Genomic DNA, 144,179 nt, shown 5'->3' on the forward strand with positions numbered 1-144,179 from the left:
CCATTCTTTGCCTCAATTCTTACTACCTTTAATCACTGAATGAGTGTTGCCTCAAACTGAAACCTACAAAAAGACCTTAATTTAAAAAGGGCATTGCATTCAGAGCCATTCATCTCCAGTTATCCTGATCTTTTCTGTTACCAATGAATCCAGATGGGCTCCAGAGGATAAAATGAGGCTGATGACTTTGTATAACCCCTTATCACTTAATCCAAATCACTTGCACGTCCACATCTCCATGATGTAATGGTCCTTTTTGAGAATGAACACTATAAACAAATGAAAACCATTTTTTTTTAAATTTTGTTCCAGATTTTCTCTCCCCTCTTTTACCCATTGAAAAATGAAGAAAAACAAAACCTATTATAAAATATGTATAGTCAAACAAAACAAATTCCCCCAATAATCATATCAAGGAAATGAAAAGGATAAAGAAAAAGGGAATGTAAGGGGAGGGATGAGAAAGAGAAAGAGGAAAATAAAGTGGAAGAGGAAAAAATTTCAGTTTTTAATGAGTCCATCAGCCTGATCTCTCTGAAATGGATTAACAACTGTGATTGCTCATTACATTGATTAAGACTTAAATATTTCAAAGTTGTCAATATTTACAATATTGTTGCTATTATAGAAATTATTCCCCTGGTTCTACTCCTTTCACTTTGTATCTGTTTATATATACATCTTCACAGATTTCACTGAAATCTTCTCCAATATTTCACTGTAATTGTATACCTTCACATTCATAAACAAAAATTCATTCAGCTATTTTCCAATTGATGAATCCCTTACTCTGCATGCACAAAAAAAAAAGAGATATCACAGATATCTGTGTATATATGGGTCATTTTCTTTTTTCTTTGATCTTGTTTGGGTATATACCTAGTGTTGTATGCTTGCTAGAAGGACAGAATGACAGGAAACAAGAGCCAATTATTATATTAAGAGTGGGGAAATAATCTGTGTTTGGTTTCAGGAAAAGACAAAATAGTAGTGCATATGAAAAAGTTTTGTTCTTTTTGGGAAAGACTGATCACCCCTGTAATCAAATTGTGCCCTGCTCAAGAACAAGTCCTTTTTGCCTGCCTCATCAAGTTACAGAAACATTTAATTTTTGGAAGTAGGAGGGCTAAATCAACAAATCCAACTCCCTCATAAGGAAGGAAGGAAAGAAGGAAATAAATATTCATTAAGTGCTTATTATGTGCCAGGTATTATATACTAAGTAGTTTTCAAAACATGTATTCTCATTTGATCCTCATAACAACCATAGGAAGTAAATGCTATTTTTTTCAATTTTATAATTGAGAAAATTATTGACTTGACCAATTGAACTCAAGACTTCCTGATTCCATTCCTAGCATTCTATCCATTGTGCCACAAAGCTGCCTCCCCTACAAATTAGGGAACTCAAATGGAGAAAGCCACTTGTCTGAGGTCACACTGCTTCAGTGCTTTAATGATTAAGTCCCAAATTCATATTTCTTACTCTGATATTCAAAGTCCTCTACTCTTGAGTTATTTTCATCATATTTCATAGAGACACTGTATCTTCTTTTCTACTTGGTTAACTTTTTAAAAAAAATAATCTTTCTTGTTTTTCTTGGATGGTTTTTATTTAGTATTTATTTTTTCTCTAATATCTCTCATTTGATTTTTAAATTCTTTTTTGAGTTCTGTAAATTTTCTCTGGGCAGGGAGCCATTGCATGGTATTCTTTGGGGTAGAAGCTTTCTTTACTTCAGTGTCTTTCTCTGAAGATGAATGCCTTAAGTTTCTATTGCCAGTTCAAGAAGTATTAGTGTACTGTAGCATGGGGGGGAGGGTGCCTCAAGTTTCCCTTCAGCTTTCTCCTCTGATCAGAAACCCTAAACCTAGAGCTCCACCTCTTGCAAGTGCCCACAGCCAGCAGTGTCCCTGCTCCAGTGCCTCTGCATTCAAAGGTATGCTGGTTCCTTTTTGACCAGGGCTGGGTCTCAGCAGCACAGCTAAGCCTAGTGTTCCCAAAAATCCAATCCATCTGTGCAAAAATATTCCTAATAGATATAATTACAATAATGCTGGAAACAGACTGTGTCTGATGGCTCAGAAATAACTGAACACATTTTAATAAATGTTTCATAAGAAATAAACACAAAGACTACTTGCATATGGTAAGACATGAAATGATTGAGTGAAAAAAAGGACAATTAAAAAAAGCAAAACTTATACAAAAAAAAGGTTCAGAAAGGGTCATAGAAATAAGTTTTATTATTATCTTACCAAGTTTAGACAGTAAAAAAAGTTTTTAATTATGATCACTTCTTTATTCTTTCTTTTGTTATCTTTATATATGAATATTTGTATATTTATATGTTCACTTATATGTATGTTCTGTATGTGTATGTATGTTATCCATGTATGTTGCATGTATACTGTTGCAGAACAGAAAGAGACAGAAAGACTTGAAAGCAATTCATATGAAAAAGGCCTAGGTAATAGATATGGAAACAAAATTTATTTTTAAAAATTATACACTATAAGCAGAATGCGTTTATATCAAGAATTAAGAGTTAGGGGCAACAAGTGGCACAGTGGATAGAATACCAGCCTTGAGGTACTGACTTCAAACCTGGCCTCAGATCCTTAACACTTCCTAGCTGTGTGACCTTGGACAAGTCACTTAAACCCAATTGCCTTAGCAAAAAAAAAAAAAAAAAAAGTGATTTTAATTAAGCTACAAACAAAAAAGACTGTATTAGTAACAAAGGCTCTGTATGATAAAATCAGGAATAAGTCAAGGATATACATCATCACCACTATTCTTTTACATCGTTCTAGAAATGCTATATTATAGTAAGTCAAGGAAAATAATTTAATAAAATATAGTCAAAGAAAATATAAAATTATCACTTTTTAAAATATTATAGTTTATTTGGACAATACTAGTGATACAACTAAAAAGTATAAAGCTATAAAATAAACCTGTCAGAATAATTGGTTTTTCTACAGATCAAGAAAACATAGGCAGAAGAAATGCGAAATTACATTCATAATAACTACAGAATATATCTTTTCCCTCAAACCTTTTCCTCTTCTGAATTTTACCATTATTATTAAGGGCACTTACCATTTTCTCAGTCACACTTAAATGTTATTCTGGAATCTTCTTCACTCTTTTAATCTTCATATCCCAATTGTCAAATCATATTTTTACCTTTATGATAGATACCTCTTATAAAAGCACCGTATACACTCCCAATCACCCTGGAATTGGTTTACATTACCTTATACCTAAGTACAGTATCCTGCTGATTGGTTTGTCTGCCACTAATTCTCATTCTAGTCCATCTAGAATGGACTGTCAGAGTGGTCCTCTTAGAACAAATCCATTATGTATATAACTGCTTTTCAATAAATTCCCGTGGCTCCCTATTGCCTCCAAGAACAAATCTAAAATTCTCTGACTTTTAAAGCCCTTCGTGACCCAGCTTCTTCCTTTCTAGTGTTTTCATACAATATTCACTTTGTTAAGGAGTCCCTTGAACTTATCTTGAGTTGCCATATTTTCTAAAAACACTGGAACTAGAGCATGCAGGAGACCCTGAATTGTCAAGGATGAAGTTCTCTATGCTCAAAAAGTTATCAAACTGTGCATGCCCTTTGATCCAGCAGTGTTACTACTGGGCTTATATCACAAATAGATCTTAAAGAAGGGAAAGGGACTTAAATGTGCAAGAATGTTTGTGGCAGCCCTCTTTGTAGTGGCCAGAAACTGGAAACTGAGTGGATGCCCATCAATTGGAGAATGGCTGAATAAATTGTGGTATATGAATGATATGGAATATTACTGTATGTAAAAAATGACCAACAGGATGATTTCAGAAAGGCCTGAGAGACTTACATGAACTAATGCTGAGTGAAACAAGCAGGACCAGGAGATTATATATGATCAATTTTGATAGATATGGTTCTCTTCAACAATGAGATGATTCAGGCCACTTCAAATTGTTCAGTGATGAAGAGAGGCCATAGAGAGGCTTGTGGGAACTGAGTGTGGTTCACAACATAGCATTTTCACTTGTTTGCTTGCATTTTATTTTGTATAAATATGTATGCATATATTGGATTTAACATTTTATTTATTTATTTATTTATTTATCTGTTATTTATTTATTCATTCATTCATTTATTTATTTATTTATTCATTCATTCATTCATTCATTTATTTATTTATTTATTTATCTATTTATTTATTTATTTATTTATTCATTCATTCATTCATTTATTTATTTATTTATTTGCTTATTTATTTATTTATTTTTTTATTTTGAGGCTGGGGTTAAGTGACTTGCCCAGGGTCACACAGCTAGGAAGTGTTAAGTGTCTGAGACCAGATTTGAATGTGGGTCCTCCTGAATTCAAGGCTGGTGCTCTATCCACTGCCCCACCTAGCTGCCCCGGATTTAACATATTTCTATTACGTTTATCTTATATTGGACTACTTTCCATCTAGGAGAGGTTGTGGGGGAAGGGAGGAAAATTGGAACACAAGGTTTTACAAAGGCTAATGTTGAAGAATTGTCCATGTATGTGTTTTAAAAAATAAAAAGCTTTAATAAAAAAATTTTTTAAAAGGATGAAGTTCCCCTGAAGCCAAAATAATTTGTTGGTGCATCCCAAGCTGGACTCCTTGTGTGTCCTTGGGAGGTAAGATAGGCAACAGCCTGTGTGGGATAATGCTTGTGCAGCTGGGGTCCTTTGTAGATAAGCAGACAGACTCTATCTTCATAGTCTAGCAGTTTCCAGGAAAAAAAAAAATAATAATGCAGCTTTTGCCATCATCATGTTCCTGTCTTGGGGAGTGGTCTTGTCTTTTTCTCAACCTTTATTGCACCATTTCTCCTTCTGAGTCATACCCTTTCCTGATATCCACTCCTCCCTTCAACCAGCTATTATAAAATTATAGTCTCTAAGGACTGTGAAACTGTTGGGTTCCACATGATTGTTCATTTCTCTTGTAATAAACTTGGTTTTCATAGAGTTTCGTGACATTGCGATTGTCTGATGACAACCCCCATATAGTTTGTGATACAGTAACACTGGCCACTTTGCCATAAGACACTTTATTTTCCAGCTCTTGGCATTTTTATTATTTGTTTCTCATGCCTGGTATTTTCTTCCTCATCACCTTCATCTCCTGGTTTCCTTCATGTCTCTGCTGTAATCCCATTTTTACAAGCTTTTCCCAGACCTCCTTAATCTTAGCACCTTCCCTTAGAGATTTTCTCTAATTTGTTCCTTGTCAAGGTGTCCCAAAAGTCTTAAGATTCGTTTTAAGCATAAGAATTAATATTCACCAAGACTTGAATGAAATGTAGACTCAGAATCATACAAACTTGCATCACCTTCTAAGCTTTTTTTAGATTCTCTGACTCTGAAGATTTAAAAGTGTAAGTTCAAAGAGAAGCAGCCAGCTCTGATTAAGGTTCTGTTGACCCACACTACCACATAGCCAGAGAAGAATAGATACCCCACATAACATTGCTCTGTGAAGACAGGATACGGCTATGTTCATACTGCTGGATGAATTGTGGGCACTCATGGAAGGATCAACACAGCAGCTCTGAGGAGAGATAAGCAACTCAAGTCATCTGAAGTGGATCATGTGGAGGGCAGTGGGTAAGAGGATCATGAAAATTTTTAAATGGTGAGATATTCCTGACGAATAATGTATTTTTAAAGACTTACACTTTTAAACCTTCAGAGTCCAGAAAGTTAATTAACTTAAGTTGGAGAAGAAGGTTTGGGACCTTCTTCATGTTTTTTATACAGAGCCCAGCCAGAAGCCTGATGCTTCTCATGTTTACCACAGATGCTAGGATGACACTCACCTTCACCATAGAACATAAGTCCAAGCAGGAAGAACAAAAGCAAGCTACCCAGAACACTTTGAGAAATGAGCCCCCACTAATTTTCTAGCAAATGGACACACAAGCTACATCTGTTGAAAAAAGATACTGGAACCATTTGGGGTATGGAAAAAAGGGGATATCAAACCAGAAGCAATCTGAACATTCTTGAGAAATCAAATATTTTACTCCTCTAAGAAGGATATTTGAATCCAATGTCAGATACTATGACTCTCATTCCACACCCCACCAAAAAAAAAAAAAAAAAATTTGGTAAAGATCTAATATCAAATATTTTTAGAGGCTCTGAAATTTACCATCCTCCAAGAAAAAAAAAAAACAAAAACAAAAATACAACACAACAGAAAAAATCATTAACTTACTTATAGGCAAGTTGTGCTGAGTGAACTGGGGCAGTCCCAACTGGCTCACTTACTCTATATTGCTATGAAATCCCCTAGGGTGGCTGGGAAACTTATGTCTTCATCTCCATCTTCTAGGTCAGAAATTATTTCTTAGGGACAACCCACCCTTTTTAGACAATGAATATAATATAGTTTTAATACTTGTTTTTCAGAAATACAGATTTCAAGACAACTGAGAGGACGAGATGCCCAACGCTGGTTTTCTGAGCTGTTTGTACATTGCATGAACTTGATAATCTACAGAAGATTAGAAAACATAGAATGGAACTTAATTCTTTCTAACTCTTGATCCTCTAAGATTTCTTCAACTACCTTTCCCAAGCATCTATACCCAGGAGAATACACAGGTCAAGGTGGCCAAGGCAAAGCTTGCTGTAGGCTAGAGCCTGCATGAGCTGAGTTGTGACCAGCAGGCTCTCTCTGGAAACAATGCACTGGGTACTCCTCTGGACTGCAATAAGTTCATATCACAGCCACTCTTCCTTGTAGCACCATGCTTTGGGAGAACTGGGAGAAATCCACATAGGCTGAGATAATCTGAGGGATAACAGAGGGATAAAGTATTCTCACTCTCAAATACCAGTCTTCTTGCTTGTAGAAGTCATTATGATGTGGCAGAAATAAAATTAGATTCAGAGCAAGAAGGTCTTATTTAAAGTTCATTTCTAACACAACAGCTGTGTAACCACAGACAAGTCACTTTACCTTTATAAGTCCCAGTTTTCTCATACATAACTGAGTAGTGCTAATACTTCTTTTGCTTATCTCACATGAGTATTGTAAGTAAAGCAACACAATGTAAATGTGAATTTTTAGAATAAAAAAACATTGAATTTGGACTTAGAAAATCCGAGTTTGAATTCTATCTCATCTTTACCAGTGACAATGAGTAAATGACTTGAATTTCTTTGTAAATTTGTAAAATTGTAAATTCCTCACAGGAATGTTGTGAGGAAACCGCATAGCTAATTCCTTTTTGCTTGCTTGTATTTTGAATAATTTCCAATTCGTCAATCTAGAATTCAAGGCTTCTCTCTCACCCTGCCCTCCATCACTCCATCTGGATTTGTTCATTATTTCTCAAGTTATCACTCCAACCAAGTAATTTTGCCTTTTCCCCCATTCGTACCTTACTCCTTCTCACTTCTATGTTTTTAAACAGACCATTTCCCTTAATTACTCTTCTTCCTCCTCTTCATTGATCCTGGAAGTTTTGCTCCAAAATTTGTCAATTCTTACCTTCTCTAATAAGACTGCTGTTTAAAACCACCTGAGTCACTACTTTTTACCTTCATAAGCTTCAGTACCCAACATACTGCATTGCAACAAAACCCAAATGAAATAAACAGAGCCCTGCTCCATTATAGTCTGAACTTGATTGTTGTTATTATATTATTTTCTAATTGTTTTTCTTCTGTTATGTCCTATAGCTCTAACGAGATGAAGAAGTTACTCTGTACTTTCATTCCCTCCAGCATACCCACACAGAGCCAGTATAAGTATCTATAAACAGATTATTTCTCTAAGGCATTGCCTGGCTCCTTGAAATCTCTGGGTCTATCTAACTAATTCTAGAAGGGACTACCCTTGATTATTCCTTGGTGCCACATAATCATATGAATTTAAAGAAAAAAGGGTCAAATTTAGTGTATCACTAAGCAGAAGTACAATTCATGTTAGCTATGCTAAACTGAGGACATCAGGGAGATATGTAAATACCAAGAGCCTTTAGGGAAGGTATTACCAGAAGACCTCCCTGAATAGTTTCTCAGTTCAATAAGCCTAGGTGAGGGATAAAGGAGAAACCCACCTGATTTTGGTTCACAAATTCTTCGGCTGAGTTCATCTGCATAAGGGCAGCAAGCCAGGAAAATCTGCCGCTGCTGGCTGTGGTTTCTAAGCTGAAGAGCTGCCAAAGCAAGGAGAGGCAATACACTTGCTGCTTCAGGACCACCAACTTTTTCTCACTGTTGGGGAGTGGGGGTGGTTGGCATACCCTCCACCAGAAAAAATGTAAGTATACTCAGCAAGGAATGATCTTCAGAACCAACAAACCTGGAAGAGGTCCAGGCTTCCCATTGCTCCCAACCCTCCCATTATTTTAAAAAGCAGAGTATTCAAAGAGAAGGCTTTTTAAAAAGGCACAATCTTTGAATTGCTATTATTTTGGTTAAACACATTTTTCATTCATACTTGGATCTAGATGTTCATCAATTATGGAATTACAATTTAATAGTTTCTTTTACCCCAAAAACTCAGTGACCACATCTGAAAATGGTATAACATTGTATCTATTGAGGGAAAATGACTTTTTATTCTATTACAACAGTAAACTAATTGGAGGAAGAAGGAGTTAAGTGATCATATTCAATACTGGCACTTTTCCAGTCCTAGAAATGTCCAAAGCCCTGAACTGGATTAATTAGAGATGCTTTGTTTCTCCATAGGGAATTAGGGATATTGGGCCTTAGTACCTCACTTGGTGCTGTGTTCTAGATGAGTCTGCTTCTGGAAGCAGAAATGCTGATACTTTTCAAGGAAGGATTGGAAAAATCACTCCAAGACAAGTTCAGGGAAAGTTTCTTTTCAGCAGATGGAGAGCTTAACTAGCCAGCTTCTTGGCCAAACTGATCTGTCCCATGTTGAAACATACCTGGAAAACAAAAGAGATAATAAGGGCATGGAAATAATATAGCACACAAAGTCTGAGTTTAATGAATCACAATGAATCCTTTTTTTAAACTGAGGATATTATTAAGGTCAATGGAAAGCTGGAGGTGAGATCTGGCACAAGTGCTACATTCATGACTAGTCTCCAAGTGAGAAAGAGAAACCCAAGAAAGTGTTCTCCATTTTTCTGTCCTATGCATCTAGCAATAATAGAGTATTGATTGAAGTTTAGGCTAGGATAACTATCCAGGGTGAAGACAAGTAGTCATTTAGATGATGGCTGGATGAAAAATAATTTATATGCCTCCAGGGTACCTGAAAGAGGTTTGCAATCATCAAATTCTGTACTCATCTTTCTAGTGGTTGCCACTTCCAGAGATAATGACAAAGGGATATACATGAAAGAGATGATGAGGGTAGGAAAGAACTGAATGAAGGGGCAATATTGGTGGAGGAAATAACTGAAAAGTGGGGAAGGTTATTTTAGGTTGTCTCAAAGGAAGATGCTCTATAAAGTTACCCAGTTCTCCTAAGAAAGCTATGAAGTTAACTTCATTACAGAATAAATGGGGGAATATTACATAGTAAATGTCTGAAAATGGATATTATCATGCTCTAAACATCTCTTTATTCTTCTAACTATTTGAAGGGAACAAGACTATAGATAATAAAAGTAGAAAATTAAAAAACAATTTCCCTTTAGTTTTCAAATATACTATATATGTAAGAATTATTTATCCTCATTAGATTTTCATAAGGCTGATCTAAAAATATATTTGTAACTTCCAAACAGGAAGGATAATGTAGCCTAGAACTGGACTGAGCAGCTGTGAAAAATAGGAGAATTAAAGTAGACATGTTTCAGAAGTTGATACAGCTAGAGATAGTTCTTAGGAGAAGTAGGCTTCATAAAAATGATGAGAATTTCTCAAGAGAACTCTCCTCTATTTGCCTTTGCTTGAAGGCTGCAAAATGTAGCTTCTTCAAATTGACTGATCTTCAGTTTACGTCTCTTTAAGAATGAGAATACTGTTGACTGTTCCAGAAGGCTGGTTGCTTCCTTCAAGTAAAAAAATGCCTTCAAACCAGGAAGATGAGATAGGGATAAGAAAATAAAACTGGTATTGTTAGGTTCAGTGTAAATAAACTTTCAAATGTTAAATGTTAAAATTAGAATTAAAATTAGGCTTTGTTTAGAGTTAAAAGAGTACAGTCTTTGGCCTATACAGGAAACATTTATTCTATCAAGTCCTGAAAGAAGAGCTAACTTGTAGGATAGCTTTACTTAATATGTTACATTTGTTCCTACTAATTATTCACTAGCTTCTCTAATTTTCTGTTTGTTTTTAAGTCTTTTCCACTTTCTCTCTCACTTCCACCTTTTTCTCTTCTCCTACTTGGAAGTTAAAAAAGTCATTCAAATTCCCCTAAGTCAAGGGACATAAAATGAGAGACTTAATAGGGGGGAAAAGACAGAATTTTCTCACCATATAATTGTCTGACATTTATAAAGAAGCAGCTGCAGCCTCTAGTAAGTAATAGAAAGCATTGGTTTTATCTTCAATTATTATACAATGTTGTGTCAAAGGTGAAAGAACTAATTCCAGGATGGCTCCACACTGACAGGGTTCCAGATTCTTATTGCTGGCCTGAGTTTTCATTCTGTTTACATGATCCGAAATTCCTGAGAAAAAGAGCAACTTTCATGAATTCAATAAATAATTATTAAATGTCTGCTGCATACACAGAACCATTCTAGGCATTGGGAAGACACACTTTATATAAAACAAATTTGAATCATAGAATCCTGAAATGCTAGAGATGTAATAACCTCAAAAATCTACCAGCCCACTCTTCTCTCATTTAACAGATGAGGAAACTTAGATGAATAAAGGTGGAGTGACTTGTTTGAGATTACATAGAATAATAGAAAAGACAAAATTAGGACAAAAGTCTTCTAACTCCTAGTCCAACTCTTCCCAATGAACAACCTTGACCTCATCACCATGACTTGCTCACTACCTTGACTTCCTCCTTCTATGGCTATACTGGGACTAAGGCACTAAACCCATGCACTTCTAAAATTTGGCATTGATCTAATTCTTTAAATTACCTGTTTTCTCTCTCACTGATATTGATGGAAAGGGACCATAAGTATTATTTAGTATTAATCAACTAATATTCTTTAAGGTCCTATACTATGTATAAGGCACTGGGTACTGGGAAAAGGAAGGAAGGAAGGAAGGAAGGAAGGAAGGAAGGAAGGAAGGAAGGAAGGAAGGAAGGAAGGAAGGAAGGAAGGAAGGAAGGAAGGAAGGAAGGAAGGAAGGAAGGAAGGAAGAAGAAAAAAGAAAGTCACAAAAAAAGAAAGGAAGGAAGAAAGAAAGTCTTGCCCTATAGCTTAATCTATTTGGAGAGTTAAGGGAGGTGTGTGTGTGTGTGTGTGTGTGTGTGTGTGTGTGTGTATAGAGCTGCACAACAATATATTAGATTTCATAAGGATACACATGACTTATTGCCAAATGAGTTCTCAGAGATCTATTATGGTCTAGGAAGGTTTCAAAGACAGACAAACAAATTGAGATGGATGTTGAATAACTGGTAGAATTTGGGTTATTGGGCAGGATGGAGGAAGGCGTTCCAGAGACAATGGTATGAGCAAAAGCAGGCACAAATGAATGCTTCTTAATGCATTTAGGTAATACTGAACACAAACATCCACTGTAATTCAGTGCGTTTTGTGTGTGAGTCAAATATAAGGTTGGGAACAGCTCTGAGACAGAATATGGAAGACTCTGAATGCTAGGCATAGGAATTTAGACTGAATGAGGTGCATGATTCAGAACCATTTAGTTAATTTTTGGGAAATACAAAATCTTTTGAAAATCAGCATGAATCAAACATAATTGGAAAAGCAAATCCAAATCCAATTTACTTGTAGAATATTTTAAGGTTACAAAGCACTCCTCCTACAACATTTGTGAGCCATAGTGCAAGTATTATCATTTTCTATTATATAAATCAGGAAAATAGGCTGGAAATAATGGAGTTGCCAAAAATAATTAGGTTAGTATTAGAATATGGTTCATTCTCAATTAACTATAGCAGTATTTGAGTTTCCCCAGACATTCCAGCATGTCTGAACTGTCTTTCCCATTACAAACTAAAGTCAAATAAATGCTAATATTACCAATAAGCAATACAAAATTAGGAAGGTAAATATACAAAGAAACAAAAAAGAGTTGTGCTTTAATCAGATCTATCTGTATGTATACTTATATGTGTGTGTATACAAAAATCTTTGTGTATTAGCTTTAAATTATCCAGATTATTAGATTATGCTGCTTTATAGTAGTGCTATTCAGATCATATCAGTAACCAGACCTGAATAGCCATTTGAATCTTGTATTTAAGGCACAAGACAAAGAAAATCATCAGAGTAACAACAGTCTGTTTCCAAAAGCTATTATGACCATTTTATCTCTTTGGCCTTGACTGAGTCTCATTCCTTGAGACTGATAATATTGAGCTACTGCCTCTTCACAAATCAAAACAGGGAAACCTGAAAATGATAACAGAAGATATATTATCTGATTACATGAAAGTAATATAGCTAGGGAAAAATTCCCAATCTACTCAGCCTCGACTGGGAGGGTGGGAGAATAGTTCCATTTACTTGAAGTAGATTAGTAGAGATTAAAGTTAAATAAGAGAATAAACCTTCTGATTGTGAAGAATGTTCTTATCATTAAGTGGCTTAGTTAAGGGAAGCCACTAAATCCCCTCCCTAAAGACCTCCAAAGGATAGCATTCTATCTGTCTAGGCTTGAAGAGCCTATTTCCAAGGGAAGGGCAGTGATTAAATGACCTCAGTAAGATCCAGCTAATACAGAATCTGTGATTCTATGTGCAAACCTACATGAGCTCCATGGGAGTTAGGGGAGCTCCTCAAATAATAAGAATTTTCATTCTCTTTTATTTATCCTTTTCATTACCTACAACCTTTCTTTCTTAGGTAGCTTTTTCTTTAAATATTTTCCTGTACTTCAATATTAATTTTTACAAATTGAATCTCTGGATTTCTATCTGCAATTATTTAAAGCATCTGTTCTCTACATTATAGAAAGCTCTCTACCAAATACGTGGAAGCTTATGTAGGATCTTAGAATTTAGAACTGGAGGGAGAAAGAATCTTTTAGGTCACTGGGTCTGGCTATTTCATTTTACAGATGAGGAATTTGAGTGTAAATGCATAAGAACATATAGATAGTAAACAACAGATTTAGATCCCCATTTTCTGACTCCAAATCACTGGGTTTGAATTCCTACTCAGTTTTTAAAAGAGTGATTCAAATGTATCTTTCTTGAAACTTTTAATGATCTCAGTCAACAACAACTTTCTCTAATATGTCTCCCAGAACTTTACTTTACACATCTCCATCTAAAAACTTCACTTTATATGTTATTATCTATGCTTGTGTTTCTTTCTTTTATTAGAATGTAAAATCCATGAAAACAGATACCTTGTCTTCCACCACTAGAGTTCCTCTATCCAAACCTAGCTATATTTTGTACATTATCACTACTCTGGAAAAAGTCAATGAGGCTACAGAATTTTGCATTCATCTCAAAATGATGTTGCCCTTTTCTAGCAAAAAAGGAGGGAACAGGAAAAAGTAGACAAAGAGAATACAGATGATAAATTCCAAAAAGTTCCTTAAGAAGTAGGGTTATATAATACAAAATACACTAGGCCTGAGGACAAGAAACCTGGTGGAAAGCGTATGAATTTTATGACCCTGGGTAAGGGACTTACCTCCACAAACCAGTTTCTTCACATCACTATGTGCTCACAAGTATAAGGAACATGTTTTGTAAAACAAAGGGCTGAGGTGAAATGATTTGATTTTCTACATCACGCATATCATTTTAAAATTTAAAATTTAAGCCTCCCAATGTTTTATATTCTAGGAAGAGGAAATGACATATACACAGATAATATAATATAAAATAACCCTTAAAACATTTCATGAAGAAGCCAAAAAAATGTTGACAGGGATCACTGAACCATTCCTGAAGGATGCATATGAGTTGGTTTTTAAAAACTGTCTTCGCCAGGCAAAAAGGGTACCAAATGCATTCTAGGTACAACTTAAATATGATTAAATATTAGTTTGGTTTACAGCACACTCTACTTAATATGCTCAATCAGTTTCAAAAATATGACATTAGCTAAACATTAGCTACTGTGAAGGATAACGTGAGACGGGCAAGAAAGTTTTCTTGCCTATAATCATGTCTTATTATATTTTCTGTCTTCTTTTTGAAAACCTTTATAGACTGGTGTCTTCCTTAATATTTCTATGTAGTACCAAATATAAACTTTTGCCCTCCCATTTCATTAAAGGAGACCTCATATGAAACTACTTTCAAGACTGGGAATCAAGCAGTAACTTTTGCTCACCTGACTTCCCCTTCTGCTTTTCTGCATGGGATATCAGCAAGATTGAAGAAAAGGGAGTCAGAATTGACCCACATATCATCTCTTGGATGACCTAGCAAAGCACCTGTAATTCCAGAAGAGACCTTAACACCTGCTGCATTTTCTTCTTGGTCCATCCAAGCAGAAGACGTTGCAGAAGATCTGTGGGAAATCTATGTCCAGTGATTGTTGCACATTTGACCAATGTTTGTTGTTCAGAGCTTAACCCATCTAATTAGATTACTGCTACATCTGTAGGAAAAAGAAAAAAAAGCAGTAAGAATACATTTAGCCAATTTCATTAGTTATTTCTTTTAGAAATGAGATTCCTCTCTCAGCTCAGTGAAGGTAAAAAAGTGAAGATAAGAGACTTCACATGACCTGTCTTTGGTCACACAGCAAACTAGTGAACAGACAGTTGAAATCAATATATCTGGAGCTATAGGGGACTCACCCTTTAACAAAGGTGGAACAAAGAGTATATCCAGATTCACATCCTCCCTGACAATACAGATGTAAAGCTCCTCTTCAGAGTTGGTGGGGAAAACCTTGTACATTGTTCATTTGGTGGCACTGACTACAGAGAGAGAGAAGATGGCCTAGGAATAATATCATTGCTCAACAATTTGGGTTTCAGATCAAAAGATGCAGATGCTGTTTAAGAGATTAAAAAAAAGGATTTAGAGTGAATCTATGTTACAATTAACTAGCTTCAATTTCCCCATCTGTTCTTATTTGCTAATAATAACCTTTGCTAAACACAATGATTTTTATGATTCCTCCTCTTAGAGGCAGAACCTTATTCTTTGTCTCCAAGCTTTTGATTGTCATTCATTCACACTTACACACATGTTGTGTGTGCATATACATGCATACATATTTATAACATATATATGTATGCCTTATTGTAAATAACAGGCTGTTTGATATATGCATGTGTGTATACATATATACCCACATATATATGTAGAGAGTCACAGATAGTGGGGAAACTCTGAGTGAGGTATAAGATTCTTCAGCCCACAGGGAACCTGCTGACAATTTCTGGTTCGGCTCTCCATCTCCCCTAAGAGCTCTTGGCTTTCCTGAGAAGTCAGAGGGTGGTGACAACCTGTGTTGTGATTGAAGCAGAGTGATACCAGGTAGCAAACTACGTACAATAGCAAGTTGTTCATATGGTTCCATGTGTACAGTGTTGTTTTTGTTACATTATATAAAGGAGAAAGCCCTTGAAATAAATGGACTCCATTTTCCCACCATCCTCAGGAGTCCCCTCCTCATCACTTCTCCACTAAGAAGGTATATTTTAATCACCCCAACTTGGGGCTCTAGAAAGTAGGACACAACATATATAGAGGGAACATTGTGTGTGTGTGTGTGTGTGTGTGTGTGTGTGTGTGTGTGTGTTTATTTTTTCACTTTATTCACTCCATTTCTATACATTATAGTTCCATAGTTAAGTATTCCTGAATTTACTCAACCCTAACTCAGACCTTGCAAAATTTCTGCCACCTTTTATCTATAAGTTCCTCACTTTAATTATGTGCTGGCAATATTTTTGTTGATTTGTTTATACATATCACACTTGTTGTCTGGCCAAACTAAGTCACTGGTATTGAGTGTTGCCATCAGTACTTTAAAAATATCTTGGTTGAGGCACCATTAAGAGGCTTGGAAAAACAGCCTATCATTTTATGTTATGTTATTTTATTTTTAATTATCCACAAACAGCATCTTCCCTATAAGACAGGAGCTATGGAATGGTCCACTTCTGGGAAAGAGACCCCAACAGATTGGGCATGCCAAGAACCTATAGGAGGTAATTAGCCTTACTGGTAGGCATTTCTCATTTGCTGCTCTCCTCCTCCTCCTCCTTCTCTGGGACATGAAAGAGCAATACCTCTCAGGAAAGGAGGTTCTGGCACAGGGGTTCACAGTAGAGGGGTACCCCAAAACTCCTGTGGAGAAAGTAGCTGCAGAGAGAGAAATGTAGGGCAGCTAACTAAAGAAGACCATGTGAAGGAGACTTAAGGCTAGTCACCAATTGGATGCTAATCTTCCTTTTTTAAGAGTCACATCTATATGATCAGCAAGAAAAGCAATTGCAAAGAAGATATAAAATTATAGATCATTTCTAAGAAATAATTTTTTTGCTTTTCCATGTACATGACTTTCTCAAGGCTTAAAGGGCTACATAAATATAAAGCATTATTATGAGCAGAATGATTCCAATTTTGTCTGCCTTATTTCATTAATGAAGTAGTTCTTTAGTAGTCCCTAAGAAGGGAGGATGCTGGCCTAGTTACAGACAATTCACAAAGTGATCCCACACATCTACAAAGTTGATTATGTATATTTAAGCTTTTCTGTAAACAACCCCTAGTGGTATCTTTGTGGTTCCAGGTACTAATTTGTGATTAAACTCACTCCCATTAACAGTACCCTTCCCATTGCCTGTGTAAGGGAGACCTGGACCTGCTCCCTTATTATATTATGGACTTGGCCATTCACATCTGCAGCTCTCGGGGGATGCTCACCACCCCAGATCATTTCCAGTAGTGAGGGAGGTTTGAGTACTGGCAGAGTCATGTAGGCAGCTTGGGGGCTTTGTATGGAATTCTGTGCCAAATCATATAGGGTGGGTGTGGAGGATAGGGCCATCACCAAGACAACAGGAACACTGGATAGCAATGTCACCAAAACTTCCCAAGAGCCTGTGTCTATGTACAGGGCCTCATCAATGAGAAAAAAATCAGTGATTCTTCTTCACTGCCTTAAAACAACAGCAAAGAAAGAACAAAGATTTCTAAATTAGACACAAAAGCTCCAAATTTCTAAGATCATTAGGAATATCATATTATTAATTTATTTGAAAATCACCCATTTTTAAGTTAGGAAAATCAATAAGATTCATTTATCCATCACCTTGAGGCCAGTTCAGGACAGGACAGAACTCTTAGAAATATATTCTACGTCCAGCTAATATTGAAAATTTTCTTTTTACAAAACTGTGACTTAAACAGTAAAGGGAACTCCTGGTGAGCACATCAACAATTATTCTGTAAATTATTGTCAAGAAATTATTTAGGGAAACTGGGCACTGAGAAACTAGTTAGGCCCAGGGTGATATAGCCAGTATAAGACAAGAATAGAACTTGAAACCAAGTCTTCCTGACTCTAAAGTCTGCTTTCTACTTCTCTTGGCTGTTTTTACATATGGCTCCTGTTAGGATTCTTACAAAGTACTCATGTACTTTTGTACTTAGCTCACACCTTTAAAGGAGTTCTCTCATTGGTCCACAGATTAGACTTCACACCTTTAGAGAACATATAAAAGGACAAGCTCACTGGGATGTTGAGAGCCAGGATTCAGTGGGGAGATTCACAAGTCCAGGAGATTCATAAGTCTAAAGGAAAAGCCTGTTCTTGGACTTTGGGAGATTCACAACTAAGATTGACTTCCGGGAGATTCACAAGACAGAAACCCACAATCCTACACTCTAGGAGATTCAGAGTGAAGATTCATTCCTATTTCCATCTTCGTGCTGGCTGGAGACACTGGGACAAGAGCTCTCGGGAATCAAGGAGAGAGATATGCCTCTAAGAAGCTAAACCCAGGAAAAGATTCAGGACTTTGAAAGACACAATAAAAGATCTGGACTTTAACTCCTGGCTGCATTTTGGGATTATTGAACTGAACTGAAAAGAAGGCTGCCTCCAGAAGCTCCCCAAGAAACCTGCTCCAAGAAAATGATTACAATTTTGAGAAACAGAACATTAGAGGCTCCCATATTTATTTTGTTACAGAAATTTTTGGAACAAAAAATATCCTAAATGAATATGAACTAAGCTATTTTCTCTTGAGTTCTAAATATAGCTGAAATGTTGAAAAATGCTTAAGATGTCTGAAAAAAAACTGGACATTAAGATAGTGCAAATGTTTTGAAAACATTTTTTGATCTACCAAAAGTTAAAGCTTGTTCCAAGGCAGAGTCCCACATATAAATCATATCCAATGAAAATGCAAAAAGGGAGATTTTTCACAAATAGAAAACTTGGCATGTAAATTACCTAACAACTTTTAGTTTTCTGCAATAATTGGCACACAAGTGTATGGATAAATAAAAATATAAGAACTGCTCTGCTTTGTTGAACCTTTTGTGGAATTCAATTTAAATATTAATTTTCTATTAGCATTCAGCATTATAAATGGAGCAATCTAGAGAACTAATCCAAAATGAAAAACCTATGGAAAGGCAACCTCCAACTTTTGGAGGGCTTTTCTTATGTCTTTTGCTTTTTATGGTTATTTCCTGACAAACCTTGCATCACCAACAACTTTTACCTTCAAAACACCTTTGAAATTTCTGCTAAAATGATTGTTTGGTAGTGAGAATACTTTCCTCCGCTAAAACAATGTTTAAAATGATGATTTTTATTCCCAGCTAACTTACCAAATGCTGCTCTATCACATTTTCAATGAAATGAATTTAGAAAATAGTGCTGTTCTAATACTAGTAACCCACCATAAAACTGAATGATTATATTCCCCTGCTCATCTTTCATAAAATTCCTACCTTCCTTTTCACCATAGCCCAGGTAACATTTTCTACATGAAGTCTGTCCAGATGCCCTATTTATTAAGATTCTCTCTCTCTTGAAATTAGTTTGTATGTATTTATTTATGTTGTATCCTCCCAAACAACAATATTATGCTTCACATAATGATTACATTGTTTTTGTAGTCATAAGAACCTAACAAGAACCTGTTACATAGTAACATAGAAAGGGTTTAAATGTTTGTTGGATCAAGTAGTTTTTGTAAAACTTATTTGGAATGCTGGTGTTTGAGAAAGAACTTTTAATCACACTTCCCTCACTTCAGTAGGAAGGCAGGGAACTGGTGGCTGTAGAATGTTGTGTACTGTATCAGACATGATCACTGAGTCGAGTTTTGCTGAATTAACTCCTTTCTTTTAATAAAAGAGAGTTATATGGAAGCATGGCATATAGAAAAACAATTGTAGGGTAATGATCATTTTTTTTAAAGCAAGTTGAGGATGAGGAGATAGACCTTGTGATAAATATTCACTTTCAAGGGTCATGGGAGTTGATGTCAAAGATTCTTTATTCTATTTAATTTTATTCTAAAAATTATAGTTTGGTTTACTACTTTTTGCCACAATTATCAGCCTATCTCAAAAGGAGGTAAAAATAATACTCTGAACAAAGTGGCTGTCTCTCTTAAGTTTGCTATCTTTCTGACTCCCATTCCTTTGGGATAGACAAAGTAATGAGGGGTTTTAATTTTTATTTATATTTTGAATTCCTAGGGAGCCACTGTTTACATTTAAAATTAATATTAAAATATATTTAAAATTAACATTGGAGACAACAATGTCAACAGAGGAAGTAGACAAAGTAGGTAGCAATATTTGAGGGGAAAAAGCCTTCTTTAATATTATTAAGGTGAAATATGGATTAATATAAATAGAATTCTTTGCATATGGCAAAAATACCCACCTCTTGGAGCAACTGGATCAAATAGGTTTTAACTTTCTTCTGTCTGTTTAGGTCATCCATATGGGAAATTATAAAGTACAAGGGAAATTTGCCAGAACAATAATTCAAGAATTATTTAAAGCACCTACCCAATCAGTAACTCTCAAACAGTAAGACAGAAAAAAGGAAACTATCAAGCTGAGGAATAAGTGGCCCCCCCCTCAGTATAAAATTGAGAAAACTAAAGTTTTTTTTTCCTCTCTTTTTAAAAAAATTTTATTTATAATTTTTTTGACATTATATATGCATGAGTAATTTTTTTATAACATTATCCCTTGTATTCATTTTTCCAAATTATCCCCTCCCTCCCTCTACTCCCTCCCTAGATGACAGGCAATCCTATATATTTTACATGTGTTACAGTATAACCTAGATACAATATATGTGTGTAAATACCATTTTCTTGTTGCACATTAAGTATTAGATTCCGAAGGTATAAGTAACCTGGGTAGATAGACAGTAGTGCTAACAGTTTACATTTACTTCCCAGTATTCCTTCTCTGGGTGTAGTTGAGAAAACTAAAGTTAAAATAACTTCAACTGACTTGGCCAAGGCTACATGGAATTTATGTAGCAAAGCTAAGACTAAAACCAAACTTTATGATTTCATCCAATGTTCTTTCCACCACTCTGACAATATGCAAGTTTTAGCTTTGTAAGACCATCCCTCATGGAACAGACTGCTCAAGATACTTAAGATTGTGGAATATTCCTGAAATATACAGCCCAGGGCCCAGTTGGGCAGTTCTAGCATTTTAAGATTGAGTATGGGTATCAGAGTGCTCAGGGGCAAAAACAAACAAACAAAACTAACAAGAAACTACTAGCATTTGACATTTCCTGGCACAGACTTCTGAGTAATGCTAAGAAGCCAAGATAGATTTATTTTTCTACATCTTTAGTACAAGTCAGTGCCCCAGATTGATTGGCCTATCTTGTGATGCATGATTAGTAGTATCCATGAAATAACATAACCTATGAATGCAGTACAAGACAGTTCAGTGAAGCTGGTAAAAATAGGGCAGGAAAGGAAATGGGTTTGTGGACTAAAGAAACAATTCTGAGTCAGGTTGCTAGAAGGAGTTACATATGCTGGTCAAGGTTGAGACAAGACCATGCTTTAAAAACTGAGAACAGTAGATTAGGAAACAAAGTTAAAAAAAATGTTGAAGGATAACTATCCCAAATCCTGTTGTTATTAAGAAATCAGCCAAACAACCAATTAAATCAAGAAAAGATCATTGAAAATGCAGTGAAGTGATTCTTTTACTACTCCATAAAGTGGCTATGGAGGAGCCATTGTTGGATCCATTGTTGGAATCAAAGTTGGAAGTGAACAGCTAATTCAATTAAATAATAATTTATTAAATGTCTATTATGTGCCTAGCACAAAGGCACAAAAGTTCTTATTCTCAAGGAGTTTACATACTACTAAAGTGAAATGATATGTATACATATAAGTGAATACAAAATATATTGAAAATAAGTACAAAGTAATTCTGTGGGAGGAAAACACTAAAAATAAATGAAATTGAGAAACATTTCAAATATGAGGTGACAACCTATATTGAAACCTGAAGGAATCTGGGAACTCCTAAACAGTGGAAAGAGGAAAGAGCAGAGAAGTATGTGCCAAGGGGTGATGATATTATGGCAGAGTTTCATAATCCCATAAAGGTAGAAAAGATATGCTTTGTATTGTGAGTTGCTGAATGAAAAGTAAAAGGACTAGATTTTACAGAATTTGAGAATTGGAAGGGAACTAAGAGACCATGTAGTTCAACCTATACTTGAATCTCCACTACAACCTACCCAACAAATGGTTATTTAACTTTCACTTAAATGTCTCTTCCAAGGAGAGGCAACCCATCATTTCCTGAGATAATCCATTCCTCTTTCAACAAATTTTTCTTGACATCTAATGTAAATTAGCCTCCTTCTAACTTCCATACATTTTGTACCTAGTTCTACTTTCTCAGGCCAAACAGAACAAATCTAATTTCTCCTCCACATAACAGCTCTTCAAATATTAAAAAGACAGCTTCAATTGTGGATCCCTCTTCCAGTTTTCTCTTTTCCAAGGTAAAAATGCCAATTCCTTTAATCAATCCTCATGACAACAGCTCAAAGCTCTTTGCCATCCTGGCTGCCTTCCTCTGACCACTTTCCAATTTATCAATGTCATTCTTAAATTTATTGCCTATCTCTTCAACAATGAGGTAATTCAAATAAATTTCAATGAACTTGTGATAAAAATAGTGGTCCACATTCAGAGAGAACTATGCGTAGTGTTTTTCCCTTTTTGTTGTTTGTTTGCTTGTGTGTGTGTGTGTGTGTGTGTGTGTGTGTGTGTGTGTGTGTGTGTGTGTTTCACTTTTGATCTAGTTTTCTTGTGGAGTATGACAAATATGGAAATATGTTTAGAAGAATTGCAGGTGTTTAATCTATTATCAGATTGCTTGCTATTTTGGGTAGCAGGAAAGGGGAGAGAGGAAGAGAAAAATGTAGAACACAAAGTTTTACAAAGGTGAATGTTGAAAATTATCTTTACATGGATTTGGAAAAATAAAATATTATCATAAAGAAAAAAAGAAAACAGAAAAAATGAAAAAAAAAAAAAAAAAAAGCATTGCCTAGAACTGAATACACAATCAGGGAAGGACTGCCTCCCTAATTCCTAGAAGTTATGCCTCTGTTATTGAAGCCCATAATCCCATAAGATATTTTGACTTCCATATCACATATCCAGTTTACAATCCACTAAAAGCCCCCAATTTTTTTTTTTTTTTTGAGAACAACTGCTAACCATTCCTCCATTACCTTGTACTAGTGAAGTCATTTTTTACACAGGTGAAAGACACTGAATTTATTTTTACTGAATTTCACCCCATTTGATTTAACCCAATGCTTTAGCCCATATCAAGATACCCTTGTATCCAGACTGTGTCATCCATTATGTTAGTTATCCCCAGCTTTGTGTCATCTACAAATTTGCTGAGAATATCATCTGCCTATATATAAGTCATTAATAAAATGTTAAAAAAAAAAAAAAAAAAAAAAAAAAGGGGCCAAGAATCCCCTGGCAAATCCAGTGGAGACTTTTTGCCATCCTGATTTTGAATCTGACCATCAAGCCATCAGAGTGTTTTATCAAGTCCATGTCTCTTCAGCTTTTCCACAATTACAGTATGACCTTTTTTTTAACCTCCCTACATCAGAACTAGATAAATCTAATGACAAAATAGCCAAAAAAAAAATTAAGAAGGTGAATAGAATTTTAGAAAAGTTAGATATGATAGACCTTTGGAGAAAACTGAATGGGGATAAGCTAGAAGTATTCCCAATAAAGATTAGGGGTGAAATAAGGATACCATTATCATAACTATTATTCAATATTTTACTAGATTAGCAATAAGAAAAATAAATTGAAGAAATTAAAGAGGCAATGAAGAAACAAAACTCTTTGCAGATGATATGATAGCATATTTAGAGAATCCTAGAGAATCAACTAAAAAACTACTAGAAACAATTTTAGCAAAGTTGCAGGATATAAAATAAATTCACATAAAATCATCAGTATTTCCATATGTTACCAACAAAGTCCAGCAACTAGTTACAGAAAGAGAAATCTCATTAAAAATAATTGTAGATAATATAAAATTTTGGGGAATCTACCTTTCAAGATAAAGCCAGAAACTGCATGAATAAAATTACAAAACACTTTTCACACCAATAAAGTCAGATAAAAACAATTGGGAAAATACTAACTGCTTATAGGTAGGCTGAATACAATAAAAATGACAATTCTACCTAAACTAATCTATTTATTTAATAATAAAATTACTTATTAAGCTAGCAAAAATAATAACAAAATTCATCTGGAAGAACAAAAGGTCAAAAATATCAAGGGAATTAATGGGGAAAAAATGCAAGAGAAAAGGGCTTAGCCCTAGTAGACCTGAAATTATTTTAAAAAGAAGTGGTCATCAAAACCATTTAGCAGTGGCTAAGAAGCAGTAGTAGAGCAGTGGAATAGGTTAGGTACACAAGACACAACTGTCAATACCTATAGTAATCTACTGTTCAATACATACAAAGACTCCAGCTTTTGGAATAAGAATTCATTATTTGACAAAAAATGATGAGAAAATTGAAAAAATATATGGCAAAATCTAGGCATGGACCAACATTTCACACCCTATATCAAATAAGGTTGAACTGGGTTCATGATTTAGAGAAAAAAGGTGATAATATAAGCAAATAGGAGAGCAAGTTAGTTTATCTGTTAGATCTATGGAAAAGGTAGGAATTTATGGTGAAAGAAGAACTAGAGCACATTATGAAATGCAAAATGGTAATTTTAATTACATTAAATTAAAAAGATTTTGTACAAACAAAACCAGTGCAGCCAAGATTAGAAGAGAGGAAGAAAGATGGGAAACAATTTTTATAGCTAATGCTTTTGATAAAGACCTAATTTCTAAAATACATAGAGAACTAAGTCAAATTTATAAGAATACAAGCCATTCCCCAATTGATAAATGGTCAAAGGATATAAACAGACATCTTCAGATGAAGAAATTAAAGCCTATTAATTATTAAATTCAAAAAAATGCTTTAAATCACTATTGATTAAAGGCGTGCACATTAAGACAATTCTGAGATATCACTTCACACCTCAGATTGGCTATGATGATAGGAAAAGATGATAAATGTTGCAGGGGGTGTGGGAAAACTGGAATACTAATGCAAGTTGGTGGACTTGTGAAATGATCCAACTATTCTGGAGAGCAATTTGAAATTATGTCCAAAGAGTTTAAAGTTGTGCATACCCTTTGACCCAGTAATACTTCTACTAAGACTGTATCCCAAAGAGATCATAAAAGGTAAAAATGGCCCACATATGCAAACCTGTTTGTAGCAGTTCTTTTTGTATTAGTAAGGAATTGGAAAATGAGTGGATACCCATCAGTTGGGGATTGGCTGAATAAGTTATGATGAAGTGAGCTAAACCAAGAGAAGTCTGTACACAGTAACAGCAAGCTTATGTGATGTTCAACTGTGATGGACATGGCTCTTTTCAGGAATGCAATGATTAAAGACAATTCCAATAGACTTGGGGTGGAAAATCCCATCCATATCCAGAGGGAGAGAACTATGGAATCTAAATGTGCATTGAAACATATATTTTCACTTTTATTTGTTTGTTTGTTTGTTTGTTTGCTTTTTTTCTCGTGGTTTTTACCCATTTGGTCTGATTTTTTAATACATGATAAATATTGAAACATGTTTAAAAAGACTATACATGTTTAATCTATATCAAATTTCTTGCTGTCTTGGGGAAGGTAAAAGAAGGAGTGAGAAAATTTTGGAACACAAAATCTTACAAAAATGAATGCTGAAAACTATTTTTATATGTATTTGAAAAAAAAATACTGATGAAAAAAAAAAAAAGAAAAAGAAAACAAATTGAAGGGGAAAATGTGTGAACTATGGTCGTTATTACCATGATAGATTTTTTCGTGAGCTGACTGGGAATCTAACACATAAATCTAGATGGGGAAGATCTGTGAACTTCATCCCTCTCAGTCCCAAATACCCAGTGAATGAAGGTAAGGGATCCGTTTACAATCTCTGTTGGAAATTTGGAGTGGGACAACCTGAAGAGGGATAACATGCTTAAACTTGAAGAAATTGGATTCTCTATTTTTTTTTTTTTTTGAGGCAGATCAGAGAAAACTTTTTTTTCTTTCTTTTGTCTTATTGTTCTTTGATTTTATGCCAGCTTGTTCTTGAGTGGAACTATATAGCAATAAACTGTTTAAGCATGTCATACAACATACTGTATACACCTAATTTCAGGAGGAAAAAAGAGCTGTTGTAAAAAGGAAGGTTTGAATTTTCTACCTGTGCTTTCTCTCCTGTTTGCAATCCCATGAGTGTGTGTGTCCGTCCACCTAAGGGATTTTTGTAAGGAGTCATCTAGTCACATACACTGCCTGCTGGCATATCTGTCACAGCAAGGGGAAGTTTCAGGTAGGGAGTGCTCCAGATCTGTGTGTGATTGATTATGACTATATGCCAAAGAACTTAGGGATTTCAAGTTACAACTGTTAGAACATTTGTCTAATATTAGAATGCAAAACTATGAATCTTGTTATAGCCAGTGTTTGAAGTATTAAGTAGTAAAATGTTTTTGACTTATTATGTTATACACATTGAATGTCCCCCAGCATATCTCTGATTTACTAGTCATTTTGGCAACAACTCTCATTTCAACAAAGCCTTTTTCTGGTCAGATTCACTTTAGCAAAGTGTTTATTCCCTGGGCTGAGTTACTCTTCCATCAGGTAGCTTGAAGAGAAAGATGACAGGTCAGCAAAACATTTTCTCTTCTATGGGCAGAGAGTTACCTTCATGGACATTTCTCATAGGCCAAACCTCTCTTCTGTGAAGTAGCTAGTTGGCCGGAAAGAAGTGACAGCAGATACTTTGAATAAGCCTTTTTAGTCTGTTTGTGATTTGAGATAAGGCAGAATCAGCTTAAGCAAGTTCTAGCTCTCCTTAAGGAAAGTCCAGAGTTACATGGATAACCATTATTCCTCAGCCATTTAAGTTTTAAGACAAAAGGAACTATCTATCATACCTGGGAAGAAACTCCAAAGCAATTCTCTGAGGAAGAATCATTTGATCTTGATCAAATTGCACATTTATGGAAAGTTCTCCAAATCCTTGGATCTTGAACAGACCAAACTCAATGAGATGACTTTTTAAAACTGGCATTTCAAAAGCTTCTAAACACAAAACTGAGACTCACACCAGAAGCATATTACAATTAAAATATGTAAAAGGGAAATCGATTGTTCCTACAAATTGTTTACAACCCTTCAATTGTAATTCTCCAGAGCAATATAAATCCAAAGATTAGTTGGAAGAAATCTCAGACTGGGTAAATCAATCTACATGTACTCAATTCTGCCTAACTCAACGTAAACAATGCAGCCCTTCCACATTATTGCTCTTATAATCCTCCAACCCTGACATCATAAAGAATATCCTACTGAATTTAAGGCTGCAGCTGCTACTTCCCTAATTCCTAGCTCTCTAACCTCTAGGTTAACTCCTTCTGGGACCCCCACTTTGGCCCCAGGGCTAGGAAATAGGATGTTTCCCTTCTCTCTCCCTTTCTCTAAGCTGAACTAAGTTCTAAACTCTTAGTTTAACTTCCAAAATTTTCCTTTTTAACTCCTAAAATTGTCCTCCACATCAAGGCCAGGATTTTAATCCTTTTGAGGGCAGCGTCATTACCATTTACATCTCTTAGTATCTAATAACCTTTATAAGTTGACTCAGAGATTCCCAAGAGAGGAACTCAAAAAATTCTAGGAAGAATTATAGATTTGTAAATTGCTATAACTCAACTTAGACAGTTAATAACCCATTAATGAGATCTATTATGCCTAAAGAAACTTTCAATATCAGTTTGTAACCTACAAATAGCTCAAAATGATCCAAGCTTTACTCAAAAATTCTTTGATAAGTAGGAGGAATTAATAAACGATTCTCTGGGCTATATATAGTCAATCCTTTCCTCTTCAAAAAGTGATCTTATTCTATTACTCTCCATTACTCTGACTAATTTGGATAGCATCCCTGACCCTGGAAAGACATATCTTAGCCCTCTTCAATGAGTTGATGGTTGGCAAACATATATATATATATATATATATATATATATATGTTTTTGTTTTTTTTTTTTTTTTGCTGAGGCAATTGGGGTTAAGTGACTTGCCCAGGGTCACACAGCCAGGACGTGTTAAGTGTCTGAGTTCAGATTTGAACTCAGGTCCTCCAGACTTCAGGTCTGGTGGTGCTCTATCCATTGTGTTACCTTGAATAAAACCTTTAATAATAAGCTACTCTCAAAAGACAGAAACAAGGATTTGGGGGGTATAACTGGTTACTATAAACAATGACTTTTAGATAGTCTACTCTAAACATTGTTATGGGAAACACTCAGGGCAACACTTGTAAACCTTTATTGTGGTTCAAAGAAAGAGATGCATCATTTATTACCTTGAAACCAGTTCTACCAAAACGCCTTGCCCCCAGGTTCCCTTTTCCTTATTTTGTCATGAGGAAAGTACTGCCCTGGGGTCCAGATACTAACTCATGGAAAAAACCATTATTCTACTGTTTATCAGTAGAGTGTCATCTAATACTCTGCATCATCTGGTTTGCTTCCATGTCTCAGACCTGATATAAAGAAAGTAGCGGACTGGTGACCATCCCTTATTCATTCAGGGTGTTCCTTCTGAAAAGGTAAAACCAGCACTTATAAGATATTATTAGATTCTCACAATGACCCTGTAAGATACATGGATTTCAAATATTGTTAATGAAACTAGTTAGTAGATGCTGTTCAAAAGAAGCAACTTGCTCTGTAAATTATTGGTGAAGACAGAGGTAGAATCTAGGCCTCCTGGTAACAGATGGCAAGCAGTTAACAAAAACGTAAGCTTTTCTCACTTGGTAAAATTTTTCTCTATTTCACTTTGCTCAGCATCTCCCTGCTCTAGTAGTTCATGTTCTCCCTTATTTTAAAACCTTCCAATGAGGAAACGGTCCTTTTCTTCTGGTGGAATTAAATCTGTCATTCAACATATGTTTAAATTATTTTGATAAGTCTGATTCTTCTTGTGCAGCAAAATAACTGTATGGATGTGTATACATATATTGTATTTAATATATACTTTAACATATTTAATATTGGTCAACCTGCCATCTGGGGGAGGGGGTGGGGGGAAGGAGGGGATAAATTGGAACAAAAGGTTTTGCAATTGTCAGTGCCGATAAATTACCCATGCATATATCTTGTAAATAAAAAGCTATAATAAATAAATAAATAAATAAATAATTCTGATAATATAACACTGAAAACCCAATAGTATTTTGGAAAATCTGAAGAGCTATCAATGAGAACTAAAGAAATAAAGCAGAACTAAGCATCAGAACCTAGAAAAGGCGTTTATCACTCAGAGTAAGTCATTTCTGTTGTGTAAGCTTAGAATTCAGTGGATAAAGCACCAGCCTGAATTCAGGGGACCCGAGTTCAAATCTGGTCTCAGACACTTGACTACTTGAATTCAGTAGGTGGGGAGAAGAGTTGACTATTGAAATAAAAAGTTTTTGGGTTTCCTAGACAGTTGAATGATATAAAGGAGGGTCTGTCATAAAATCAAAAGTTTACCAAGACCAAACTTAGATGCTAGCTTATAACCAAACAGTTACCTTTTCTCTCTTTTTCCCCATATTTTCCCCAAAGCAGAATTTGGGCATTCAATAAATACTATTGACTGACCGAACTTGTTATTTTTTTCTCCCTTCCCTTCAGTGTGGCTCTGCATCCAAACAATACCTGTCACTGGCCTCCCACTGCCCTAATTCCATCTCTGCCCCCCCTTCACTTGGTCTCTGCAAGACTTTCCTAGCAGAAGCTAAAGGCGCTGAAGGAGCTCTCCAGGGCATGGGGGCATTCATCTGGTTTCTCAACACCTGAAAGGCCAAACACAATGAAGAAAGTGCAGCCCTAAGATGGATGTTGGAGAAATAGAAAAGACTACGTGTCTGGGAAGCAATATAACTCTTCATGTTTAGGTGAGCTTGTCAGAGTGGTGACCTCTCCTTCCAATAACACTATCACGAATTAACATGAAAACTCACTTCACTGCAACTCCTAAAGAGACCCTTAGAAAAGCCCAGAAGTATTCTTCACTTAGGAGAAATGGCCAAATTGTAGAAATGAAAAGGCCATTATCCACAATATTCAAAAAGTGGACTTCCGCATCACATCTATGCTAGGCTGAGTAATGCGCCATCCCGACTCTTTCTACAACTCCACACAATATGCTCAGTGTGATGATCCTGGTAGGACATAAGGAAAAGATCCAACCACATTAATTTACTAAATCAGGTCACTTGAATGAATTTAATTTAGAAATTTTTAGGGCCTTTTAAAGGCCCATTGCGCACGAAGAGGCGCAGATAATGTGGGATCTAGATCCCTTCTCGAACATTCTTGGTCCCCCCCCCCCCAGTTGTTTCGTTCTGTACTGGGGAGCCATTCAACAGTTAAAAGTGAAATTAATCAAACAGAATTCAGGATGTCTCCAAATTAGAAAAATTCAAAATTCAAAATTCAAATTAAAACAATTCCTTTTTCTATTAGGTGTCCAAAGCAATGGTGGATGACGGATATGAGAAGCGTGCCTTTCCACATACTGCTGATAATTATGTCATAATGGTGGCTGAGAAGTTTATGGGTCTGGGGTCCGACTCTCAATTGGAGTACTCTACAGTTCTTCACTTCTGTGACTGTTTCTAGACAAATGTCCAGTTTTCTAAATATGTTTCTAGAGTCCTTCTGCATGATTTGTAAGTGATTTTAAATTCTATAGAGGAAAAATACAAACACAAAAAATACAAACAAGAGTTTATTAAGATTTTCTATACACCAGGTACTATGAAAAGCTCTAGAATACAGGACTGCAAAAACACTGCCGGCCTTCCGGAGCACCAACAAGTCGGGGAACATAGGGCCACTGGAGCCCGGAAGGAGCAGGAGGAGAAGGTTAAGCACCTGCCCGGGGCCGGGGGAACTGAGAAGCTACAAACTCCGAAACTGATTCTCTCAGCCCGCTTCCAAGCTGTTAACAACCCAGCCAATCCGCATGCATCATCCATCCCCTTCGATTCGCTGCTCCAATCGGAAGCGACATTGGAACTGTTCCCGCCCCCTCGCCTAGGAGCTCACGCGCGCCTTTAAGGCAGGCACAGTCTGAGTCAGACAAATCTCAGCACGCATGCGCGTCCTCTGCCAAGGCGCGCTTTTCGCCGGAGTCGTTTTCCTTAAAGAGATCCATCCGCGTGGCCGGCGATCGCAGTCAGGCCTTTAACAAAAGCTGGCAGACCATCCTGCCTGTACCACTAACATTTGTGGGGGGTTTTGTTTGCTTGGAAGGAGTGTTCCAATTTTTCCCCTCCTTCCCCCCCCAGATGGCAGGTGGACCAATACATGTTACATATGTTAAAGTATAAATTAAATACAATACATGTATACATGTCCAGACAGTTGTTTTGCTGTACAAAAAGAATCGGACTTTGAAATAGCATACAATTAGCCTGTGAAGGAAATAAAAAAATGCAGGCGGACAAAAATAGAGGGATTGGGAATTCTATGTAGTGGTTCAGTCATCTCCCAGAGTTCTTTCGTAGCAAATAGTTTTGATAATTACTGCCTTACAACATAGTTTACGATCTGGTACTGCTAAACCTCCTTCTTTTATATTTTAAAAAAATTCCTCTGATATTCTTGACCTTTTGTTCTTCCAAATGAATTTTATTATTTTTTTCTAACTCAATAAAATAATTTTTGGTAGTTTAATTGAGATGGCATTGAATAAGTTAATTGGTTTAGTAGAATTATAATTTTTATTATGTTGGACCTGTCCATTCATGAACAATTATATTTCTCCAATTATTTAAATTTGAATTCATTGGTATAAAAAGTGTTTTATAATTATTTCATGCAGTTCCTGGGTTTGTCTTGGCAGGTATATTTCCAGGTGTTTTATTATGTCCATAGTTATTTTAAATAGGATATCTCTTACTATCTCTTTTTCTAGGATTTTGTCAATGATATATAGAAATGTGGATGATTTATGTAGATTTATTTTATATTCTGCTACATTGCTAAAATTATTAGTTCAGTTAACTTTTTTCAACTTTTTAATTTGAATCTCTAGGATTTTCCAAATATATCATCATGTTTTCTGCAAAGAGAGAGAACTTTATCCCCTCAATACTCATTCTGATTCCTTCAATTTCTTTTTCTTCTCTTTTTGCTACTGGAACATTTCTAATTCAATATTGAATAGTATTGGTAATAATGGACATCCTTGTGGATATCTTCAACAAAGAGAAGATCTAATTCAGTTCCAACTGATCAATGATGGACAGAATCAGTTATATCCAGAGAAGGAACACTGGGAAATCAATGTGGACTACTTGCATTTTTTTCTTCCCAGGTTATTTTTACTTTCTGAATCCAACTCTTCTTGTGCAACAAAAGAATTGCATGGTTCTGTACACATATGTTGTTTCTAGGATGAACTGTAACATATTTAACATGTATAAGACTGCCTGCTATCTAGGGGAGGGAGTAGAGGGAAGGAAGGGAAATGTCAGAACAGAAGTGAGTGCAAGGGATAATGTTGTATAAAACTTACCCATGTATATGTTCTGTCAATCAAAAGTAAAAAAAAAAAAAAAAAAAAAAATGGACATCCTTGTTTTACTCCTGATGTTATTGGGAGACTTCTAGCTCGTCTCTTGCAAATAATGCTTGCTGATGCTTTTAAGCAGATGTTTCTTATCATTTTAAGGAAGAATACATTTATACCTATGTTTTTTAGTGTTTTAATAGGAAGGGGTGTTGTATTTTTTTGTTACTTTTTTGTTACTTTTTTTATTTATACGATTATGTTAATAGTTTCCCCCATGTTAAACTATTCCTATCAATTATATTTAAATAAAATTTATCAAAATAGTTTTAAAAGCAATTTCATCCAACCCCATGCCAAGAACTCCTGACCTAATGGGATTGTATGCTTGGAAAGTTGCCATTCAAAACCCTTGGACATCATTCCTTACTTCCCTTCTTTCCCCAGATATTTGATCAGGACATTGGATTTTTTCTTAATTGGGCGAAATTAATTTCTTAATTCTTCATTAACATGTGCTTTTAATCCCACCTCCTTCCTCTCTTCTCCAACAAATTGCAACCTCAATCATACCTTGTCCTATTCATTTTCAGTCTCTAGCTACTGATCCTTCATTACTGCCTTTAAATGTGCCCATTTTCCTTATGCTTTAAAAAAAAATACTTTTATTGGACCTTACCATCCCCTCAAGAACTTTTTTTTCTTTAACTCCTTCCCTCCTTATCAAACTTCTTGTAAAACCATAATTTCAGCTTCCTCTCTTCTTACTCCTCCCATAATCTGACTTCTGATGTCATTATTCCAATAAAAGTAAGTTACCAGTGCCTTGTTGGATCTGGATATCTGCTGTTTTTAATATTTTGAACTACCCCTCCTTCTTTTCCTAGATATTTTTTTCTGTTCTCTTCTACCTTCTTTACAATGCCTTGTCAGTCTCCTCATGATCTCTATGGGCATTTCTGAAAGTTGTCCTGGATCCTCTTCTCTTCCTGTTTTATTTACTCTTCCTCTTGATCTCTAATTCTTGATCCTGCAATAACCTCATCAGTGAAATCATCCATACCTATGAGGATGACTCACAGATCTATATATCTAGCCTTTGTTTTGTTTGGGCTTTAGTCCCACTTACCAGCTGTTGGACATTTCAAACTGAAAGTTCTGGAGACTTCTCACACTCAACATGTTCAAAATAGCACTCATGCCCACAGCCTCTCCCCAAAACACAGTCCATAATCAAAGTTTTCTACTTCTAACGTAGCATCATTCTTCTAGTTTCTTGGCAAAGATACTGGATCGGTTTCCATTTCTTTCTCCAGCCCATTTTATGATGAGGAAATTGAGGCAGAGGGTTGTGATTTGCTTAAGTCATTTGAACTCAAATTTTAGTGTTTTTGATAACAGAACCAGTGTTCTATCTACTGTGCCATCTAGCTTTCTCAAACCTCCACAAACTTTTTACCATCTTGAAACCAATTTCTAATCACTTTTCAAATCTCAATTGTTCCCAGTTGATCTTCTCATTTTTTTCCCAATTCAATTCATCCTTCATAATGTTGCAAAACTTTTTAAGCATAAGCTTGTATAAGCACTTGCTACTCAATAAACTCTAGAGGTTCCCCATTGCCTCTTGAAGCAAATAGAAGTTCCCTGAACTTTTAAAATCCTTCAAAACCTCTCCCCATGAGCTTTTCAGTTTTATTGTACATCCCTCCCTTTGCCCCTCTTCAGCTCCCACTATTTAGCTAAATGGTCTATTTTTTATGTCACTCTAATCTCATTTTTCTTCCTTTGCACTGATTGTCTGTCATGTGTGTTAGGTACTCTTCACTTGTTTACCCAAAGATCCCATCTTCCTTTAAGTCAAGTCTCCCTGCCCTCAGCTGTTAGTGCCCTTCTTCCCAGACTACTTTGATTCTAATTATTTTCTATTTATTCTTTTTATTTTCACGCATGTACTTCTTTTCTTCCTTTGTAGAATGTTGAGATATTTCATTCTTTGTATCTCCAGTGCTTAAAAGATATTAGACAACTTCTTGGTTGATTGATTTTCAATATGATTTTCAATTTACCACTTAAAATTTTTTTAAACACTTTATCATTTATGCACATATGAAAGTTAGCGTCTTGAGATAACAAAAAGAATGTCCTTTGTTGATGGCCAGACAGTCTAGGGTCCTGGAAGAGATGAAGTCTGAGGCCAGGAAGAACTGGGTCAAGTCATGGAAAGAGGCAGATAATGTCTCTGTGACTCATGCATAGTACTGTGACAGTCAGATGGGACTGCTGTTCCAAGGACAGCCTGGCATGGACACACAAAAGGACCCTTAACGCTGCTCCCAATTCCATTATTACACAGAAACACAGAAGCTAAAACCTCAGAGACCACCAGAAAAACAGATTTCGCCACTCACCCAAAGATCCTGGCAAATGGAAAAAACATACTCCAAGATGGACTCATGGATACACACTTACAGACAAGCCCTCACAGCTTCCCTGGGGAAACATAGCCATGTGTCTTCGGGTAGCAGCAATAAGGCGGCCAAGGAATAGTTCCCAAGGAATGGTGGCCTTCTCACATGGGTACTTGATGTCACACACATCTCCATCCCCCCTCACCAAGAAAATCAGGAAAGAAAATGATCATTCAATATAGCTACCCAAGTCCGCATGCTAAGGATTTTTGGAAAGGATCTCAAAGGCCATTCTCAAAAATTGTAAGGCCTATTGAGTTCTCCTGTTGGACTGCTTGGAGGATGGCTGAGTACTTTGAGGAGTAACAGATACAACAAGTCCTCCTTTGTAGGATCTTGGTCACAGCATGGATGGCGTTTGATTTTGTGTAGTGGACTGAATCAGGCTTTGGCATCAGCCAAGCAAACGATCTCCCCAGCCACACAGTAGATGAGCTGAAGAGACTAGGATGGAGAATGCAGAAATTCATGAAGGTGATGATAGTGGTAAAAACTCCAGCATTTACTCATTAGTACATGGATCCTCCATCTCTAAACAATGAACAGTTAGATTCTTAAGAGTTGTCAAACATGTCAAAGGGCATTTGCCATAGGGCAAGTAATACACTGGAGTGTCTATCTAGCAGCCCCCAGAATCTAGAAGGTACGGAGCACTTTTCAACTATATGCTGTCAACCAGCCAGGGCCTGAAAGACCACAAAGTCAGGAGAGATGAACACAAGATAGATGACACAGCTGATTCAGGCAGCTGATAAAGGCATTATATAAGCCATTTGTGTTAAAGCAGAATAGGCAGACAAGGGCCCAGGCCTCATCTGGAATGTAGAAGCCCCCCGGAAGTTCAGCAACAAAGAGAAGTCAGTCAGATAAAGATCAGCAGTCTTCTGGGACAACCTGCTCTTATGCTGCAATTACCAGGTGGTGGCCGGCAGCCAAGGATAGAGGTCAGGTTGAGTGCCATGGTCCATGGCAGGAAGACATCCAGATTATATTATAGTGGGGCAGCTAATGCTCAGCAAGTAACCCATTCTACTCCTGCTGTCAAGTTCTGAACTGCCAGCAGCTGCTTTCGATCATAGCTCTTCTGGTGTTCCAACTCTTGAGCCACACTCTTTTAGATCACCATCTGGGCAATGGACTCCCAGAAATTCATGATAGTTGTGCTAGACTATAAGGTCCAAGACACAACTAGTGGGCCCTGATGCAGCAAGGTTAGATGCAGATGGCACCTATTCTGAATGAAACCAGGACCAACATGACACACATGGCAGCAGACAGTGGATCCTCCTAGGTCCATAGAGGGGATAGGTTTTCCAACCTTAGTACTATATGCTTCTGCCAGCAGTGCCACTACTTAGCTATCATATCTTCATCTTGGGGAATCAGAAGTCAATGTTATACTTTTTTGACCAGTGCTACGTGCCAGGCTCTCTCAACTCTGTCCCTGTTATCTTTCTCCAAGGTCTAGCTTGAAAGCTCATACACACCTGGCTGAACTGGGGCAGCCTCCTTGGATATACCAGAATGCTCCTGGGGCCATAACTACTTGAACCTTCTTAGCTTTGGAGATTTCACAAGACTTCTGGCTTCTAGGAACCCCCAAAGATTCTCCGTTATTAATAATCCTAAAAAGCCCATAATCACTGTGGGCTTCTGTGGCTGCAGCAGAGCCAGACTCCATCTTCAGATCTTGTTAGACTTTGATGCCACTTCCTAGATTGGGTAATTTGACTTTTTTTTAAATTATAGTTTTTTATTTACAAGATATATGCATGGGTAATGTTTCAGCATTGATCCTTGCAAAACCTGTTCAACTTTTCCCCTCCTCCTTCCCACCCCCTCCCCCAGATAATTTGCCTCTTTTCTAAGGAAGCTGCAGAACATAAGTGTGGTAGGATAACTCCTGCCCTAGAGAAACATTGTGGTGGTTGTGTGACCAGTGACATGGCTAAGCTAAAGGAATCTCTTAGCAATGAAAAATGATCTTCCATAGGTGGTGAAACGGTCCATTTGTCCTTTTCCTTTCCTATTCAGTAACTATTTAACCACTCAATAGCCAGATCTCATATGTTGTCTTTCAGTTGCTTTTCATAACCTCATTTGAAGTTTTCTTTGCAAAGAATTCTAGAGCAGTTCATTTTGCAGATTAGGAAACTGGCAAACAGGATTAAATAACTTGCTTAGAGTCACACAACTAGTAAATATGAGGCCAAATTTGAACTCAAGATGATCTCACAGGTTCTTAAATCTAAAAATACAAAGCACATTCAGATCATCTTGTCCAAACTTATTTCAGAATTATGGAAACAGGCTCAGATTATGATAGTTGTGCTTGTCAAATATTACACAAGTAGTAAGCGGTTTTTGAATCTAGGTCCTCTGATTCCAAATCCACCATTTTATCAACTACACCATTCTACTTAGGAAAGAAGGTAACAATTATTCAACACCAACTCTATGCCAGGAACTGTGCTGCATTTTACAAATATCTCATTTGATTATGAGAAAAAACTTGGGACATAGGGACTATTGTTATTCCAACTTTAGTTGAGGAAACTGAGGCAGAAATTACCCAAGTTACCCAAGGTCACACAACTAGTGTATGAGGACCAAATTGAACAGTACACTATCCACTAGCTGGCCCTTAGTATCTTTAAGGATAATACTCGAACTTGATCTAACTTCTATATTATCTCTTAGAAAAGCAAACTGACTACTTCCATGAAGAGTCCAAGGAAATTCTTACATCTTACAAAATTAATAACTGCCATCTCAGACAACTTTAACAATACAATGATGTAGATTAAAGGGCATATATAAACAAGCTAGATTTAATAGGAGTCGAGGGAATAAAAGTGCTTCCCTAAAACACAAACTTTTATTTTAATATTTTTATAAATTTCTTTTAAAAAATAACAATGGGAAATTACTCTGAATTCCAATGTCACCAATGATCACCTGTATTCCCCTCTCCCCTGGGGGAAAAAACCTTCATATAGCTTAAGGTCACAAATGAAAGCCCAGACATTATTAACAGGTACCCACAACCCAGAAAACGTTCCCCTGGTCCAGCGGTATAGACATGGACATGTTATACGTAACAATGCACTTAAAAATATATATATTTATATATACATACACACAATTATCCTGCAAAAAAAAAAGTACTCAAATGAAATGTAACACTACACATTATGCCAATTATTCATTCATCCAGTCACCCACTTTTTCAATTGTAAGGTCATTAGAACAGTCGCACCTACATATAAGAAAAAGATTTCCGAGGAGCAAATAAAAATAATTTCCCAAACCCCAAACTTTCCTTGCAAAGTCATGGTGTTTCAAGATAACAAAAAAAAGGGACCTGACATTCTAAATGCAAAAATCAAACTAAAACGGATGTATTTCACCCTCCCCCAAACCCCAAACAACAAAAAATCCTAAAGAACCTAAAAGATGTAAAACTGAGTAACAGAACATTTGCAGGGTTGTTACTATGTACAAGTTTACAAACATAAATAAATACAGTTTAAAAATTTCTTAATGAGCTTGAGCTTTAGAGATCAGGTTTGAGGGGCTTCCTCTTTTAATACTGGATCCTAAAGATAAACTAGGACTCTAAACCCCTTCTGTTTTATCATCATCATACAAACTTTGTTCTTAGCAAGTAAGACAAGCCTCTGAAACTATAAAATAAAAATTCAATTCCCAAGGGAGCATCTGAAAGCAACACTTGGATACATGGATTCAGAACCTATGTCAGTACTGGGATGAAGGAAATATACCTTTTCACATTTCTGCCACTGTCCCCATAATAGTCCTTATTTTTTGATTCATTTCCTTTTAAAAGGCTTAATTTTTCCCTGCAAAATTTTTACAGGGAAGACAAAAATGAGAAAGCATTCCCCTCCCCCTCCCTTATTTATACTTAGCTCCAGCTTTTTTCAGTTGAAATGCTGAATATTTTCAACCACTTGTGTTCAATAAGACAGCCATTCTTCTAAAACATCACCTAAATTCTCTGAAGCACAAGGTCCAAGAGATGGAAATTTGCTTTATGATGGGCACTTAGATCTGGGAATCCTGCCCCATTCTTGATATTTAGAGGCTTCCAGAATCTATTTCCAGTTTGGTCCACAGTAAGAGTACAATGTGAAAGCCTATCTGTACAAGACTCCTGAATCAAAGTATAAGGATTCCATCTTAAATGGGGAAAGCAAACAGAAATAGACAGCCACACACCAGCTGCCAGGGGATTTAAAAAACAAAAACTGCTAGAGGAACAATTTCATTACTGGCTCCAATAAGTAATGTGGAATAATCATGGCACATGGATTTTGGAAATAGCCAAGTACTAACAAAATAAATCTCAGACTAAAGCCAGTTAAGGGAATTTCCACTCCCTTGTTAGATTAGGTTTTAGTATGAATCTGTTCCTTACTCTTCAATTCTTAATGATCTACCCCAGGTCTCAATTGAGTCAAGTTACAAAACACACATACATACACAAGCGCACACACACATATTATCCAAAATAACAAATCATTGCATTCTCCCTTCTATTCCTGAAGTGCTGTCAAAGGAGGACAGTTTTATAGAAACTCTGTGATCAGCAACCTACAATTTTGCTCTCTTGACATTTTACTGACTGCAAATATTCTCAGCACTTTAACACAAAAAGAATGTAAATTGTTTTGTTTTCTGCTCCAAGGATGGCAATTTCTAGGAGGACTGGCCATCCCTACGATCTTATGGGGGAAAAAAATAGTAAAACTTTTGATCCAGGTGATCTCTACATATAATCAGTTACATTTTCATTGGGAACGTAGGAAGACCACCTAAGCTGAGCCGAGCAGCATTTTAAAATGTTAGTGAGTCTTTGCTTCTTTTACTCCAGAGGTGCATTTTTTCCCTCTTGGCATTAAACCAAACAGGTAGATTCAGGTTCTTGTTATAATCACAGGTTGATTAAACCTCATTCTTAGGGAACAATATGTTCTTTATACATCACAGGATGGAAATTTCCTCTGCCTGAAAGTCATCTCTGCATGCAACATGTTCATTCTGTTGGTCACACATAAAATCTCAAACTTCATAGATGGATGAGACTAACCAAACTCCAAGTGGGAAGAATTGGGCTGTGGTTTCCCGGACTGTCATCTTGCTAACGATTGAACATGTATCTCTCCCCTGGGATGGCCCTGCTTCACCAGCCAAATTAAGTGCCGCTGTAGTACTGTCTTGTTGGCTTTTTGTCTCTTGTACCATCCAAATATATGAAATACTAATGTCATTAATAGTTTGAAGTCCTGACTGAGAGGGGTGGGACAGAGTCCTTGGAATTTCAATTCGCCAGAGATCACTGCAATTATAATACCAAACCACTTATTAAAAATTAAGTGGTTTCTGTTTTGTAGAAAAGGGCAGAATGTGATCATGAGTGTCCCACTGGAAGATCTGCTCAATTTCCTGGAAAAATGGGACATGGTGGAGAGGAACCTGGATCAGCTCGCTCTCTCTGCTCTTGGTTAGGATACTCGAATCATTTGTGCCATTGCTTCTTCGTCTGCTTGATTTGGATCCTGTGGACAAAGAAACAATAAAAACCATCATCTTTCTCTCCCAAAGTTAAATACTTCTGATTTTCACAACTAGTTTTCAGAGAAAAATACAATTTTACCAAGAACAAAATACAGTATACAAAAAGTTTATCTAATAGTTTGCAATAAGTATAAAGAATGGATAGCATTGCTTGTAAACTGTCTTTTTAAAAGGAAGAGCTGAGGACTAACATATTCCATTTTCTTATAGAGGTACTAATTATATGTGCCAACTATGTCCCTAGTAGGAATTACAAGAGAAAAAAAAAATCAGTCCCTGCTTTGTGTAGCTTGTGGAAGGAACATCCATAGGGTCCCTGGCAGATAGATTGTTTTCCTTTAAGAGAATGAAAGTATCTTCAAGACTTAATTGGTCTAGAAGATTAAGGTTTCAACTATTAAAATAATTTTCTTTTCACTTTTGTACAAAAAGGCAGCAACTTAAGGAATTTGGAGAACTCCTCAGGTTTGACACATTTCTGATCAAGAATATCATTATGGCAAATTTGGAGACAAATTACATGCCACTGCTGGGTAAAACTTTTGTGTTAAATGTTAACCTATATATTTTATTTTGGTTTTGGTGAGTAGGATGAATCAGTATGACCTCTTGTTTGAAGTGGCAGGAGGGAACATGCACAAAAGATACTGGCTAATGTTGGAAGAGCTTCACTCAACTGTATCAGGCTTCTTACTGAAAATCCTCTCCATGCTATTAAGTTAGCTAAGTGTCAAGACAATTTGAGTGTGTCTCATTTCCTTCAAGCCACCAGGTGGATTGAGTCAGGGTTGGATCACAACTGGGAGAAAAGAGGACTGATGTATATTTTTTCTTTTAAGAAAATATTTGGCAGAATCTCAATACCTTGTCCTATTCCTTCTCTGGGCTTCAGACCCTTCCAGGAACCCAAATCTCTGGTTCTGGCCATACTAGTAGGCAAAGCAGGGGGAAAGAATCTAAGAACAATAACCTGCTGTGATATTCATTGGTTCTGGTATATTTCAGCAGAGATCAACCCCTTATGCATGGACAGGGAAGATGTAGTTTATAGGATCCTTAGGAAAGGCAAAGGCTAATAAGATGGCAGTTATAGAAGGGTAACAGAGGCCTTGCCTGGGACAGTACTATCCCCAGAAACGTACAGCTTGCTAACTAGTCCCACTGTATCAAGATCACTAGGTAAAGTCTGAACCCTTACTCAAAATAGCCTTTTTACTGCACATTCTAATTTTGATATTATATTCAAAATTATGCTAGGTCACTTGCATGTTCATCTGGTTGATGATCTATATCTCTTTCTGGGTCTCCAGGTGCTATGAGGTATATAGTACTCCATCTTATTTTGACAGGACAAATCCAGGATGATCAGGCTTCAGACAAATTCAGCCATCATGGATCCCCACTCAAGAGTACCTAGAGGCTTCCAGTTTTTTACAGGAGTTCAGAGTGGCTTCCATTCCCCATTAGTCCCACATGCTGCTTTTGTAACTAACAGCCTTGCTAGAGCAGCTTCCTAGAGTTACTGGTCACTGCTCATTCTGGACCCTTTTGAGTTATCTTTGTTGAGGAGTTATATAAAAGCTGGGCTACTTTATAACCTTCACACTGCCTTCTAAATTGGAAGTTAACAGACATTGGCAAATTGATAAATAGAACCTGCCCAATTCAGAAAAATAATAGCTGTAAAGTGTTTTAACAGTTACAAAGCACTTTATATTTTATTTGATAATGATGATAACCTTGGGAAACAGTCCTGAATATTAAAACTCATTAAAAAAAATGATAAAGATAGCAATATATAATCAAATAGTAAGAAGCATGGTACAGAATGGTATAGTAATTATTCATAACTAGTGCAGAGACAGTTTAGTGTGAAACTTGACTGAAATATATCTCCTCAAGAGCAGGTATTAATTTTTTTATTCTTCTATTCCCAGTATCAAGTATAGTTCCTGGCACATAAAGGGCATTTAAAAAATGCTTTGCTAAATAATGGAACAGAGAATTAATGTTCAAAAAGATAGCCAATAAGAATGTATCGAAAGGGTGAAATCCAGAAGGAAGGCCTTTAACTTGGCAAAAGGGTCTGGACCTGATGTCATCAGCTACCTATGTAGACTGTTGAGTCAAGTAAGGATGTGATCAAAATCATGCTTTAGAAAAATGTAATCCGACAGTGGTGCTGTAAAGGATGGATTAGAGGTATAAAACAATTAGGAGTCATGTAGGCCCAATACTGGGATAATATTTAAAGAGGGCAGGATGAACCCTACTAACATTGTGATAAGCAAACCAAAAGAATTTAGTCACAGGTAGTATATAAGGGATGAAGACAGATGACACCAATTTCCTGCTTGGGGAAAAGCGATAAAGGTTATAATAGATAAAAACTGGCTAATTTAAGAAATGAATTGGAAGGTAAAGTAATTTTTAATTCGGGATACACTTCATTGGAAGCAACCAATTAACATTCTATAGACAACTGGGAATGTGTGTCTGACATGTAGGTTAAGATATCAGTTCTGGAGATAAAGATTTAATAATAACAGCAGTGTGCATTTACATAAAGATTACTATGTGCCAGGCACTATGTTAAAACACTTTATAATGCTGTAATAATCAAAAGATATAGTAATTGTAAAACATTTAGTACAATGCCTGGTTTGTAGTAACTACTACATAAATGTTATCTGTTCTTGTTATTATTAATGTTCAACATTCAGTTGATCATAACCCTAGGAAGTAGATGCTCTCATCCTCTTTTACAGATGAGGAAAACTGAGGCAACAGGTTAAGTGACTTGTCCAGAGTTATTTAAATAATGACACAGGATTTGAACTCATGTTTTTTCAATACAGGCCCAATGCTGTATGCATAGTACCTTTTTTGTTCAGTCATTTTTTTTAGTCATGCCTGACTCTTCATGATCCCATTTGGATTCCCAAGAAATTTGTTTCTTGGCAAGCATACTGAAGTGGTTTGTCATTTCCTTCTCCAATTCATTTCACAGATGAGGAAACTGAGGCAAATAGGGTGAAGTGACTTTCTCTACACAGCTAAGGAAGTGTCTGAGGTCAGATCTGAACTCAGGAAGATCAGACTTCTTGACTTTAGGCCCATCACTCTATCTACAATGCCTTCTAACTGCCCTTTTTAGCTTACCTTACTCCAAAAAATAACAAGAGAAGTCAGGGCAATGTCACAAAAAAATGGAGATATCGGTGTTCAAATCCTGCCTTGATATGTACTATCTATGGGCAAGTCACTTAGCCTCTGTACTTCAATTTCCTACCCTGAAAAATAGAGATGATAATAAATCATCAGAAGTGTTCATTATCTGCTAAGTCCAATGGATTTCTCTCAATTCTAATCTTTTGTGATCTTTCTGCAGCATCTGACAATGCTAGAGACAGACTTCTCTCTGAATTGCTGGGATACTTGCTCTCCCTCGGTTATCCTCTAACCTTGCCAATCCTTCTTATCATCATGTATATTCCACAGCTAACTTTAGGATCCTGCATTGCTCTGGCCTTGGGGCCTTTCCTCTTCTTCCTTGATGACCTCTTCAACTCCCATGCGAATGACTCTCAGATCCAGTCCTAGACTGAGTTCCAGAATTGTAAATCACCTATCAAACTCAAATAGAAATGGAGACCATTATTCTGTACATAAGGATCTCTGCAGCCTGCATAGTGACTTAACTTTAAAATATGTTTCATTATTTAAAATGTATACTATATTGCATTTATTTTGTTGAGTATCTCCCGATTGAATTTTAATCTGGTTTGAGTTGTATTATGGAGTGTTGTGAGCTGAATGTAGCCCACAAGCTGTGTTTGACACCTTTCATTAGATATTTCAAACTAGGCATCCCAAAGCAACTTCAACTTCAATGTCTGAAACAAAATTTGTTATTGCTTCCTTTCTTTTGAATTTTCCTCTTTCTGAGGGTACCACCATCTTTCCAGTAATCCAAGTTTTATAAGCTCAGTGTCATCTTTGACTCTTCCCTCTTTCAGCCTATATATTGTTTCCAAATCTTATTTCCACTTCTACTTAACATCTTTCACAATCTTTTCTCTACTCACAGCCACAAACTTAATTCAAGTTCCTGTCACTTCTGCCCTGAACTACTGCAATAGCTTTCTAATTGATCTCTTCCCTTCTCCAATCCATTTTTCACAGAGTGCAGGTTTACCAGATCATTCCCTAATAAATTCTGGGGGCTTCCCCTCACCTCCAGGATCAAATATAGACTCCTCTATTTAGCAGCCTATCTTTTCAAGTCATATTATACATGATTCCATTTCACACGCTATAGAGTTAAGCTAAACTAGTCTTCTTAGAATTTCTCCCCGTCAAACTTCCAGTTCTCTGCCTCTGCATCAGTTGTACTGAACTGGAACATATTCCCTTCTTATCTCCAACTCTCTTATTACTAAGTTTCCTTCAAGATTCAGCTCAAATGCCTTCTTCTATAAGAAACCTTTACCAATTCTTCCAAGATATTTAGTGCCTTCCTTCAAAAAATTACTTTGCCTTAACTTTGCAAAAATATACATGTAGGTCTGATCTAAAACTTCACATTCTGCAAGAAACTTTTCTTGTTCCATATCCATTTATACTTCGTTCCCTTCCTCTTAGCTTATTTCTAATTAACCCTGTATAAACCTTGGATATACATAATTGTTCACACATCTCCCTAATTAAAATGGGGGTTCTTTAAGAGAAGGAACTACTTCTGCCCCTTTGGGGGGGATATTCCCTGGGCACTGCCAGGGACACATAATAAATCTAATAAATTTTGTTTGTTGATTATTGATTCACCATGTTTTCTTCTCCAATAAAGTTGTAAGCTACCTGAGGGCAGAGAGAGGCTTCCCCCCCCCCCTTCATCCCCCCCTTAAGTAACTAGCACAGTGCCTGGCATATAGCATGTACTTAGTAAATGCCTTTTTGATTACATGTACTGATTATCTCATATAGTTATTTTAAGGATCAAATGAAATAATGTATGAAAAGTGTGCTATTATTTCCTAAAATGCTAGGTTTATTTTAGTTGTTCTTATAACTATTATCATTACCTGCATGTGAGGGCTATCCTTTTCCTTTGGAGAGAAAAAACGACCACCTTCTCCACGCTTCCTTGCCATGGCGTGCCGATGCCTAGACTCATGTAAATATTTCTGTAATGACAATTGACAAATATCTTTCTGTTTAGCTATTAACTTACAAGAGACTTCAATTACTTAAATATAATTTTCCTCCTCAAAATAGGTTGAGCATATGATTTCAATTCAATAAGCAGTTTTTTAATTACCCTAAACTGTGAAAGGCATTATTGTTCAGCAACAAAAAAGACAAATAACTTTAATTCAGTGTGAAGAGCAAAGAATGATTGGGAAGAAAATCTGACAAGCAGCTGAATACAGTAAACAACTAAAATTTGTTCAATTAAAAATTCTAATTCTGGTTCTAATTCTATGATCCTAAATGTTAAAAATCTATTAATATCCAATATAACCTTCTTGCCTCCTTTCTTATAATCCACATAAACAGGGAAGATGATACTCATACCAAATTGGGTTGATTACTAGCAATGAAAACAAAGAAAAGTACTATACATAAATTTCCAGAAAAGTCAAAGGATAAAGAGAGATATAGCCTCATGACTAAATTATAAACCAAAAGACCCTAATGTACACATATATATATATTCTCCACATATACACATACCCTCCTTTCCTTGGGGATTTTCCCTTCTGCTTCTAATTTGGCCCGAGCTTGTCTCCTCTTAAGAATCCGGTGGTATTGCTTAGCATTCACATAGAGGGGCTCTTCTTCAAGCATTTCTGCTCCAGGCAAGGGGATCCTTTGGATAGCAGGCACAGAACCAGCCCCTGGTACCATCTGAATAAGGAAGAACCCAGAACTTATTAATTAAGAGGATAAAGGACCTGACAAAGCAGAGTTGCTGGATCCCTGCTTACCCTTTTTTTTTTCCCCTGTGGCAAGAAACACAAAGATGGGTTTAAAATTTCTCAAAACAAATCATGTCCACTGCTTGCTTCATTTGTTATGAATGCCTGCTGCCATCTAATGGCTACTATTATAAATACTAATACCAGCAGTAGCAGCAACCAGGTATACATGAACACATTTTGAAAGAATGTACCAATCTCATTTTACTCAATATTTATTCACACCACTTGACACAATGTTGGTTCAAAGCTATAGCATCAAATAACAAGAATGATTATCTTGTGCTTGCTTGCCATTTTTGAGGAAGCAAACTAACCAGATAGACAGCTTTGCCCTACTGAGTTTTTAGTGTCCTGGAGAGCCAACTGTGGTCTATGGGAGCCGGTCTATAAATCATTTGATCATTCTTTTCTCAGGCTTGCTAAGTAACAATCCCAATAAAAAAACTGCCCTCAAAATCTCTTTGATCCCTGAGGATCTTTTTCCTTCAGAAAAATTCTGTATATTCTTTCTACTGCAAACAGAGAAACTTCAAAATTCAAGTCTTTACTTGGTTATGACTTAACATATTTATGTATAGAGGACGACAAAACCCAAAATCTTTGTGGGATTAAAATATGCTCTAGAAAGTATAAATTGAGATTTTATGGAATCACCAAAGGAAAAGAAAATTGTATTGTATCACAGCATCATCTTTTTAAAGTCACTGAGCTGGAAAGGATCTCAGAAAGTACTTTACCCAACTCCCTCATTTTATAGGTGAGAAAACTGAGGCCCAAGTTCATATAGGTGGTATCAAATATAGGGGACAAATCTAGGTCCTCTAAGTCCAGAGCCAGTGCTCTATCCGCTGTAATAAGTCACAAAATTATAAACCCAGACAGCACCTTAGGGATGATATGATTTAATACCCTCATTTTATAGAGAGGATAAGTACCAAGACCTATAGAAAAGAGGAAGCAACAGGATCAATTACTCACCATAACCATTCCTCCTGAATTAACCACATTCCCAGCAACTGGTAGAGTCACAGTAACAGTCCCCTGTCCACTGCTAGTTGTATTGGTATTGGCTCCTGTCTGGACAATCTGGGCTCCTGCCAAACTGGCTGCTGGGATGGTAATCATGCCAGAAACAGGGACTGTAACTTTAAGAAAATAAAACATTTGGTTTGTAGCAGCTCTTTTTGTGGTAGAAAAGAATTGGAAAATGAATAGATGTCCATTAATTGGAGAATGGCTGAATAACTTTTGGTATAAGAAAGTAATGGAATATTATTGTTCAACAAAAAATTATGAATAGGCTGATTTTTAAAAGGCCTGGAAACATTTACATGAACTGACACTGAGTGAAACAATTAAGAACCAGGAAAATATTGTACACAGAAACACCAAGACTGTGGGATGATCTATTATGACAGACTTCGTTCTTCTCAGCAGTTTAATGATCCAAGATAATCCCAATAAACTTTGGATGGAAAGTGCTTTCTGCATCCAGAGAGAACTATGGAGACTGAATATAATAAATCCATACATGGAATGTTCACTTCCCCCCCATGTTTTTTTTGGGTCTGTCATGCTTTTTCCCTTTTGTTTTGATTTTTCTTTCCCAACATGGTTCATAAAGAAATATGTAAAAAATTGTTGTATCTGGCCATAGTCATATCACACACCCTTTTTAACGAAAGATCTCAGGATCAATTAAATTTTATATGTGTATAAATATACATGCATGTATACATATGTGCATGCATGTGTATATGTATACATATTTACAAACCTTTACATGCTGGACAAAAATCAATTATTTATAGGACTTATCCACAGATGAAAGTCGATTTTTATTTTGGGTAGCTAGTGCTAATAGAAAATTCTTTGGAAAAGTGCTGTTGCATTTTGGCATAATAAAACTACAGCAACTACCCAAGTCTGAGACTAAGAAGAAGATATGAAAAGTACTATTTCTTGGAAGCTAGTGAGTCAGCCACACAAGAAAACACAGGAAAGAGATAAACAATGAGCACACATACTGTCTCATACCTTGTTGAAGGATAGTGCCATCTGCATTGACTGGCTGATAAACAATGGTCTGTCCTTCTGCAGTCTGTGCCACCTGCTGCCCCTGGACAGCTATCTGCTGTTGAGTCTGCAAGGAGCCAACAATAAATATCACCAATAGGCAACATATATCCTCCCAAAAGGACCCTCAAAATAAAAGACCGGATGTCACATAGGACCACCTACTTTTCAGAAGCATTTTAATTAAAAGAGATGTTTAATTTAAAAAGCAACTTTAAGAGAAAGAGGGTCCTTAAAAGAAGGGAAGAACTGAACTATCACAAAATAGGCTAAATGTAGCCAAAACAGAAACAGAAGATGGAGAACTCATTCCTTCTATTAGATATGTATTTCAAGCCTTCAGATTCATTAAGTTTATTTCACCCCTCTCCCCCTAAAACATAAAGATGTGGTTTAGATGTTATTCAAATTCTTTTATCATTTAAAAGCTTTTGAAGACAACTTCCCAAGTCAATATGAAATGTTTTGGCATAGCACCTTAATACTTTCAAATTAACCATTTTATTGTATTTTAGGAAAGAGTAATTACCTGGGTCTGGCCAGCAGTGACGGCAGTCTGGGGCTGCTGAATGATGATTTGCTGGGTTTGGCCTTGCTGACCCTGTACCTGAACAGCCTGACCCCCTTGAATCTGAATCTGTCCTGGCTGTACCAATTGGATCTATAAAAGTTAAAGACAAAAAAACAAAGAAAACTGTCTTATGTTGAAATTGCCCTCGTTTGATATTCTAATTTTATTCTCTCTCAATTTATACTTCACAAGTGGCATATGGTAAGAAAGGAAGGAACAGAATTACCTTTGTCCTCTGCACCATTCTGAATCAAGAGTGACTTGTAATCAGTTATTTTAGTTTAATTCAAGAGGGGATAGTTCCTGAAGTAGGATGGATTTCCTAGAATCATAGAACTGGAAGGAACACATACTTTAGAACCACCAACTACAGTGGCTAAAAAAAAAAATCCCACTAGAACAAATTCCTGAAGTAAGCTATAAAATCTCTTCTAGATCACTGAGAATGTGGAAAGTCATTTTCCCAAGATACTAACTATAATCCCCTTTTGGTGGAAAAGAGAAGAAATAAATGGCCATTCCAAGGTCTCTTACAACAGAAATTTATCGTTCTTAAACAAAAAAAAAAAAAAAAAAAAAAAAAAAAAAAAAAAAAGGGAAAAATTATAACCAATAACATGTATTTAAAAACTTTTGAATTTCAAATTATTCTTATTCCCTCTTCCTCACACTGAGAATATAAGCAATATGATGCCAATTCTACATGTGAAGTCATGCAAAGCATACTTTTATATTGGTTGCCAAAAAAAAGAAAAAGACAAGAAAAATAAAGTGAAAATAATATGCACTTCAAATTTGCACTCAGGTTCATCAATTCTCTCTCAAGGTAGACAGTTTTCATTCTTAGTTCTTTGGAACTGTCATAGATCATTATTTTTAAAAAATTATTTAGTATATTATTTCCCCCTTGTAACATGCAAAGAACAATTTTTAACAGCATTTTTCAAAAATCTTAAGAGTTCCAGATTCCCTCTCTTCTTCGTCCCTCCTTCCTCCCATGGGGAAGGCAAGTAATTCTACAGAGGCTATGTATCTGTAATAACGCAAAACATTTCCATAAAACATAAGACAAGCTAGCGGCAACAGTTAAGCAGCATGTCATATTATGTTCCCATTCCATAGGCAGTTAATGACAATTCACAACACTTACAGACAATTCTGGCTTTGGGTAAATTGTCAATGGAACACAAGTTAAAATGGAAAACAAAGACTAAACAACACTAACAATGAAAAGAGAAATAAAGGGGGGGGGGGAGCATGCTTCGCTCTGCATTCAGAAGCCATCAGTTTTTTCATTGTATTACTGAGAATAGCTGAGCGTCTTAAAATATCACTATTACTTCACACATAGCATATGTTACTTTACACTGGCTCATGGAAGCCCTACTCACATCAGTACTCTACTCCATACACAGAACCACCAGTCCTGTATCATCTCCAACCCAAATTATTCTAACAAACTCTTAATGGATCTCCCTGGATTTTATCTCTTTAATCCATTGTTTACACAGCTGCTCAAACCATCTTCCTAAGGTATAAGTATGACTATGTCACTCCTCTACTTAGAAATCTTCAGTAATTACACAAATCCTCTAATATATAGATTTCTTAGCCCTTTACTTAAAAGACCCTCAAAAGTAGGGCCCCCACCTGTCTTTCTAGCCTTGTTAGTTCTTTACATAAATTCTTATGTTCTAGCAGAAATGGAACACAAACCATTCTCCTAATTTAATACAAATTCTTTTTTTATGTATTCATTCAATTCATTATTCATGGCTGGAATGGATTCTAACTTCATCTCAACTTCTCAAAAACCTTGTCTTCTTTTTTGTCCATTGCCAACCACTTACCCTCTCCAATTAATTATTACTTTTGTCTCTTTCTTGGATTTAACTTTTTGTGTGTGTACATATGGCACTCTCCCAATAAAATGTGAACTTCCTGAAAGGAACCGGTTCATCTTTTTATCTCAGGACTTCATACGTGGTATGTATTTGATAAAAGTTTGGCAAACTAAATCCACAAATTATTTATAGCAATGTGTATTCAATTCATCTGAAGAACAAGTTAAACACTCATTAAACACTGATCAAGTGCATTGTGCTAGGTATTGAGACAAGACATATAAAAAATACTGTAATTAAGAAAAATTATAACATCAATTCACATTCTAATGAATTGCTCATATAATTATACTCACCTGCTGTAATCCTTGTGTCCCAGAAACAGGTACTTGCATGATAGTCTGACCCTGGCCGCCAGGAACAGCTTGGACCATAATGGGCTGGCCAGCCGATGTTATTAGTTGACCTCCACTCACTTGTACCATCAAAGGTTGACCCTGGACCTAGAGATCAACAGAAAAAAACCAAAACAAACAAACAAACAAACAAAAAAAAAAAAACAATGAAATAAAGCTACCCAGAGAAAAAATTAACTATAAGCCAGTCAGTGGGATTACCTACTAACTTTTTTGTTACTTGGGACAAAAATTTGCTGGAAATTGTGGTGAAGAAAAATGAGCATGAGTGATTTTCATCATAAAATAATTTGTAACTAAATACCAAGGCAGTTTAAAGTTAAAATGGAACACAAGTACAATCCTTTGAAGTTTCAACAGATTAACTTAAAAAAAAAAAAAAACAAAACAAAACAAAAAAAAAAAACAAATAACTCAAGATTTTTATCAACATGCATGGAATAAGTCCTTAGTAGCTGATAAGAAAACTTGGTTGGCTTGCCAGTAGACCAATTTCCAGGCATGGTATTTCTCACAGGGACAGTGAAGACTCTAGGTAATATAGAGAGGGAGAGTAGGAAAAAAATACAAAGAACCAGATTGGGAGCCATGGAAGTCAAGTTCCTCTATCCATTGTCTTTCAACTCTGATTCACTCTTCCAAACTCACCTTGAGAATTCTGAGTAATTTTCACCATTTAATGCTTACTATTTTAATTTATAGATTGATCTTACATTGATATACTGTGTCCTGTTCCAACCATTATAAGATGTTTAACCCTCATAAATACTCCTTATAACAACTATATTGATTTTAATTTCTGTAGAATGAGAAATGTGGAAATTATATAGAGGCAGATGATATGAATGGAATTCCTATTTTTTCAAGGTTCTAAGAGAAAGCTACTATAAGCCTGAAAGCTGCAAGTACTATGTATCATGATTCTTAAAATGAAATGTTCTTTCCCTAGAACTCCTTCTGGAAGCCATAGCACAAAACACTTCAGTGAAGTAAGAATGATCCAGGGCCATAAGGGTAGTTTGAATCTTCTGTTTTCTTGTTACATCATGATTTTAGGATGTTAGCTCTTTATAGTCTACGACACTAAAATTATTTCCTAATTCTAAAAAATTAATAAATGACCAGAAATATAATAATAGGTCAATTTATACTTTAATAGACTACAAAATTAGGAATTATTTTCTCCATTATATAGACAGGTGAAAATAAAAGAACATTATGAAGAAATTTTAAATTTCAGGTGTGAGGGATGTAGAAGACCCTTACCCAAAATAATTACTTAGAGATCAATCAGTAGAAGGCAGAAAAGTTGTTTATTAAAAACCTCCAGAGGATGATCCCTCCTACCACCAGACGGGACAGCTCAATTCTCACACAGGCTTTGTTAGTCTGTTGAAGGAATTCCATATTTATCATCTATGAATTTTACTGTCAAATTCTCATATACCTATTTTCCCTTCCTTCTTACTTCAAAGTAGATTCCTTTTGAGACAGTTCATATATGGATAGGTTTTCAGAATATTTATTTCATGAATACTTAAAAGAGCAATTTACAATTCTCTAAAATAATGAGATCCTTTGAGAAAAAGGGCTGCTACTTATTTCCATCAAGAGCTCCCATTTCTTTAAAAAAAAAAAAAAAAACAAAAAACCTGAAAGTACTTAAGATAAGCTTTTAAGTATGGCACACCATTTGTCTTGATATCTGTCACCTTTTAATCCTTCTCCTGATTACCACTTATGCATTCAAAATGAACCCCAGTCTTCAATGTGGTAAGTTAAAAAGTACAAGCACAACACGAGCTCCGGGCAACAGTTAAGCATGTTATATTATGTTCCCATTCCACAAGCAGTTAATGACAATTCACAACACTTACAGACAGTTCTGGCTTTGGGTAAACTGGTATAATTCAACTTTATAAATTCCAAAAGAAATATGAATTCCAAAAGCATGCCTTTAATGTACAGTACTGTGCTTTCTCACTGCTCCAGCACTGAGGTCCCCCATCAAATCCCTTCTACCCCCCACACTTCCCAAAACACCTAACCCGAGCCAAGTAAAAGCAGAAGAAAGAATGCTTGGAGAGATTGTTGGGGGTTTGGCTTGAAACTTTGGCAAGACAGTCCTTTGCTCTATCCTCTGCAATCTGTTGGTCTTTTGTCTTTGCTTGGGTATGGTCTTTGTACCCATGTCCAACTCCTACATGTTCATACTCCTGCACTCTTTTCCCTGTTCTGGCTCTAGTCCTTGAATCAGGTTCATACATGCCTCCCTCCTTCACATCTACAGACAAATTCACATTACGAAAAAAATCGTTTTTCACAGAGGTCTGTGGTACATTCCATTTACTGAAAGCAAGAACTGTCTGTATTTATATATTAAAATAAAACTTAGATGAAGCAAACAGAAAAGATGGATAAGCTGCTGAACTTTGTGACAGATACTGTTAAGATGAAATATACAAAATCAACTTCTTCCAAGATGTAATATTCGAAATACATAATTCATTATCCCACAACTATTCTTTTCTGAAAAACTAGAACGAAAAGGAAAAACAGTCCAGTGAGGAGCCATGCAGTGCATAGCACTAAGCAGTAAAGATTTGAGCTCTGTACACTAACAAATGCTTTGAAAAATGTCTAACATATATGGAACAAATGAAATGGGTCACACAAATCAGGGTTTGAAATAACTTATCTTCTGCCCTAATTGATCAATTAGTTAAGGAGATAAAATCTGCAGCTTCATGTACTATTACACTCACTATCCAATCACAAAGTTTTAAATCTATCAGTAACCAATTTCAAGACCTTAGATTCAAGATATATAATTAAGATTTCCAATTTTCTGAGCAAAAGCCAAGGTTCTTCTTTATCAATTTATCTTGTACACTATGGGGAATATTGGTTGGTTAATCGACTTAAACTGCCCTAACATATATCCTTCCACTAAAATTCACAAAGGGAAATAATGGGCTTCGTCTCTAAAAAGGAAGGAGAATCTCTCTAAACACAACAGTAAAGTAACTCATCTCTTGTCAGGAAGAGGAGAAAGATACACATAAATTTCACGAGTTTTATTTGTATTTCTGCAATATCTACTTATGGGGTACTCTTGTAGTTTCTAAGCATAGAAAAAAGCTTTTAACAGATAAAGATCTGCTCTAGGGAATAAACAGTATGCTAAGTTTCTGAAGTTTCCTATTGGTAAAGTGCTTTATTCTGCTTACATATGTCAGTAATAATCAACTTAGCTTTCCTATTGCCTATTTTGGACACCGAATAATATACTTCCTTCTATGAGAATATATTGGTATTGTCTGCCCCACTACTTTACCAGTTTATTCAAAATAATATGATATATTAAACTTGCTATTTCCTAACCACTAAATTTGTTAATAAAAAATAATGGCTAATGCAAGCCTTGTTAGTTCAATTTTTTCTTGTTTCCTTTTATCTCAAATTATTAACATTCAGTACATGAGTAAAGATCAAACTTCTAATTAAATTTCTAAGTTAATTTAAAACTCCTACTGCTGAGAATTGCTGCTAGTTACTTATTCAATCATTCACTTTCTACTAATTCCAAAAATAGATATGTGTGGTTTCAGAAATGGGTGACAACAGTTATTGTACACCTTTTAGGAAATATTAAGAAACTCAGCAGGAATTTTTATGGGTCTCAAATGAAAACTGGCAGCATCAAATAAAGAAGAAAACCACATGCCATTCACTTTTACCATTCTCATTTCAAACCCTGATAAAAAAACAAAACAAAACAAAAACAAAAAAACCCCAGCATCAGACAGAGGGGGAAATTCATGCAGTGCTCACATAGATACAATTAGAGAAATCACCACTACCTGGAGTGTCTGGACTTGCTGGCCTGAGGCGGATGCCACCTGGGCCTCTGTCTGCAACTGGACAGCAGTGACACCACCCTGCTGCTGGGAACAGGAACAGGAATAGCTTGAAACTTGACAAGGAAATGCATAGCTCAAGATAAGAGATCACCTTACCTCCAGGAGAACAGAGATTGTTTACTAAAAAGCCCCCTTTTTTTCTGGACTTTCAGACTAAAAGAACAGACCCAAGTTGCTACCAACTGGAACAATGATGTCATGATATAAGCATCTGTCCATTTATTGAGATTTGCCTCTTTAATGTGCTATGGTCAAGGTATTTTTCATCATGTTTAAAACCAAATGGCAAGATAGTCTTCAGAAACAAGCAATTTCAGTCCATTTGCTGATAGAAGCACTTCAGGGCTTCTTTGTATTACAGCATTCATTTGTTATTCAACTGCATTTATACAGTAAATTTATTTTTTAATGGAATTGCAGCTACATTTTGAAAGGAAAATGTACATTTCATGGATTTCATCCTTTGAATACAACTAATTCAAGTCATGAGTGTCTACCATATGCAAGACACTGTTTTGGACTGAAAAGAATATAAATATATCCTCTCAAAGACCTAACAAAAATCTATGATGCAATGGAGGCAAATTTTTAAAAACTAAGCATCTTTATAAATTCACAACTTTTATAACTTAAAGCTAAAAGTATTTCTGTTTAACTCAACTACATTAGAGGCAATTAGTAAATTAATCTAATGGCTTCCACATAGCTGTGTCTACTTAAGGGTTATTCCTGATTTCCCCTCCCTAATTTTTTTTAATCAACTAGCATTGCTATCTAAATAAATGGTGAAACTTTTGTGGAAACCATTTATTTGGAAGGGGTGATCTTAGTGAAATAAAATCATGATTCAAACTGACTTCATCCTGTGGCCACTAATCAGGAACAACTTTCTGTGACAACTTTTGGAAACATCCATTTTCTAAGTACCATATGTTAGAATTTGACAACAACGCCAAACACAACAAGTTAATTTACTTTTTATTTATAACTGGTTAACCAGCAATTCTATTTAAAGTCAGACTAAGGTACAACGAATCGGTTCTCCTTGCCTCCCCACCCAAATTGTTGAGACTTATCCTAAAATAAAGTAAACCTAAGTAGGAAACATCAGAAAATGTCATCTGCATGCATTTCACAACAATACCCTACTTAGATTTGGCATTACATTAAAAAACCAGCAGCTCTAATCCTTTTCCAATGCATCTATAGTTGCAAATACAGCTTCTAAACATAATCCTAATGCTGAACTAAGAATTAACTTTCCAAAATCATCTTGTCAGCAGATCTACTTGAATCTAAGAATTTTGTGTTCATCTACTATAGAAAGCCAAAGTGTCCATACCAGATGGAATGTATCAGGAAAAGAAACAGAACAGAATCAATTCAATATATTCATATGAAGACAAACTCAAAAATTCCAAAGTTCAATATGAAAGTAGCCCAATAGTTTGAACTTTAATAATTTGTCAAGAGGACTAGGTTAAATATGAAAGGCAGATTGTTCAGGTAACACAAAGAAACTATTCCAGTGGGTTGTGGATAGAATGCAGTTGCAAAGAAACCTGAATTCACTTTGAGAAACTGAGTCCAAATATAAGGAAATACTACCAGGAAAATGTCTAGACCTTTGTATCTCGCCAAACTCAGAATATGATAAATTTTCAATGGCATTACAGCAGTCATTTAATGTTATAACCAGTTCTGTTATTTTGACACTCAAAGTTGAATGATTTTCATACCTGTTGCTGAATTTGTCCAGCCTGCACGACAATCTGTTCTGTAGAACTATTGCTGTTTGCTGTATATTGCTCCATGTCTCATTTAGGTTGCAATTCTGTATATATGACAACTTCCTGCTGGATATCCTGGGAAACGGTTTAAGAGTGTACTCCTATTAGAAAGATTAAGAAAGAAATTACCAGAAATTATAATCAATAGATATATAGATCTCTATAATAATGTATGACTAATCAGTATCATTTAGCACTGAAATTATAAGGTTAAATTAGCATAGATTATGATTACAATAAACCTATACTTCTAAAATAATTTCAAGGCATGCAGCACATTTGTAAGGCCTGTCTTCAAAGTGTTACAGTATATATGCACTATTTTAATCAAGTGGGTAAATCATTCAAGGCCTGAGATCAAATTCAGCATTATCTAAATAGCCAATTTTAAGAAGGGACTACTTAATTAGAATCTAGAGGAATTTGGAGTTTGCATGTGATCCCAATGAATGGAAAGAAATACATTTAAATACTGAATGTATCTTTGACCTCTTTTAAACTCTCAAATTACTCTGTATTTTCCCGGATCCATGATTTCACACTTATAGAAATTTTAATTTCTACTACTGAGAATCAATATATGTTGGTTAATGTTAAAGAATAAACTGTAATACAAAAGAAACTGTTAGAAGGCAGCCTTGGACAGCATTTCCCTCCCAAGGTAGAAAGCTGATCTCTCTTGTCCCTTCCATTGAATGGGCATATATAAAACAATTGCAGCTCAAAACAAGAAGAGAAGGAGAGATGGGGTAGATGAGAGAAAGGAGGCAAATAGGTAGAGAGGTAAAGTGTATGAGAGGAGGAGGGAATTCATTGGATCTTAATAACCCTCAGAAGTAGGTACTTTTGTTTCCATTTTACCGGTGAAGAAATTGATGCTCAGGATTACACAGTCAGCAATCTCAGGAAATTTATATCCAAAGCTACCACTCCAAGTCCAGAATTGGTCTATTTATTTTTCCAGATTGCCTTTGAAGAGTATGTGATCTGGCTAATCAGTAAAGCAAATTCAATTCTATTATTCTTGCCTTCAATTGGCCAAAGCACAATTGTATTTAATAGTTTTGCTTCAAAAATATCCTTCTTCCCTTATGAGAGTTGTCAACTTTGAGGAAGCTTAGTATGCCTTTTTGGCTATCTCCTTCCCATCCCCAATGATTAAAATAAAACCCAAGTCTTACCTTCACATGAAAAAATAAAGTTTATGTAAAAATCTATTTTCCTAAAGTGTCCCAGGGAAATTGCAATATCCCAAATAAAGAGATTCTCCAGTAAACACAATATACATTTTCAGGGCAAAAATTTAACTCCCCCCAAATTTCAATGCACACTCATATAAATATATGTGCACTCTCTCCAGAAGAGAACAAAAAGCTCAAAACAAAACAAAACAAAACAAAAAAAAACCTCTTGCCATATTGGATTTTCAGAGTGTAGCTTTCAATTTTGTGAAATTAAAAACATGAGATACTTCTTCAAATAAACATGCAAAACACATTAAAAAGGCAAATATTTTTAAATTATCCATGCCATGGAATTCTCTATGTTAATGTAATTATGAGTTTGTTATTACTTTTATCTTATCAAAGATAATTTAATTCTAAGAAGCAAAAACAGGGGAAAATTCCTTGAGGATTTATAATTTAACAGTAAACAAAAAGGAATAGACTAGGGATAAAAATTCCCCTTTATGTTCAAAAGAAATTAACCCGTTATAAGCAGAAATCTCTCAGATTTTTCTAAAGCACAGGTCTGACTATGTTACCACTCGCTTCATTTAATAAATCCCAGTGGAAACTGTTACCTTCAGTTTCAAATTTTTAAAATCTTGTCTGGCTCTTCACACTCTTTCTAGTTTTCACTTTACTCTCTTGTATTCTCTATCTAGTGGCACCATCATCCATGCAATTTCTCTAATAGGACAATCTATTACCCAATACTCCCTTTTATCTGGCTGTTTCCATACCTGGAATTCACACCTTTCTCATCTCTGCCTCCAGGATTGTCAAGCTTCAGCTAAAACTTCAATTTCTGCAAAATGCTTTTTGCAGTCCTTGTTAACACCAGTGTTAACTCAAGGTTAACTCCAACTTACCCTTTATCGGTCTTGTTTATTTGCATGATGTCCTCACAAGATTTTAAGTTCCTTGAGGGCAGTATTTTTGTCTACCTTTGAATTCCTATTACAAAGCTTGGCATCTGCTAGGTACATAATTAATTTGAAGTACTAGTCAATTTGACTTAATCTTGTTAGGGACTTTTTTCCTACATCAGAACCCCAAGTACTGTACAACTCTATAGAGAAGTCACCACTCCTAAAACTTTACTGCAGCCAGAATCATAGGATTTAAAGTTGAGTAGACCTCTCATTTTTAAAGTAAGCCTTGATCCTAACATGAATATAGAAAATTTTTTAAAAAACTTAAGATGCAAATCATTTTATAAACAACTTAATTATGCACTCTATATAATAGGAAAAAAATAAATCAAGAGAAGGAGCCTAAAGTCTTGGCTGACTTAAGTCAGGTAAGAAAGAAGATGGTGGTAGGGGAGAATTAACTCTCTGTTTTCTGGGTACAACAAAGTATTGAAGACTGAAGAAAGAGGGCTTGTGCAGTCAATCTTCCAAATCGGTATCAAGAGCTCCCAGGAACCAAATGGACAAACAGCCTGGGAAAAGGAGGCAGCTTGCTTTGGCACCCAGTCTGGAGGGGGCTGCTGTTCTGCCCCAGCAACGAGAGAGGGAGGAAATGACGAGCCAAAAGGGGGTGGTAACGGTAACGGGACAGGAGACACAGGGAATGTTGGCTGGAAGGAGGGGCATGGTCAGGCCAGGGGAGTGGGAGAAGTGGAGGGGAAGCCACGGGCCTCCTGGATTTAAGAACCAGGCAGACAAGGGAAGTCAGACAGTAGAGAAACACAGAGGGAGGAGATGGGGGGCGGGAAGACCATGGCAGGGGGCTTTTGTATTGGGTTTGCCAAGCTGCCCGTCCTGGGTTGGGAAACGGGGAATGGCCCGCGAACTAGGCGCACCTCATTCATAGAGGATGGGGGAGGGGTGGGGGGAAACGAAGCAGGCGGGGTTTTAGGGTCCAGGTGATTGAGTAGGGTGGAGAGAGGGGTACGAACGAGTGTAAGTGTGTGTACACACAAACACACGTACAAAGGGCATATTCAGACGGGCACACAGAAGAGAGGAAGAAAGGAGCGCTGGATGGTCAGTAAGGTCAGCAAGGGTTTAGTGAAGAATTAACTGAGGACCCACTCCCCGAATGCCCTGGAGCCTGTGGGCCCAAGGAGGTGGCTCCCGGGCCCGGGGAAATTGGAGGTAGCGCTTAAGAGCCGTGACCGAGCGGGAGATCCGGACCCCATCTTGGGGGGTCGAGACCCCTGGGTCAAGCCGCCGAGCCCGGAGAGGCCCCGGCCATTCCCGCACGGGCGGGGCGGCCCCCTGCAGGCCTCGGCCGGGAGTGGCAGCAGGTCCCCGGTATAGCCACACCACGCCAGGGCCCGGTTCCAGGCAGGCCTGCCTCGCAGCCTCCGCTGCTGCCGCCGCCGCCGCCGCCACCCGCCCCGCTCCCCGGGCTCGGCGGGCGCCTGGGCCTCTCCTGAGTGGTCAGCGAGACCCGCCAATCGGGGCGCTGGGGCCGGCTCTGGGCCGCTGGATATTGGCTCCTCACACTCACCGTGCCTCGCTCCCCCGGTTCGCTGCCCGCGCTGATTGGCTCCAGTACCGGACCCCGAAACCCAATCAGAGGCTCCAGCCGCCGCTGCCGCCGCCACTGCCGCTGCCTGGCAAAATGGCGAACGCGAACAAAGGAGCCCCAGGCCCCCCCTCCAACCGCCTCGGCGCAGGCGCCTGTAAGCCACGCCCCTATCCCCGCCCCCACTCCCCTCCCCACCTGCGGACTCTCCCCGCCCCGCGCTGAGTGCGTACGGCGCACGCGTCCCCAAGACCCAGTCAGGGCCCCGCCCCCCCGCCTCCGGAAGAATGTGCAGGCTCTTCCAGGCCATGTTGACCCACCCTTTCAACCCAAGTTCCACCTTGGAGGTGCTACTGCGCAAGCGTTCACTGACCCTTTCCGACACTCTCTCCTAATGTCCGCCAGAGATCCTTGAAAATACACCCCCCACACACACCCCGAGCTTGGCGCGCAAGCGCTGATTCGTCCCGCGCGTGTTCCCATTCTTCGCATTACGCATGCTTAGCCCGACGGCGGGAGAAATCTCCCGCCGGAAGTTCTCGAAGGGGCGCCACCATAGAGCGCCACCCTCCCTCCGGTCGGGCTAGAGGTACCCCGTTTCCGCTCCCTCGGCGGATCGTGGGAGGCCATTTTAGGTCCCTTTGGGGGCAGCCGCGAGTCCGATTTGGCTCGGTCACGAGCACCCGGGCTGAATCGGGAGCAGCTGCCTACTGGGGCCGAGGCCTGGGTTTCCCGGCAGCTGGCCCGTTCCCGGGACCCCGGGTATGTTGAGGCCGCAGAGGCCTCCTCCCCCGCGGCGCCCCCGGGTTAGGTGGGGAGGGCGGGGCGTCAGTCTGTCCCAGGGCTCAGGCCGGGCGCCGCAAGAGAGGCTTCCCACAGCAGTTCCTGGAGCGGGAGCCAGGGAGGAGCTAGATTGCACACTCCTCCCCTCGGGTCAGGGGGGGAGGGGAAGCCGCGGGAAGAGGGCGGGGGCACGAGGAAAACAAAGAACGCTACTGGAGGGGTCAAGCTGTCCCTCCCCCTGTCCTCAGTTCGGGTCGTGCTCTAGATGAACCTTAAGCTCCTTCCGAGGCCTAGGCTATTTTTTTCTCCCTTTAGAGTGGGACTATGTCTGAGATTCTTGAGCCCGGGTGTGTGAATAAATTTCGGGGGGGCCGTGAGCTTGCATCGAAAACAAAGCCAATTCCGTCTTTGTTTCTATGTACTTGGTGCGCTTTTTAATCCTATGCATTTAGTAACATAATGAGGGTCCTTAGCGCAAACCAAAAAGGGTTAAGCACCAACGGTGGAAGATTTCTGAGTCTCATTCAGACACGGTGTGGGAGGAGCCAGATTCGTGGAATTGCGAAGGACTTTCTGTGCCCCTCATTGTGCAGCTGAGGAAACTGAGGCCCTAAGAGAGGAAAGTCAGTTACTTCAGATCACTTCCAAGCGCAGGGGTTTTGAACTGGGTGACGGGCCCCAAGCTAAGGGGACTGGAGCTGGGACTGAGTTGAGGTTGAGTAATAGCTACACATCGTTTTTTTGCCCGCATTTTTTTTTTTTTTGGCCACTTCCGGGTGAGAATAGTGAAAGTTTAGACTTCGTAAACTGGGAGAGAAACATCTTGGAATGTTTGTGCTCAATCCTAAGCAAACTGGTTTCCTTTTCCATTCTCTTAGCTGAAGAAATACTGCTAAGTCTTGGAAAAAGCAACTCCTTATCATGGCCAGCAGCCCTGATGAAGATCCAGGAGAGAACAGAGTGCGTAAAAAATGGTTAATTTATTGGCAAATAAAAACCCCGAATCATTGAGGTTATAGGCGTCGAGCATTGTTTTTAATCAGGCAACATAACTGAATTGTATTTTCTTATCTCATTTACTCCAGAGAGGCTAATGCAGTCTTAGGGATCGCTTCCATCTTATTCATGGGTCAGTTCTCATTCAGCTCTTAGAGTTAGTCTCTTGAGATTTTCTCTGAAAGATGCTTGATTCCAGAAAGAAAAAAATGTTCTCTCGAAGAGGGAGAAAGTGTCCAAAAGAAGCAGCCAAGCATTTCTCCATGTTGGCTAAACCATTTTCTCTCACTTCCCTCCCTGTGTGTTCCAGATTGTGTATGTGAAGGGGGACCTTTTTGCATGCCCTCAGACAGACTCCCTGGCCCATTGCATCAGTGAGGATTGTCGCATGGGGGCCGGGATAGCGGTTCTCTTCAAAAAGAAGTTTGGAGGCGTGCAGGAGCTCTTGAATCAACGTGAGTTTTTCTAAAACTTAGACCTCACTTGGTGGTCTCTGTGGCTAACACATTTGTTAAAACTACCATGGCACATCTGTGTCCAAAATACGCCTTCACAAGATGGTCAATAAACAGCTCTCCGGACTCCCATACTTCCCTTTATTGTAAATGCTACCACCACAGTTATCCTATTATAGAATACTATTATAATAGCTTTTTAATTGTATTTTTACTTTCCTCTCTTTTCAAAAGTCGCATGTGTAACAACTCTTAAGTTTTGCCAAACAAATTTATTTGTGTTCAAGGTTATCTACACTCTAGCCTCAACTATCTTTGCTTATTCTTTTTTTAGAGAATTCTTTGGAGATACTAAGCAGATAAATAGATCTGTTCATTGCCATGTAACCAGTATGTGTCAGAAGAAGGACTTGAAACTAGATCTGTCCATTGGTTGGTGATTAACTCGGACCATGTTGCATATCCTGTTCCTCCCCTGGAGAAACTCCTATTTTACCACAGTGGCCTATTTTCTGTTCATTGAACATGTCTTGCCTTTTTCTGACACAGCATCTTTGCTTATGCCATTTCCTTTGCCTGGGGAAATCCTTCTTGTCTTTCACTGTCCTCAAATCCCAACTTTCTTCGAAGTCTTCCAAGCCAGAAGTGGTCTTTCTCTCCCCTGATCTATAACATTTTTATCTGTAGAACTTAACATAACTTTACTCCTGGCATAGTTATTTATATGCATGTCAGTTTTCCTAATAGACTTTTAAGCTCCTAGAGGCTGAAGGATTATGTATACACACCATCATATCCCCTTCTAGTGTGTGGGGTCTTGATACTTAGCCTTTACTAATTGAGTGAGTATGAGTAAATGTGACTGATGAAGAAGGTTTTGAGAAATGAAAACTATTATACAAACATAATATTATACTCAGTATTTTTAACAGATGTATTAAGTTTTTTGCTCTTCTTATTTTGAAACTTGGGTTTGTAAAGAGTTAAAGAGGAAATAAACGGTGTGAATCAGGTATTGGCAAATTGATAATAGAGTGGGGCTAAGAATAAAGTGGGTTAACCATGGAGGGGTTGACAGGATGTCAAAGAGATTAGGAGGGGAATACCTTGTGTTTATTCACAGAGTGTAGAAGGAATAGAATTCCACTTAGAGTTCACATTTTTAGTTAGAAAGCTTTTCTAACTCATTTCTAGAAAGAGAATATATTAATGAACTTAAGTGTTTAGCTTTTCTTTTTTTTCATCTTATGTTAAATAATTGCCCTTTTTCTTTTTCTTAAAGAAAAGAAATCTGGAGAAGTGGCAGTGCTAAAGAGAGATGAAAGATATGTATACTATCTGGTAAGAGAAAATTAGTCCCTTTGTGTACTTTTAAGATTGACTGGAAATATTGTGTGGTGGGCTTTTTAGAAGGGAAAATTTCTAATTGATGTAGTAGATTAGTTAACACCCTGGCTAATAGACTCTTGCATATAACAATTTGAGTAAGTTTTTTACACTATACATCAAAAAATCTAGCTGCTGCTTTTATTTAGACCTGTTATACAATCAATATTTACCTAATAGGTGAATCTGTCAGGTAAAATGTACACTTTATTGCTGGGTGATTATAATATAGTATTGACCTTTAACCATTTGTTTTGACTAATAAAAGCTTAAATCTTTCCCTTGTGGAAGTAATGAAAAAAAAAATTAAATGAAGGTGGTCTGGCTGTACCTGATCTAGAACTATATTATAAAGCAACAGTCACCAAAACCATTTGGTATTGGCTAAGAAACAGACTAGTTGGTCAGTGGAATAGGTTAGGTTCACAGGGCAAGATAGTGAATAAAAACAGCAATCTAGTGTTTGACAAACCCAAAGATCCCAAATTTTGGAATGATAAGAATTCATTATTTGACAAAAACTGCTGGGAAAACTGGAAATTAGTATGGCGGAAACTAGGCATGGACCCACACTTAACACCACATACTAAGATAAAATGGGTCCATGATTTAGGCATAAAGAATGAGATCATAAATAAATTAGAGGAACATGGGATGGTTTACTTCTCAGACCTGTGGAGGAGGAAGGAATTTGTGTCCAAAGGAGAACTAGAGACCATTATTGATCACAAAATAGGAAATTTTGATTACATCAAATTAAAAGGCTTTTGTACAAACAAAACTAATGCAAACAAGATTAGAAGGGAAGTAACAAATTGGGAAAACATTTTTACAGTTAAAGGTTCTGATAAAGACCTCATCTCCGAAATATACAAAGAATTGACTCTAATTTATAAGAAATCAAGCTATTCTCCAATTGATAAATGGTCAAAGGATATGAACAGACAATTTTCAGATGATGAAATTGAAACTATTTCCACTCATATGAAAGAGTGTTCCAAATCACTACTGATCAGAGAAATGCAAATTAAGACAACTCTGAGATACCACTACACACCTGTCAGATTGGCTAAGATGATGAATGTTGGAGGGGATGTGGGAAAACTGGGACACTGATGCATTGTTGGTGGAGTTGTGAAAGAATCCAGCCGTTCTGGAGAGCAATCTGGAACTATGCCCAAAAAGTTATTAAACTGTGCATACCCTTTGACCCAGCAGTGCTACTACTGGGCTTATATTCCAAGGAAATATTAAGAAGGGAAAGGGACCTGTATGTGCCAAAATGTTTGTGGCAGACCTCTTTGTAGTGGCTAGAAACTGGAAAATGAACGGATGCCCATCAATTGGAGAATGGTTGGGTAAATTATGTTATATGAATGTTATGGAATATTATTGCTCTGTAAGAAATGACCAACAGGATGAATACAGAGAGGCCTGGAGAGACTTACATCAACTGATGCTGAGTGAAATGAATAGATTTAGAAGATCATTATACACTTCAACAACAATACTGTACGAGGATGTATTCTGATGGAAGTGGATATCTTCAACATAGAGAAGATCTAATCCAGTTCCAATTGATCAATGATGGACAGAATCAGCTACACCCAGAAAAGTAACACTGGGAAATGAGTGTAAACTGTTAGCATTTTTTTGTTTTTCTCCCCAGATTATTTTTACCTTCCGAATCCAATTCTTCCTTTGCAACAACAACAAAATTTGGTTCTGCACATATATATTGTACCTAGGATATACTATAACATATTTAATATGTATGGGAATGCCTGCCATCTAGGGGAGGGGATGGAGGGAAGGAGGAAAAATTCCGAACAGAAGGGAGTACAAGGGATAATGTTATAAAAAATTACCTATGTATGTGTACTGTCAAGAAAATGTTATAATTATAAAATTAATAATAAAAAAAAATCTTTCCCTTGTGTTCAGATTACAAAGAAGAGGGCTTCTCACAAACCAACTTATGAGAACTTGCAGAAGAGTCTAGAGGCCATGAAAACCCATTGTCTGAAAAATGGGGTGACTGACCTTTCCATGCCTAGGTAAGGAATTCTGGAATCTGGAATTAAAATTTCATGGATTTAGTGTTATGATATAAATGGTTTAATTTTCCATGAAATTGCAGGCTTAAATATTGATTGTTTTTAATCTTTAAACTAGAAGTAAAAATTTGGGTTAAGCCTTTCCTATCATCCAGTTTGTTCACACTTAAAAATTAGTGATAAAAGATAATGCAGGGAAGCATTGTAACTTAAAGGAAAAGAAACTGGCCTCAAAGCCAGGATAACTTGAGATTTAAGTCTCACTTCTGGCACATATACTGCCTGTATGCTACCATGTAAGTCACTTAGCTTTTCAGTGACCTGGGCAAGTCTCAGAAGTATAAATTGTAGAGTTAAGAGTCCATACCCTATCCCCACATCCTGTGTTGAAAAAGGGCTCTTCCCTGTACTACACAATGAAAGTAGAACAGTTCACTCAGTTTTATCAATTTCATACACAACATTTTAAGACTGGAGCTTGGCTTCAACTCCTAAAGTCATATGAATTTAGGGACTAAATTTAGGCTGCTGGACTTCTCCATGCCACATCTTTAAGTTCCCCAAAGACATTAAAGTAAGTATCAAAAGTGGTAAAATGATCACTTCCCTTTGTACTGAAAGTTGAACTGTTGCAGTCAATAAGTAGAAGATAGCCATTTTAATCTCAATTTGAAAATTCATTTGTGTGCTGGAACTGTGATTCCATAATTGTTCTCATCCAGGTGGGGCCTATGGAAGTCACACTGGGGTTCTAGTATATCTTGTCCTTTAAATTCCTTCCATGTTAGGAAGTACTAATTGATTCCCCTTTCTCTTTATACTTGGGACCATAATGTCTTTTTGTTTTTTCTTCTAATAGTTGTTCTAGTTACTAAAGGGCCTACACTAAATTAAGTCTTTAGCACTTTTTGCAGAATAGCATTGAGGATGCCAGATCTCTACCTGCTTCCAGAATTGATAAGAATCAATAAAGTAGAGAATGCCCTCCTTGAAATAGAAAGAAGCTATCAGGGAAATATCAGAGGGTATGGTTTCTAAACAAATACAGAAGTCTCTTCAGGGTATATTCTTTTCTGACTTAGGGAACTGTTTGGATTGAAGCTAGTGAATTGTAATAATATTATATTTTGATAGTACTTTGAAGCTTTTTGGAGTTCTTTCCTCTTAATAGCTTTATGAAGGAGGTAATAGAAGCAGTTTGCTCATTTCATAGATGGAACAAAGACTTAAGAGTGTTAACTACCAGAACCCAAATTTCTGAGTATAAACCTAATGCTCTTTTCCCAACACAACACTGTGGGCCAAATACAAATTAGACTACTAATATTTCCAAGGCAGGAATCAAGTGCTCTAGATAGGTTGTATAGAGAAAAGTGACTACCCCAAAGCCTATATTTTAGGCTGATAAGCTATATACTTAAAAAGACCCTAAGTCCATATATTTTTTCCTTTTTTTTCCTATACCTTCATTTGCAATCCATTATCTTAGGAAATATTATTTCAGAGATCTTACATTCCTCCTCACTGCCAGGCAGTTTTCATTAGAAGGTATTTAAAAAATCTCTTATCATCATTTCCCCCTTAATCTTCTGGAGTGTGCTGTGAAAATTTTAGAGTTTTTAAAAAGTTTGTTTTGAAATAGAAAAGATTGAAATGAAGTGTTCTATTGAGAAAATATATTTGTTTTGGCAAGCTCCAGCAATTCATGGCAACATGAATTGTATAATTCTTCACATAAAACAACTAATCAGTGTGAAATTAATCAACACAAAAAACTTTTTCTTTCTCTCTTTGCTGTGGAACATAATCTTCATGGAAAGAGTTGGGTTGGAGAGGGAGGAAGCTGTCTGAGTACTTTATTTCCACCAAACAAGGATGTTTTTATTTCTTCCAGGATTGGATGTGGTCTTGATCGGCTACAGTGGGAGAAAGTGTCTGCAATGATTGAAGAGGTGTTTGAGGGCACAGACATCAGGATTACTGTATATACTCTCTGAACAGATGGACCTTGTGGATGTGTCCATGTCTCTCATCTCACCCCCACCAAGCCCAGAGAACTGGGACAGGAGATCTTAAATTGAGCAGGGAAATGTTTTATTTGAAGTAGTTTCTCTCTCTTACACTGGGCAAATTCAAGTTGCCGTTGTTTGGATGGCTTTTTGGAGGGTAGAGTGTTTCAGATACGTTGTTGTTTTGTTCAAATGAGAGTGAGAACCTGAAGGTCTTTTAGATGGGAAAATGCTGGGTGATATTATAATAGGGTGAATACCCATTGGTGAGTATCATTGATTTGTTCAGCTGGCCACTAAGTGGCAGCATTGACTCTGCTTCTCTTTAAGGAGAGCACTTTCAGGAAGGATGAAAGTTTCAATTGGTTTGGTATTTCTTTTTGTATTTGCCCCCCGCCCCCTGAAATCATGATTTGTGCACTTGTTCAGTGTTGTCTTTGTGTTGCCAGAGCATTCTAGGACAGGTAAATTAAGGTGTTTTTTTTTTTTTTTTTTTTAAATTTGTATAACTGAGCTTTATGTTGTTGATAGGGGGAATTCTCTTCTGTTGAATAAAGAGGAAAAAAAAAAGTAAAGAGCTTTTTCTTGAGTTTTGTAAAATGAGATTTTGTGATTATGGATTGTAGCCTACTCTCACTTTAGAGTAAAGAATCTGAAAGGGTTTTCAGTTTCTTTTTACAGTAGTACCTTATTCCAAAGCTACTGCAAGGAATCATACTCTGATTTTCATGAGAAATTATATAACAGAAATTAATGATGAATCAGCAGCTCTCTCTGTAAGTGACTGAGACTTGATGTTCTTTACAGCTTTCATCATATCTTTGCTGTCTTTCCATATCTGAGAAATATCTTTATAATGACATGAGCAAAATTGACTTCCTCCATGGGATAGTTTCATTCTTCCTTCTTTTATTTTTATTTTACATATTGCCAAAATGATATTTCGGCTCACCAGTGGTAGAATATTATCTATGATGCTATTTGTTACTTGAAGTAAATGCTGGCTAGTCTCAGGTAGCCCACTCCTAGAAAGAATCAACATGTCTCACTATTTTAAAGGCTGATAGGGGAAAAGAGGAAAATTGCTACATATTCCAGTGGTAGTCTGTTCCCTTCATTAGTTTCATCCTGTACTATCAAACCTATTTGTGGCTAACTAACGGAGAAGTACTGTATCCATTTTATTTATTTCATTTTTAGATGAGCATAACAAGCTCATAATATTTAGATGAGTAGCTCTTTATCAGAACTGTGGTATTATAAAAGCTAGAACTACATGTTTTCTTCCTATATTTCTGTGCTAAGAATTAGAATAACTAGACTGCTTATTGATTTTTTTTTTTCCCCACAGTGAATTCTCAATACAACATAAGACCTCTTGAGTTATACTTCCAAGTAGGAAAAAAATGTGAAAGTTATAAGGGTATCTTGGTAAAGCACTTTAAAACTGCCTTTGAATGTAACCTTTGTACTTTAGACCTGTGTCTGGCTTATCACCTCATTCCGATAAGAAAAAGCAATTTCTATAACTATTCAGCTTCATTTGTATCTATACATAGACGTTAGGACTCCCTTGTGTAGTGTGTCTGCATTAGACTCTGGCCTTGAAAGCTAGAGAGGCCCACAATTGCACATAGTTGTACTCAGCACTATTAAGTCCAAGATTTTCCCCTTAAGTCCTACCTCTGTCATTTTTAAAAGGCTTATGGTTCATTTTTGCATTTGGGTTTTTGCCTCCAGACTTAACATTTACTCTCAGTCAGTATGGCCTGGGGATGAATAAGGTCAAGAAAAGTGGTATGATAAAATGCTTTGACATTTGCAAATAGTACTTGGGTCAGATTCCTGTGGCTTATCAGACTTGAAGAATGGATAAAGGAGACCGGATCCTGATTTCAAAATGAGGAATGTTATTCCTGGAAACTTGGCCAAGGTTTAGGAAAACACAAATTTATACATAGTTTATTTTTACTGGTTTTTCTGGTCCTGGAAAAATGGGAATTGTGATGTTTGATTTTCACATATTAAGCTAGTCCATAAATGATTTAATTTGAATCTCACTATGTGGGAATTCCAGCCCTCTTCTTTTTGGAATCAGAAAGTCACCTGCTTAATCATTATGGCAAATTAGGCTTTGTATTCCTTTTTAGAGATCCAGGTTTCATTTTTCTTTTGTTTCATATCTGAAGAAAGAGAATATTGGGGGAAGCAAGAGAATTTAATAATTGTTTCCAGAAGCTAACCTGAAAAATTGGAAAAAATAAAAACAAAAAACCTTTTTTATAGAGATGAAATTTCCCAGTAGACAGTCTGTGTAAGGAGTTGTCAGGTTGCTGGAGCAATTACCAAATTAAACCTCCTTATTTTTTGGTATGAACTGATTGAGAGGCAGTGATATAGTGGAGAAAGAGCTGACCTTAAGAGTCAGAAAGACCTGAATTGAAATCCTGCCTCTTCACAAATACTAGCCTTATGACCATAATGATATTATGATAATTCACTTAATCTCAGTTATTACAGGCTACTCTCTAAGAACTATAAAATACACAAATAACTGACCTACTTCTGTGGAAGGAGTTTCTGCACCAGTGAAATCACAAGTTGAAACAAAAAAATTGGTTCACATCCTCAAACTTGAATTCTACTCTGGTTGATCCAGATGCTAAGTTTCTTGTAAACCTAGCATCTGTCAGTTTGCATTTGAGAAATAAAAACCATAACATTATTCTCTTTTGGTAATTATTGCTGTTCTCTTTTAAAAAAGTTTTTTTTTTTAACATTACAAAACACATTGCTGGACATACTTCTAAGATTTGCACCTTGGATCTGAGCATATTTGGCTTATGATGCAGCCTGTTGGGGAGTGACTATAACCTGTTCCCTAAAAACAATTAAATTTTCTTCCCCTCCACCCCACCTTTTTTTTCTCCCTCCCTCCTACCAGACCCCAGCAACTTTAACAAAAAGGGGCACAGCTTAAATTAAATGCACAGAGGGAGTATATTTTTAGTCCATTAGGGGCCTGTTTGATGAGTTGACTTGGATACTGTCTGGCTCCAAGTGGTATTATTAGGAAGCCACAGGCATGTCCCAGATGGCTGGGTATGTCACTGATGTCTCTTGGAGGTGACAGGCTAGCCCTAGGGAGAAGATAGAGAAATAATGTTACCAGAAGCTAACTCTGCCAGTCCAATGTAAGAATTTCTTTCAGAGTTAACAATTACCATTCACATTAGAGCTAGTTCCTTAACTCTCCCTCCCTCATAATGTCTTGGGATTTCTGATTGACTTTCTGACCAAGCTCCTTTTTTCCCACTCGGTATTTATGATAGAAAATGTAGAGAACCAGTCTTATGTAGAGAACCATTTCTCATCTTGAATGAAGAGCTTTTCAAAATCAGGTTAGGAAACATGCAACAAATCAATGCTAAACAGATGCTTAGGGGCAGCTAGGTGGTGCAGTGGATTAGAGTATCAGCCCTCCAGGCAGGAGAATCCGAGTTCAAATGGGGCCTTAACACTTCCTAGCTGTGTAACCCTGGGCAAGTCACTTAACCCCAATTGCCTCAGCAAAAAATAAAAATAAAAATAAATAAAATAAAAAGATGCTTAGAAGCCAAGACTGTTGATTCAGCCAAGATGACCCTTTAACTGCTTTAATTATTTAAAATCACCTTTTGAGTAACCGGATCAACTCAAAAGAAGGAAACATTTTAAACCAATACAGAATATGCTGTTATACCAACTCATTACTGAATGGTCAATAACATTTCTTTCTGATTTAGGAATAACTATTTCCTCTAAATCTCCCCACAGATCTTCTTTCTGTATTGTTACATTAGTAATCAAAACCTTTAATTAGCCATAGCCTTGGGGTTACAGATAATCAGAAGATGATTTTGAAATCTAGTTTGATATGCTTTTAATGATTATTTTTGAGACAAACTTAGCTGTTTTGTTCTCTCTACCCACCCACCCAAAGCATGTAACAATTGAATAGTAGGAGGTATAGTCCAGGAAACTAGAATAGCAAAAGCAAAAATATCAAAGGGTTTAAAATTTGTTATAAATAATCCATGTGTACAGTGTCACGCCTACAGAAGTTTATGCCAAAATAACTTTATGAATAAGGATTTTTTTTTTTTTTAAAGCCCAACAATGGGGCAGCATGGCATATTAGATAGGGTGCTGGGCTTGGCTTCAGACACTAGTTTTGTGATTCAGGATAAGTCATTTAATTTCTCAGAATCTAATTTTCTTATCTTAAAAAAGGGATTGAACTAAAGTCTCTTAAGATCTCAAACTGGGATCCTGTGAATACTTGCAACTTGTCCTTTCCCAAAATCTTCAGCTCTCACTGAAAGGAAAGTATACTAGGCTCAGCATTTATTAGAATAACTCCCTGGGTGATGGAGTCAAAGCCACTATCTAAAATCAGTGGAAGGGTCCAATTTCTGGAGAGAAGATCAGGGTAGAAACCTCAGTCTATGGATTCAATATAGCTCAATTTGAAAATCCTCTCCTGGTTTTCTGAAAGATCTTTAACCATTTTATTTCCATCTGCATTTTCCATCAAATTCAAGCAGATTAAAAAAAATTAAAATCATTTGAAAGCATATTTTATTATTAAGGTCTGGATTAGGTCCACAGAAAAAAAATGAATCTTGGATACTCACTGCTAGCATCCTAAAACCATCTCAAAGTAGGTTAAAGGACTGCTAATAAATACCTAAAGTAAAGTAAAGTAAAGTAAAAGACAGGAAGAGTTTACAATGCCTTTTTCAGTGGTTGGATGATTGTGAACACCCATCTGGAACCTAGCAAAGAGATTCAGGAAATATTGTGTAGAATTCCTGAGGTTAAAAATTAGAGCAGAACCCAGAAATGTGTAGAAAAGGATCCAGTAATATCCCAGAGGGCACTCAGTCTGTTTTTGTTAAGGATCTAATTCACCCTCAGCAAGAAGCCAAGTTGGCCTTAATTGTGTCCTAATTGGCTGTTTAATAGCTAATCCTCCCTTAACACAACTACTCTTCCGATTTTCTTATCTCCTCTTAACTGTTGGGGTCTGACTTGATGCTGCAACTAGTTTGATAAACATGTCATCTTAACCTACCACATTTCCTGCAGAGTATGTTTCTTCCTATCCCAACCTCCTTTCATTTCAATACATTTTCATGCTCTTTTAGTGAACTGCTTCTTAAGAAAAAGTGAATGGTTCTTGAATTATACATCTAAATACAATCAAAGATCTCCTTTAAAACCATTTTATAGTTGTATAGAAACACCAAAACGAAAACAAAAACAAAAAAAAACCCAAACATTCAATTCAAACCTCTTGTGGGATTTGAAAAAATTATTTCAAAATTAAAGCATTACTCCTTGAAGAGAGAGAAACCTGCAAAAGAGGAATAAAGATGATGGGAGGATAGCAGCAGAATGTGCTTCAGGCTTTTAATAGGTGTGAAACAAAAAGAAGGTAGTCTGTGGATTCAAATGGCCACTCTAATATGTGCTCAAATAACAGAATTTAACCCACTCCTTTTTTGGCCATAGAAAATATTTCTACCCTACTAGGGCTTTGGATCCCAACTCTAGAATTCCTGGTCAATTTTAGCTATATCTCTTTCTTGGAATGTGGGAAAATTATTTTGATTATAAGTTATAGATTTAAAGATGGAAGAGGTCTTAGAGATTATCTAATTATATCTTTTTGTTTTACAGAACAGGAAACTGAGTCCCTTAGAGAGGAAAGCCCAGATGTATAGCAGAATGAAACCAGTTTGTACAAGACTGATCAAAGCATACTTACACTATCATTCTATTGTAGGCTGAAGGACTAAGAGGCATGAATTTGGAATTTATTATCATTATTATTATTTTTTGCTGAAGCAATTAGGATTAAATGACTTGCCCAGGGTCACACAGTTAGGACATATTAAGTGTCTGAGGTCAAATTTGAACTCAGGTCCTAGTGACTTCAGGGCTGGTGCTCCACTGCCACCACCTAGCTGCCTCTAAATTTATGAATTTCTAAAAGCATGAGAGTAGTTCTCCCTGACCAATGGGAAGGAGGGGAAGGAGGGGAAAGCAGAGCCAAGGCTGAAACAAAAAAGATTTGAAATGATTTTTCTTTACTGATATTATTGTTGATGAGGATTAGCAATGCTTTAAGGTTTGCAAAGCAAAAGATATATTATTTAGGCCTCACAGCAATCCTATGAGGTAGGGGTATTATTATCCCCCATTTTACAGATGAGAAATTGAGGTTGAAAGAGATAGAGTGACTTGCCCATTGATACACAGCTAGTAAATGTTTGAAGCAGGTCTTGGAATTTGACTTCCCGACTCCAGGCCCCTCACGCAGAGTTAAAACCCTCCATGGGAGAACTAGACTCTATTTCTACTCATTCATTCATTCAATAAATATTTGTTAAACACTTTGTATGTTCCAGGCTCTGCCCCAAGTGCTGGGGATACAAAAAAGAGACAAAAAATAGTCCTTGCCCTCAAAAAGCTTAAAATATAATGGGAGAGACAACATGCAAAGAACTATATACAAAGTACACTATAAATAGGAAATTAAATATAAATATATACATATGAAAAAATTGACAGAGGGGCACTAAGAGGGGTTGAGGAAGACTTCCTGTAGAAGGTGGTATTTTAACTGGGACCTAAAGGAAGCCACAGAGGTGAATAGTTGGAATGGGGGAAGGAAACCATTCCAGGCATGGGAGAACACCCAGAGTGAATAGCCAGAGCTGAGTTGGGAGTGCTTCTGTGTGGGCCAGCCAGGCAGCTGGTGCCACTGGATTGAAGAGTATGTGTTGGGAAGTAAGGAGCAAGAAGAAGACTGGAAAAGGAGGAGGGGGCTAGATTATAGACTCCTACTCCCCAAACCCTTGGCCCAGATGAGGATTAAGGGAGAAGGCAGACTCACGTGTAAAGACAGATCAGTGCAGGACCTCAGCCAGCTTCTCCTCATAGTAAAGGAAGTTCTCCTGAATGTCCTCCCAGGGCACAAAGGCCTTTGATTCTCCCTCTTCTTGCTCCACAAAATTCTGCCACACATACTCGAAGTCCTGGGGCTTCATGATGCGTAGCTTGCATCCCGCTTCCTTCAACTTCTTCAAGGCAGCCTTGATCTCCGGCTCTTCCCACATGAAGAGCCTACCCACCAAGAGGAGCATCTTAAGGTTTTTGTTTTTGCTCAGGGTGCTTGAGATGCGGTCAGCACAGGCTGCGCAGGGGCTGGAGGAGACGTACCAGGTGACATTGTAGCGAAGGGCAGGGTCAAAGGTGGGCAGGATGGTTTTGAAGAAGGCCTCTTCTGCGTGCCCTCCAGCGTGCTCATCCTCTAGGTAGCCCCTGGACATCTGGCCTTGGCCCTCCTTGCCCTGGACTTCCAAAACATAGCATAGGAAGGTCTTGTTCCGGCCAGAGCTGTATTCCACATTCCTGAACTGAAACTTAAAGTAATTGACAGGAAGACGTTCCCTAAGGGTGAGGAAAAGAAGGGGGGAAAGGAGAGGAAGCAAGTCATCAGGTAAGATTTTGTTTCAGAGGAGAGCCAATCAATACCCCAATGGAGAGCCTGTTTAGTCTGTCCAAAATAAGAATTAAAGGATCTCAGAATTAAAGGAACTTGAGAAGTGACAGTTTGAATCTCTCAAATTAGACAAGGAAACTAAAAAAATTACATATTTATACAGGTTTTTTAAAAAGGTTTCAGAACATTTTCCTCATAGCAGATATGTGAGGTGGGTTGTACAAATATTAAACGGTAGTCTTAGAGGTGACAAAAAAAGCATGGACGTTACACAACTTGCGTGTGTCAAATCCTGGACTTAAACACAGGTCTGCGGACTTCAGCACCCTATTCACTAATAACACCTAATGCACTCATTCACTAAGTTGCCTCCCAGCTTTCAGCAGATTCCCTAATAATGGGACACATTCCTGCTCTCATTAAAATGCCAACAAATGAGAAAAGCAGCAAGGGTGGCCCAGCGTGAGGGGGTTAGATGAGTGAAGTACATTTACAGTTTTATCCCTTTTAGAAGACAGATCAAACTTCCACATAAACCTCCCGTCCAATATCATTTGGGGCTAATTCTTAACTTTCTTTTAGGCTTTGGGTGGTCTCTGGACATATTAAAAGTGTGGAATTCACAGAACTGCATTTTTGCCTCACTTTTTTGCTCCTCTTTTAACCATTTACGTAAGGCTTTAGGTAAATGGTCATTTTCATGTCAAACTACATCCTTCTTTCACCACCGTCATTTCTTTTTATACATGATGAAGAAGAAAATGAGGTGATTTTTGATGAGCCTTGCAGATAACTGGAAAGAATTCTCCTTCCTTTTCCTTTTCTTTTTATCCCAATCACCATCACTTAATCACTTGTTATTGATAACAATTATTATGAAAAATAGAAATAATATATAGTATGCTCAAGACTGTTCCAGATGCAATGGAGGATGCAAAAGAAGAATGAAAAATAATTCCTAATCAGAACTTAAGACATACATGAAATAGAACAAAATGCGACAATATTTAATTAAGAATTAAATTGTTTGGACTTTAAGAAGTAGTGTGGAGAGAGTCTTGGATTGAGTAGTTAGAAAATCTGAGTTCCACTGCCATTAACTAATTGTCTCAGCAGACAAATCATTTCTATCTGAGCCTCATTTCTTCCTTTGTAGAATGAGGGGGTTGGACTAAGATGACTTGTAAGGTCCTTTCCAGTTGGAAATCCGGGTTCCTACTCTCACCTAATTTGAAGTATTGGTTATTTAAACCACTGGCAAACCTGCAGGGGGAGTATTGGAACTCCTGGACACCAATGACCTAAAGGATCAGCTATGGATGCCAAAGACTAGGGTGAATGCTAAGTAATCCTCTGTAGAATCCATGCCATTGAAACTCAAGTTTCCATGTTCCCTTATGTCAAACTAATTTTCCACTATGCAGATGAATGACTGTGGGGGCTCAGCCCCTGGGATTCCTTAGTGTACTATACTTAGCTCCCTAAGCCCCTCTGTCCCTGGACCAGAGGTGTTTATTATTTACTTAACATTTCAAAAGAATTGGGACTCTGATGAGGTCCCTATCCTAGAACCCACTCTTTACCCCAGTACAAGGTCAGACTCACCCTAAGCTACAAACTCTTTAGCGCATTTAAAATTAATTTAGCATTAGATTTAGCAGCTAAGTAGAAAGACTTTGGAACAATGGAAAGTGAAGGGGATTTAGGTCAGAGAGTCTGCCTTTGAATCTTGACTTCTTGACTACCAGTAAGCCTGAGCAAGTCACTTAAATTTTCTGAACTTCAGTCCCTCGTTTATGACTTAAGGTGGTCATAAATTCGATGTCTTCTAATGTAATTTCCATTTTGAAAGCTATGCTTTTATAATCCCATTTGTCCTCTTCTTTCTATCAAATCATCTAACTGTTCTCTTTCAAATCAATCTGAAAACCTCCTTTCCTAAACCCTCATTCTAGTTATAATCATAGAGCTAATTTTGAGCTTAAAGGAACCATAGATGAGCAGTAGATAACCATGGAGGTCATCTAATCCAACTCCCCCATTTTTCAAATAAGGAAATAGACCTAAAAAGACTGTTATTTAATCAGTGTCACACAGGTGGTTAGTGTTAGAGATAGGATTTAAACCCAGGCTCTTGGATTCCAAATCATACCTTTATTCTTTCTCCCTTTATTATCATTTAGTTGTTTGGTTGGACGATGTTCATTTGCAGTCACATCTGTGTTGCTTACTACATTGTAGTCTTAAGTATGTTTTTTGATTTTTGAGCCTTCTCCCCTCCCTGCCAGTCTCTATATAAAGAGACCTTGCCTTTACTTAGCATGGCTTTTATATGACTCTTCATATGCAGGATGTGCAATACTTATTGACCCACTGCTTCATGTAGCAAAATATATAGAATATGTGGATCCCTATGCAAAAGGTGCATCATGGATATGTTTTCTTAACTTTCAGATCTCCAAACTAATTCTGAAAGGCTATAATCTCTCTTACTTTTTTTATTCACTACTATCACTTTAGTCCCTCTACTTCTATAATGGCCAATAATAATAATACCTTTTTTTTTTTTAAACAGATATTCCCATTTAAACTTTCCCTCCTTTCTTACTCTTCTCTCTCCTATCAATCTGTTGCTCTGTTGCTGCTGTCAGGTTAACTTATGGACAAATCTAATGATATCATTCCTCCTCAAAATCCATTAGGGACTCCCTACACAGATAAAATAGAATCTGCTTAGCCTCCCACTCAGTGCTTTTATTTTTTTCTATTGTACTTTCTTTACCTTCTCTGGCTCTCTGGCTGTCTCCTTGTGCTGTCCTGCCTCCATGCCTATGCTCATAGCTTTCCCTACTCCTTCCCCTTTTCTCCCATCTCCCTTTTTTGAAATCAGAATTCATCTTTTCCTTGAAACTTTCCCCCTGAAGCCCATTGGTAGCTAGCAATCCTTTTTTTTTTTTTTTTTTTTTTTTTTTCTTGGACTTCAAATAAAGTTCTTTTAGGCATTTCCTGTGCTTATTATATGGTATAGTCCAATGACCAGAAGGCTGGACTTGGCATTCCAATTGTGCCTTTGACACTAGCGTTGTAACTTTGGGCAAATCACAATTACTTTGTATCTCAATTTTCTCATCTGTAAGATGGGGATATTGATACCTATAGTACCTGACTCAGAATTGTTATAAAGATCAAAAGAAATAATATACAGAGGGTGCTTTGTAAATCTTAAGGCAATATATAAATGTTAGCAAGATTTTTTATTAATTGGACATTGTCTATGCGAGAAATAGCATGGAAAAGTGGAAAGATTACTAACACTATAATTCAAAAAACATTTATTAGAGTTTACAGGGCAAGGGTGCAATGTTTTAGAGGTATGAAGAAAAAGCAAAAACAGTCCTTGCCAGCATAAAGCTTGTATTATAATAGGGGTGACAACCTAGACAAATTAATGTATACAAGATAAATCCAAAATAGATGGAAGATAGCTTTAAAGCAAAGAGATGACTGCTATCTGGAGACCAGAAAAGGCTTCCTGGAGGAGGTGGAATGTAAGCTAAGTAAAAGGCCAGGGATCTAAGGATCAGATATGGAAAATAAAGCATTTCTAGCAAGAGGCACAGTCAGGGCAAAGGCATGGAAATGGGAGATGGAAGGAATAACACATAGGCCAATTTGCCTGGACTATGCAGTTAATAGAATAGGGTAATAAAGTCATAAAAACTGGAAAGACAGGTAGGGACCAGCCAGATCTTTAAGTTCCAAAACAGTGGAGTTGACATGTTATCTTAGCAGTAATAGAGAGAGACCCATTGGATCTGTTGAGTGAGAGTTAGGGTTAGGGTTAGGGTTGGGGTAGAATTCTGGGTGAAGTGACATAGTAAGATAAGCTTAAGGCTTATGGTAGTATGGCAGTAGTATGGAGCAAGTATGGCTTATGGCAGTAGTATGGAGCATTATCATCAAACTATAATAGAAATGGAAACTACTAAACTATACCTAAAGATTCCAGTGGGCTGAATATTGACATGGTTTTAAAATGTAATATTATTTGATTGATTTTAATTTATTTTGTTAAATGTCTCTCAATTATACTTTAATCTGGTTTGTACACTTGGGCAGCTTGCAGTCCAAAAGTGGGATGTTTGATCCTATTGGTCATGGAGGATGGGTTGTAGTAGGGAAAGATTTGAGGCAGGGTGTCCAATTAGCTGGTCTTTGATAAAGTGATGAAGATGTGAATTAGGGTGATAGCTTCGTGAATAAGGGAGAGAGGGGGTATATGTGAGAAACAGAGAGAAAGAAACTTCCTGATTTGGCAATTGATAGGATATGTGAGCTGAACAAGAGAACATAGTCAAAGTTTATTCTGAGGTTACTGAATTTGGCTGACTAAAAAAGTGGTAGGGCCTTGGACCATGCTAAGAAAGTTTGGAAGAAGGATGGATTTGTGGAAGATAGAAAATGACTTAAATTTAAGTTCTGGTTTTAATATTTACAGTGTTGATGGTAGAATTATGGATAAATTAATCTATCATCTTAGTTTCATAACATTTATACTGTCCTATCTAATAGAATAGAAAGTATTGTGGGAGGTCACTTTGTAAATGCTATAGCAGTTTAAAAATAGGAGCTGTTTAAATACAAACACACAGACACCAACATGTGTATATACACTATATATAGATACCATTTTATATTGTATACTATTATATACTATGTAAAATACACAAATATATATTTTATAATTAACATTATATTTATGTGTTAATTATGAAATATATATTTATATTTTGCATAGTATATAACTTGAACAGAAGTTGAGTATTTTTTCTTTATCATATCATTTATTTTATTCCTTTACCCTCCCTTCAAAAAACTGGGAAAATTTACTTTTTTATCCTGATTTTGTTTTTTTTTTATTTCTTGAAATATAGCTCTGAAAAGACAGGTTTTTAAAAGTCCATTATGATTTAAAATGGACTCCACATTAAAACCTAAGTCATTTTGATTTAACCAAGTGGACAATAAGTTCCAATACAGGCCTTTGTGGTTCATTGTTTAGATTCTGATGGCTTAGACTGAATGTAAATAACAATTGTTTTCTGTTCCTGCCACAGATTATTATCCCTGTGATAGTAAATTGAGCTGCATTTGTCTCAACTCTTATGTAGTCCTTGGTCACTGAATGGGAATGACCTCAGACAAACCAAGACCTGAGAAAGACTTTAATTTAGAAAGACTAAATTCACCCACTGAATCCTGGGCCATCTCCAGTCCTCTTGATCTTTACACTCTCTCTGGAGGAGAAAGTGAGGCTGCTGACTGCTCAGCTCTGACTCACTCATATCCCAATCACTAGCAAATCAAGATATCACCCTCTGGATGTAATTGGCTATTTCAACAACATACATATGCTTATAGAACATATCTACTCTATATTATATACACTATATTTAATACATATGTAAAATATCAAGTATATGTAGAAAAGTGTATGGAGAGAGGAAAAAGTATTGCATTTTTTGCTTTGACACTATCTTACTATTCATTTGCATTTTACTTCTCTTTTGACTTCATTTTCCTTTACTACACCCCCAGTGCAGACCAAAACAATCTCAGTTTTTGAGTAAACTCCTTAATAGGATGCAAATCATATAAGGTATGTCCTACAGAGTTTAGAGGATTTAAAGCTCTAAAGTTCAAACATTTTGTCAACTATTTATAGAACTTACAGAAGGCCCTATTACTTTGACTTCGTTAGGTTTCTTCCAACCCAAAGATTTTGCTGGATAGATTCTCAAACAGAAAAAGCTAATTTGTTTCAGCCTGGTAGTGGGTGCTAGATCCAGAGATGAGCTGCCCCAGCTTGAAAAGAGCCCTCTTCTCTACTGGAATGCTGAAACCCAGCCTCCTTGAACACAAAGAAGAAACCCAGAGAAACCAGAAACCAGAGGAGAGAAGAAAAGGTCAGCTCTCTATTAATACCCAGCTCACTCCTCCCTCCAGCATTGGACTCCTTTCCTGCTCAGTAAGGGGCTGTACCAGATGTTGCCACAGAGGAAACTATTTCAAAGAAAGAACAAATCAGAGAGAAAGTTTTGTCTCTTGTTCCTCTTGTGGGCTGAGAAGCTGGGGCAGCTTGGCTTTTCTTGATCAGAAGGAAAATAAAGGGTGAAGAAAGTGCTATCTATCTCTCACAGTCCCTCAAGAAACATTTATTAAGTATATCTACTAAGTGCCTCGTGACAAAAAGAAAATCCACTATCTAATTAGAAGCTTCTTGTGAAACCAAAAGCATGCACTTCTGGAAATCAACCTTGGGAATATGGAAACAAGTCGGAAGGAAGATAAAATGGGTTTCCCCTACAGAAAGAGATTCTTAACCTGAGACCCCAAGAGGTCTTATGGATAGATTTCAAGGACTCTGACCTTTCATAGGGCAATAAATTTCATCTTTATTTCAATGTAATTGGTTTCTTTTGGAGTCCTATGTAGTTTACTTTATGTATTTTAAAATTATTCTGAGAAAGGGTTCACAGGTTTCACCAAATTATGAAGAAGCTGATGACATAACAGAAGGTTGAGTTCTCACTTGTTGGGTGATTTTTTGGGTTTTTAGCCATATTACACTGTTCTCAATTATTTCTCCCAATAGAAGAAAGCAGTGACAGATAATCCAACAGTATATATTTCTTTCTTTGCAGCAATTGTAGAATTTCCTTCCTAATTAAAAATTTTTACTTATGTAAATAAGTAAGAAAAATTTTACTTTACCTATCCTTTCAGCACATGTTTCACTACTAAAACATTGAGCGCAGAGGAAGAGATGAATATGAGAGGGAGAAGGAAGGGGTAAAAAAAAGAATTATGCTAAGAAATTTTTCTATCTGCCAATGCTGATGTTATGGACCTAGTGTGCTAGGATGCAGCAACCAAATGTGTGTTGTTCAGTTATGTCTTGCACTTTAGGAGGCTATTTGGGGTTTTCTTGGCAGAGGTACTGCAGTGGTTTGCCATTTCCTTCTCCGGTTCATTTTACATATGAGGAAACTGAGGCAAACACGGTGAAGTGACTTGCCAAGGGTCACAGGGCTAGTCAGTGTCTGAGGCCAGATTTGAAATCATGAAGTTGAATCTTCCTGATTCCAAGCCCAGGGCTCTATATTGCACCACTTAGCTGCCCAGTTAGAAGAAACTGATACTCTTAAACAGTTCTTTAGGCACTCTTCTGTTTACTTTCAACAAATAGTACTTAAGATGGAAAGTTGGATGGCTACTTGTGAGAGATTTTATAAAAGAGGTCAAACTAAATAACTTGTCATGACCCTTTCAATTCGATGATTCTGTGATATAAACAGGTAAGTGTTTAATGTGGGCCAAAGGGGTGATAGTGCTCTAGGCCTAGAATCAGGAATTCAAATCTAGCCTCAGATACTTACCAGTTGTGTGACTTTGGGCAAATCACTTAATACTGTTTGCTTCAGTTTCTTCACCTGTAAAAATGAGCTGGAGAAGGAAATGAATCTTTGCCAAGAAACCCCTAAAATGGGATCACGAAGAGTCAGACATGATCAAGATGAGGCAATAACAAAAGTATTCTAATCAATCCTCTCCAGCTCCTCCAGCTGTAATAACCTGCTGCTGCTGCTGATAATCAAAATGTATCCCCAAAATTTGGGGGTTGCATTATTTTATGGTGGAAAGGACATGTGAAAAAATAAAATATGTTTCTCTAATCTTAGAAGAGATCTTAATGTCCAAAGTCCTCAGTTTATAAGTGAATTGAAGCACAAGAGATAGTTATTAAGATGGCTAGTAAGTAGCAGTGGAGCTGGGATTTCAATCCAGGTTACTTAGACTCCAGATTCAGCCTTCCTTACACTTCAGTAACATTTGTTATTGTGCTAGGATACAAAGTCTGCCTTTACCTTAGAATAGTGTACAGCATGTATCCAGATAATTCCAATGGAAGTTAAAAATAGGATAAACTTAATTGAGCTGAAAGGAAGAAAAAATCAGGGACAGAGGGCACATTCCCTAAGTTAGCATTTCCTAGGAGTACATACCAGCATGGTGGGAGTAACAGAAGTTACTTGCCCCACAGAAACATGGTTGTCAGTGAGATTAAATATTTGTGAAAGAAAAATATCCCCAAGTTACATAGAGATCATTGAAAATTACCAAGTTTCAGCTCTCCCTTCTCCTCTGTTTTCCCACCAGATTTCCTTCCCAAAGAGGAAAAACCAATATTTAATAAGTACCTACAACCTGCCAGGTACTGTGCTAAGTATTTTACAAATATTATCTTGTTATTTCTCTCCTCTCCTGTTCCTCCTTAACCCAAGGAAAAGATGTTTGGGAAAGGTTTAAAGATCATGTACTTATTTGTAAGTTGTATATATATCCCAAGTGTGAGCCTAGGAGGCATCTTAAGCTTTATTTCTTTCCTCGTAAAGGACCCTCTGCCAGCAGCTCTTTTAGGAAAGCAATTGAGGAAAGAAAGATATTTGTCCTAATAAATAGATCTCCATTGGGCCATGGGATAGTCCAGTTTTGGAGAGAATGAGAGAATGATTCTAGGCAATTATCTGAGCTCTTAGAGTGAGATTGGGAGAGGATTCTGCCTCAAGTCTTTCTCCACTCATCTCAGCTGTCAAAATGACCCTTCTAAAGCTCAGAGCTGGCCATATAACAATCCTCCCTTCCTCCTCAGCCTCCCCAGCCACTGGATAAATTCTAGTGGCTCCCTATTGTGAGAAATGCTGAAAACTTGGATTTCCACAGTGTTGCAAGATTTGAGGTAGTGTGGAATAGTGGGTACCACTGATCAAAAGGTTTTCAGTGGCTAAGACAGATTAAGATTCCACAGAACAATTAAGTGATCAATCAAAGTCTTGATTGGATTCAGGAGTCTTGGAGTTTTGAGAAAACCACAAGACTTAAGATAATAGCTGATCCAGCCAAACTAGTTAGGGTCAGTGCTAGAACTTGTCTAAATCACTACTGTACCTGCTTAATAGGCTAATTGAATATTAAACAACACACTCCATAAGAGGAGTTTCCCACCATTTTTGAACGAGATGAATGATGAGGAAGGGGGAACATATTTGTACATGTTTAGGGAAAACAGAACAGAGAAAGGAATAAATATTTTTAAGTGCCCCTTTATTATGTGCCAGTCATTGTGCTAAGAGCTTTACAAATATTTCATTTTAACCTCACAATACCTGTGAGGTAGGGGCAATTATTAACCCCCTCAAATCCAGAACAATGGATGGAAGCTGAAAGCTTTTTTTTTTTTTTTTTTTTTAAATTCTTTGCTCCATCATTTTACCATCATTTCCCTTCTATGGGTGTCAATTTCCTCATTTATAAAATAAGTAAATTGGACTAGATAATCTCTAAAATTTCTGAAGTCTTTTTAAACTCTAAAATCCTGGGGAGAAGATGAGTTTTGCTTTGGAGGGAAGGGACTTGACCAATCTGTGCTTTCCAGTGGCCTCTTGCTCCAATGCCTGCTTGTCTGTCTCTTTAGGGATTATGAAGAGAAGATGTTAGTGTCTGGTACTGGAGGTGAGATATCTTTCTATTACAAAGGAGTTAAATGCCTGTCTTTTCTCCTTTAAGTTCCTGCTACCCACTGCTTACTCCTACCCCTCCTCAATAATGCTCCCTTAGAAAAGGCCAAATAATCAGTCTGGGGGTAAAAGAGAATCAGGACTCATATCACTGAGGACCCCCATTATTTCCATCAGGGTTAGCTCAAGGGAACACACACCCACACACCCACACAAAACTCATCTCTAGGGCAATACAACACTTAGATTTTTCCTTAACTACTCCCAGAGCAAAAAGGAACCCAGGAAGGTTCTTTGGAGTGGAGTGGGTGTACCTTATGGTCCTGTGAAGCCAGTATAGCATTAAATAACTTAGCTTTAGAAGGAATTTTAATAATCTCATAGTCAATAATAGCCAGGTGCTTTCATTTTTATTAGAAGTAATTGGTAGGTCATTGGGCCTGAAATCAGAAAGATCTGAGCCTCAGACAAAATCACTTCATCTCTGTCTATCTCATTTTGCTCAGTTCCCATCTCACAGGATTGTTGTGAAGATCAAATGAGGTAATATTTAGAAAAAGTGCCAGTGCCTGACACTTAATAGATGCTACATCAGGTATTCCCTCCCTTTCCCCCATTATGGCAATATCACCTCATTCACAGGCTGGGAGAAGAGAACTTCTCTTAGTGTCCCTAATCAGGAAGATGGGAGGCCCAAGTCTCCTGTATGTCTGTGGTTCCTTCCCAGGAAACTTTCCAACTATCTGTCACCACTCTCCTAGCTATGTGTCACCTCCTTTTAGACCCACAGGCCCAGGATCTTGCCATCTAATCAAGACTCATTGGACTCAGCTGAATAGTTTCTCTTCCTTCTGGGCCAGCCCTTTAATGTATTCCAGGATCCCAAAGGGTATTTGCAATTTGTGATAAGGAGCAGAATACTTCTCTTCCTCTCTCCTCTTCCTTTCATTTGTTCTGTTTAGTCATAGTCTTTTACTCAAGACTAACCGAGAAGAAAAAGCATAAATAACCTTGAATAATCAACAAGCATTTAAGTGTCCAATTTCTATCACCATCCAAAAATCACTTATAAGGTACAAAAATGTACCTTACTATGTACCAGGAAATGTGCTAGGTGAGGATACAAGGAATATAACATTACTCGTGATGAACCTTTCTCTCATTTTGCTGACACATCATGACTAATAAGATTTCTAAGAGTTGCTGCTTCCAGCTGATGTAGCTTTCATCAGGTAGACACACCCACACACACCAAAGACATAATGTACATTACTTTGGGGATACAAGTTGTAGAAAGGTATGTCTACCAATCACATAATCTATGAAAGGGGAACACTCACTCTATCTGACTTTTTGTGACTCCATTTGGGGTTTTCTTGGCAAAGATAATGAAGTGTTTTGCCATTTCCTTCACTAGCTCATTTTTATAACTGAGGAAACTGAGATAAGCAGGATGAAATGACTTGTCCAGGGTCACATAGCTAGAAAGTGTCAAGATTAAATTTGAACTCAGGAAGATGAATCTTACTAACGTCAGTCCCAGTGTTCTCTATCCAATGTACCCCCTAACTGCTCTACTCTGTTCAGAGGTGACCAAATAGAGTTTCTCTTCTAAGCCCAGAGCTTTGTGGCATTCAAGTCTGCAGAATAACTCTCACCCTACAAAGCTTCAGTTCTCCCAAACATGTCTTTTGCCTCCAAGTTTTCATACATATTTCCAGGTACTGAGAAGATGGTACATATGAGATGAGCATTGAAAGTCAGCTTCTTCAGTTTCTGGAAGCAGACATGTAGTCTTTCCTCCACCTTGCTTCTTCTCATTCTTTTATTGCACCCCTTGCATAGTGATCCTCAAATTTTTTCACATTATTTTATAAAAGTTTCTGGTCTGTGCCTTTGTATATATTTTGTTAATCTCAGAGTTGAAGATAGTAACTCTGAAAGCCAAAAAAAAAGTGTTTCCTCTTTATTCTCCATTTTCTTTTCCTACCTTCTTTTCCCCTCTCCTTCCTCCAAGTAGCAGAGTATGAAGTACTCTAACTAATCTGCCAGAACAAGGCTCAAATCCCAGAGGCTCCTTAAAGGGCTTTGATCTTTGACTCAGGAGCATACTGACCTCTGGGACACACAGATAGATCTACAGTCGAAGAGGGATGCAAACATTCCCTCCTCCAGGACAGATGGACAGTGACACCTACAGGCTGTCTCAGAGCTGGCTACTTACCCAAAGAGGCCGCAGAGAGCAAATTCATACATCTGTTGCTTGTCTCTCTGGAGTGTGGAAGGGAAAACATTTAGGGCTTCTCACTGTTCACTTCTGTGCTACAGATTTCTGGCTTTTCATGATTGAAAGTCCACTATAACACTTTCCTTTCTCCTTATACTGGAAATGTGGATGTGGAAATGGAAGGGGGTGCTTTTTGCTTGTTTTTCCCAGATGGGAACATTGGGGTTACACAAAGGTAAATTTGAACTTCACACCCTTTAGGGATTTGTCTGTCACTAGGAATCACAAATCATAGAAAAAGCTTCAGTACCTGGTCTCATCCATAGACTAGGATGAAGTGGCAGGGACATATGTATGGGTGGCCTAGGACAGTATTAACGAGGGTGCTTAATGCCCCTTCACCATCTACCCCTTTTCCCCCTCTGCCTTGCCTCATGACCTTTATCTGTCCCTTCTATTGCTTTCATTCAGGGGTCTCAGTGGCAAAGGGGAGGCTCAGTTAAAGATCTAAGGGGGCAGGGTAAGGACTCTTGGCCAGTCTGCATCAAAGCTTTCCATATCCCTAGATTTATCTGGCACCAGCTACTCCCCTAATCCCAGGATAAGGGTAAGATTATGTGAGTAGGCACAAGGCAGCACAAACTTGGGGGCTGTTCTTCCTCTCAGGATTCAGGCTGAATCTTCCCCTGGATAAGGTTTCCTGTCCCGGGAAACTGCTGTGCTCCTGTTTTGCCTACCATCTCTGAAACTGTGGAACTCTCCCTTCTTTGATCACTGTTGTTCTCCCCAGATCTTAGAGGAAGGAATAAGGGTGGGAAGATTTAAGGGGCAGGTAGAGAGTTTATTGCTGTTCTTCCTAGGTGACAATGAGAGATTCTGAGGGTGGGAAGGGATTTGGGAGTCACATACAGCTAGGCTCAGCTCCTAAAAGCTCTCTTCTCCCAACCTCTCTCTCCCTTTCCTCTGTCTCTATCTCTGTCTCTCTCTCTCCCTCTCTGTCTCTGTCTCTCTGTTTCTCTGTTTCTGCCTCTATCTCTGTCTCTCTGTCTCTCTCTCTGTGTCTCTGTCTCTGTCTCTGTCTCTCTCTGTCTCTCTTTTCTCTCTCTCGCTTTCTCTTTCTCTTTCTCTCTCTCTGTCTCTGTCTCTCTCTGTCTCTGTGTCTGTCTGTGTCTGTCTGTCTGTCTGTCTGTCTCTCTCTCTCTCTCTCTGTCTCTCTCTCTCTCTGTCTCTCTCTGTCTCTCTGTGTGTGTCTCTCTGTCTCTCTGTCTCTCTCTCTGTGTCTCTGTCTCTGTCTCTGTCTCTCTCTGTCTCTCTCTGTCTCTCTTTTCTCTCTCGCTTTCTCTTTCTCTTTCTCTCTCTCTGTCTCTGTCTCTCTCTGTCTCTGTGTCTGTCTGTGTCTGTCTGTCTGTCTGTCTGTCTCTCTCTCTCTCTCTCTGTCTCTCTCTCTCTCTGTCTCTCTCTGTCTCTCTGTGTGTGTCTCTCTGTCTCTCTGTCTCTGAATCTGTCTCTCTCTTTCTATGTGTGTGTCTAGCCATTTGGCCATAGCTGTAGCTGGAAGGCTAAGGAAGGGAGACAATGAAGGGAATTTCTTGGAGTCATATCCGGAGTAGGCATGTTCTAGACCAGTCAATTGGCCCAAATAGATAACACAGCCTTGCTCCTGCTCTGTTTCTTTCATCTGAACCTATCCCTTTGGACCAGGAAGCCTACTTTGCTTAGGCAGAATTGGATCCAATATCTTCTACCTCCCACCTGACCAGAACATCCCTATGCTTTATACTGTGTACACTTATCTCACTGTTCTGGCTTCTCTGACCAGGACTATGTATAAACTCCTTGCTCATGGGGGTCATGGATCATTTCTGCTTCTTTCCTCTGGAGAGATTCATCAACTATTTGTAGGAAGAAATTGCCTCTCATTCAACTCAATTCCTATTGTGGAATCTTCTCTTCAAAGATTATAGTAAATAGGGAAATGGACAGCATTACTTAGGATCCTCTTCAATCTCTGTCTCTGTCTCTGTCTGTCTGTCTCTTTGTCTCTCTGTCTCTCTCATCTACTGCCCCACCTCCCTGCCAATTTCTCCAGGATTTGAGATAGTAGAGTTTCCAGGCCTCTGCACTTCTTTTCCCTCTTGAACTCTTTAAAAGGATTAAAAATAAAACAGACAAAAATACCAACCAAATCTTATCCAAGCAAATGGTTCTCTGGAGGAATCTTGCCTGATTTGAGATTGCCACCTCAGAAAGTTGATGTGAGATAAATTATTTGTAAATCTTAAATTCTGTATAAATGTGTTATTATTATAGTTATTGATATTAATAACAAGGACATAAAATTCCTTACTTTTCAAATCTGATGTCCTAATATCCCCAAATTCATACACACATAAAAACAATTATGCATTAGTCTGAGTTCAATTTCTACATCCCAACTCTAATGTCAGGACACAGTCAAGCTAGTTCCTCCCTAATTCTTCCAACCCCAACTCTGGTCAGCCTCCTTTCCTGAGGCCTTGGAACCCAAGTTCTCACTCATAATCCTCCTATATACCTCATACTTATCCTGAAAATCTCCCTCCTACCTCATCCAGAGAAGAGCAGCCAGCAACCTGTCTCTTACCCTGTGACAATCTCGAAGGGTGGTAACTCAATCAGCTCCTTCAATTTCTCAGGATCATCCAGGTTATCAGAGTTCCCCTCTCCATTTTCAGGAGGAGCAGCAGCGGCAGCCTGTTCTTTCTCAGCCATTTGGGGGAGGACTGTAGGAATCACAAGAACAGATAGTCTGGGGCTTGGGGGCTGGCTAGGCCACGGACTGAGAGCTAGCTGGGCTGGTGAGCAGCAGCTGTCAACAGCTAAATCAGGCTGAGAGTAGCAGGAGAGAGCTGGGACTTTCTGAGCTCAATGTCCCCTGTCTCTCTGAGGCTCAGGACTTATAACCTGTGCCTTCCCTCCCCCACTCTTTTTTTAATTGAGTGACGAATATGTTGGAGTGAGGGGAGTGGAAAATTTTGGCCATTGGAATCCCCTATTTATCAGTAGGTAGAGACAGAAAGTTGGCAGGTCAGATGCCCTGGCCTCCCTCTCTCCCATGCAGCCCTCAACCCACTACCTTGTCTACTCCAGCCTTGTGCTCATGAACTCCCTGTTCCCATAACCCCAACTAGGGGGGTGGGCAGGAGTGACCAGTGTTTCCTGAAAACTTAGATTGGGGTCACTGGGGGCTCTAATAGGAGTAATTTTTTTTTTTTTTTTTTTTTTTTTTTTTTTTTTGCATACGGAGTTGGGCAGGGTCCAGATGGGGGGGGGGGAGGGGGGAGATTTGGGAATAGGTTAGGTCAAAGTACAATAAAACAAGGTGGAATAGGAATGGGGAAAAGTCAGTGCCTGTATTATCGAATCAAAACTAAGCTGCTAAACTAAGCTGCTAATTTATCCATATTTGTTTAGTTGCAAGCCATATAGCAGTTCTGTCTCCCTATAGTGCCATGAACCCTTTCTCCTAAAACCTGAGAAAAGCCCTCAGAGTGGAATATTTTCAACTCTCTCTCTCTCTCTTTTTAATTATTTATTTTTTTTTAACAAAAATTTTGTGCATAGGTAATTTTTCAGCATTGACAATTGTAAAACCTTTTGTTCCAACTTTTTTCCTCCTTGCCCCCACTGCCTCCCCCAGATGGCAGGTTGATGAATACATGTTAAATATGTTCAACTATGTCTCAAGTGCTCAGTCTGACAAAGGAATCCCAAGCTGGGTTAAGGAGGAGAGGGTGTGAATTTGGTCAGGGACATTTTAGGGTGAGAAGAGGGGTCAGCATGATTATGCAGGCTTACTTGGCCAGGGGCATCTGTGCTAAATACATTTTGGGACAAATGGGAACTCATGCCTATTTGCAGATGGCTCAAGGGTTCACAGGGAAGCGGTGATAGTGGCAGAATTATTAGTGAGCACAGTTTAATTGGTTGGTGGGTAGTGACTTTAGATCAGGGATAAACAAAGCAATAGAAAACAAAATATTTAACAAAGTATGCCTTTATCATGGTCAAATAGACATCAAACATTTATATACAAGGCAGCTCAAAAGTCTTAGTGTGATTTTAAGCTATTAAAGTTTAGTAGCTTGTAAGTTATTGAAGCTTAACTCTGCACCAAGACTTTTGGGACACCCTGCATAAGAATTTGAATTTGTCTTAAATAAGACTTTTCTGAAGAAACATAGAATAGATCTCATGCTTGTACTCTGCATTGCTCACCATCCCATCTTTGCTTGATATGAAACCTCTAAGATCTTTGTTATTAGCAATAATAATAATTATTATTATATAGAAATAATATCTTCACAAAAACTCTTGGAGGTAGGTTTTATAGATTATATGGACATAAATTTTTTTTTAAAAATATGTTTTTGGCTTTGTTTTTGGAAGAAGAGGAGAAGACAAAAAAGATGTCTGCATCTGTGTGCTAGTGTGTTGTTTATATTTGAAACTCACTTCAATTCACAAGAAACCCAGCACACAGTGGGCCAGATCTGGATTCAAACCCAACTTTGGATGCTCGCTGGCCTCTGAATGAGTCTCAGACAACCCTTTTAGAATTAGCTCCTAAAATTTCTGGATTTAATTTGCTTCCAACCTTTATCACAGTGTTCTGGCTACATGGAGGCTATATGATTCAGAAGTGAGGAATCAGGGCTTAGGTCTTCAGTTTAATCTCTGATGCAGATTGGAACCTCAGATTAATATGTAGAGTCCTTCCTATTCTTACAAGGAGTAGTTTGAAAGGGACAAAGGTAAGCGAGGAGAAGGCATTAAGATGGCTTCTTTTCTACCCCACCATCTTCTTCCAGGCTCTGGTTACTAACAGTTTGGTCTTTATTTCCAAGAATCTCATCCTTTGACTTAGAGAGCTGGGGAAGAGGAATCTTTTTAAAACTTCCTGTACCTCTGAAAGCTCTTTGCAAATAGTCCAGTTTAGACTCTGGATCCCTCTTCTTCCATCCCAGCCTTGCTCCCTCTGACATTTAGAAGAACGACTTTGAGCCAAATGCCTTTACCCTTGATCAGTGCTAGCTTCCTTTACCACCACCATTCTCCTCTCTCTTCACCAAATCCACTCCTGGAGATCCCTTTGACTCTCACTGGTTATTTTTGACTCCCCTTGGGGGGTGGGGAACTGCTATCATGCCCAACCCAGGCCATTCTCCCCAACCCCCACCCCACCTCAAAGTACTCCAGTTAATCTGGGGAATTCAGTGCCAGAGACCTAGCTCCTCCCCCTCCAGCTGCTACTGAGCTCCTTCTAGGGCAGTGAACTACCCACTAGGGCCCCCTCCCCAATTCTTAGGGGATTTAAAGGGCCCACACAGGGCTACAAGAATATCTCTGTCCTATTTCAGTCTTTGCCTTGCCTTACCTTTTCTTACATTGAAAAATTCTCTATAGGAAAGGTATGAGAAACATCCAGTGAAACACTTCATAAAAGGAGGAATTTCCAATAAATATCTTTTTAGCGCCAACAGTGTGCAAGACAGTGAGAAAACTTAAAAAGTTTAGACAGGATCCCCCTCCTCTTTTAGCTTATGGTCTAATGCGAACTTTGGCACATAATAGAAGATAAATAGTCTACAAAATAATATATTATATGTGAATCAGGAAAGTCCAAAGTGATATGTGAAGTTGCCAGAATAATCAATTACCAAACAGCAATTAGGAAGACTTTTTGGAAGAAATAGCATTTTAATAATGATGATGGTGGTTATAATGATGATAGCTGGCACTTCAAGGTTTACAGAGTGCTTTACAAACATCATTTTTTTTCCTCACAAAAACCCTGGGAGGTAAATGCCATTATTATTCCTATTTTGCAGGTAAAAAACTGAAGTATATAAAGATTAAGTGACTCACTACTTAGCTAGTAATTATCTAAGATCTATTTGAGATCATGTATTCCTGATTCCAAGATTCATGTGCATATGCAAGTGTACATTTGCATATACACACATGTACATGCACATATACACAGATATATACATATACATATATATATACACATATGTATATAACTGTACATACACTCACACACACACCATCTAACTGCCTAGCTAGGGAATAAAAATTGGAGAGACTTCAATTATCTGTTGGGAACAGTGGAAGGAGAGACAGATGTGGAAAATGTATACATGAATATATATATATATATATTTATAAATACGCATGCATACATGTATATATGTATATTTGTATGTGAGATGCTAAGTAATCCAATTTGGCCAGAATTATAGATTAGGTGAAAGGAAATCGTCTGAGAAAAGGTTGGGAGAAGTAAGATAATATTGAAAGACCTTGAATAAGAAAGAAGCTTAAATTTACTGCATAGATAATAGATTTTGCAGAACAGATTTTGAGTCAGAAAGAAGGAAACAGAGAGACACAGAGAGAGAGACCGAGAGACAGAGACACACATACAGAGACAGAGACTCCTACAGGAACTTGGTGCTTTTGACTGTGAACCTGAGGAGCTGGGGAAGAGGAAAACAAAGCCTAGAAGAATATAAGGAGGGGATAGGATCCCAACTGCAAAGATGAAGTCAGAACTTTAGTTCACAGGAAGGAATTAGGCTACAAGGGTGAGAGAAGACTGGAAGGAAGGATATAAACATTCTTTAGGCACCCACTACTAGGGACTGTGTCAAGTACTTTACAAATATGATCTCATTTTATCTTCACACCAGGAGGTGGGTGCCGTTATTATATCCATTTTATAGATGAGGAAACTGGTAGGCAGGGGTTAAGTGACTTGCTCAGGGTCACACAGTAAGTTTGTGAAGCTGGTAATAATAATAACAATAATAATAATAATAATAATAATAATAATAACAATAAGCTAACACTTATATAGTGCTGTGTGCCAGGCACAATGCTAAGTTCTTTACAATAACAATAATATCTCATCTGATTCTCAGAACTATTGGGAGGTAAGTGCTATTAATTATCTCCATTTTATAGTTAAGGAAACTGAGGTTGGCAAAGATTAAGTGACTAAGTCTGAGACTGCATAATAATGATAATAATAACATCAACAATAATAACTTTTATAGCACTTTTTATAATGGCTTATTATAAGCCAGGTACTTTATAAGCGCTTATAATTAATACAATTGTCATTTGATCCTCACAACAACCCTGGAAACTAGGTGCTATTGTTACTTTTATCCCCATTTTACAGATGAGGAACAGAGACAAATAGAGGTAAAGCAATTTGTCGGCAAGGTCTGGGGTTGTATTTGAACTCAGGTCTTTCTGATTCCAGGCCCAATGTTTTATCCAAAAAGAACAAATCAGTCCTTCCCAGACTTGTCTTTGTCATTCTTCGAGTTTCGGCTTCCCCTCAGTAGTACAGAAGTGACGTTCAGTGAGCTAGATTGGATTGTTAGGGAAAAAAATCCTAGATTTTTAAAACTCGAAGGGACCTCAGATACCATCTAGAACCCAGCTTCTGGCTTTTAAAGATGAGAAGACTGAGACCCAGGGAGGAAAAGTGATTTGCCCATGGTTACCCAGGGAGAACCTACAGCACAGTGCAGTGGCAAGAGACCTAGAACTGGGTCCAATCCTGAATCTCATTGCCATTATATACTTGGACAAATCACTTAGTCTCTTCAAGGCTTGTTTCCTCATCTGTTAAATGAGAAAGTTGGACCAAAGGGCCTCAGAGGAGCCTTCCAGATCCTAATCTGCAATCTTACTGTTAATTGTTTTTCTTTTCCTTTTAAGAAAGCACTTTGAAGCAAGTTCCCTGTTGTTGTGGAGTTGAGACTGGAGGCAATTCCTACCTAGATGGGGGCAGAGGGTTAATGCTCATTGGATTGGGTAACTGCCTGCCCAGGGGAAGGGAAAGGAGCTGGCCAGGAGGCAGGGGAAAGTGGAGGTTTGACTAGGGGAAGGTTTAAATTCTCAGTGATGAAAGGAGACACCTTACAGGCTCTTTGAAGGGACTGGCGCTTTATGTGCAGGGACAGCTGGGGACCCGTCAGCGTGTTGCCTCTGAAACTTTCCCCCACCCCCTCCAGTTGTCACTACTGAGACTGGATGCAGTACACAAACATAGGTCAACACACAGATACTCCCTGGTGGGCACAACCCAACCCCCTAAGGCAACAGGGTTTGTTGATATAAACAGTTTATAATGGGGAAATGAGTGTCCAGGGGTCTATTCCCTTAAAAGGGATCCAAGACTACTGGCTCAATTTGGGCAAATTGTAAAGTAAACATAGGGTACATTCCATCTCTCTTTCTTCTTTCTTCTTTTATCCTGTGCTTCCCTTTGGGGGTCCCATTCCAGAAACCTATAGCTGCCATCTTACTTAACTTGTCCCCAAAGAGTACCTGAACTCACTTTAAAAGAGTTAGGGATTTAAGAGCTGTGGTTCTTTCCAGGTGAGTTTGCAGGAAAGATAGATAGATAAAAACATTCATTAAGTGTTAATTATATGCCAGACATTGTGCTGTCTTAAAATAGAATCTCATGGAAGAGGACAGGGCTTAACCCCAAAGGAATTAAATCAGGGATGGTGGAATTTAGGATAGCAGTAGGGAATATGGGGAAAGGTTTCCCTCAAGTTGTGTCAAGTATATCTAGGTAGGTTGATCAATGATAGTGGAGGGAGGTTTTATTGCTTCTCTCTGTCTCTCTGTCTCTCTCTCAATTTCTTTCTTTTTCCCTCTCTCAGTCTCTTAATCCCTTTCTCTCTCTCCCTCCTTCCATTTCTCTCTGTCTTTCTGTTTGACTCTCTCTTTCTCTGTTTCTCTCTGTCTCTCTCTGTCTCTCTGTCTCTCTCTGTCTCTGTCTCTGTCTCTGTGTGTGTGTGTCTCTCTCTCTGTCTCTCTCTCTCTGTCTCTGTCTCTCTGTCTCTCTCTGTCTCTGTCAATGTCTCTCTCTCTCTCTCTCTTTCTCTCTCTCTCTCTCTCTCTCTCTCTCTCTCTCTCTCTCTCTCTCTCTCACACACACACACACACACACACACACACACACACACGCCTCTTCCAGACAGCTGGCAATGTCTGTTCACATCCATCATACCCAATTACATTATACAAGTATAAATATACAAATGCCATCCTCTCTTTTGTAGGTAAAATGGTTAACACCCCCTTTTCAACATCCCCCCTTTTTCCTGTTCTACTCTATATAATCTCCTATCTCAGACTCCTCCAGAGGGATTCCTGGGGCAGATTTACTTGTTAGTAGCCTCATCTTCCTACGTCCCATTCCTACTATAATGACTCACCAAAATACCATGTACTAGATTGAGGTGCTCATCCGTTATTTGGAAAAATCCTACCCACACAAACACCACATACATAAACTAAGGTGTTCAGACATGTGGAAACACACTCACCACAGGTCAAAAAGCTGGGTACACACATACATACACAAGCAAGCATGCTTTGGATGGAGGAATCCTGAGATATATCTGGCTCTGGCTGTGAAGGCGGTTTCTGATTTTATTTATATACAACTCAAGGCTGACTAGCAACAAGACAAGAGGGGGAAGGTGGAGTAAATATTTCCTGCATGGGACTGGGGGCTGGAAATTAGTGGTGGGGGAGGGGCAAAAGTTGGATAGATGAGTTTAAGTTTAGAAAATCATGAATCATGAAGTTGGAGAATTTATGAATCAAGGGGCCTGGGTTTTAGTAGATCAGAGACCAAGTTCTATGGGGAAGCCTCTTGAACTTGAACTTCCTTATACCTTTAGGTTAAGGTATTCCTTGGTTTTCTGGAAATGTGAGGAATCCAATGAGATTTGTACTATCTCTGCCATCCATACCATTTTACCATAACCTGAGGCATAGATTCCCCCTCTATAGGGGAAAGAACCCTACTTTCTAAGGCATAAATTCTAGTTTAGGAGAAATCAGGTCTTCTTGATTCCAAAACCAGTTTTCTATTTACTGTGCTATAATAGTTGCCTTACTTAAAGATTTACAATCTAAATCTAATACAAACAATATGTAAATACATACACACTCATATTATATATATATACATATATATATGTATGTATGTATATATATATATATATAAATATAATAAATAGGAAATAATTAACAGAGGAAGGTTAAAAGGGGTTAGCGAAGGCTTCCTATAGAAGATGAGATTTTAATTGGGACTTAAAGGCAGCCAGGGAGGTCAGCAGTTGGAGCAGGGGAGGGAGAACACTGTAGGTTTGGGTCAACAGCCAGAGAAGTGTTTGGTTCATCTTGTTCATGGAACAACCTGGAGGCCAGTGTCATTGGGTCAGAGCATATTGTTGGGAACTAAGGTGTAAGAAGGTATAAAGGCAGAATTAGGAAGGGTTTTAAATGCCAAAGAAGCATTTTGTACTTGATTCTGGAGATAAGAAGCCATGGGAGTTTATTGAGTAGCAGGAGTGACAGAAATCAAACCTTCATTTTAGGAAAATCACTTTAGATTGAAGTGGGGAAAGACTTGAGGCAGGCAGACTTGCAAGCAGGTTATCGTAATAATCTAGATGTAAAGGAATGAAGGGCCCAGCAAAAGAGACAAAAGGATTGGTCAGATAGAAGAAAAAGTAGGAGAGAGTGGTGTCCTGGATATCTACCAAAAGGGAGAGAATTATCAAATATCAAAGAACGCAGAGCGGTCAAGGAAAATGAGGATTGAGAAGAGGCCACTGAATTTGGTATTTAAGAGATACTTTGGGGAGAGCAGTTTCGGTGGAAGCCAGCTTGCGAGGGGTTAAGAGCAGTGTAAGAGAAGAGAAAGTGGAGGCATCTACAATAAATGCCTTTTCCAAGAGTTTAGCAACAAAGGGCAGGAAAGACAGAGATAGCAAGGATGGAAAAATCAAGAGAGAATTTTTATCAAGACAGGGAGATAAAGGGACCTGGAAATGAGCCAGTACATAGGGAGAGATTGAAAATAAGTGAAAGAGTGGGGAATGACAAAGGGGACAATCTATTGGAAGAGATGAGCTTGAATGGAATCAATTTGACAAGTAGAAAGGTTAGCCTTCCTAAGAAGTAAAGCCATTTTATCATGTGAGACAGGGGTGAAGTCAGACACAGTGATCTTAATGGCAGGAGGATGAGGAAGAGGGGACAGTTCATGAAGAATGGCCTCCATTTTTTCTGTAAAATTGAGACAAGGCTCACAACCAAGAGGATGGGGAACCAAGAGAGATTTGAGGAGGAATGGAAAGATTTGGAAGAGTTCCTGCCTAGCAGCAATGAGGGTCTAGTTGAGGTTGTGTAACACAAATTTGTAGTGAGCCCAGACAAAGGGTTTGTGTGATTTTTCTTTACCTTTATTCCGCAGCATGTGTGTAGACATAAAGGTGACAAATGGTAGGAGTGATTCTAGGCTGATGGGAACACATGGGAGATTAAGTTGATTGAGGAACTGAATGGTGAGGGCATTTGAGGAAGAATCAATATATATGTTGAAGTCCTTTAGTATGAGATCAGGAGCTGGGGAGAAGAGAAAAATTGTAAGCCAAGCATTGAACTCATTGAGGAAGGAAGGGAAGTGATGGCAGATGGATATAACCTGTGACCACCAGGATTTTGACTCTGTGGTAGGTGAACCTGAAAGGAAGAGAGGTGATAGAAGGGGGAGAACCTGGAAGTGGCAATGAGAAGCAAAGAGTATTTCAACTCTCCCACCTCAACTAGTGATCTGAGAAGAATGAATAAATGTCCAGCTAGTACTAGTGTACATAGTAGAGACCTAACACCTCAAGGTTGTAGAGAAACTCAAACAACTCAACTTTGAATAGAGTATAACAAAGAAAAAAGAGTAAGATGACAAGATAGACATTCACGGATCATAAGATTGCAGATTTAAAGCTGAGAAGGAATTTAGAAATTATTTCTTTCAAACTCTTTGTTTCATAAATGAGAAAAATGAACTAAGGTCACATATGGGAAGAGTCTGAATTCATACCAGGTCCTCTGATTTCCAAAGCCCTGCTCTTGCCATCAAACCAGGAAGAGAGAGCTTTGGGGGCAGGTACAAGACACCAAGGTAGTTGGGCAGCCCTGAAGAGGGCTCAGCATGACCTCACCCCAGAGATGCTAGTCCTTCCTGAATACCTCACATACCTCAAAGTCACAAAGGTAGATTATATAAGAAAGCAGGACGTGGCCAGGTCTTCCTGACTTTGAGACTCCACCCACAATCCCTAATGTCTCTGTTACTGTTACTATTATTACTGCTATTATTTTATTTATATACATTTATACTTGTATATTCATATGCATTAATATTGAAGCTTTCAGATAGACCCACTTATATGCAAAATTTATCACATACTCAGAACCAATAAATTTTTTATTTTTATTTGTAAAATAAAATTATTTTAACCAGATGCAAGGTCCTCTTTATTATTAGATAAATAATGACAAGGAAGACGTGAGTTAGCTTGGAATTAGAGAGGAGATTCAAAATCAGGCAGCTGATTTTGGAAGAGAATATTGATCAGAGACTGTGTTTGGGATTCCTTGTCCTTGCCCTCCCTCATTCCCTTCCCTTAGTTTTTTCCACCTCAACCCTTGACATTCCTCCCCTTTTGGCCCTTCCTCAAATTCTCCTTTCTTCCTATCTCAGTCTATCTTCTCTCCCAAGGATTGAAGCTGGGGTTGGAAAGAGAGCTGTGGCTCTGAACTGGAGTCGTCCATCCATAGACGATAGGCCAATGAAGTGGTCAGTGTGAGCCAGGCCAGGTAGGGCAGCAGGAGCAGGACGGCGAGGCCATTGATGGACTGCCAGCTCAGTGCCATACCAAGCACCAGTCCATAGAGCAGAAGCAGATGGCATAGGGCCTGGAAGAGAGAGGGATGCACAATAAGATGGTGTGAAGGGGTAGGAAGGAAGCACAATTAGGCCATGGAATGGGGGGAAATAACTCTGGTATCAGTAAAAGTTCCCCTTCTACAACATTCCTTCTCCCCTGGCTTCTCCCTTCAGCTTTATTTTTGCTTACCCCCACCCCCATGTATTCTGGGACTTTATTCACTGAATAGATGAATGGTCTGCTTTGGGGTCTTTCCCTCCCCTCTTTCTCAAGGACACCCACCCCCTAATGCATGCACCCAGCCACTTCTGGGATATTTCCACTCTTACCAGACCAAGGTTATGGGCTCCAAAGAAGAGGAGCAGAATGATCCAGTTGAGGACAAGCTGGGTAGCATAGAGACCAAGGGGCAGGGCCAGAGAACGGCCAAAGCCCCCACCCAGGTCCTTCCACACTAGATAGGAGGCATAGCTTTGGGAGGAAATAAAGAATACTTCAGTAAGGAAAGCCTAGAGGGAAGTGGGAATGGATGGGAATGGGACAGAACAGGAAGAGGGAAGTTGTCATTGGTGGGCTGGACATAGGACAACCACCAGAGGAATCTTAGGGCCCACTGTTTGAACTCCGTTCCCGAAGAGGATCCTGACTCCTGGGAGGGGTGCCATGACATGCAAGTGAGTTGGACTTGAGGGAGGGAGAGCTGGGCAAGGTCACCTGCCTCACTTTCCCCTCCAGAGCCAGTGGCCACATATGGAGCAGGACAACTGGAGATGGCCCGGGATGAATGGGAGACCTTGGCCCTTTTAAGCGAAGATCTCAGTTTGACTGAGGCTGCACCCAGGTAGCAATTGAGACAAAGAATCTCTTCTTTCACCTAATCTAAGAGTATAGGCTCAGAGCCCAGGCCTATGGGAAAGCTGCTCTAAGAAGAGACTTGAAACCCGATAATTAACATTTCTAAAAGTACTTGAAGGTTGATAAATTGCTTTATAACAATCCTGTGAGGTAGGTAGTTTAAGTTTTATATCCATTTTACAGATGGAGATATGGACCCAGTTAAAGTGACTTGCCCAAGTCTATACAACTATTATGGGTGGTCTTCTGACCTTTGGGTGTGTTTGCCTTTTGAGAGACAGAGGGTCTCTGAAGTAGGTGAGGAGGTATAGCAGAAAGTTGTTTAATTGTTTTATTGTGTCCGACTCTTCATAACGCCATTTTGAATTTTCTTGGCAAAGATACTAGAATGACTTGCCATTTCTTTCTCTAGGTCATTTTACAGATGCCTCATTTCTGAGGCAAACAGGACTAAGTGACTAGCCCAAGATTGTACAGCTCTTATGTATCTGAAGCTAGATTTGAACTCAGGAAGATGAGTCCCTCTGACTCCTAGACCAGCACTTGATCCACTGTGCCACCTAGCTAAGAGCTGGAAAATTTAGTATAAAGAGGTTGGAGGCTAGAAGCAGTCCTAATGGGATAGATGTGGGTCTCTGGAAAGTTGCAGAGACTTTCTTGAAATGGTGGCCCTTTCTTCAGAAAAGAAAAGATAGGGATAGGAACCAGGTTCCTGGAATCAGGAAGTCCTGAGGTCAGATCTGACCAGAGACACTTAATAAAGCAAGTTCCTTAACTTAGGGTCTGTCCTCAGCTACAAAATGGGGATATCCACCTCACAAGATTGTTGGGAGAAGTAAGTAAAATAAAATTCAAAAAATCACTGAACACAGTGCCTGGCACATATAAATATTTATTTATATTTTAATTTATATAAATATATAAATATTTATATCATGTTCTCTCCCTTCTTCTTGACTCTCCTCCCTCTCCCATCTTTCATATTTCTAGAGTAAGACTTGTTGCAGAAGTTATGGGCCCACAAGTGGTTTATTTTTGTTTTAGCCCTAGAAAATACTGGGGCTGGGGCTTGGGAATTGGGGAGAGGATTGCACTTAGGGCCTCACCCCATGGTGGAGTAGGTGACAGTCCATACAATTAAGAAGAACTTGTTGGGTGGCCACCAGGGTGGCTTTTTCAGGGTCTTGTACCAGGTGGGCATGTGCTGTTGAGCAAACAACCAGCCTGCAATGGGCCCCACATGGGGCAAGGCCATGAAGAAGGTGCTTTGAGGCCACATTGTCCAGGGGAATGGAGCCTGAGGAAGAAGAGGAGATGCTGATGATTAGGGCGACCCATTCTCCCAGCTCTTTGCTTCCTTCCCCAAACTGTCTTCCTTTAAGTGTTCACTTCCTTTCCCATCACTGTCTTCTGTAGAGCCATAGACTAATCACACGCTCGTTCTGTGATACTTAGAACCAGTAACTAGAGTACTGGGCTTTTAGTCAAGAAGACTTGTATTTAAATCATCCTACTTCATATACTTATTAATCATGTGACCCTGGGCCAGGTATATCTGTTTCCTTATCTGTAAAACAAGGAAAATATTAGTGCCAATATCACAGGGTTTCTGTAAGGATCAAATGAGATAATATGTGAAATTGTTTGATAACCTTAAATCATCTTGCTTATCCTTTCATTTTTCTAAACCCTATGAAAAAACTTGAGGGCCCAATTCAAGTCCCATGCTCTCTCTGAAAGTTTTGGTACTGTTCTCGTCCATAGAATAGACTTTCTCTGCTTTCTCTGCCCTAGCACTTATTATCCCTATCACTCATTGAGCACTTAATGTATATAGACTGCCTTGATTGTTTCATGCATGCTGTTTTTTTTCTCCCCAATAAGACTGTGAGCTCTCTGAGATTGAGTTTTTGAGCACTTGGACAGACTCTCAGTGAATTGAAATGAGCAAAGCACAACTGAACAGAATCAGAGGCATGAATGCCTCTTCCTGACTCCTGGTCCAACACTACCCACTAAGCCACTAGCTATCACCTTGAACAAATTACTTCTTTAAGGCTTTCTTTGGTCCCAGTTCTTCCTCAGTAAAATGATGAGGTTGCACTATATCTAAGATTCCTTCCCACTAAGAAATCCTATGAATCCCCTTGCATCTGTCCTTGGATTTCGTTTCAATCTCTTGTTTAATTATTTGGTCACCCCTAGGGATTATTGGGTTTCTTTTTAGTAAATATCTGAACTTCCCAGCTGTACTTCAAGAGTTATCTATCTTCCCCAGGCATTCTGCCCCAGGGATCCCAGGCTGGCAGCCTTGAGCTAGCCCAGCCCTGCCCAGCCTACAGGTGCCAATTCCTTCCCGCTCAAATTCAAACTCAGCTGCTGGGCAATCTGTTTACTTCCTCCTCTAAGGAGAGGTTTAGCTCCATCTAGCATCTAGCTAGAGGTTCTCTCTGAGCCCAAGTCCAGACTATGGGGAGCTCTTCAGTGAGAGAAAAAATAAAAAAGGCCAAATTTTTCCCTCTCTCTTACCTTCCCCCTCTCAAAGACAGCAAGCAATCTGATATGTTATACATGTACAATCATTTTAGACATGCTTCCATATTAGTCATGTTGTCTCACATATATTCTTGTCCCAATGATTGAAATTAAATTGACTGAACAAACTCATACACAGTTCCCCTAAGTAGGAGTCTTAACTCAATTGGTTTCTAGGATTCCTTAATCTGAGTAGCTTATTCTTTTTAGTCTGTTTTTGTCTATTTACTAGTTCTTCATCTATACTTTGGGGATAATCAACAGCCCATATTTTAGGGAGTTGTTTTGTGAGGACCAAATGAGAAAATATATATAAAGTGCTTTGCAAACTTTGAAGCCTGACAGCTAAGTCAACTAGAGTATATTCAGCATTTACTGTGTCAAGCATTATATTAAGCACTTGAGATAAAAAGAAAGGCAAAAGACAACTCCCTCCCTCAAAAAGTTTACAACCTAGTAGGATTAAAGTGCTATATAAATAAGTTATTACCTTTATTATTATCTTTCTGGATGCCTGACACTAGCAGTCTTACAGCCTTACCTCTCTCTCTCTCTCTCTTTTTTTTAAATAGCATTTTATTTTTCCAAATACATGCAAAAGTAGTTTTCCATATCCACCTTTGCAAAACCTTGTGTTCCAAATTTCTCTCCCTCTTTCCTCCCTTCTCTCCTCCCCAGGACAGCAAGCAATCTTATAGTATAGATTAAACATTACACCTTTTCCTTTTGGTCTATCCCAGAAGAATACCCTGTTTCCACATAGTTTTTTCTCTATTCATTCTCGTTCTCTCCACCCCTATCCCCAAGCCCTCCTTACCTTAGTCAGATGACTTTCTACATTCTGAGCCAGATGACCTATATTGGAGAAGCAGAGAAGAACTTGTAGAAGGGTTGGGAGGAGGTAGGGTGTGGCTCACTACCTTCCTTTCCCAGATGTCTGGGACTGAGACAAGTAGCCATAGGAGAGAGATATCAGTGAGAAGGTGCCTGAATTTTCATTCTATAAGTCAACCCTTTCAAGCTCCCCTCACTCAGATTTCCTTAAACTTTCTTTACTCTTCCCAGATGTCCTCTTTAGGGAGTCATCTTATAGAAGAACAGGAAAGCCTTCTTGCCCCAATGACTAAAATTAAATTGACTGAACAAACTCATACACAGTTCTCCTAAGTAGGAGTCCTAACTCAATTGGTCTCAAGGATTCCTTGGTCTGAGTGGCTTATATAAATGGGCTTGCTGCCCATTTATGGCTCTACTTCTCCTGAGTTTAGATGTCCTTATGTAAGGCTCTGTCATTTTCTGATCCCAGCCCCAATAGTATCCTTGTAGGTGAAAATTATATTAGACTGACAAGGAATAAGGATTAAGAAAGTCCTAGACTTGAGGCTGCTTTGTAGGACATGAAACAAAAAGAAAGAGAAGCAATTATTTTTAATTCTGCTTTTTAACTTGAATGACCCATCCAGGTGACCAGGTCCTAGTTGCTTGTTAGTGCAATGAGTTTTTCTCTAATAACAAGGAGTTCAGTGAGAGAGGAAAAAAGCTTCTTTACTAACTGACTGAAGCAGAGAGCTCTATCCCCAAGGGTTAATCTCCCTCCTTCTTCATTACAAGTCACCCTACATTTTGATTCAAGCCTCTAAGGCTTGATCTCACTAGCTCTTTTATCTCATCCTTCAGTTTTCCTCTGTCTATGGGGGTGGGGAGTATATTCTGACCTTTTACTTTAACCCTGGGTTGGGTTTGGAGGAGGGCAGAAGGGGAGAAGAGGGGAGTGAGAAAGGCAGGCAGGTGTGTCTGAAGGCAGGAGAATTATTAACTGAGACTAGAAGAGGAAAAGTAATTTCCTTCCTAAGGGGGATGACAGCTGGGGGATTGAGAAGCCTCATAGGGAGGCCTCAATTAGAATCCAGCCAGAAGGTGAGGACTGTGGTGCAGTGAAAAGAGCATTGGATGAAGAAGCGGAAAACCTGGGCTCAAACTCCTAGCTTGAACACAGATACCTCTATTTATTTAGTTAAGTTGATTGGATTCTCTGGGTCTCAGGCAGCGTGTGGCCCAATGAATAGAACATGAGGCCTGAATCTGGAAGACTTGAGTTCAAAATTGACTTCATACTACTAGCCACGGGCAATTCATGGAACCTGTCTGCTTCAGTTTCTTCAATTGGGAAATTGGGATAATAGTAATAATACCTGATTTTACGGGATGGTTGTGAGCTTCAAGTCAGATAAATTTGTAAAGAGTGTAGAACAGTGCTTGACATATTACTTAATAAGAACTTGCTTCCCTCCTCAGTTTTTTTCATGTGTAAAAGGAAAATTTTGTACCGAATGATCTCAAAGTTCCCTTCTAACTCTGAGTGAGATTCTATTACTTCTACAAGCTGAGCCCACCTCTGAGAGATCAAGGTATCTGAACTTTACAGCTGTTCTGTCTCCTCCCAATCTCAAAAGTGTCAAAATACATGATCATGTGTATAGACCCCATTTTGCCCTCTGAAATTTAGGAATGTCAGCAAACCTGATCTGTTCGAGACTGTTATTTAATCAGGGACCACTAGAGGGGGTAGAAAGGCAAGGTTTTTAGCTGATCCACCTGAACAAATTTCTCTTTCCTCCTTCTTCCCCCTTCCCCAACTACTCCACAGCTCAGTTTATGGGATCAGGCAAGACCATGGGTTTCTGGCATCCTTGCCTATTTCCTGAATCTCCCTGCTTGAATGTCCACTGAACTCAGACACTATTTTTTATCCCCTAAAAGAATAAAAAAAAATCCTCAAAAGACTTGTTCCCACTTTCCTTTTAAGGAGGTAAGGAGGAGGAACTAGGGACTCTGCCAGGAAAGCTCAGGCCACACCCTCTGTCTAGATTCCACTTCCCTGCTTCATTCCATTCTTACTTTTCTTTTGACTACTGCTTTGTTCCGACTCCTTGGAGACCCAGGTGAACTAAGGTCTTCAGAATAATTAAGTAAGTGTGCAGTTGGGTGTATGTGACTGATGAGATGGGCTCAATAAGGCAGCAAGTGATCCAAAAAGGGGAGAGGAGAGGAGAGGGGCAAAGGCTGGAAAGGGGTTGGGGAGGGAGTGGGAGGTGTGTAAAATCTAGACAGATGTCTGTACATTGGAACCAGAAATTTCTATTCTGCAAAGTGTTCACTGATAACACGCAGATTATGAGGTATTCTTTTGGAATGTTACACATTGGGCACTTTTTTCTAAAGCTGGGTTAGGGATCATGAAGGTGTCTGCCTAGCAGTATCTTAGGAAAGAGCGATGGGGAAGGCAAAGAGAGACTTTCAAGTACAAGTACAAGACTTCTAGGTAAATTGCTGTGGGGAGCTAGGAAAGGGATAGAAAGTGGCCCTGGGATTTCTAAGTGAGGAAGCTCCTTCAATCAATACAGGCTGGCTACTAATAATCGTGGAGAGTTGCCTAGACTAGAGCACTGGGAAGTTCATACATTTGGGATGCATCAGCTACAGAACTTGAACTCAGGTCTTTTTGGCTTTGAGGCTGTCTCTGTACTAGGCCATAGTGGCTGGAGAGGAGAGGCTGGGTAAAAAGTGGTAGGAAAAATTCAAATCCATTCTTAACTTGGGGGTGATAATGGGTGGAATTTGTGACTCAGATTCAGTGGGAGGGTTTGGGCCTCTGAGTCTGAGTGAGAACAAGAAAGGGTAAAAAATGGATTTTAGGTGTTTGGGCAACCAACTAGATTTTTTATTTTATTTTATTTTTCCAGATCCAAAAATCTACATTTAGTTGGAGCTAAGTAAATTCTCAAAGATTGAAATAAAGTGGGAGTGAGGGGAAAGAGCTTTTTGTAGATGGAGTAGCAGGGAGCTGTTTTCCTCCTTAAAATTTCTGAATTAGGATGCAAAAGGGAATAGATAGGATGACTCCAACCCACCTCCATACAGAGGCTTTATTTTCTGGAGAAGGAGATGATGGGAAATCACAGACTCATTGCTTTGAAAACCAACCTTAGGAGTAGACCAACCTTTGTCATTTTATAGATGAGGAAACTGAACTTAGAGAAGAAAATTGATTTGTTCAGTATCTCACTGGTCTAAGTAGCAGGGACCAACATTCAAGCTCTAATTCCCTAACCCAAAACTTATATCATCACTCTGACAAGAGACCCTATTTACCCAGGGGCTAACAGATAGGGAAAGGGGACACTCCCTTGCATATCACCTATATATCTCTGTGACAATTCCTGGTATAAAGGGGATTTGGACTCTGATCTTATGAGGCCCTAGGAAGTTTGCTGCAGTGGAAACAGAACAGACTACATGTTCTTTCCTTCTCCAATTCAACTCTAATCTATTGTACGTCACTGGCCCTTTGTTGGTGATAAAGAAGAGTTGGGAATGCCCTCAACCATGGAGCTAAGGAGTCCTCTCTCTTTCCTTTTGCTAGTTAATTCCATTTAATATTTTTAAAAATATGTATTTATTTCCATTTATGTTTCTAAGGTCTTTATTTTTCTTAGATATGGAAGAGAGAGCCTCAGGGTGAGGAAGAAGATTCTTGGAGAGTCACTAAAATCCATACCACCTACTCTTTCTTTTACCTAGAAGTCTCTTTCCTCATTCATTTTCCATTTCTCAATTTAATAAACATGTATTAAATTTCTGCTATGTATTTGATACTTGGGATGCAAAAATGAAAATGAAACCATTTGCCTTTGAAGCAAGAAGCCCACGTTATCCTTAAGGAGGGAGAATATGATAACATACACAGACAAGCAAATATGAAGTAATTTCAAGAGGTAGAAAATACTTAACTTTTCTTATTTAGTTACTTATTAATTATTGTAGAAGTCAGGAAAAGTTTCATATAAGAAGTGTTCCCTAAACTGTGCTCTAAAGAAAGCTATATATTAGTGGCTATAGAGAGCCCTAGGTTGGTGGGGAATTAACAAAGTCAGAACTCTGTTGTTAAAATAATCAGTTTGGAGGAAGATAGATAGGAAAGGCCCAGGGATTGAGGTTTGAAAGCAAAGAGACAAATTCGGAAGTGAATGAAGCAGTCCATATGAAGGGGACTAAGTATGAAAGGGACTCCCTCACACCTCTCAGATTGACTAAGATGACAGGAAAAAATAATGATGAATGTTGAAGGGAATGTGGGAAACTAGGACACTAATACATTGTCACTGGGGTTGTTAACTGCTCCAACCATTCTGAAAGTAATCTGAAACTATGCCCAAAAAGCTATGAAACTCCGCAAACTCCTTACTCAAGAATCCAAACTAAGGTAGTGGCTGTAAGTGTGAAGAACAAGGGATCCATGTAAAGGATGTTGCAGAGGTAGAATCTGTAAGACTGTAGACCCTAAGTGAGTAACATAAAGTGTTTTCCGACCTTTCTTGTTTCTTCCCCTCCTACCTCCCAGAATTTGAAGAAAGGATGGCTTTGGAGCAAAAATTAATTTGGTTTTGGACAAATTAAGTTCCATATAAGACTGGGACTGGATATATAACTTTGGGAGTCATTGCCATAGGATTAATCATCGAATCTATGGAAACTGATGAGATTATCAAGAAGGAGAATATAGAAATTAATGAATAAGGGGTCCAAGGCAGAGTCTTAGAATATGCTCTTTCTTGGTGTTTGGGAGAAGGATGCTGCTCCAGCAAAGGACACTGAGATGGAATGGCTAGGTAAGTTAAGAGGAAAGCTAAGAAAGAGCAGTATCACAGCATCCAAGAGAGAAATGATATCTAGGAGATTGGGGTTGTTGTAAGCTTTAAAGGCTGCAAAAGCTATAATGAAAACTGAGAAATGGCTATTGGATTTGACTGTTAAAAAATCATGGGGTTGGAAGTGAGATTGTAAGAGAGTGACAGGTAAGCCACTCAGTCAATAAGCATTTAAGTATCTACTATGTTGTAGGTGCTGTGTTAAATATTGAGGACAAAGTTCAAAGACTATCTTTGCTTTTTAAGAGTGCACAGTCCAACAGTGAAGACAGCATGCTAATAATTATACATAAATAAGCTATGTACAGGGTAAATTGGAAATAATCAAAAGAAAGAATGCATTAAAATAAAGAAGGACCAGAAAATATTTCCTATAGGTGAGATTTTAGCAGGTACTTTTGAAGGAAGCCAAGAAGCAAGGAGGGAGGACTTTGCAGGAATAGGGAAAGAGTTTGGATGCAAAAAGAAAAAGTGATAGGATAATAACTTAAGGGGATATCAGGGTTACAGGAGAGATTTTTTTTTAGGGTAGGGGAGTCCTGAGTGGGTGACAGAGAAGGAGCTAGTAGAAAAGAAGAGAAGGAGAACAGAAACTGAAGGAGCACAAATAAATAAGTTAATTTTGTCAAGGAAAAGCTCCATCTATTCATGATATATTGGGACACAGGGGAAAAAAGGGTGTGTGTGTGTGTGTGTGTGTGTGTGTGTGTGTGTGTGTGTGTGTGTGTGTAGTGGGAGGGGGTGATGATGAAGAGGGATTTCTATGTTTAGTATAGGAGAAAACAGAGAGCTCATGACAGCTGATCTTCCCTCCTCATCCCCCATATCCAGTAAAATTGGAGTCAAGATCCTTAACTTGAGGCAGAGGGATTGGTGGGTGGTTGAGTAAATAGTGATGTGCATTGAGGAAAAATGTTTGAAATAACTAGGGAAAGTGTGATAGAGAATCAATTGAGGAAGAATAAAACAATTGCATGCAAAAGTGAGAGCCTCATTGAGGTTAGATAGCATGCTCATTTCTAAAATATAGATAGAAGAATTGACTCAAATTTGTAAGAATTCAGGCCATTCTCCAATTGATAAATGATCAAAGTATATACACAGGCAATTTTCAGATGAAGAAATTGAAACCATTTATAGTCATATGAAAAAAATGTTCTGAATTATTATTGATCAGAGAAATGCAAATTAAGACAACTCTGGGATACCCCCTCACACCTCTCAGATTGACTAAGATGATAGGAAAAAATAATGATGAATTTTGCAAGGAGTGTGGGAAAACTGGGACATTAATACATTGTCATTGGGGTTGTTAATTGATCCAACCATTATGGAAAATAATTTGAAACTATGCCCAAAAGGCTATCAAACTCTTCATACTCTTTGATCTAGCAGTGTCTCTACAGGGCTTGTATCCTAAAGAGATGAGGAGGGATTTCTATGTTTAGAAGAGGAGAAAACAGAGCTCATGACAGCTGATCTTCCCTCCTCATCCCCCACACTCTAGTAAAATTAGAGTCAAGATCCTTAACTTGAGGCAGAGGGACTGGTGGGGGGTTGAGTAAATAGCAATATGCACAAAGGACCCATGTGTGCAAAAATGTTTGTGGCAGCCTTTTTTGTAGTGGCAAGAAACTGGAAACTGAGTGGATGCCCATCAGTTGGAGAATGGCTGAATAAGTTATGGTATATGAATGTTATGGAAAATTATTGTTCTATAAGAAATGATCAGCAGGGTGATTTCAGAGAGCTCTGGAGAGACTTCCATGATTTGATGTTAAGTGAAGTGAGTAGAAACAGGAGAACATTGTACATAGCAATAGCAAGATTATACAATGCTCAATTCTGATGGACGTGGCTCTTTTCAATAGCAAAGTAATTCAGGGCAGTTCCAATGGTCTTGTGATGAAGAGAGCCATTTGTACCCAGAAAGGACTGTGTGGTACTGAGTGTGGATCACTACATAACATTTTCACCTTTTTAACTGTTGTTTGTTTGAATTTTGTTTTCGTTCTCATTTTTTTCCTTTTCTTGTACATCATGATAATTGTGGAAATATGTATAGAATAATTGCACATGTTTAACATATTGGATTATTTGCCATGTGGGGGATAAGGGAAGGAAAAAAATTTGGAACAAAAGGTTTTACAAGGGTGAATATCAAAAATTATCTATGCATTTGAAAACAAGCAGCTTTAGTTAAAAAAAAAAACATTAGATAGCATAAATTTGTACTGATTCTAGCAGCATTTGAATAAGAGTGGAGAAGATGGATGGTGGCAAGTTAAGGTTAGGTAAGGTATAATTGTCAATAGGATAGGAGATAAAAGGAATAAAAAATAATTAAGTTGACAATGTGACTGAATTGGTTGACCATGGGGCCAAGATTTTGAAGGGAGGGAACAGTGGTCAGATCAAGGTTCAAAGTTGATGGAGTTGTAGAAAATTAATGTGTGAAAGACTTGAGGTTACACTGAGGATGAGGGATAGATTTGAGAGAAAGAAGGCACAAGAAAAACCAAAAGATGCAAGCTCTTCTTAAATATATGGAATGTCACCTAATCCATCATGTAGTGAGATTCTAATAGATATAGAGGCGAAGTCTGAGAGAGAAATTTTACATATTAAAACTATAAAAGTAGAAAAATTATAGGCAATAGTTAGAAACAGGTAGGTGGTTCAGTGGGGAGAATGCAACTGGAATCAGGAAGACCAGAATTCAAATGGAGCCTCAAGCACCAATATTAGCTGTATGAACCTGGGAAAATCTGTCTCACTTTCCTCTCATGTAAAATGGAGATAACAACTTCATCTTCCTCCCAGAGATATCCCAGAGAATCAAATGAGGTAATATTTACAAAATGGTTACAAAACTTTAATGTTATTATTTATTATTATTACCTTTATGTATGACTGAGACAAAACAAAGGAAATCATGACAACTTAAAAAGTTAGTGAACTAGGAAACCAAGTGATTGAGGACACATAAACATGTATATTAAAATCTTGAAAATGAAGGCAGTGAAGACCAAGGATGAAGTACTGATCCTAAGAAAAGAGGGAAAATGGACCCAGAAGGGATGGTAGATAGCTGTGAAAAGGAGTTGAACTGAATTCTAAAAATGAATGAAGTGAACTTTAAAAGGAGAACTTGATGAATGAGAATGACAAAGTGACAGAAAAGCTCAGTGATTTAAGGGCCATGAAAAAAATCAGCACTCAGTACCATGGAGAGTGCTCTAGAATGCAAAAAATTGGAAGGAGCGGGGAGAAAGTTCAGAATTAGAACTCTTTTGAGCAGAAGTTCCATTTATTCAGAACCAATAAATAGGAAAAAGTATTACAATATTTGAATTAACAAGCATATGCATATTGTATCTACTATGAATTTGGTACAATCAGTTAAAACAATCCCTTGAATTGAGTAGGGAAAATCATTAGATAATATAAGGATGACCTAAATAACAGCCCTTATAAATATGAAGTTGAAGTAATGAATCGATTTAAAGTTTTAGATTTGGCATATTGAGTGGCTGAAGAACTATAGACAGAGATTCAAAATATTATACAGGAAGCAGCAGCAGCAAGAACAGCAATAACAACAACAAAACATTCCAAAGGAAAAAAAAAAGCAAGAAAGCAAAATGGATGTCTGGTGAAGCTTTACAAATAGCTGAAGAAAGAAGAAAAGCAAAACATAAAAGAAAAAGGGAAAGATATACCCAATGGAATGAATGCAGAATTTCAGAGAATAGAAAGGAGAAATAAGAAGCAATAAATAAATAAAGTAAAGAAATAAAAGAAAACAGTTAGATTGGTAAAGACAAGAGATCTTTTCTTAAAAATTAGAACTATCTACCCAGGTTACTTATACCTTTGGAATCTAATACTTAATGTGCAACAAGAAAATGGTATTTACACACATATATTGTATCTGGGTTATATTGTAACATATGTAAAATGTATGGGATTGCCTGTCATCGGGGGGAGGGTTTGGAGGGAGGGCGGGATAATTTGGAAAAATGAATACAAGGGATAATATAAAAAATTACTCATGCATATATACTGTGGAAAAAAATTCTAAATAAAAAAATTAGAACTATCAAGAGAATTTTTCATTAAAATAGGCATGAAAAATACAAAAATAGTAGGAATGTAACAGAAATGGAAAAGATTTAAAAGATGTAGCAAGAATATACAGGAATATACAAGAAAGATCTTAACATCACTGATATCCATGATTATGTGGTTACTGATTGTCTCCAACATCTTGGAGAATGAAGTCAACGGGACATTAGTACTAACAATGGCAGCAATACTAACAATGGGATAGATAGAATTTCATTTGAGCTATTTAAAACGTTATATAAAAATGTTATAGCCAACATGCTAGCAAATTTGGAAATTTTAACAGTGGCCACTGGATTAGAAAAGATTAGTTTATATTCCAGTTCTAAAGAAGGGCAATGCCAAAGAATGTTCAAATTACTGAGCAATCATTCTTATTCAGTTTGCCAGCAAAGTTGTGTTTAAGATTCTGCAAGCTAGACTTCAGTAATGTGTAAACTGAGAATTACTAGAGGAACAGGCAGAGGCAGAGAAATTAGAGACAAATTGTTAGTTTTCACTGGATCATGGAGAAAGTAAGGGATTTTCAGGGAAAAAATCTATTTCTGTTTCATTGACTACACTAAAGCCTTTAACTGAGTGGATCACAACAAAATGTGACAAGTTCTTAAAGATTTGAGAGTAGCAGGTCATCTTACTTGTCTCCAGAGGAACCTGGATGTAGGAGAAGCAATAGTTAGAATTAAATATGGTGCAACTGATTGGTTTTAGATTGAGAAAGGATTATGACAAGGCTGCATATTATCACCTTATTTATTTAACTTAAATAAAAAGTACATTTTGCAAAATATCAGACTGGATGAGTTAAAAAACCAGAATTAAGGATGCCAAGAAAAATATCAACAATCTCAGATATGCAGATGATTCCACTCTTATGGCAGAGAGTTAAGAAGAATTAAGAAGCCTCTTGATAAGGGTGAAAGAACAAAGTGTAAAAGCTGACTTGAAACTTAACACCAAACAACAACAACAACAGCAAATAAAAAAAGAAAATACAAATCCCCCAAACACCTAAAATCTTGCAATTAGTCCCATCACTCCTTGGCAATTAAAGGAAGAAGAAATAGAAGCAGTGTTGGATTTTATATTCTTGGGGTCAAAGATCATAGTAGGCAGTAAATGCAGTCATGAAACTAAAAGATGCTTGCTCTTTGGAAGGAAAACTAGAGAAAATCTGGGCAGCATACTAAAAAGTAGAGACATCACTTTGCTGACAAAGGTCCATATATTATGGTTTTTTAGTAGTAATGCATGGTTCTGAGAGTTGGATTTTATGGAAAGCTGAGTGATAAAGAATCAATATTTTCAAATTGTGGTGTTGGAGAAGAAAGTCTCTTGGACAATAAAAAGATCAAATAAGTCAGTACTGAGACTATTCACTGGAAGGTGAAGCTAATACTTAAATACTTTTGATATGTAATGAAAAGATAGGCCTTACTGGAAACCTTGATGTTAGGAAAGATTGAAGGCAAAAGGAGAAGAGGATGGTAGAGGATGAGATTGATGGTGTTATGGAAATAACAAACATGAGCTTGGTCAGCCTTTGAGAAAGAGTAAAAAATACAAGGGTCTTGCAAGTTAGTCACAAAGAGTTGGACATGAATGAACAACAACTATGACACTATGCTGTGCACTGGGGACATAAATACAAAGAATAAACAATGTCAACTCTCAGGAACTTTATATATATATATATATATATATATATATATATATATATTTTAAAATTAGTTTTATTTTATTTTCTGTTCCAGATTCTCTCCTATTTTCATTCACTTCCCCACTCATTGAGAAGGCAAGAGATAGACGTTATGTAGAGCAAGTTTTGGATTAGCCATATAGAGAGGGAAAGGGAGAAGGAAAAGAAATAAAAGAGAAATAGATTGAGAAAGAGAAGAGAAAGAGAGAGAGAGGAAGAGAGGGGGAGGGGAAGAGGAGGAGGGAAAGGGAGAAGAAAAGGGAAAGGCAGAAGGAGAGGGAAAGGGAGAGGAAAGAGAGAGAGGGGGGATATATATAAAGAGAGAGATAGAGAGAGAGATGGAGAAAGAGAAGGAGAGCCAGAGAGAGAAGGGTGGGGTTTCAATATACCTTTTGAGTCTATGAGCTCTCTGTAGAGGTGGATAGTATTTTTCATCATGAGCCCTTTGGAATTGTGATGGATCACAGTACTGATTAGAGTTATTAAGTTTTTCGCAGTTAATTTTTTTCTTTACAATATCACTGTTACAGTGTAAATTGTTCTTCTGTTTTTGCCTATTTCATTTTGCATTAGTTCATATAAGTCTTGCCAGGTCTTTCTGAAACCACTCTTTGCATCTTTCCTTACAGCACAATAATATTCTATCACATTCATATATAATAACTTGTTTAACCATTCCCCAATTGATGGATATCTCCTAAGTTTTCAATTTTATGCCACTTCAAAAAGTGCTGCTATAAATATTTTTGGTAGTTTTGCCTTTTTTCCTTTTTCTTTGATCTCTTTGAGTTAGAAACCTAGTAGTAGTATTTCTGATAAAGTATGTAGTTTTATAGATTTTGGGCATAGTTCCAATTGCTTTCCAAAATGGTTGGACTAGTACATAGCTCCAATGGTAATGCATCACTCTACCCATTTCCCCCATATTTCTTCCAGCATTTGTCACTTCCCTTTTCTTTCCTTCTAACAAGTCTGATGTATGAGGTACTACCTCAGAGTTTTTAATTTGTGTTTCTCCAATTAGTAGTGATTTAGAACATTTTAAAAATATGACAGTTGATAGCTTTGATTTTTTTCCCTCTGAAAACTGCCTGTTCATTTCAATTGAAAAAATTGCTCTTAGTCTTATAAATTTAACTCAGTTCTCTATTTGCTTGATAAATAAGATCTTTATCAAAATAACTTCAATTTATTATTTATTTATTTTTAACATTCTTTTCTTTTTCAATTTTGAGTCCCATATTCATTGTCTCCTTCCCACTTTCCCCCCCATCCACTGAGATGATAAGTAATATGGTATCAATTATGTATGTGAAATTATATAAAACATTTCCATAATAGCCATATTTTAAAAAACACAAAAATAAACTATGAAAGTTATACTTTAGTTAGCACTTAGAGTTTGTCTGTTCTCTAGAGGTGGATAACACTTTTTCATCATGAGTTTTTGGAATTGTCTTGGATTACTTTAAAGTATGACTATAGATAGTTTTAATTTCTTTTGAGAACTCTGTTCATATCTTTTTAAAGTCTTTGATGATTTCTCATCAAGTTTACTCTTTTATTAGCATAAAATTGTTATTGATTGTTGTGTTGGAATGTCAACTTTCTAGTCATCTCTGTTCTTTTTGTCAGGAATTTTGAAAGTCCTTCATTTTATTAAATGTCCATTTCACCCAACTTATCGTATTATAGTCAGTTTTGCTGGGTAGTTTCTTTTGAGTTGTAATCCTAAATCCTTTTCCTTATGTATTAAAATTCCTCTGCTTCTTTACAGTGATAGTTGCTAATTTTTTTGTGATTCTGACTGTGGCCTCATAATATTTCAATATATATTTCTGAATACTTGTAGTATTTTCTCCTTGATCCAGAAAATTTGGATCTGGGCTACAATATTTCTGTGAGTTTTAATTTTGGTATTCTTTTTAAGAGGCAGCTGATAAATTCTTTATTTATCCAACTTATCTTTTACTGCTTTTATTTGATTTAATTTTTTTTCTTTTAAAAAATCTCTTTTAGAAATCTATATTTTTCTCTAAGGCTCTGCTTGTAGCTGCTTTGAAATCATCTTTTTCTTTTTTTCTTTTTGTTGTTTGTAGATTACTTAAAATACAAAATGAATTCATGATTAAAGGATCTCTAACAAGGAATCTCTCAGGAGTAATAACATTATGCAATTGAAAGAAAAAAAACACCTCCACCAAGATTACTATTTAATGATCTTCATTGTTGGTTTTTTAACAAGATTTTTAACAGGAAGACATAGGCTTATCAATTTTTTTCACTATTATTGTTTAAAATTTTTTAATAATACCTTTTAATGTTAAAAATACATGCAGGATAGTTCTCAATATTTACCCTGGCAACATGTGTTCTATATTTTTCTCCCTCCTTTCCCCCCACCCTCTCCCCTAGATAAATAATCCAATATAGGTTAAACATGTGCAATTCTTCTATACATATTTCCACATTAATCATGATGCACAAGAAAAATCAGATCAAAAAGGAAAAAAAATGAGAAAAAAGTAAGTAAGCAACAACAAAAAAGGTAAAAATACTATATTGTGATCCACATTTAGTCTCCATGGTCTTTCTAGATGCAGATGGCTCTCTCGAAGTCATTATCTTTTGAGTTCATGTCTTGGACCTCTCCATCGCAATATTTTTTATAGCTAAGTTTGTTGTTTGCTCATTTTTCCTATTTCTTGACTTTGAACTTTATATTAGAGTTAGGCTATGTTCACTGTTTTGGGGAATGTCTGGCCTGAGCTCTTGTTTCTTATATTGCTTTTAAAACAAGGGACCTTTAAGTTTTCAATGTTTCCAAATTAATATGATCCAGGGAGAGGTCTGTTCATTGTACTTCTGGTCTGTGCTTTGCAAATTCCTGACCCAGTTTGGGTTTGTTGGCTTTTGCGTGGTTGAGTTTCTATAGTCTACTGATAGACTTAGTTATAGTTAGCCAGCCAAGAGCTTTTCTAGGTTCAGTTTGATTGAACCACTGGTTTCTTGCCATGTTTATTCCTCTGCAGGTTTAAGTTCAGGGCTAAAGGTTAGAACTGAGTCCCCACTCAATTCTTGGGCTCAAAGCCATATAGCTGTAGTTATGGAACTTCTTCCTTGTTCCTTACACAGATAGGGCCATTGTGATCCTGCCTATTCCTCTTCACCTTGGAACTATGACTTGTAATGGGATAAAAGAGAGCAGAGTTTCCAAAAAGCATCTATCCCTGTGCCCAAGGCTAGTGCAGGGGGGCCCTGGGATCTCTCTCTGTCCAGGTAATCAGGTCTTTTCTGCACTTGGGTACTGGGCTGCTTCTCACTTACTGCTACTATCATTTCCTCTGCACTTGTGATCTACTGCCACTATTGCTCCCCCCCAACCTTGGCCAGCCTCCACTCCAGAATTTGAACATTTCTCTGTATATCTTCTTAAGCGTCCCTGGGCTGGGGAAATGAATCATTATAACTCTTTCTTGCTTTCCCCAAACAGAATTTTATTTGGTGCATCTAGGGAATGGGAGTATAGGGGAGGAGGTGGTTTGGGGGAAAAGAGACAAAAACACCACCCAAACTTTCATTCTAATGGAGGAGATAAGTATACACACAATACATATAGTGTAAATATAAAGTTAACAAATACCAAATAGTTATGTTGGTCATCTCAAAAATCTCGGTGCAGCTTTAAGCTTTAATAGTTTAAATTTGTACCAAGACTATTGCCACACCCTGTACAAAGCAATTTGACAAGGAAGCAATCAATATTGGAAAGTGAGAAAGGGAGAAAATAAGAAAAGTCATCTTGTAGAAAATGAGATTTTAGTTGGGTCTTAAAGGAAGCCAGGGAGGTCAGAAGCTGTATCTTAATGTGGGAGAGGGATTCTATGAAATAGAGATCAGGAGGTTCTATTTGCTTTGCAAACCTTAAAGCACCAAATGTGCAAATATTAGCTACTCTTATTCTTTTCTTGTTTAAAATTGTTTCTTGTTTAAAATTTAAAATTAAAAAATAATCTTGATTAAAATCTTATTCTTATTTTAGACCCTCAGTCTCTTCCCTCCATGCCTTTGTACTACCTCCCTCAGGATCAGAATCAATTCCTTCCTTGCCTTTTGACCAAAGGAGAATTGAGGATGCAGCTGCTATGTTAAATCTACCCATACTTCAAGTCCCATCTCAAATGTGACTTTGTTCAAGTCTTTCCTGATCCAATCCCTTCCCATATCTCTTCCCACCCCTCCCAGGTAAAATTGAGTTCTTCCGTTTTCTGAAAGCATATTGTTGGTATTACTCAATGGTATCTTAAATTTAGATTTGGAGTAATCTCTAGAATTGTCCAATCTTCATTTTCTGAGGAAGTCTGAGAAGTTAAATGATTCATACAGGTAATGCCTGGTAGATGCAGGATTGGATTCTAGGTTCTCTGCCTTCAAATCTACAGCTTTTCTCCTTGTACCTTCCTGACTCTGTGAGGATCAAATGAGACTTGAAAATATTTGTAAGGCATTTAACACAGTGCCTGGCACATAATAAGTGCTTAATAAATGCTTATTTCCATCTCTTCCCTCTTCCTGTTATATTCTCATATATATATTTTTTTGTGCTTATCTTATTTCTCTGTAAGTTGTTCAAGGACAAGGACACTATATCTTTGTATTCCCCTCCCTCAAATGCCAGGTGAAGGACCTGCACAGAGCAGGCACTAAATGTTTGAATTAAATGAAGTGGGGTGGATGCCTTCATGGATCCCTTTCCCTGGTCTGACTTCCCTCTAAGGCTCCTTTCCCCAATAATATTGGATGTGTGTGTGGTGTGTGTGTAGGAACTTGTAGACAGCTATTTGCATATAGAGAAGCTTAAGAATAGGGAACTTTTTATCTATGCCTTAGGATGGACCATTGTGATAAAGTGCAACCTCAAAGACTTCTCTTTTTCTTTACTAGAAAGCAATCAATCTCTCTTTAGTTCAGTTCTCTTCAGCTTTCCTCTCAGGTTCCGGACTTTCCAGTTGCTCTCCTATTCAGGGTCCCTTCAGAATTGCCTAGGTTTTTTTTTTTTTTTTTTTTTTTTTAAAGTTCTACAGCTCTCCCAGTCCCACGAAATTTTTTGCCACTCTCAAATCCTATCCAGTCTCTTTTCTCTCTATTTCCACCTGTTTCCTTCACCTCACCTAACTCTCAGGTCCTAAGATGCAGAGAAAGGCTTTACTTCAGCCAGTCTGTTCCTTCCTCAGGGATCTAGATTTCTAAGCAAGATATTCCCCTCTTCCTTTTACCTCCCTCATTCTTTCTTCCTGTCTGAATCACCAGTGACCCATGTGGGAAGGTTGGGTAGGGTACGGATACTGGGAATGCATTAAAATCCCATGCAGAGAAAGGAAGAGAAGTCCTAAGAGGGGTTTAGCATTCTCATTTAGAAAAATAAATGTTCTGTCCTCAGCTCTCAGGATTAGACACAAGAATTTTCAAAAGGGCTAAGAATCTGGATAATGGAAAACAAGATATGATGGAAAGAGAGGATTGTGGGGGAAATTGGGTTGCTATAAAAGACCTGGGAACCTGGATCTGGGTGGGGCCAGAGGTAGGGCTTGCTAGAAGGGGTGAGAATGTGTGGTTTGGTGGGAGGGCAGAGCCCAGGGCTCTAGGCTGATAAAGTGAGATAGGGTGGGAGGGTTGGAGCTATGGGAGGCTGCTTCCTGGAAGCCTTCATCAGACTCCTGATCTTGAGTTCATCCAGTGGCTATGACACGTCAGAAAGTAAGGAGGCAGGCCTTGCCTCTCTGTCCTATATGGGGAGGGCAGGCATTCCTGTATCTCGGTGTTTCTCTGCACATTGCCGATCAATTAGCCTAGTGACTATTGAGTGTCTAGTGTACACTACATATGATGGGAAATGGAAAAGAAATTAATAAACATAAAAAGCTAGCAATCTAGTTGGGGAGACAAGAAGAACAAACATATAAACCACATATAGGTAAGATACTAAGTAATGCATAATGTGAATTCAAGAAAAGATCATTGGAAGTTGAAATAATCCTGGAAAGCTTCATGAAAAGCTGGGATTTGTACTAGGCTTTTAAATATTGGAGTCTGAGGGATTAGGATGGAAAGGATTTAGAGGGGCCAGAGTGGGACAAAGGAAGGAAACAAGTGTTTTTAAGTGCCTACTATGCACCAGGTACTGAACCAAACCCTACACAAATTTCTCATTTGATTTTCACAAAAACCTGGGAGGCAAGTGCTTTTTATCATTCCCATTTTACAGCTGAGAAAACTGAGGTAGAGAGAGGTAAAGGTGACTTGCTCAGGATCAGCAAGTAAACCCCTGAGGTCACATTTGCACTCAGATTTCCCTCAGTCCAAGCCCAGGACTATATCCACTTTAGCTATAGCAGCTATAGCAGAGAAGTAGAAAATAAAGTAGTGAGCATGTTTGGAGAGTGAGGGAGGGGCTAGTGAGGAGCCTGTTATGGCCAGAACAGAGTATGCTGGTTGGGGTGAAGCAGGAGGTAAGACTGGTTGGTTAGCTGGGGTAGAAAGCCACATATACAAGTTTAGACTTAATTGGTGGCCTATTGAGCAGAGAAATGATCATTATTCAACAAATATTTTTGATTGCCCAATTCTTTTTTTTTTCAATCCTTAAAAAAACTTAAAATTAAAAAAAAAAATGAACGAAATCTCATTCCCCTCCTACCTCTTCCAAACCCTCCTGAATTGGAAAGAAGCAGGATTCTAGTAACAAATACACATAGTCCAGCAAAACAAATTCCTGCACTGACTACATCTAAAAATCTAACTCACTTTGCAGTCTGAGTCAGGATCTCTTTGTCAAGCGGTGGGGAGCATGTGTCATTGCAGGGCCTTTGCAGACATGTTTGATCATTGTATAGCTCTGAGTGGTTAAACCTTTCCAAATTGTTTGTCTTTACAATATTGTCATTATAGGAAAAAATTGTTTCCCTGGCCTTGCTTACTTTACTCTATATCTCTTCAAATGATCTTCTCAGAAACTGTCCCTTACAGCACCACAAGGCTGCTAGGGATAGCTAGATGGCACAGTGGATAGAGCATGGGCTCTGGAGTCAGGAGAACCTGAATTCAAAAATGACCCTCTTAATACTTACTAGCTGTGTGATCCCGGGCAAGTCACTTAATCCCAACTGCCTAAACAAACAAACAAACAACCAAAAAAAAAAAAAAAAAAAGAAAGAAAGAAAGAAAAGAAAAGTTTAAGAAGTCCTGATGAACATTACCTGTGTGGCCCTGGGAAGGTCATTTTAACTTGGACTTAATTTTCCTTATCTGCAATAAAAGGGTGTTGGTATAGATCTCCTGGAAGTTCCTTCTAGGTCTAAGTTTGTAATCCTATGAATTGATCCCTACTCTGTTGTCACAAATCTCCGAGCCTGAGAGGACACGATATTGCTTGGAATCTAGGACTGCTCCCTTCTCTCCCCCACAGGTCCTTGGCCCCTGCTAACCTCTCCAAGAGCGCAGGAGAGCCGGCACCCACCGACGGGATTGTGCTGATGTGTATGCTTGGGAGTTTCATCCAGCAAAGCTTGCCCCTCCAGTTCCTGCTGCTGGTGGGGGTGCCTGTGGCCACTGTGCTCCTGCTGGTTCAGTGCCTTCGTTGGAGCTTCCCCTGCAGCAGGCATCAAGGAAATTCAGAGGGTCCACAGGGCCTGGAGCAGCCAGTCCCTGAGGCCATCTCTCTGCCGGAGGATGGGGCATCCAGACAGTTTCAGCCAGCCACCCTGACAGAGATGGCCAACTTCTACCAGGAGCTGCACACACCCACTGAGGGCCAAACTGTGGTGCGACAACTGATGAACAAGCTCTTGGTGTTCGCATGGCGCGAGGTGGATCACTTGGGGGGCTGTCTGCTGCTCAAGGACATGGGTATCTCCCTGTTCATCCCTCCAGGTAAGATACCCGTGCCTACCCTGACACAGTGACTCTGCCCCTCTTTTTTTATCTCTCCTGATTTCCCTTCTTGGCTTTTATTTTGCCTCTTACCTTCCTTGGGGATGACTGATAATCTTTGGCTATGATGAACATTACTCCTTGTTATTCTTCCCATCCTATTTCCCTTCTATACACCCTCCAGCACTGTTAACCTGGCTATGTTGTTCCTTCAGCCTTTTCTGTCCTCTGATGCCTAAAGAAGCAAAGAATGCTCAATCTGAAAGAAGCCTTTGAGGTTATCTGAAGTAGTGTGGTTTAGTAGACAGAGTGCTGGAGTTGGAGTAAGGAGGATCTGGGTTCAAATTCTATCTCAGGGAGTTATTAGCTCTGGGACCTCCTTAAATCACCCAACCTATGTTTTCCCATCTGCAAAAATGGGATTGTAAAATGTCATGGGGAGCAGCTAGTTGGTATAGTGGATAGAGCACCAATCCTGAAGTCAGGAGGACCCAAGTTCAAATCTGGCCTCAGATACTTAACATTTCCTAGCTGTGTGACCCTGGGCAAGTCACTTAACCCCAATTGCCTCAGCAAAAAAAAAAAAAAAAAAAAAAAAAAAAAAGTAAAATCTCATGGGATCATTGTGAGGTTCCAAAGAGATCACATCTGGACAGTACTCTGCAAACTTTGAAACCCGATGTAAAAGTTAATATTATCATTATTAACATAAATTCAACCCTTTCATTGTACAGAAGAAGAAATCAAGGCTTAACAAATAGCCAGTTGACTTGCTCCAAGTCACATACTTGGACTGGAGTAAAGTGATAGAACCCCAGATTTCTCCTGAGCTTAGCCCAGCGTTCTCTCTCCCAGACCACTGGCAACTTGGTGGCACAGTGGATGGAGCGTAGGACTCAGAATCAGGAAGTCAGTCAACAAATATTTATTAAATGCCTACTACATAACAAGGACCTTAGGAAGCATTGGGGATACAAAGAAGGACCAAACTCAGTCCCTACTCTAAAGAAGATCACATTTAATGGGGAAGATAATATGTAAAGAATGATGTACAGATGACTAATACACCAAATAAACTGAAGATAATCAGTAGGAGGAAGGTATAGAATTAAGAAGGTTGAGAAAGGTTGCCTATAGAAGATAAAATTTTGGCTCGGACTTGAAGGAAGGCAGGAGCCAAATATGGGGAAAGAGAATTCCAAGTATGGGGAATAGTTGGTGAAAATGTCAGGAGTCAAAGGGAGTTACTTGTTGGAGGAGACTAATATCCCTACATCAAAGAGTATATGAGGGAGTTTGGTATAAAGAGATTGGAAAGTCATGGAGGGGCAGATTATTAAGGACTTAGGATGCCAAACAGAGGATATTATATTTGATTCTGGAAGTGACAGGGAACCACTGGAGTTTGTTGTGGAAGAGGAAGATCTGGCTAGACCCACTTATTAGGAAGATCATTTGACAGATGAGTGGAGGACATATTGTAGTAGGGAGAGGCTTCTGGTTATAGTCAAGATGTGAGGTAATGAAGACCTACAATAAAGCTATGGCAGAATCAAAGGAGAGGGGAGATCTTAACAGCAACCCTTAGCAACAGATTGGATAAGATAGGGTGAGAGAAAGGGAAGGGTTGAGGGCGACACTTAGGTTGGAGCCTGATTGATTGGGAAGTAGTGTGTTTGACAGTAATAGGGAAATTTTGGCGAGGAGGGTTTGGAGGATAGCTACTGAGTTCAGTTTTGGATATTTTGAGTTTAAGATGTTTATGGAACATCCAGCCTGAGGTCTCCATTAGGCAGTTGGAGATGCGAGACTGGAGAAAGGTTAAGGTTGGGTATGTAAATTTAAGAATCATCAGCATAGAAATGATAACTGAACCCTGAAGTGGATGAGAAATACTAGATGTGTAACTGTGGGTAAGTTACTTTACCTGGCTGTGCCTCAGCTTCCTTGTTTAAAAAAGGAGGGTTTTTCTGAATTTAAATCTAGCCCTAGGTACTTTCTGGCTGTCTGAGCTTGGGTAAATCGCTTTAACTCAGTTTGCCTCAGTTTCCTCATCTCTAAAATGAAGATAATAACATTTGCCTCCCAAGTTTTTTGTGAGAATAAAATGAAACAAATATTTGTAACTTTAAAACTCAATATAAATGCTATTTTGTTACTACTACGACTACCCCTATCACTATTACTACTATAATGACTACTACTACATTGTGGCTACTGTTACTGCTACTACCTTCCCTCTAGTGCATGGATGCACACACATATGAACCTAGCTTTATGTACACCCATTTACCTACTGTTGCTGCTGATCTCTTAATGTCGGATCTCCTTTCTAGTACTTCCATTCTTTATTCCTTTCCTTACACCTTTACTAGACTTCAGCCCCTGTTTCTGTTCCTTTCTTCAATGTCCTGCACTTCCCTCTCCTCCATCCTTTAGATAATACTGACACCTCAGTACCTCACTCCTGGTGTAAATGAGCCCCATCTTGATTCCACCTGGCGTTAGCTGTGCCCTCCACTTCTGCCTCTCCTGACTCCTCTGTTCTGTGTTTTTCTTTCCCTAGGTGCAGTAGCTCTGGGTCGCCGGGAACAGGTATCTCTGACCCTGGTGTGGGACTTGTCTGATGCCCCATCACTGTCAAGTACCCAGGCCTTGGTGAGCCCTGTAGTGGCGTGCAACCCCCATGGAGCCTCCTTCTTGAAGCCCTGCATGCTTACTTTTAAACACTGTGCCCAGAACCCTGCCTATGCCTGTATCTATTCTAGCAACACTGCCCTGCTTGATGCTAAGGATTGGAAACCTCTGGGAGAACCTGGGGCTCACACTTCAAGAGATGAGTGCCGAATCTCCCTCTCCCACTTCAGGTAGGGTTGGTCATCGGCTCTATCTACCTATTTCTTGTACTTCTTCCCCTCGTCAAATTAACTCTGCCCCTAACAATCTGGAGAGTGCTACTCAATACAGAGTATCCCCAAAAGTTAGTATTAATTTAAGCTATTATAGGTTAACTCTACCAAAAGACTTGAGATATTTGGTGTATCAGTCTAGAGAAGGGAAAGGTTAGGGTAAACTGTTGATGGATTTGGAATTTGACCTTATAAACATTTATTCACTAATAGGGATCAATCACCTAATTTGTCAAATTTCACTGCGGGCCAGCCACTATAATAAGCACTCAGAATCCAGAAAGAAGCAAAAGACAGTCTTTGTCCTCAAGGAGCTTACAGTGTAATGAAGGAGACAACAAACAAATATTTACAACAAACTACTAGATAATTAGGAAATAATTAAGAGGAGCGCACTAGAATTAAGAGGGGGTAGGAAAGGCTTTCTTCAGGAATTGGAATTTTAGTTAACACTTAAAGGAAGGTAGAAAAGCCAATAGGTAGAGCTGAGAATGGAAAGCAATCCAGGCATGGCAGCCTGGAGTCAAGAGGTGTAGTGTCTTGTCTGTGGAAGATCCAGAGGCTACTGTGAAGGGGTTCCATGTAGGGGAGTTAGGAGTCCTAACATGTACCCATAGGCACATACAGACAGTCATTTAGGAGCATGCATTCTTAGCAGGAACCTCATATAGAAGTGGTAATGTCTCTGTTTCTCTGTGATAAAGTAGCAGGTGGGAATGCACTGGATGCTGTAGTAACAACCCTGCACACATACAGCCCAGGCCATAGGATCATCTTCTCACTTCACTGAAGAAGCATCAGTGGACTTTGGCAGATCTGTGGGTATTGGAGCAGCCTTGGTTTGTTTGCACTTTCAAGATTATACTGCATATTTTCTGGAATAAAAACTGAGCTAGAAAAATTCCCTAAAATTATCTGCTTTATCCAATCCTGACCTACTTGCTATATAGCAGGCAGGGATGCCACCCAGAAGGTGAAACACACAAAAAAATGAATCAAAACTTTTGTGAAGATGATTGTGCACATGCTTTTGGACAACACAAAATTCAGTTGATCTGAAATATGAACAACTCTCATTGCAAGAGAATTCAGTAGATATTACATCCAAATAGCAGCTCTGAGGGAAATAAGGCTGGCAAATGAAAGTCAGCTTATTGAAGTTGGCTGTGGTGCTAAAGAATGCCATGAAGCTGATGTAAGTTTTGCAATAGAACTAATTTAGTTAACAAGCTTGGATGTGGCACAAAAGTAGTGAATAACTGGCCCGTGACAATGTTATTGCACTTGCAGAAAAGTGCTATCTCACCATCATCAATGAATATGATCTTGAACCCTGATGAGGTTAAAGAAAAATTTCATAAAGACCTGGAGACCTGCTTTAGCAATCAGCCAAAAGAAGAAAAGCTTATAATTCTGGATGACTTTAATGCCAGAAAAAGCACAAACTGCCAGACATGGTAGGACATTTTTGAGAATAGAGTCAGAAACAGCAACTGTAAAGGTAACTTCTTACTGAAGACTTGTGTGCCTCATGTTCTCATCACTAATGCTGTCTTCCAATTATTTAAACAATAAAACATCATGTATGTGCCCTCGAAGCAAACATTGGCATTTAATATACTATTAGAGATGAAAAGACAGATAAGATATGAGAATGATAAAGGATACGTGTGGTGCAGAGTGATCAAACTTATCCTCTCTAAGCTTAACATTCACATTTAACAAAAGTGGCGACCCCAAAGCAAGATGACTACTAGAAGACTTAATGTCACCAAGTTTAGAGTTTTCCTTCTAGTGTGAACTTTTATTGCTAATTGAAGGGAAAGCTGAGCAATCGTGGAACAGAACAGGAGTGGGCTGGATTCAGAGATTTGGTGTTCAACACTGCATTTATTCATCTGGGCCAGAATACTTGCAAACATCAAGACTGGTTTGATGAAAGTGATGGGGAAATTCAGAAGCTGCTAAATAAGAAATGAGAACTCCATGGGGTTTACCAGCTGGATAGTTCATCCTTCTCCAAGAAGGCAGCATTTAATGTCATCAAAAAATGAAGTGCAGGAAAAACTTAGATACAGAATTCTTAGCTCAGTAAGAAGGCAGGTGAAATTCAGTTTTATGCTGATAGTAAAAGATAATAACAATTCAAGGCCCTTAAAATGATACCCTGAAGGCAGTTTATGGGCTCAAGACCTATGCTGCATCTCAAGTTCTCAGTGAAGACGGAACCACATTGATTAGTGACAAGGACTTGATCTTATAGAGATAAGCTGAACACTTCTATATTGTTCTCAACAGATAGTCATCAATTAATACTGAGGCCATCGACCATATACTTCTGGTTGAATTTAGTTCCTCTTTAGTCAAATGTTCAAGTTGAAAAAGAAGTTCTGAATGCCATTTAGCTAGCTCCTCTTGTATGGTAAAGTGCTTGGTGCTGATTCTACCAACTGAGATTTACAAAGGCAGTGGCTCATACAAAAACTTACTGAAATTTCTGGATTAGATAGCAAGAGGAAGTTATTTCCCAGTTCAAGTTGCCTCCATGTCTATAAAAAAAAGAAAAATAGATGTCCTGTGACAATCATGGGAAAGGAGAGTGATTCTCTCTTAGTTATTACTGGAAAGATTCTTGCAGAATCCTCCTTATTTTTCCCAAGAAAGATGGCCATATACCTGAGATCCAGTGTAGTTTAGGAAAGGACCAAGAAATGTTTGACAGGGTTTTTGCTGCTGGACAATTATAGGAGAAATGTTTGGAGCGTTACACAGGCCTGCACATAACATTCATCAGTTTGCCCAAGACCTTTGATGCCATTAGTTGTGATGGTTTGTGGCAAATTAGGGCAAAATTTAGTTCCCTGGAGAAATTCATACAGTATTGTACATTGTACAGTATTGTACATTGTTTTATGACAACATGCTTGTCTAAGTTCTGGATAATGGACAATGCTCCCCTGTTTCTTCAGTCACCAATAGAATGAAGCAAAGGCTATGTACTTGCTTCCATGCTTTTTAACATGATGTCTTTTGCGATGTGATTGGACACAAAGATGAAAACAGCATCAAGGTCAGCTACTGGATTGATTGTAAATTATTTAATTTTTAAAATGGAGGGAGAGCTGATGCACAAATTTTTGTCCACAAATATGGTGCACTCAATGCAGTCAGTCCTGAGCTGGGAGGCAGTAAAGTATGGATTAATTCTCTGATGCTGTATTAATTTTGACCTAAAAATTTACAACAAAAAAAAACAAAGGTTCTCCATCAGCCGGCACCACATTATCCTTATGTAGGACCATCAGTTACAGCAAATGGAGAAATATTGAATGCTATAGATGGTCATTCATTCTAACAGTATGATGATGAGATTGACATAACTTTGGCCAGACTTAGCTCAGTGTTTGGAAGGTTCTGAAGGAAAATGAGGGAGAGAAGACTTGGTAATAAGCCACCTACTAAATTGAAGGTCTACAGAACTATAGTGCTGCCCTCACTATGTCTGTCTGTGAAATCTGGACAGTTTACCAGAGTTGTTCTGGGAAACTGAAATGTTTCCACTTGAATTGTCTTAGGAAGATTCTGAAGTTCACCTGGCAAGATAAGATATTAGACATTAAGATCCTTTCTCAACTTGAACTGTCAAACATTCAAACTACCACAGAGAGCACAATTCTGATAGGCTGGCCATGTTGTTTGAATGCCAAAAGTATATTTGCCTAAAAGACCATTTTATGGAGAACTTACACAAGGCAAGCACTCATATGGAAGTTACTACTAGAATAAGTAGTACAAGAACATTATCAAGTTCTTTCTGAAGAACTTTAGAATCAATTGTGAGTCATGGGAGACACAGCATAAAGTGCTCATAGCAAAGAAAGTGTTGTGCTTTGAAAGCAAAGCAGAATTGCAGTAACTCAAAAGAAACATGAGCTATGAATCCACTGATCACCACTTCAATGAGATCCTTTGTGGAAAACACATAGGAACATTATTGTCAAATTTAGAAACATCTAGATCAAAGAGAAAACTTTGCAAGAAACAAGGAAAAAAACAATTTAAATATGCTGGAGCTATAATCAGAATTGTACAGGACTTAGCAGCTATAATAAAAGACCACAACTCCTAGAATAATATCTCCTGGCAAGCAAAAGAACTAGGTCAAAAATATCACATCCACCAAAATTATCTATACTATTGAATGATAAAAAATAGACATTCAACAAACTTGCAGATTTTTCAGGGCTTTCTATCAATCAAACCTGAACTTAATAGAAAATTTAACACATAAGAGTCAATATCAAAGATCAATTTCAAGGAAACTCAACATGGACAAATTATTTATGTTTTTACAATGGAAATGTATACCATATGTTTAAGATTGACATCAACAATAGGATAGCTCAAAAGAAAGATTGGGGCAGAGTTCAGGTAAAAATAGTATCCAAATGAAGTGCAGAGAAGAATAGATACAGAAGCATTAGAGGGGGAATAGGGCTCATAGTTCTGAAAATCTACTCACATTGGGAATGGGCTAAATAGGCAACACTACATATATACCATGAAGGGTATAGCACTTCCAAAATCTATAAAGAAATAGGGGGAGGGATTGGTGGGAAAAAGGTGAGAGAAGAAGTCAAGGGAGGGATCCATGAGTGGAGGGAGTTTAAGTAATAGCAAGACAAGTTAAGGAGGAAAAATTAGAGCAAAGAATTAGCAGGAAAAGATATGTGTGTGTGTGTGTGTGTGTATCTATATCTATATCTATATCTATACATATCTACATATGTATATATAAATATAGAAGGGAGGAGTGAAAGGGGAAAACATATTAAAATAAAAATGATGCACAGCAGAGAACAAAAGAAAATTTACAAGGAAGTAAAGAAAAGGTGGACACTCACGAATATAACTTTTTCTACTAATATACATATACATATATGTGTATATGCTTTTTTGACCTGGTAATTTGTAGTCATATATTTTGTTTTCTCCCTGATGTCATGCTGGACACATGACAATGTTCTCTTTTGTTTTGTTTTATATTCCTTTTCTGTTTTTTTTTTTCTTATTCCATCTTCTTAAAAAAAAAGTCAGCTATGCAAATTTAGGGATATCTTAATTCCAAATATTCTTAAGGATTATTTGTACCCAATCTGTAGTAGAACCTTCTGAGCTTGTACTGGTCTGATTAGCCACAATTGAACACACTGTACTTTGACCTCAACATAATGATGTCATTTTGTCCCTATTTGAGAATGAAGGGCAAACAGCCAGAATATATAATTTGTATAATAATATATAAATCTACATAAAATACATGTGTATTTATTATATAATATGTAAGTATATATGTGTATATAATATAATATGTGCTAGTGGTTGTCATTAACAAATATATCTGGTATTTATATTGTGCTCTAAGTTTTGCAGCATCTATTTATTTAAATTTATTTTATTTAAATGTTTTTATTTTTTCATTTTTATTTAAAATACTTATTATCACATCTGGTTCTCAAATCACCTCTAAGGTGAATGTTAAGGGTATTATCCTGATTTTGCAGCTGAGTAAACTGAAGCTTGGAGAAACTGAACAAGTTGTCTATAATTACATAGCTATGTATCAGAGTCAAAGTTAGAATCCAGATCTCTCCAGACTCCAAGCTCCATACTGCTATATCACCCTAATTCTCTTGTGACTTACTTATTGTGTTAACATAATGAACTATTGCAGTTATACAAAATAACGCATAATTCGGTCTTGATTCATTACAGCAATGCTGATTTTTTTAGTTGACTATAATTATCAGATAGATTAATGTATTCAGCTTTTGTCTATTTATTTCCACAATCACTCCCTGTGTGTTCCCCCATCCCCTATCTCTCATGCTTATCTGTCCCGTTTTCCTGGAACTGCCTTTCCTTTGTTTCTGGTTTTACTGTCTTTCTGTCCAGGGGTGTCCACCTCCTCACCCTTTTCATCTACTTTATTCTCTCTGTGGTTCTTACTTTGCTCTTTCCTCACTTTCCAAACCAATGCAGTGACATAGAGGTGGTGTTCTCCACTTCAAGGGAGGAACGAGCAGAGCACACATGCCCCTCCCCACCCCCTATGATGAACTGATTTCCAGCTTTTCATGAGTCACTCCTTTCCAGTACTGTCCTTCCCGGCACTCCCTGCTCCTAGCTCTCCTTGGGGCCTTACTTCCTCCTTCCCACTGTTTCCCAATATTCCCAATATTCAGAGTCTATTTACTGAAGCACAGAATGCTAGGTCTGGAAATGATCTTAGAGATCACTGAGTCTAGCCTCCTCACTTGGGACAAGAGGGAACTGAGCCCAATTTAGAAGCCCATGTGGGGTCTCAAACCCATGTCTGTGAACTTCAGATCCAGAGACAATTCTATTAGTTTCCTTGTCTCTCTGGAGCTAGGTCTGGGACAAGTCTGTATTCTTTTACCCATCTCCCTTATCACAGATGCAAACTTCCTCACCTTCCCCTCTCCCCCCCTCCCCCCCTGCTCCTCAGCTCCCTTTCTGTGCTGACTGCTATGCAGTTAACAAAGAGGCATTCATCTTTTTTGTGTCTTATCGCTTTAGTCTCTATACTTGTGTACTGGAAGCTCCCAGTGCATGTGATGCCCGAAAGTGGTTGCAGCTAGCCGTATTCTGCTCAGCCCTGGTACCAGGACAGTCACACCTGCAGCTTCGCGTCTACTTCCTCAACAACACCCCCTGTGCCCTGCAGTGGGCAGTGACCAATGAGGAGCCTTATGGTGGGCGCCTTCGTGGGCCCTGCCAACTCTTTGACTTCATGGGAACTCGAGGGGACCAATATTTGAAGCTCAAGTACATCTCTGAAGGTAAAGTGGGGCCCGAAAGAAGGGGGTGGTGTGAAACCAGACAGAGGGAGCCAGGGAGAGGCAGCCCTGGGACAGCACAGAGTGTCCTGAATTCAGAGTCAAGGATCTGGAATTCTATTACTGCTACTTACTATAAGTGACTTTATATTCCCTCTATAAAATGAAGGCACTAGATTAGATTATCACTAAGACTGTCCTATTATCATAGAACTTCTCAGTTCTGTGATACTTTGATTGCAGATACTAAGGGTGGGGTGATAGCAGGGAGACTGATCCATGGAGACAAAGGATAGACAATGGAGGAGAACCAGAGAAACCAGGAGAGAAATGAGCACAGGTGGCTTTCTTACTCCCTCCATCCCTCTTCAAAGAGGGGATGGGATTGAGATAAAGAGCTTTGTGGCATGAAAATCCCCTGATGGGATTTCATATTCTTCATTTGTAGGATGTGTTTCTGACTATTATAAAATAACATCTCCAAGAAGAGCCAAAGAACTTTGCTTCTTCTTTGCCACTGAATTTTGCCTATTTCTTCCTGTTGTTGTTCCCCCTCATCTCTCTTGACTTTAGTGAAAAAGAACTTGGAAGGCTCAGCTTGAAAAGATTCTGTGTGTGTGCGTGTGTTGTATGTGTGCATATGTTGTCTGTGTGTATGCTTACAGGCACACATCCCCTCCTTCCTATCTCAACCCTTCCCCACAGAGTGACCTGCTCTCCTCTGCATCCCCAAACTCAGGCTGGGAAAATGTGGATGACAGCAGCTGCCAGATGGTACCCTACCTCCACATTTGGCATGGAAAATGCCCCTTCCGCTCCTTTTGCTTCAAGAAAAAAACAGGTAACCCAAGAATCCTTCCCTTTCCCTTTTTCATTATTACCAGTAGCGGTAAAAGGGTTCTGAAGCCTCTGAGCCCCAACTGTACCAGCAAAGATATACAAGATTTTGTAAGGCAGAAAAATAGATAGGCCTCCCAGCCTCTCTAGTCCCCAAGTCCCTAGAAGAAACCCTTCAGAGCCTGTATACTCCTGGGAGTTAGATAGCAAGACTAGAGGAGGGTAGGGAGGATAAGGAAAGTAGAGTCTTCTACCATTCTTCTCATTCATCCACTTTGGCCTCCTTCCATTTCCTCTGCTCTGTTTTTCTTCCTCTGTTCCCTTAGGAACCAATGAAGATGAAGATAACTCGGCACTGACCAATGAGATTATTGTCACTATGCATACCTTCCAGAATGTAAGTACTAGGGAAATAGTGTTGTCAGGGAAAAGGAAATGGGAAACCTATGGGACCAAGAGATTTGGGGAAATAGAGAACAGAGTGAATATGTTTTTGTTAACATAATTAAGCAAATGGAGATAAAGTCCTTTAATGATTTCTTGTCCATGAGCCCTGAAGACCAGTAAGAGAGTTTATAAAGTATTTAATTATTCCTACCAAGTCATAGGGTGGAATTACACTTCCTTTCCAGGTTGACTTTTTAAATCAAAGAGAAAATATTGCTCATCTTCAGAATAAAGAGAATGAAGAAAATGGGGAGACACACTGGTAGTAGGTATTAGAAATACTGAGTGGGGTTTCGACAGAAGATATGAGATGAGTGGGAGCAGGACCAGCTTTTAAGCCAAGCTAAATCAGCTGTAGTTAGGGTCTCACATTCTGAGGGTCCTTTAGGTTCATAAGGTAAAATGGTATGAGTCTCTACATTTTGGCATAATTTAGAACCTCATAAAGGAGTTTAATCTGAGTCTGAGCAGGAAATAGAAATAATCAGGAAAAAGGGGGCAAAGATGATAGGGATTTCCCTAAGACCTTGAGACAGGGTAGGGAGTTGGGGGTAAAGGTGTGTGTGAGATAAAGGAGTTTGAGTTACCTTCCCTTCCTTTAGGCTGACATTCACTGGCTCATAATTGATTCTTTCCTTGGTCTCTTGAAGTCTGTGAATCAGTCTTTGCCTCTCACCTCCCATGGGGCAAAGAACAAACTGGTTCTCAGAGAATTCTCCCCTGAACATTTGCTAAATGCCCTCCACTTTCCTAGGAATAAGAGAGCCCAGGGGAAGAGGTTTCTGGCTGCTTGCCTCCTTTGGTAAAGTGGGACTAGGACTGGGAAAGAGAAAGGCTGAGCATTGGAATTCCATCCGGGTCTGCCTTCAGCAGGAGGTTCCTTGTCAGGATTTCTAAGCCCTGTTATCTGTTCCCCCATGTTTTCGATCCCTCTCCTGACTCAGGGCTTGGAGACCAAGTACATGGAAATCCTAAGGTTCCAGGCGTCAGAAGAAGAAACCTGGGCATTACCTCCTCCAGTCTCCCGACCTGCCCCATGCAACAGGTGAGGCAGGAGATTGGTGGGAAATATCTAGGATGTCAGCATGGAGCCATCTCCTCCAGCCTTTCCAGGAGTGATGGGAAGAGGTGGTGTGCTACTGGAGGAATCAGCTTGATCTAAGATTCCTCCTCCTCCCCAACCACTTAATGTTTTTTTTCCCCTCAGACTGCCTCCAGAGCTTTTTGACCAGCTACAGATGCTACTGGAGCCAAGCAGTATCACAGGCAATGACTGGCGCAAGCTGGCATCCCACCTAGGGTTGTGTGGCATGAAGATCAGGTATGTGAAGCTTGCGGAAGCAGCCTCATTTAGGAGTAAGAATGAGGGTGTATCTGGGACAAGATGGAACCCTTTTTTGAGTTGGGCACATCTTGGATGAACCACACCTGAAGGCTCTCCCTTTTCCCCTATCCACCCTCCAAAGGACAAATCAATTAGCTAATCACAAAAACTGTATTGAGCATCTAAATATTCATTCTTGGCCCATGTTCAGGGGAAAGAAAATGTGGACTAAATGCCACCTCTGACATAGGACCTAGAGCAAGTTACTTAACCCTCTCGATTTCCTCAACTATAAAATGAAAGGTTGAGTTTGTTTGGCCTCTTGGGATCCCTTTCAGCTCTAGAGCTTTGAGTCTGAAAATAATAATGATCTGTAATGATGAACTTGTTTCTTGAAATCCTTGAAGTGTCTATTTTTAATCTATATAGAGCTTTCTATACATATATAAATACAAATATGTGAATACACACATATATTTCATACATACAGACACTGATAATGATGACTTGTAACAATGAATCTAATCCACTATAGAATCAGCATAGAGTTAAAGTTCAGAAAGGCACTTTTTTTAAAGAAAGAAAGAAAAAGAGACTGGGATCAAGGCTTGAAACCTCTCCCAACATCTTCTGACTTCTCTTCTCCCTGGGCAGGTTCCTGTCCTGCCAGCGGAGTCCAGCAGCTGCTGTCCTGGAACTGTTTGAGGAACAGAATGGGAGTCTCCAGGAGCTTCACTACCTCATGACATCCATGGAGAGACTGGACTGTGCCTCAGCCATCCAAGTCTTCCTTAACTGCAGCCAGGGCCAAATTCGAACACCATCAGGCACTCCAGTCATAGTCCACAAAACCGGGTTCAATGAAGACCTGGAGCTCGATGTGAAACTTTGAGCCAAGGTGATGGCTATACCACCTTCCCAAACTAGCAGGACTGGGCAAGGCTTGGGAAGGAGCTGTGCTTCCAGGATCCATTTTCCCAAAGTTTTTAGGTTGGAGATGTGGGCACTTTTTCCTTTGGACATCATGGAGTAAATGAGACATCTGTCACTGACAGGTGGATCCTTGGTACCCAGAGGTACCAGACCTTTTATAATCACTCACATACTGCCTACTGAACTCAGCAGGAAACTACAAAGTGTGGCCAAGGAAAGCTGCCCTCCCAGCAACAGCCCCTCATCTTATGTTTCTACTATCTGTGGATGGATAACCACCAAAATCAGGGAAGGATTGGAGGGAAGCAACTGGGACATGAAGACTTTCTGGCTTGACCAAATTCTTTTCTGCAGACATCAGCAGCAGGATACAGATAACAGAAGGCTGGTTGGAATCCTCCAACCCTCTCATCCCCTGGTTATCAGGGATAGAGGCGATCTTAGATTACCTCATTCTATATCCTCATTCTACACATGAGGAAACAGATCTAGAGAGTTTGTGGAACTTGTTTAGGTGATGGCTGATCAAACTGAAATCAATAGCATTTTTTCCCCCAGTATTTACTATCTAACCAATACTGTGTCCGACACTGTGGGGGAATATGATAAAAATAGAAAGTTGGGTCTCTGCCCTTCTGGAGCTCATGGTTCTGACTGTGGTAGTGAGACCAACAGGATTGAAACCACAGTAAACACTACAGGTGCAGCCAATTAATACTATGTTCAGAGGACTAATTGGTGTGAGATGAAGTGGTTCATGAAGGCTTCTTAGAGGGAGAATTTAAGCCGTGCCTTGAAAGGGGATTAGAACCAGGGAGAGAAAGAGAAAAGAGAAAATTCTAGGCAGGTCAGAACAACATGGCCAAAAGTGCAGGGACAGGACTGAGTATAATATGTTTGGATCAGTGTGAAAGGACTAGCTTGATAATGAGAATAAAGGGAGGGGAGAGAGGAGGAGATCCAGAGCTCAGATCTCATCTGCCTGTCCAGATATTTCTATTCTGTCTTTCCATAGCTTTCAATCTCTGTACTTTTTGATCAGAATGTTAGAAATGGAAGAGAACTTTAAGGTCATGGTATTTAATCCCTTTATCATTGCATTATAGGTTTAGATCTGTTTTCACCTCCAAGTTTCTCTTTCCTTCTCTGTGACTTTCTCTTTGTCTCAATTTTTCTGTCTCTCTCCGAAATTCCCAGCAGACAGTTTGCATACAATGTTCCCCAAAGGCTATTTAAAAAAGCAATGTATAGGATATTTTAATCACACCTCTAAGCTGGTTTAGAAGGGGTTAAGAAAAAAGAATAGAATAAAAACATATGTTTCTGGCTGTGGAATGACTCTAATCTAATACTGGTAATTCTTAACGGGTGCTGAGTAGGCCAAAGAATCTATTTGGCCACAAAACGTTTGACTTTCCTTTATACTTGAACAAAATAAAATGGATGTTTCCTTACATATGTCTGTATTTTCATAACAAATGCAGAATTGTGAAAAATAGGATTCAGCAGCCCATGAATATATAGATTGCAGTGGAATGTCCTACCCCTAAGTCTTGGGGAGATTAGAATTCCACCTTTGTGAGGATTAGGAGTTCACCTGGGCTTAAAAATCATATTTAGCTATTATCTATTTGATTTTTTGAAGCATAGAAGTGAGACTAGACTCTTTTTGATGGGGTGTGGGAGGGTTAGAATAAAAGCCATTGTTCCAGAGAGGAAGTAGTTCTACTCAGACCTGGAAGACAACAGATAAGGTAATCTTGGTAGGCTTAACATCCCTTCCCCACCTAACTTCTACTCCACAAAAGTTAATCACAAATATGAAGTAAACATATTTATCAAAGCAAATGGTAAAAAAGGAAGGGGAAGTCTTATAGATTAGTTTAGGTGATACAATATACAATAATATGAGGGCTTAGCAATTTAGGAATAAGAAGAAATCTCAGCTCACTTGGACAGAAGACAATCACACAGAGTAGTCAATTCAGCAATCTTTGGGGAGTTTGGGATTGGGAATCAAGGGATATTTTGGGATGTAGCTCCTTCCCACAGGTTTGTGGCTCCGGAATTCCCTTAGTCATCATTCAAAGTCTGTCCTTTTCCTTTATCCCTCTTCTTTTCTCTCTCAGAAGTCTTTCAGCCAATCAAGCAAGAGTCATGTCAGAGGACCACCCTGCACAGGACTTTTAAGCTCATTTACATGTTCAGGTTGCATTTTGTTGGATAAATCAATTTGGGTGTGTGCAAACCTTAGGTGGATAAAATTGGAGGCATAAAAATGCCTTGTTATTCTGCTGATGTTCTTCAAGAAAAATCACTTTTTCTTTCCTTTTTCTTTATAGAGAAAATTCACTGAGAAGTGAGGAGCAACTTTTTTTTTTTTTTTTTTTTTTTTTTTTTTTTTAACCACTCCTAGAGTCTGGACCATTGTTAAATATATAGAAATTTACAAACTCTATCAGCATCTCTCCTTTGCCTACCAGAATCAGCTATCATTCAGTGTTTTTTCGTCTACCCTCTCAATGATTGATTATTGTCATAGAGTGTGGTTGATTAAATCTCCAGAGAGGAAGGCTGGGAAGAGGGATGGTGACTGAAATTAAACAAATACCCCCCACCAAAAAAAAACCAATCCAACAACACAAACTCAAAACATCACAAACCACCTTTTAGGGAGAAGCTAGGCAAGATGCCCAGAGAAAGCTAAGACTCCATCCTTCTTCCCGTTATCAGACCCTCAATTCTCCAAGCTAGTCAAAGCATTTCCATCAGGATTTTCATCAAATTCTTTTCATAATCCTGTCGAAGTCATTGATTGGATCCTCTGTGAGTGATTGAGAGGGGATTGAGATCCTCTTGAGTTTAGCCTGAAGCCCCCAAAACAGGTTCTTAAATGTTCTGGAAGAGAAGGATGGGAAAGTGAGAATAACTGGATGGTAATCTAGGACTGGGACACCCAACCCCAGAAAATCCATTCTTGCACAGCTGGATTGTGGAAAAGGAAGAAAACAGGATGTGGTGGAATCAGACCTGATTTCATGTCCTGCCTCTGACACTAAGAAACTGTGTGACCCTGAACAAGTCATTTAATCTCTGAGCTTTCTCATCTGCAAATGGGGATAATAGCATTTATCTCATAGCATGTAGAGTGCTTTGTAAATTTTAAAGTGTTATATAAATACTAGCTATTATTTATCCTCATTAACCAAAACGACAATAACAGATCTGTGATCCTACTACTATATTTTTAGTTTCTGTGGCTAAAAGAACTTGCCTATAATTCTAATTATCTATATAAGTTTGAGCAAGTCACATTCCTTCTATAACCCTAAATTCCTCTCAATTTTACAATCTGTAAATTGAATCAATGATGAAATATTTTTTATTCTATACCAAGTTCACTACTTCAGCTTCCAGAATGTGGTCTCTGGTGTAGTATTAGACAGAAGGAGTCTGTACAACAGGGAGTTGGATTAGCTCTCTAAACCTCTTACTAATTCTAAAATACTATGATTATGTGATATATTTCTCATATACATCTCTTTGCCAGCCCCACACTTCATTATTGCCATAGCCAAAAGAAAATTGCCAACTTGGTGATAGACTTATTTGAGTAAGTCCTTGGGGCTGCTAGGTGGTACAGTGAATAAACTCATCTTTCTGAGCTCAAATCCAGCCTCAGACCAGCTTTATGAATCTGGGTAAGTCACTTAAACCTGTTTGCCTCAGTTTCCTCATCTGTAAAATGAGTTGGAGAAGAAAGTGGCAAAACATTTCAGTATCTTTGCCAAGAAAATCCCAAATGGGGACTCTAAGATTTAGATACTACTGAGACTAAATAACACAAGGTAGTCAGACAACATGAGGACAAATTGAGGGGTTTAGAACTTTAAAGCAAAGGAATCATATAATTACTGTATTTCCCAGCTTTCCACCCATCCCCTTCAGTTGTTTGACATCCAAAGGAATTTCCAGAAACCCAATCAGCTGGGCAAACTATAACATCAGAATCAGACAGGAAGAGGAGAAGAATATTTAGCATCTTGCCCCTCTTGATGTCCCCATCAATGTGCTGAGATTGTGAATTTAGAATTGCCTTTCCCTGATCCATGTTATGAGTTTCCATGGAAAGTGACATAATGTAATATGCTCCCTTCTAAATATCAGTAACATTTATGAACGCCTTTGATCTATTATTTATCTATGCTGTCTTTTCCAACTCAACAGCAGTCATAGACTTCATCCTGTATGTATATCTTTCAGAATGGCTGCCTAAAGTTTTTGGTGTTTTTTTTCCTGGGTCTTCTATTTATTTTTCCATTCATCCTCATTCATCATCTACACTGCTTTATTCAGGTGTACTCATCTATTCAACAGATGTTGACTGATCATCTATTTTATGCATTTGTTTATTCATTCAATAGATATTTTTCAGAATATTGAATGGCATATTGTCCTCTTAAAAACTTCTGATCTTTGCAATCTTTTCTTCTCATTTTTCTTTAGTGTCCCAATTTCTTTTTTTCCTTACAATTGTGGTGCATCATTTTCAAAAAGAGATTAATATCAACATTAGCTGGAGAGTCTGGGTACTGCTGAATAGTCTAATTTGCCAAGCTAATCAGGAAATCTAAGCTGAATTCATATATCAAGTGGGTGTTTCAGGGATATTAGCTTATAGTGAATATTTCATTTTAGCCACATTAGTTAATGCTGAACATTGAACATTGACTCTTAATTCATTCAAAGTAATAATACTATAGATTTTGCCATTCCTCAAACAACTATCAGGGCATGTTTCTTGATTTTTGTCACCTTACATCTTCATTCCTCATACCTTTGCTGTATAATTACATACTTTCTTCTCTTGTTCTTTTAAAGACTAATTCCTCCACTTAGATCCTTCCCTCTCTCATCCTCTATCACTAAGCCCATATTGAGGGTACTTCTTTTTTTCACACTTGATTGATCAGTTGATACTTTTTTAAGCAATCATTATGTGTAAGGCAGTGTGTGAAATCTATATGGTACAGTCCCTCTTTTCAAGAAGCCTGCAGTCTGGTCAAGAGGACACAAAGAGCAGCAAGGAGCTGGCATTCAAGATAGCATGCTAAGTTCCTAGAAAGTGGTATAAAACAATCAAAGTTATGAATAGGATCCCTAGAGGATGGCTAGAATGAAATGATACTTTAAAAATGTTGGAAGTAACAAAAGATAGGGAGGAATAAGCAATTTGGAGGATTGAGTGGAGCACAGTTGAAAGGGAGGACACTAGGAATCTCTTATGCCATATTGGGGAACAGTAAATAAATTACTTGGTTAGAGTAGAAATTTTTGAAGGAAGAATAGTTGTTCTTATGTTTTAAGGTTAGGTTGGGATCATGTGATGAAGGACTTTGAAGTTTTAGCTTCATTAGTTCAATCAACATTTAATTAACCCCTACTAAGTGCAGATACTGTGAGGGGCAATGGAGAAGATGTAAAGTTTAAAATTATATAGCTTTCTATCTTAATTGAGCTTATAGTCAAGGAGGGGAATAAGATATATAGACAACTGTATCATACAACATTATAAGATAAGTACATTATTCCACACAACATCCCCTCTTTATTTCCATTTCTCTCCCAAAAGGACCTGTGATTTTGTTAGTTTGGGTGCTCTTTCCAGCTATGTACATCACAACAGTGGTAGATGATCTTTGAGAGTTGCTGTGTCTCCCCCAACCACAATTCATTACCCTGTAGCCAATCTATCAGTGAACCTTTCTGAACTTAGGCTGTTCCTTGAATGAGACACTGGATTTTATCCTAGAAACTTTTCCATTTTGGTTAGATTGTCCAAGACTCAAAACTCTGCTGCAAAAACCTCTCTATTCCTTCACTCTCTACGGTCCCTAGAGAGTCCTTACTCTAGGGAGTTCCTAGGGTCAAAAGTATGCAATACAAAGCAACTGAATAAATCTAAGTGCATTAGAAAATTTCAAAATGGTGCAGTGTGAGACCCAAGGAGAAAACTTAACAAGGGGATCAAGGAAATTCTTCCAGAGAAGACAGCATTTGAGCTGGGCCCTACTAGGAATACAATATATTAGACATAAAGAATAGGCTGAGCAAAAAGTGTGTGTGTATGTGTGTGTGTGTGTGTGTGTGTGTGTGTGTGTGTGTGTGTGTGTGTGAGAGAGAGAGAGAGAGAGAGAGACAGAGACAGAGACAGAGACAGAGAGAGAGACAGAGAGAGAGAGAAACAGACAGAGAGAGACAAAGAGACAGAGAGAGAGAGAGAGAGAGAGAGAGAGAGAGAGAGAGAGAGAGAGAGAGAGACAGAGACAGAGACAGAGACAGAGAGAGAAATAGAGAGAGAGAGACAAAGAGACAGAGAGAGAGAGAGCATACTTAATATTTACAGAACAGAAAGCAGTCCAGTCTTGTTGGTACTAGAGGGGAATAATGGTGAGGATGACAACAGTAACAAGGAGCATTTATGTAGTATTTTAAGGTTTGCAAAGAAGTTACAAATATGGTCTCATGTGATGATATGTGACAAATCTAGAATGAGATTAGTACAAGGTTGCAGAGAACATTGAATACCAGGCAGAAGGAGCTAAAGTATTAGGGGAAAGAAAGAGTTGAGTAGACATTAGGGAATTGGTGAAGATTTTTGATAAGAGGAGTGACAGATTCTGATCAATGATCAGAAAGATTGTTCTGGCAGTGATATGAAGAGAAGACTAATCAGATGAGAACAGGAAAGTGTCCAGGTTGGTGATGCTGAGGATCTGCATGGGAACAGAGGAAGATGTAAGAGATAGTGCAGAGGTAGAATTGGCAGGTTTTGGTATTTAATTGGATATGAGAGGTAAGAGTCAAAATTAATCTCAAGATTACAAAGATAGGAAACAGAGTGAATGATGCCAAGAGCATAAATAGTAAAGTCAGAAGGAAAAGCAAGTTGAGGGGAAAAGATAATGAGCTCAGTTTTGGATATGTCCTCATGAAATTTTCTTTAGGTGTATACAATTTCTTGCTGGCCCTTGTAGAATCTTGAATCTGCACTTTAGTCTGTTCCCAGTCTGTCCTTTCTCAACTTTTGGCTGGATGCTTTGTTATCAATCTAGAGTCTCCAAAGATATATTCAAGGTATAGGAGGGGAGGGGAGAATAATATATCCTGTAGGTTTATTCTCTTCTTTCCCTTTATTGTCCTTTGATAGAGCCCCAAGGAGGTCTGCCTTCTTGAATCATTTCCAAAGCAATTGTTGGAATTATCAATGCAGGAATCTCTTATATAATACCTAGGCCCAGATCTGTGTAGGCAATTCTTTCAACATTTTGTCATATAATTTCATCTAATGACTTAAAAAAATCACTACTTGCTAACTTCGTTCCAATCTAGTTCATGCTTTTGATTGATGGATTCAATAAAGATATCTAGAAAAGTTCATAACTATTTTATACTTTTGATTG

General features: G+C 38.2%; 5 protein-coding genes across 13 annotated transcripts; 2 read left to right on the top strand and 3 right to left on the bottom strand.

The window, feature by feature from the left end:
• Window positions 1–37,638: 37,638 nt before the first annotated feature.
• NFYA (nuclear transcription factor Y subunit alpha) lies at window positions 37,639–61,172 on the bottom strand. Of its 7 annotated transcripts, none has more exons than XM_074310994.1 (10): window positions 61,062–61,172; window positions 56,934–57,085; window positions 55,132–55,218; window positions 51,212–51,358; window positions 48,970–49,101; window positions 48,402–48,507; window positions 47,343–47,509; window positions 46,117–46,290; window positions 45,465–45,566; window positions 37,639–40,361 (listed from the first exon to the last, which is right to left on the bottom strand). In XM_074310994.1, the coding sequence occupies exons 2-10, from the start codon at window positions 57,006–57,008 to the stop codon at window positions 40,308–40,310; spliced, it is 1,044 nt and encodes a 347-aa protein (XP_074167095.1). In that variant the 5' UTR covers window positions 57,009–57,085; window positions 61,062–61,172; the 3' UTR covers window positions 37,639–40,307. The 7 variants fall into 7 exon arrangements, with proteins under 7 accessions (XP_074167095.1, XP_074167099.1, XP_074167097.1 ...); XM_074310998.1 differs by lacking the exon at window positions 61,062–61,172 and adding an exon at window positions 60,671–60,790 and having other exon boundaries at window positions 55,135–55,215; XM_074310996.1 differs by lacking the exon at window positions 61,062–61,172 and adding an exon at window positions 60,671–60,790 and having other exon boundaries at window positions 55,132–55,215.
• A 44-nt stretch (window positions 61,173–61,216) lies between these two features.
• OARD1 (O-acyl-ADP-ribose deacylase 1) lies at window positions 61,217–68,949 on the top strand. 3 transcript variants are annotated; one of them, XM_074311000.1, is made up of 6 exons: window positions 61,217–61,450; window positions 62,350–62,431; window positions 62,778–62,922; window positions 64,205–64,263; window positions 66,253–66,365; window positions 68,260–68,949. In XM_074311000.1, the coding sequence occupies exons 2-6, from the start codon at window positions 62,393–62,395 to the stop codon at window positions 68,360–68,362; spliced, it is 459 nt and encodes a 152-aa protein (XP_074167101.1). In that variant the 5' UTR covers window positions 61,217–61,450; window positions 62,350–62,392; the 3' UTR covers window positions 68,363–68,949. The 3 variants fall into 3 exon arrangements, with proteins under 3 accessions (XP_074167101.1, XP_074167102.1, XP_074167103.1); XM_074311001.1 differs by lacking the exon at window positions 61,217–61,450 and adding an exon at window positions 61,675–62,094; XM_074311002.1 differs by lacking the exon at window positions 61,217–61,450 and adding an exon at window positions 61,736–61,818.
• Window positions 68,950–71,104: 2,155 nt separating this feature from the next.
• APOBEC2 (apolipoprotein B mRNA editing enzyme catalytic subunit 2) lies at window positions 71,105–99,262 on the bottom strand. Its single transcript, XM_074311003.1, has 4 exons — window positions 99,063–99,262; window positions 90,355–90,493; window positions 75,318–75,874; window positions 71,105–71,514 (listed from the first exon to the last, which is right to left on the bottom strand). The coding sequence occupies exons 1-3, from the start codon at window positions 99,088–99,090 to the stop codon at window positions 75,331–75,333; spliced, it is 711 nt and encodes a 236-aa protein (XP_074167104.1). The 5' UTR covers window positions 99,091–99,262; the 3' UTR covers window positions 71,105–71,514; window positions 75,318–75,330.
• Window positions 99,263–100,081: 819 nt separating this feature from the next.
• TSPO2 (translocator protein 2) lies at window positions 100,082–104,871 on the bottom strand. Its single transcript, XM_074311005.1, has 4 exons — window positions 104,760–104,871; window positions 102,514–102,704; window positions 100,882–101,023; window positions 100,082–100,580 (listed from the first exon to the last, which is right to left on the bottom strand). The coding sequence occupies exons 2-4, from the start codon at window positions 102,684–102,686 to the stop codon at window positions 100,362–100,364; spliced, it is 534 nt and encodes a 177-aa protein (XP_074167106.1). The 5' UTR covers window positions 102,687–102,704; window positions 104,760–104,871; the 3' UTR covers window positions 100,082–100,361.
• Window positions 104,872–106,838: 1,967 nt separating this feature from the next.
• Window positions 106,839–137,631, top strand: UNC5CL (unc-5 family C-terminal like). Its single transcript, XM_074311006.1, has 9 exons — window positions 106,839–106,911; window positions 122,943–123,406; window positions 125,973–126,273; window positions 132,916–133,178; window positions 133,915–134,016; window positions 134,339–134,409; window positions 135,404–135,504; window positions 135,667–135,780; window positions 136,438–137,631. Exons 2-9 carry the CDS (start codon window positions 123,010–123,012, stop codon window positions 136,673–136,675), a joined length of 1,587 nt encoding a protein of 528 aa, XP_074167107.1. The 5' UTR covers window positions 106,839–106,911; window positions 122,943–123,009; the 3' UTR covers window positions 136,676–137,631.
• Window positions 137,632–144,179: the final 6,548 nt, after the last annotated feature.

The sequence above is a fragment of the Sminthopsis crassicaudata genome, chromosome 4 (genome assembly GCF_048593235.1).
Source record: "Sminthopsis crassicaudata isolate SCR6 chromosome 4, ASM4859323v1, whole genome shotgun sequence".
Lineage (NCBI taxonomy): Eukaryota > Metazoa > Chordata > Mammalia > Dasyuromorphia > Dasyuridae > Sminthopsis > Sminthopsis crassicaudata.

Excerpts from the sequence above, each read along its gene's own strand:
- NFYA (XM_074310994.1), bottom strand. The coding sequence starts at position 57,008 with ATGGAGCAATATACAGCAAACAGCAATAGTTCTACAGAACAGATTGTC. Across the intron at positions 46,291-47,342 it reads ATTCAGGAGGAATGGTTATG|ATGGTACCAGGGGCTGGTTC; the intron begins GTGAGTAATTGA and ends TTCCTTATTCAG. Across the intron at positions 45,567-46,116 it reads AAATCCCCAAGGAAAGGAGG|AAATATTTACATGAGTCTAG; the intron begins GTATGTGTATAT and ends TTGTCATTACAG.
- OARD1 (XM_074311000.1), top strand. The coding sequence starts at position 62,393 with ATGGCCAGCAGCCCTGATGAAGATCCAGGAGAGAACAGA. Across the intron at positions 62,432-62,777 it reads AAGATCCAGGAGAGAACAGA|ATTGTGTATGTGAAGGGGGA; the intron begins GTGCGTAAAAAA and ends TGTGTGTTCCAG. Across the intron at positions 66,366-68,259 it reads ACTGACCTTTCCATGCCTAG|GATTGGATGTGGTCTTGATC; the intron begins GTAAGGAATTCT and ends TATTTCTTCCAG.
- APOBEC2 (XM_074311003.1), bottom strand. The coding sequence starts at position 99,090 with ATGTCTACACACATGCTGCGGAATAAAG. Across the intron at positions 90,494-99,062 it reads ACACATGCTGCGGAATAAAG|TCCTCCCCCAAATGGCTGAG; the intron begins GTAAAGAAAAAT and ends TGATTCCTACAG. Across the intron at positions 75,875-90,354 it reads CCCTTCGAGATTGTCACAGG|GGAACGTCTTCCTGTCAATT; the intron begins GTAAGAGACAGG and ends CCTCACCCTTAG.
- TSPO2 (XM_074311005.1), bottom strand. The coding sequence starts at position 102,686 with ATGTGGCCTCAAAGCACCTTCTTCATGGCCTTGCCCCATGTGGGGCCC. Across the intron at positions 101,024-102,513 it reads GTCACCTACTCCACCATGGG|CTATGCCTCCTATCTAGTGT; the intron begins GTGAGGCCCTAA and ends TTCCTCCCAAAG. Across the intron at positions 100,581-100,881 it reads GAGCCCATAACCTTGGTCTG|GCCCTATGCCATCTGCTTCT; the intron begins GTAAGAGTGGAA and ends TCTCTCTTCCAG.
- UNC5CL (XM_074311006.1), top strand. The coding sequence starts at position 123,010 with ATGTGTATGCTTGGGAGTTTCATCCAGCAAAGCTTGCCCCTCCAGTTC. Across the intron at positions 133,179-133,914 it reads GCTCAAGTACATCTCTGAAG|GCTGGGAAAATGTGGATGAC; the intron begins GTAAAGTGGGGC and ends CCCCAAACTCAG. Across the intron at positions 134,017-134,338 it reads TTGCTTCAAGAAAAAAACAG|GAACCAATGAAGATGAAGAT; the intron begins GTAACCCAAGAA and ends CTGTTCCCTTAG.